The 127,394-nt window shown below is 42.9% G+C and overlaps 1 protein-coding gene and 1 pseudogene across 2 annotated transcripts; both read right to left on the reverse strand.

The window, feature by feature from the left end:
* Positions 1 to 5,239: 5,239 nt before the first annotated feature.
* Positions 5,240 to 90,707, reverse strand: UCK2 (uridine-cytidine kinase 2). Of its 2 annotated transcripts, XM_034939540.3 has the most exons (7): positions 88,844 to 90,691; positions 26,456 to 26,615; positions 25,497 to 25,593; positions 20,504 to 20,646; positions 13,583 to 13,680; positions 10,888 to 10,936; positions 5,240 to 9,174 (listed from the first exon to the last, which is right to left on the reverse strand). In XM_034939540.3, exons 1-7 carry the CDS (start codon positions 88,940 to 88,942, stop codon positions 9,035 to 9,037), a joined length of 786 nt encoding a protein of 261 aa, XP_034795431.1. In that variant the 5' UTR covers positions 88,943 to 90,691; the 3' UTR covers positions 5,240 to 9,034. The 2 variants fall into 2 exon arrangements, with proteins under 2 accessions (XP_034795431.1, XP_034795432.1); XM_034939541.3 differs by lacking the exon at positions 10,888 to 10,936 and having other exon boundaries at positions 88,844 to 90,707.
* Positions 90,708 to 96,773: 6,066 nt separating this feature from the next.
* On the reverse strand, positions 96,774 to 97,953 carry LOC106633918 (large ribosomal subunit protein uL24-like; annotated as a pseudogene).
* Between the last annotated feature and the right edge of the window lie 29,441 nt (positions 97,954 to 127,394).

The following is a 127,394-nucleotide window of genomic DNA, read 5'->3' on the forward strand; positions in this document are numbered from 1 at the left end:
TGCATCACTACCACACAATTTTGGTAGATATTAGACCTGCTGCTGGATCTTGTTATTTGATGTGTTACTAAAGCAACACATACCTTACCATATCCCAGATTTGTCTTTATGTTTTGGTAACTGTATTGCAATTTATTTCCTTTGATATTTGTGGGGTGTTATTTCATGTATGTAAAAACATTCTGAGAAGGGGTCCTTCTGTAGCCTGCTAGAGGGGTTCATGGCACTCCCCCACGAAATATATGTATATAAACCCCAACTGACAAAGATGGGGTATTTTCATCAGCCAGGGTACTGGAACACCCTGAGTAGAGGCGGACACTGGGCCTAAAGGGGTTCCAGGCACGATGTAGACTGTCTCACTAAAGATGCCAAGTGTCCCTCAGCTTGTGTGACCCCCTAGGCAGCCCCTTTAGCTGAAGAATCAGAGGACACAATATTAGACCCTTTCGTTTTGATGCCAGGACTTTTTGATTTTCACTATTTTGAAGAAATGGTGAAACACACACCATTAAATTGTAGGATCCCTTTAAAATTACTAAATAATATGTGCAACAGATATCCTTCCTTACGCCATCCCCGAACCAAACTTCCATATCACAACCTCACCCCAAAGTGGGCATCGGGATTGGCAAAGGGCCCAGAAATGGGTGTGTCTCAGCCTGTGAGGCACAGAGCTCCAGGGGTAGGCCAAGCTCTAAAACCCATTTGATGTCTGATCAAAATATCCTGCTTTGGTTTTACTAAACCCTTCTCTGCAACAGCTGAGTTTAGCCTAGGGGCAGGGCTCTAGCAGTGGCTGCTGAGAAGTCTAGTTTAGGTATTCTTTCCCAAGCCAGCCAGCCACTCCCAGATCTCTGGACAACACAGCCTCACCCACAACCCAAGCACCAGGGACAGACTAGAAGCACAAAATCAGCCACCACTCACTGGGCAGCTCTTGTGCCAACACTGTCCTGCCACTCTACCTGTAAAGTCTCATTCAATACTCTAGGCAAAACAAGGAGGTTAGCCCTGGGTTATGGATGTTGACACTGAAGCCAAACAGCTTCCCCAAGACCAGCTATTAAGTGAGGGAGCCAAGTTTTTAATCCAGGTCTGTTTAACTCCAGAGATATTTCCCCAAACAAGCCACCTCCCCACTTGGTTGAGGCCAGCCAACACTGAGGTCCTTGAGGAGAAGGTGGAGTCCCTTTTACAGAACTCAGCGGATATCAACTAACCAAACATAACTTGTAAACAGTGTTCAGTTCTCTGTAAAGCCCTAATCCAATCCACTGCAGACCTACAGCCGAACAATGGGCTCTTGACCCGGTCACTTTGCTTCTGGGTCTATTTCGTCATCTGTGAAGTGAGAAGCCTGGGTTTAAATGGTTTCCAAGCTCAAGGGAGAGGCTAAGGGGAGGCTCCAGACACCCCTTGCCAGTTTCAACCACACAGCTTTGCTTTCCTCTGATTTGCATGTTGAAACTTCAGGTAAGATTTCCTGAAGGGATCCATAGCCAAAACATGTTTGAAGGCCACTGGGCTCGCTAACTTCTAAAAGCACCCCAGTTCTAGCAGACATCCTAAGGAACATTCCCAGGAAAATTCCAGCCTAGAACCTCCTGGGGTCTGACAACCTTAGAGAACAGTGCTGGCTTTGAATGGGCTTGGGGGCAGCCTCGAAACCCTCTTTCCAGTCTCCATGCAGGCAGGGGAGCTCCTTAAGCAACACATAGGACATTTCTGGGAGAAATGGGATCCCCAACACAATGAACACTATAGATTTTAATGGTCTATATGGTTAAATACACAAGGCCCCTCATTTCCAACCCCGCCTGTTCATCTGATTCATCTGTACAGTTTGTTATAGAAGATTCCCTCCCCAACATGGCAAAACCCCATCTCTACAAAAATAAAAAAATAGTTGGGCATGGTGGTGCACACCTGTAGTCACAGCTACTCAGAAGGTTAAGGTGGGAGGATCGCTTGAGGCCAGGAATCTGGGGTTGCAATGAGCCATGACCATGCCACTGCACTCCAGCCTGGGCAACAGCAAGACCCTATCAAAAAAAAAAAAAAAAAAAAAAAATTCCCTCCCTGGAATTCTCAGGAATGGATCCCACTAAAGTTTTTAAACAAGCCCACCCACTGATTATGATGGCCATCTTGTGGAACCACTACAACAGATGGTAGCAATAGAGAAATTAAGAGGGTCAGCTTCCATCTCCCCTAGTGAAGACTTTAATAAAAGATTTTCCAAAAGCCAGGTGCTGTGGTGCATGCCTATAGTCCCAGCTACTCAGAAGGCTGAGGCAGGAGGATCCATCCCTTCAGCCCAGGAGTTCAAGACCCACCTGGGAAACAGCAAGACCTGCCCCATCGCTTAAAAAAATTTTTTTTCCAGAAAAAAAAGAGACTTCTAGGGACATTCCAACAACTCTCATAAACCATGGTAGCCAAGCATATGCCAAGTTCAGCAACCGGAACAACCTTCCTGTTGCAATCTGAATCCCACCATTAGATGGCAGGCACACATCAGACAACCTGACTATACAGCCTGTCCTACTTCCCAGCAGTTGCTTTGGGTTTCAATCAAGTTTCCTTCTCAGTAAAACTGGAGCATGACCACATTCCTTATATATTTCGCAGGACTGTTTTAAGGATAAAATGAAAAGTGTAACGAGAGCTGGAAAAGGTGAATATGAACATTACAATGCAAACTGGAAATTTCAGAAACAGAAGAGAAAGTACATGCCATTATAAAGAGAAATCTTGAGAACATCCACAACTACAATTATCTTGGGTGAAAAACTCCTGGGCTTTTCAGCATAGAATTCCACCATCACATGTGAGCTATTTAGGCAGAGGCCATGGTGGCTTTCCCTGGACCAGAACAGTCAGAATTCAGTGAACACTGCATTAAACCCTGCACTGTTTTCATTCTGGGCACCATGTCATAGGCACCATTGGATCTAGTCCAAACACACCCTAATATGAAAAGGCAATGCTAAGCGTGGATTTGACTGTATGAAAAGGGAGTGTGTATAAGGCACAACTTCATATTCTCCTGCCCCTCACCTCCATTCATTTAATTGAGAACATATATCTTGGTTTAGTCCTAACTCACATTTTTTTACTTGGTATTTTGTTATTTTAGTTCATGAAAAAATTATAAGCATATGTGTGTGTGTGTGTGTGTGTGTGTGTATATATACACACGCGTGCACACACACACACACACAATCCAAAATCTAGCAAGTAGCTTTACTTCATTCTGGGTTTAGGAAGTGATCTGATTACAGTCTGCTTTAAAATAGAAATCTAAAGGCTGGGTGCAGTGGCTCACGCCTGTAATCCCAGCACTTTGGGAGGCCGAGGCAGGTGGATCACGAGGTCAGGAGATTGAGACCATCCTGGCTAACATGGTGAAACCCCGTCTCTACTAAAAATACAAAAAAAAAAAAAAAAATTAGCCAGGAGTCGTGGTGGGCGCTTGTATTCCCAGCTACTTGGGAGGCTGAGGCAGGAGAATGGCGTGAGCCTGGGAGACAGAGTTTGCAGTAAGCCGAGATCGCGCCACTGCACTCCAGCCTGGGCAACAAAGCAAGACTCTGTCTCAAAAAAAAAAAAAAAAAAAAAAGAAATCTAAACATCCCCCCAGCACCAAATAACAGAAATCCATCTCTGGTTCCATCCTCTCAAAGCACTTTCCCACATCCCAAGTCTCCTTCTCCACCCCTTATTTAAAACCTTTCAGCAGGTCCTAACAAGTTTCTTTTAATCTGCCCCAATTAGGGTTTGATTAAAGCAGCACTAGTCAAACAGGCGTCTCCTCCTAGCTGTGGAGCTGGAGGATGGCTCAGAGGATGTTGTGACACAAGGGTGGGGAGACAAAAATAAAAAATCAACTCTGGGGCATTACTGGCCTGCACCACGGTCCCCTCTAACTACAACAAAGGTGCAGAAACACACTGTGAGAACCAACTGGCATCCCAAGCAAAGCATCAAAGTCCAGAGGTGGTCGGCTTGGGACAGGTGAGACTGCGAGCAGTGCAGAGGGAAACTGAACCACAGCTAAGCACCAGCTTGCACAACCACTGCCTGCATGACACCAGGCAAGCCACTCACTGTGACACACGATGTCTTCACCTGCCAGAAGTTGACAATGCTTACATTAGCTCTTGCAGGGGCACCTGCGTGTTGTTTAAAATAGCCACCTTTTGAGGGCAGATCCTGTTAAAAACCTGCTAAATTCACAGATGGGGTTGCACCTGTCAGAGTGGAGTGAGTGGCTAGAAAGAAAATGGCTCTGCTCATCAATGACAGTCATTGGGTGCCTGGTAGGCAGTGGTAGAAGAGTTGAATGAGAAGCTAAGAAAGGTGGCAAGCTGATAGGGGATAGGGCACCACAAACAACAGAGAAGCCGTATTTTTTTCCTTTTTTTTTTGAGACAGTCTTGCTCTGTTGCAGTGGTGTGCAGCGGTGTGATCTCAGCTCACTGCAATTTCTGCCTCCTGCGTTCAAGTGATTCTCGTGCTTCAGCATCCCGAGTAGCTAGGATTACAGGCATGTGCCACCACACCTAGCTAATTTTTGTTTAGTAGAGATGGGGTTTCACCCTCTTGCCCAGGCTGGTCTCAAACTCCTGGCCTCAAGCAGTCCTCCTGCCCTGGCCTCTCAAAGTGCTGGGATTATAGGCATGAGCCACCATACCCTGACAAAAGCCAATCATCTATCTTTGGTGGGTAGCCTAGGTCTTTGAAAAACAGGGATAGACACACACATACATACATTCACTGCGTGTGGACAACATGCAACTGTTTGTGTTGTTATAATGTAAACTTTCCTCATCTTCCACCCACCTCCCTCAAAAAAGTTTACTTTAAAAGGGTTTGAGCAAGGAAGGGGCTGGGTCACCAGCCTAAGGAAGGCAATGGGGCAGAGGCCAGGTAAACTGGATGGAATCAGGGGAACATAGCGCCAGGTTGTCCTAAGAACCAAAGGCTCCCAGAAACCCTGGCCCGGGCTTCCCACTTGACAAGAACTGCAAGTCCACTAACCTGAACCAGTATCTGAGCCCAGGTGAGGCCTGGGGTCTGCCCCACATACACCCCAGGATCATGAGGCTTCATGACAGCAGGCCCAGTGACATCTACACCACACATGCACAGCATGGCCCTTCCTGAGCCACTTGGGCCTCACAGCCAGGATTCGGTCGCTGCTCTGGGCCAAGCATCACACAGAAGGCGAGAGCCTTTTTGTCTGTCTTTATTTACAGCAAAGTACATAATATGTGGTCACTTTGTAACCACTAACAATAAAGGTAGGGTGGTAAAAAGAAAAGGGAGAGGAGCAAGCATCTTAAAAGGGGGGGAAAAAAAGCCTAAGTCTGTATTTAGCTACTCACCCTGCTCCTGAGGCAGGACTGGGTAGGCACTCCCTGCCTCTAAGACCACAGCCAAGCTGACCTGGAATGCCAGTCCCCGGTATGAGGAGGGCAGCAGAACGCCCAGAGACAAAAGATTAAAGGGGACTGAGCTCTGGATGCATCCACTTATGCTTTGCCAGACAGTTCCCTTCCTTGTTTTGTTTGAATGCTTCCCCCACCCCGCCCTGAGCAAAGTGTAAAGGGCAGCGGTGGTACAGAAGTACAGGCAGTCCCTTCCAGAAGCAGTCCTGAACCGCATAACCCACCTACCTAGCTGCTCCTCAGCCTGCCCAGTTCTTGGCCCTGGAATCTTTAACAGGCACATAGGAGATTCCAGGGCAGAGGAAAATATTTCCCTGCAAGAGGCTACTTCCCTCCAACAGCTGTGAGGGCCAGTGCAGGTCAAGGTTGCTAAATCAAGGAAAGTGCACAAGGGCAAGAGAGGTCATATACAAACCAACCAGGCTTCCGGCCCTCCTGCTGCCCGACTGCTCCGAGGTGTACACAAGCCTCCAGCCGGACCCAGCGGCCTAATGAAACTCTGGCAACCTATCCTGGGCGTGGCCACGAGTATCCAGCTCCAAGCCCAAGTGAGGCGGGGAGTCAACTTCCCCATGATTGCCAAGTGGCCAAGACCAGAAGCAGGGACGATTGGGCTAGTTCTGCGGCAAGGTGAACTGGAGACCCTGTCTCTGCCCTCCTTCCCTGGCCTGTCCCACAGACATCCCGTTGTTTAACCCACTGCCTTTGCAAGGACCTGCTCTGTCCACTCCAAATCAAAGGATACTTGCATCCTTCTTACACAGACTCCCATCTCTCTCCTCATAGTGGTCCCAGGCTGCCCGAGAAAAAGAAACTTGGGTCAGTAGAAGGCTCATTAGTGTGAAGGAGTGAGAAGCCAGGCCTTCCTGTGACATAATGCTTCTATGCTTGTTTCCTAAACACTTGGTCCACACACAATACCTGGGCAGGAAGAGAGAACCAAGCACCACTGGATGGCTCTGGAGCCAGGGGACTTCTATGCACATACAACCAACATCACCCCACTCTGCTCATCTGTGCCTCCACCCTGAACAGCAGAGTACCTAGATGGCAAATGTCATGGTTTCTGGTCCACTAATTCTACTCCGGACTCTCCATGGAATCAGAGACCCAGAGGCTCTTAAAAAACTAAGACCATTGTTTGTTCCATAGAAAGCTCAAGTTCAGATACAGAGTTGGCCAAATGCTGGGCTGCCACGGAGGGGTAGAGCCTTCCATCCCTTCCTTGTTCCAGAAACAGTGTGTCACAGACCCCAGCAGACACTGTTCATTGTCCCCAGCCAAGCCACCAAGAATTGGTGATCATTTGACAAGGGGCAGGGCAGCCCTTATAGCTGTTTCCAAGCTAGGAGTGGGCTATTCAGAGATATTGGAGGCTTGGTCCCAACACCACAGGTAGATGAGGAAGCAGCTAGGTAAAGGCTCAGAGATGAGACGAGTCCATCTTCCAAGGCAGTGGGATAAACAGCCAAGGCACTAAATGGTTTGGCACCTGGGAGCTTCAAGTAAAGTTGAGCATGCTGCCCACTGAAAAGCCAAGGCTCTCCCAGACACGGGTGGGCTTCACCTGAGCACGGCCCAGTGCCATCAAGGCCAGGGGCCCTGTGTCCTCAGGATGCTAACCCAGGCCTGCATTCCCTGCTTCATCTCAGAACTGATCAAGGCATGACTACAAGGATAATGATTGATCCTGAACTGATCTTGGTGAGCACCGGCTTTCAAAGGAGGCATCTTAGGAGCCTTCCGTTGCTCCAAGTAGGCAGCTGCTGTGACTGGGAGCTCCCTTCAGAGCCTGCATGGTCTCCTGAAAGTCTCCGGGTGGCAAGCTCTGTTGGGGACCAGGTTTGACTTTTTAAAATAGCAAAACAGATTTAGAGTCAAACTGAGCCCAGAAACGGGGAATCAGACTGGATGGTGCTGAGTCTGGGGGAAAATCTGGTGTGACCAGGTAATAATGGAGACCAATTTACCTGAATGGCTCGAACAGGCTCTGAGAGCAATGGGAAGAAAAGGTTCTCCAAAATGTTTCTGGCAATGGCAGCCACAGTGGGATAGCTAAGGGCACAGTCCACCAAGCACTAGGGTGGTCAACAATGAAATGAACATCTCTGGCTCTTCTGCGGTCAGAAACTGAGGCTCGGGACTCTATAACCAGAACTCCTTCAGGCTCACTTGGGCTCCTCTCCACCCAGAATGTCAGGAATCTGTACTTCCAGAGAAAACACTACCACCAAGCAGCGGCTCTCAGGAAAGCTAGAAATCTCCACCCCAAATATTTCAACCTCAGACTCCAACTTAGGTACCTATGATTTAAATACTCTCCTTTTAAATACTTTTTAAAAACTGCTTTTCCGAGCCCCTTTTATGCTCTGCAGTTGCCATATCCACTAGGTGGTATTGCAAATAAGTAAATCATCCTGGCCATGATGCTGCTAGTGAGAATCCCTGACCAAAGTTACTCTCCTCACCTCACTGCAAACCTCCAGGAAACGGAAACTACTACCCCTCCACAGACAGAGCTCCCCTGCCACTCCATGAGGCGCTGCTGCCGGCATCAGTTACCGAAGCCCTCACCCACACCCAGCCTGCAATGGTCCACTCTATATTCCACAATACAGGAAAAAGCCCAAGGAGTCAGATCAGTTACGCCCCTGGGATGCAGAAAGAACCAGTGATTCTTCAGATATGACAGCAGGCAAAGTTCTGCCCTCTCCTTCCCATCTTCTATCAGGAAGCGATCCCATAAAATCTCTTCCAGGGAAGGAAAGAGGCAGCTCTGGCTTCTTGGAGAGACAGAGAAGCAGGAGGGTGAGGAAGGAGTCACCAAGCTATCCAAGCAGCCAGAGGCGAGAAGGTGGGAGCAGGGCAGGAAGAAAATGCAGAAGACTTGTTCTCCTCAGTGGGCCTCTTCCCTGAGTTTGATTTTTGAGTTGAGATTTTACCTAATTTCAACTCAAAAAAAAAGAAAAGAAAAAAAAAAAAAAAAGACAAGAGTATCTCTCATTGACATATCACTAAGCTCCAGCTCCAAGAGTGGCATGTGACAGAGGAGGCAATCAAGGTTTTCCAACCCCATTCCCATCAAGTTCCACGGGGCACTCAAAAGCAACTGGACCTTAGCCACCCTCCCTGTCTCTCACAGATGCCCGAGCCTCCCCACCCTGGGACACAACAGGCAATTTCCCCTTGGTGAAATTCCAGCTCCAGTCCTAAAACACTCAAGTACAGACCCTTCTGCAAAATACTTATGGCAAACAGCTTTACAGTATTTGTACATTTACACAAAAATAGATCCTTTTTTATATATATATGTATTTATAACTGGTTACACGTTGGATTCATAATTAGGCATCACCAGTAGTAGTTGGCACAGTTTTGTTATTTAAGCTCAGGGTCAAGTTCTGTTTCATTTTGTCGTTCCAAAGTACAAAAAGAAAAAAAAAATCAAAGGCATTTCATCTCCATGGTGTTTTCTTAAATACAGTAATGTCATAGGAAACAGTATGTACAGATGAGCAGTGCCTCCTGACCCCTCCTCTGTCTCTTGGAGATAGGGGCTGGGGTCCGATGGAGACGGGTCAATGCGGCCTGCTGCTGGACTCCGATGCCTGCCTCTTGCGTGACGGGGTGTAGCCGTTGAGACAGCCATTGGTCTGCCGTTTGGAGGGCCCTCCATTCAGGATGTCCTGGATGTGCTGCACGATGAGGTTGATGGCCACTGTGGGGCAGAGACCAGCAGAGCGTTACGGGTGCAGGCATGGGTGCAGGGGTGAGTGTGGGAGTCTGTCTGGGGGAAGGGCATGCAGGAACCACAGTAGAAAGACTTCCAGGGAAGTGGCTCTGCCACTTGCAGGCAAGTCATCCAACTTCCCAGTGGCTCTGCCTGAGCGAATACGATCCTCCTCCTTCACAGGAGGGCTCTAAGGAGTAAGATAGACAATGCCTACCACAGAGTAAGCCCTTAAGAATGGGCTTCTTATCAGGAGATGATCAGTCAACACTGGATGAAGCACTCGGGCCAAAGTCTGCAGACGTGGTAACCAGCCATGGTTCTGACACATCAATTAGCTATGAGACCTTTCCACCAGGGAACCTTCCAGTTTTCCATCCTAAGACAGAGCATCCCTATGGAAGGCCCTCTTTCCCTCCAAAAAACATAATGCAGAGAGCTATCTTTTATTAGCATTAGAAATAAATTATATACCTCAACCAAGAGGTCAATTTAACATCACCAAAAATGGAATACACATCAAATGCTTTCTGATGTGATACACAAAGAGGACCACGCCACATCTCTCCTGGGATAATTCCTTCAGACTGTATAAGCTCATGAAACCAATCATAAGAAAACAAAAGACAAACCCAAATTGAGGACCATTCTACCAAACAATGGGCCTGTACGCCTCAAAAATGTCTTAAAAAACAAAAGATAGGGAACATCTCCAGGTTAAAAGAGGTCATATCAATGGTAAATGTCTTGAATTTAATGACTGCATTGTGCTGATGAATAAGAATGCCTTTGTTCTTAAAAAATACAGGGTTAAATATTTATTGCTATAACTTACTCCCAAACAGCTCAAGAAATAATCTTTTTAAATGGAGGGAAAATTAAATAAATTCTAAAGAGAATGAAGAAACCAGGTCCTATTTTACAGATCAACTTTGCCTCACTACGCCTAGTCCAGAGACATTCATACTTCCTAGACAGGCCAAAAAAATAAATAAAACAACGGGGCCAGGTGCTATGGCTCACGCCTGTAATCCTAACACTTTGGGAGGCTGAGATGGAAGGGTCGCTTGAGGTAGGAGTTTTAGACCAGCTTAGGCAACATAATGAAACCATCTCTACAAAAACACTTTTTTAAAATTAGTGGACTGTGGTGGTGCAAGCCTGTAGTCCCAGCTACCGGGAGGCTGGGCCCAGGAATTGGAGGCTGCAAATGAGCTGTGACTGTGCTACTGCACTTCCATCTTGGTGACAGAGCAAGACCTCGTCTCTAAAGTAAAATAAAATAAAATGAAAAATAAGTACAATAACGGTAGCAACGAGCTCCCTTTAGAAAGGGCTACCGTGATGGCAGGTCATTCTAAATTAGATCAAGGAGGGAATCTGCTTTTGCTAAAAGGTGGCCTCAGAAGCAAAGTACCCAAGTGTCATCATTGGGAAGTGATAGTAAAAGGTAATCTACAGCCCTCTATTCTGCCAGAGAAGCACAAGTGCACGTCTGTCCCCGTAACACATGGGTGCCTACACCCAGGGACCTGTTCCTGAGGCCAGACGTGTAGGTGGAAAGGTTCTGCTGGCTCACAATCACAGACAAGCAGGGCAGCTATGTCTGCAGAGCCCTGTAGGGTCACCACATCCTGCCCCAAATTATGACTGACAAAGGGCAGACATTATACTCCAGGATGACACTCTGCAGGGACTCACCCAGATTATCTGCACCTCTAGGGATGATCACATCAGCATACTTCTTTGTCTGTGGAGAAAGACAGTTAATATGCATTAACACAGTTAAGAGACAACTGGCCCGAGACCCTCTCCAAGGGAATATGGGGAAAGGGCAGCATTCATACTAGCGAGCCCAGAAGAGCACCTTTTAAGGCTTCAAATATAATATTGTTTACAACTTCACAGTGAATGCATCTATTAATAGAAATTTGGGGAAACCTAAGGAAGTGCCTTGTTTAGCTGAAATGTGAATGAAAGAAGATAAGCAGGGAATGAGGAAAATGAGAAAGAAGGATTGAAGACTTTCATGTATCAGTGAGGGAAAATGGTCCAGACTGAGTGGTTAATCCAAAACCAGTTCATAATTCGATTGATAACTATCTACCATGGATTTTTATCCACTTTATCTACATTACAAGAATTTAGCTTTTATTCAAGTTCTCTCTCACTCTCTCTTTTTTCATTTTTTTAAGACAGCGTCTCACTCTGTCACCCAGGCTGGAGTGCAGCAGCATCATCACAGCTCACTGCAGCCTTGACTTCCTGAGTTGGGGAGATCATCCCACCTCAGCCTCCTGAGTAGCTGGGACTACAGGCACCCGCCACCACACCCAGCTAATTTTTGTTATTTTTTATAGAGAGGGGGTATCGCCATGTTGCCCAGGCTGGTCTCAAACTCCTGGGCTCAAGCGATCCACCCACCTGGGCCTCCCAAAGTCCCAGGATTACAGGCGTGAGCCACCGCACCCAACCAAGTTCTCATTTCTAACGCTGAACACTGTTTCAGCTTATGACCTATGCAGAGAACATGGTCTTTGAAGCCAAACACTTAATTGCCTCTATTCCACTAGGACAAATATGAACTAGAAAAACCCAAACTTTCCAGGGGACTGGTTCACCTTGGACTTTTACACATAGTCTGAAACATGACACTGTTCACTCCTAGCACAGGGTAAAACCAGAAAAAGTATTCTTCACTGATGACCAGTTCATAGGTTCTATTATTACCCAATTTTTAAAGAAAGAAAGTCAGGCCACAAAGAGGCATATTTCTTTTTTCTTTTTCTTTTTTGTTGGTCCAAATTTACTGAGATTTTGTAGACCATTCTACAAGTAACTGCATCCTGGCATACAAACTAAGTCTAGCATAAGAACACATAAACCACACCTCAAGCGTGTGGGCATCTTACTCTGTGCAGCCTCTGCCCTAGGATTGCTGAAAGGCAACGGTGTCAGCCCCAAACCCAACTTGAACTGAGCAGACATTTATCAGGTCCAAGTTCCTGGCTTACAGGGGAATGAGCTGATCTTCCCTGAGCAAAGAGTGGCTGGACAGTGGAAGCAAGCAGAAATAACCCAGAAAACGTCTGCAGAATTTTTAGCTTTGTTACAACTAAGTTAAACGTAGAAAACTGACAGTTAACTATGACTGATATCCAATAATAAATTCATTTTGTGTTCTTATTAAGTCAAAAATAACAGGAGAGGTCCTCAGATAGATAACTGGGTGGAAAGAAGTTCACAGCTCCTCAGCCCCCTCTGGTCTCTTTCCAGTAACCTACTCTTGTAACCCAATAGTCTCCAGGGCAATGGATAGGGCATCAATGTTACTCCGTTGGCTCAAAAAGTCCACCTGTCCCGCATTTAAACCAAAGTCAAGTATGGGTTGCTGTAAAAGCTACTAACATCCTTAAAGAAACAAAGACAGTTTGAGATATTTTCCCAGAAGAAAAAGAATGAAGTTTATTGTTAGAATAAATAGGGAAATTCCAATACCCATCCTTACTCTAAATCTTCAATGTCTTCAGAGATTCCAGCCTTCCCAGTGTATCTCAACCAAGACCAGGTTAAGTCCCAACCTCTTCCTTCCCTTCCTCCCGGTCTCAGAGCTTAACTATAAATAATTCAGGAGCCAGACCATGGTTTGGCCCAGCTGGAGAAGACTCATTGACTCAGTAGGATTCTCCTGAGTTAAATACTTCTCCTTCGGCAGCCCCAGCACACCACACCTCTTGTCTCTGGTAGCCTTCCCTCAACATGCCCCTTCCTGTCTTTCCTGGGCTGAGGGCCAACTCTCTGTGTTCTTCCTTCTCTGAAAGCCACCTCACTAGAGAATTCCTAGCTGCCACAGGAAGGACTGGTGAGTCTGCAAGGGTGAAGGGAAGGAAGCTTATTCCAGTAAGGCATGACAGTCTCCAAATGGGAGCTAAAGACAAGCTCAAAGCAGGGCTCACTGGTGATGGCAGGAGAGGCTCAGAGGGGAACATCTCAGGGCACAGCACCCAGTGCATCCATACGTCACCCACTGCAGACCCTTCAGAGATCCAAATGGCTGAGGACTCTCCTTGGATATGATACACCCTCAGTAAAGGGTCTCACACCATGACCCCACCAAGCAAGAAACCTAGAACTAGCTGGGAATTAAATGACCTGCCTAAGGACTGGCAGGACCCTACAGGGCTACCCAAAGAAAGAACAGCAGGACAGGGCTCCTGGAGAACACAGAGGACACAAGGACCAAGGGCTGCCCTCTCTTAGGACTTCAGGACAGAGGATCACTCAGAGAGAGGAGTGAGATTCAGGCAGGGGAGCTCCACAAACTTGCACACCTTCGTTTATATCATCAAATTTTAAATTCTACATTCAACAAAAACAAACCAAGAACACAACTCACTGGCAAGCAGAATTCCTCAAAGGCAGGCTTGACGAACGTAATGTACTGAGATAAAATCTGCTCAAGATCCCTGCCTCTCTCGCTGATGTCCCTTAATACTGTAAGAGAAGGGAAAACAAGAATCAAAAAACGGTGTAGGAGCCAGCACACACCCGCCCTTCATGGGGTGGACCTAGCTCCCACAGGCTCCACAATTACTCTAGATGATTCTCAAGCTGGAATCCTGAGAGGCTTGACCAAGAGCAGATCAGCAGTGGCTTCGGAAAAGACAAGTTACATTCTGACATCTTACAATGGTCAAACTTGGCAATGACACATGCTCTTTGAAACAAAAGGCTGTCCATGGAGGCCAACAGCCTTCTTGTTTCAAGCAACATTTGCTCCAAACAAAATTTCAGTGTGAATTTTTTAAAAAAGCAGGGCACTCCTGGAGAGCTCACTGTTAACAAGAAGCAATCTGGGCCCCGAGAGGGCTGGGCTGCACGCTGCCTCCTTGCATGCACTTACCTGCGTTCAGAAGTCCAGCGACCCACTGATCAGGCATCAGCTCACTGCTCCCAGCTCCCACCCATGCCCCCTCTGCAGCATGGAGCCCAGGCCAGGCTGAGGGCCCAGCCATGGTTAACCATTTCCACCTACCTCATGCACAGAGGTTTGCCAAAAAAAAAAAAAAAAAAAAAAAAAAAATCACTCAGTGAAAGATAAGAAAACCATGGTCTAGAGAATGGTGGGCTGGGGCTGAGATGAAGCCCAAATTGACAACAAACTCACCATCTTCTGTCTTCTACCTTCTTCCCCCGTCAGTTTTATCCAGGGGCTTTTACCATTCTTTTTTTTTTTTTTTTCTTTTAATACAAGGTGTCTTGCTCTGTCACACAGGTTGTAGTGCAGTAGCACAGTCACAGCTCACTACAGCCTCAACCTCCTGGGCTTGAGCAAGTGATCCTCCCACCTCAACTTCCCAAGTAGCTGGGACTACAGGCACACACCACCTCAATGGACTAATTTTTTGTTTGTTTGTTTTTGAGACAGAGTCTCATCACTCTGTCACCCAGGCTGGAGTGCAGTGGCGCGATCTCAGCTCACTACAACCTCTGCCTCTGGGGTTCAAGCGATTCTCCTGCCTCAGCCTCCCGAGTAGCTGAGACTACAGGCACCTGCCACCACGCCTGGCTAATTTTTTGTATTTTTAGTAGAGACGGGGGTTTCACCGTGTTAGCCAGGATGGTCTCGATCTCCTGACCTCCTGATCCACCCGCCTCAGCCTCCCAAAGTGCTGGGAATTACAGGTGTGAGCCTTTTTTTTTTTTTTTTTTTGGGGGTAGACACAGGGTCTTGCTTTGTTGCCCAGGCTAGTCTTGAATTCTTGGGCTCAAGTGATCCTTCTGCCTCGGCCTCCCAAAGTGCTGGAATTATAGGCAGCCCATACACTCTTTATTAAATAGAGTCTTCTGTCAATAAATAGAAAGAAGACTGATCACCCTCGTTCTGCCGCTGTACATGAGACTTAGTTTCCCCATGAGTAGGGAGTTTGGAAGTAGATTCTCTTAATTAAAACTGCCTCTCTTTGCAGATGTCATTTTAAATGCTATCTTAATCTAACCTTATCATCTGAGCTGCTAAATCTTTCACCCCAAAAAGTTACCACATCCATCTACAATCATTTGCAGTGGCTCTTCAGCTCCTTCCCAACCATTTCTCAGTGAATAGACTCAAATGTTGGGTGAAACTCACTGTAAACGAACACGGGGTATATCTGTGACGGAACTTCTGAAAGCCATTTGTCTAAATAATTCTGTCTTTATACACACATGCACAGGTGCATGCACAGAGAGGACAGGGAACGGGGAGGCTGTCACGGCTATGATCCAGGCTGACAGGACATCTATAAGATGAGAAGGTGAGAAAATTGTCAGGAAATCCACATTTCCAGAAAGCCGGGCACTAATGATGCTGCCATTCGACTTTTGTAACAGCTCCTCGATTTACGAAGTGTTTTCTCCATGGGAGACCTGGTAATAAAACAGTTGGTTGGTCGCTAATGTGTCAGGACTTGCCCAGCAGCAGCCTTCTCCAGCCAGGAAATGGTTTTCCCCACCCCTGCAATGCTGGACCTGGGCTCCTGCTGCCGACCTGCTGCTCTGGCAGATCTGCTGGGAGACTCGCCAAGAAGGAGCCCTAAGGAGCTGCCACGTGGCTCACCCCCCAAAAGTACCCAGAGCTCCGGCACACGTGGCTAACCAGAGTAGCACCGCCAAAACACACAGCCAGCGCGGCCTCCAATTCTTCACACGTCTCCAGATAAAGCCCAAAGAAAAAAGGAAACCAGATCAAAAGGGTATCAGAGCTAGGGAAAAAACAAACACACCCGTGCTTGGGCAGCTTTTACTTAAAGCCCTGCAAACGCCTGATGCTGGATTGTTTTGCAACACATGCTTTTCATACAATTGCTGAAGGCTTTAGCACTGGAGGAAGCTTTGTCCTTCTCCCAGCACACACACACACACACACACACGTGCACACACACAAACACACATGCACACAAACGCACGCACGCACACACAGTGCACGTCCACACCCTGTCACGTAGTCCTCCTACTGCCCTCAGCCTGGGCCTTCAGCCCCCTTCCTTCTGTAGACCTGGTGGCTTCAGCTGTTTTGTCACTGGAGAGAGGAAACTGGTCGTGCAGAAAGTAGGAGGAGGAGGTAAATCACAGTGAAGCTGCTCTGTAGCCCAAAAGCTGCTTCTTGTTCTACCTCTATGGGCTCTGGGGGGAAAACTGCCCTGGACCTGAATCCTGACCCCAATAACTCCTACCTCTGTGAACTTCGACAAGTGACTTTAACCTCTTTGAATCTTAAGTTCCTTAACTATAAAACAGGGACAATAATGGTACCTTTCTCATAAAGTTACTATTCAGGAATACAGAGATGTGCATAAAACTCTTCAGCACCATAGCTGGCACCTTAGCACATGTTCAATAAGCATGTGTTCTATGATGATTACGACCACAACAGAACCTGAGGACGCGTTGGGAGGGCAGTGCCTCCCTGACAGAGCAGCTCAACGCCGTGGGAGCGCGGGAACCTCGAATTCAGGTAAGCAGGTCAGACCCAGCTGAGCGGGGGCAGCAAAGGGAAAAAGGAGTCCTGCAGGGCAGCTGGAAAGGCAGGTTGCCCCGCGGGAAGGGAGAGCAGGACACAAGCACATAGGACAACATATGTGAGGAAGGAAAAAAAGCAAGGAAGACAGGGAATAGTCTCACTACAGCTTCCACGCTGGAAAAGCAAATGGGGAATGGGTCAGAATGTTGCCCAGACACTGGGAACACGCAACATCATAAGGCCTTGCCCACCTCTGCTCCCCAAGAACCTCCGATAGAACTATCACCTCAGGCAGACTGTGCCTCCCTGAGCCAAGGACAACAGAGGGCCAGCCAGTTCCCTGCACTGAAAGGCCCTGCTCCTCAGGCAGAGTCAGGAAACAGGGCCGCGCCAAGGACTGAGTCCAAACAAGGTCTTGGCACAACCTGGAAACCCCAGGGGCTCAAAACCAGCCCCTCCATCACTGCTCTGACCCCAGCACATTTGCTGGGCCAGGACAGGCCTTTTCGGAGGACCGGGTACAGGGCAGGAAGCTACAAGTCTGCCCACATTCCCTGCTGGGCTTCCACGTCAGCCCTTCCAAACCCAGACTTGCTCTTTCTGGTTAGCCAAAAGCCAAGAAAGAAACTTAGAGGGACCCAAAATAAAGATAATTCCTCAATGGTGAAGTCAATCACTTTAAAAATCTGATGAGGAAATGTGCTACTCTATAGTAAAAGAACGGGCTGAATCCCCCAAGGCCCAGTGCAGCCCTAATTCTATGAGAACCAGAGAATGATGGATGAGGAAGATGAGGGGTCAGCCATCCTGAATCTCCCTGCCCCACTTCCTCCCTGTCCCCGTATTCAGGGCTGGGTGGTGGTAAAGAGCACAGAGGGAATATGAAGGCAAATGAGGCTAGAAACCAATCCCGAGAAGATCAAGGGTTTCCATCAGGAAGGAGGTAGTTTCCAGGGCTGCTTCACTCAAACACAGATCTCTCTCCCACATGAGGGTCAACTCAGAATCTGGAGGTCACATGCCCAGGAGGGTGTGACAGATGGGTAAAACCATGGAGCTAACTCAAGTCTCCAGGAATGTTCAAGCTCACTCAACAGCTGCTTCTGACTAACCAGCCTCCCTACCCCAGCACCCCCGCACTCCACAAAGCACATGCCAAGCATGTTTTTTGTCCTACGTGGAGAGAGAATGAATTTGTAGAAATAGCATGCAGAAAAGTCCCATGAGTCCATCAGGAAAGTGACTCGGCAGTAGGTGACATGTGAAGTTAGCAGATCTGAAATGAGAAAGCAGAGCCCTGCCCAGGCAGCCTGTTCAGAGAAGGCGGAGAGGCAGAGCTGGCCCTAAGAAACCCCCAGAGGGCCAGCACCATTGTAGGAATTGCTCCTATTTCACATAAGAATCCCATGCAAGAAAGGAAGGGAAAATGTTCTGTTGAACCCACACCGTGATGATCTGTTTGAATTAGACACTAGGATGCACTTTATTTCCAGCGTCTTGCTGCTGCTCAAAACTTGGTTCTAATCTCCTGTGCTGGTTCTTGCACTCCCTGCTGCAAGGCCTCCCTCGGCAGCACTGCATCCCTGAGACTGAGTACCACTGCTGGACTAGTGATGGCATCAGTCCGGGCATCACTAGCTCCTGAGGACGTGACCGGAGCAGATCCCCTTGGAGGACCTAACCAGTCTTGTCAGAAAATTCAGAAAACGAACAGCACCGACCCCTTCAGCAGAAGCAGATTTCTGATCTGCCACATAGATATTTATTGACTAATGCACCACCAGGCATTTTACCTGCATTACCTCTCATCTTCACAACTATCCCAGAAGTACCAATCATAAGACCACTTTCTAATAGGAAAATGAGATACAAAAAAGTTAAAACACAATTTGCCCAAGGTCACACATCTAGTAAGTGGTAAAACCAGGATCTCAGCCCAATTCACTGGACTCTAAAATTTATCTGTCCCTGTGTATCACGCTGCCTCTCTAATTTGACAAGCTGACAGGGACACTGAGCAGATCAACCAAAGCAGGGCCGGAGTTTGTGGATTAAGGTGACAAGCCAGGCCCTGGGGCAGAAGCATGAGGGGTTGTCAGGCTCAGGGTTCAATTATCTATCCAAAATGACCATGCAACTCTTACCCAGCCAGAGTCGTGACACTAAAAGCAGGCCTGTCTCCCCTGTATTATCCATAAAGAAACCCAAGCTGGGGTGTCGCAAGAGCCTAGTCACAAAGCTAGCTGGGAAGGGCTCTGCTAGAACTAAAAGTCTCCTCCCATTCCATTCTTTTTTCCATCACACAAAACTAACTGTCCCTCACCCCACCTGGGAGCAAGATGTAGCTCCCACTGACTTAATAGCCTGTGTATCTATTACTACTTAGAAGGGCAAAGCTCAGGACTTGTTTCTGTAGGTTCTACTGATCTCATGAATAGTTCTTACAATTACAGTGCTAAATGGGATAAACTACAGATCTGTTTCATGAACCGAAAAGAGAAAATTACCCAGACTTTGAAGTCAGAGGGCCCTGGGATAGAGCTTATAAAATCTGAAACTGTCAATAATGTGTCCTGTGACTAGGAGCTAACCTCGTCATTTCCTGTGTCTCCCTGCCTCTGTCACACAACGGAGACTCAAACCTTCTCACCTTTCATTCCTCTATTCAGTCGCCTCCACCCACTGCCCTTGCTGGGTCCTGGTCGATTCTAACTCTGCTAATACTCTTCTCATCTCAACTCTGCTCCCTCTCCCACCCATCTAAGGACCACAGCCCTGCCTCTCGTCTAGATCAGCAGAGCAGTCTCCAAAGAGCTGCTCCAGCTACAGGCTTCACTTACATTTCCTTTGTCAGAACCAGTGTCCAACACAGAACAGTGGCCACTTCACTTGCCTTGCTCAGAACCTCACAGTAGCTCTCCCTTGCCCACCGAGAACCAGACTAGAGATCTCAGTCTCTAAAACCAGACCCCAACCTACTTTGTAGTGTCTCTTCATACAACCCTCTGTACACTCCAGGTTCCTGCCACTCTCGGAACAAGCCACTGTCTGTACATCTCTGCCGTGCACCTTCATGGGTTGCCTATAGTGTCACCCTACCCCACCACATCCAAGTCCCAACCCTTCTTCCTCCATGAAGCCTCCCAATCTCTCCTGGTGGAAGCAAACTCTATGCTCAATACCCTATAGAGCTCAGTTCACAGGCTGGGCTCCTCTACCAAGGGGCACTGCTGTGCCTTCAGCACACAAGCACAGGGACTTAGCACAGGCAGGCCCACACTCAGTAGGGCCTGCGGAGGGCACAGCTGACTTCCCTCCTGAGCTGACTGGAAAGAGTGATAATGCCTCCATAAAGCCTGCTGGAAAATAAAAGGCTAGAGAAGCAGGCTAACAGGATGAGCTGCCCAGTACTTCAGGCACAGGGGATCCTATCCTCGGGGGTCCTACAGTTAGTTCCCCAAATCAGAGCATCTTCATTTTGATGTCTTATAAACAAATTGCAAGGAACTAAGCATTTAATCAAACTTTTCCCAGCAAAACCAGATGTCAATGTCTTATTTAGTCTCTGTGACCTCACAAGCCTTTCGTTATCCCAAATAGTAAGTGACTAATCCCTTCTCAAATGTTACCAAGTGTCTGGGCAGCAGGATATCCTGGGGCTGGACTGACGCAGCCGGGCTGGACCATGCGACACACAGCTGCCTCAGGGAAGGCATGGGCTTCAGACTCAGGCGGGTGGGGTCCTGTCACAGGCTCCCAGCTCCCCCGCCCTCAAGGTGGCCACCAACAGGGCCACCTGAGGCTTTTAGAACGCACCTCTGCGTGAGAGCCGGGTGTCCGCATCTGTATCCACAAAAAGCTTCATCTGGAACAGGTCTCGTACCTCCTGGGAGTAGAAGGCCAGGATCCCTTCAAAGAGCACCACGTCTGCGGGATAGACAGTAACTGTCTCCTCCTTCCTGCAAAGCACAGAGCAGATAATGGGCCAAGCCAGGCAGGGGCTAGCAAGGGACAGAGAACAAGGGCCAGAACATCTGGCTGGGCTGGGTTCTGGGTTCCTTGCCCCCACAGACTTCAAGCGGGGTCTAAAGACTTGGCTAATATGGTCTTACAGAGCCCTCGGACCACCACCAAAGAGCCAAGGGTGATCACGGCCGGGACAAAGGTCTCCTTTGACCACTTCTGAGCTTTCACCATGAAACAGAAATACACGGCAGACATCCTTCTCCTTGGAATTAAAAAAACCTGCTGTTGAATGAAGAATAAAGGCAGACAAAAACAGATGTGATTTCTTTTTTTCTCTGAAGGCGTCTCCAGGAATGCTCTCATGGCCTGGCATTTATGGAACCTAACACTCTGAACTTTAAAAACAGAAACTCACAGTTTTCTCTCAACAACTCCACCCCCTCCCCGCCAGTCCTGAGGCAATTGAAAGGAGGGAGGAAAGGACAGAAGGGGAAGGGAAGGAGGGAAAATAAAGAAAAGTTTTGGGAAAGAGGATACAGACGAGAAAGCATTTGTGAGGAAGTACAGAATCCCGACGTCTGTCTGGTCTGGCTCTACCCCAAACCAACAAAGTGGCCACAGGTCAATCCTGAGCTCCCTAGAGCTGCTCTTCCTTATCAATAAAGCAGAAATATGCATGACCTCATCCACCCAACCCACATGGTTGGGTAGCCTAGGGCAGGCACTAATTGTAAACATGACTTTTCTTTCTTTTTCTTGTTTTTGGAGACAGGGTCTCACTTTGTCACCCAGGAGGCTGGAGTGCAGTGGCGCAATCTTGGACTCACTGCAGCCTCAACTTCCCAGGCTCAGGCAATCCTCCCGCCTCAGCCCCCTAAGTGTCTAGGACTACAGATGCACACCACCACCCCAGGCTAATTTTTGTATTTTTGGTAGAAACGGGGTTTTACCATATTGTCCAGGCTAGTCTATAACTCCTGGACTCATGCAACCCACCCACCTCAGCCTCCCAAAGTGCTAGGATTACAGGCATGAGCTACCAAGCCCAACCAACATGACTTTTCAAAAAGCAAGAAGGGTGAAACATTGCTAAACGGTTAGGCGACGGGCTTTCACAGATGGCCTTGCTTGTGCTCAGCTTTGCCTTGCTGCAGCTTTCACTGTGTTTTGTCTTTTGATTCTGTCCTATGCCCACCTTATATGTCACCAACTGCCTCTTGCTCAAAATTCACTGAAAATAGAGAAATAATCATCATTGCAAGGTTTTCACTCACCCTGACTAGCACACTGGCAAACCAAATAAAACAAAGTCTCTTAAAACAGTAGTTCCATCTGTGCAAACATAAGGAGGTCAGTATCAATGGCCAGCTCAAGAGGGTGCCGTTGGAACTCCTTCCCATAAACACTCCCTGATGCTTTCTCAGCTTGGACCAACAGGCTTGTGTCTGAGTTTTAAGGCAGGCACTGCTAGGGTAGCTAGCAAGTGGCAGAACGGGGCAGGGAAGACGGGAGAAAAGGACTAGGATTAGGAAATGCCCTAGAATTGTGGTGTATCTGAGATGCATATCAGAACCATCCGGGAAGCTTATAAAAATATCCCTACCTGGATCCTACCCCCAAGGAGCTCTGATTTAATGAGTCTGAAGTGGAGCTAGAACTTCAACACTATTTAGAAGCTCCCAAGATATTTCTAACATGCAGCCAGGGTAGAGAAGCACCAGTCTAGAGGAATGTCAGCTGCCAGAAAATGGTGTGCCCATTGTGCATAAGAAGGCAACCTAGAGAAGTTCAGAAAACAGAACCAATGGGTAAGTGAAATAGTGAGCCACTCTCTAGGCAACTCCCCTACACCAAGGAGAGTGTGGGAAGGCTTTGTCCAAAAATAAAGTGAATGTATGTGTGAGAGTCCACTTGAACACACTAACAGAGAACACAATGGCTGCACTAAGTTTACATATCCAGGTTAAGTATCCCTTATATGAAATGCTTAGGTGTTTAGGATTTTTGAATTTTGGATTTTTTTCAGATTTTGGAATATCTGCATTATATTTAGGGCATCCCTAATATGGCAGGGGGAGAGAGGATCTACAATGAGCCTCCCTAACATGAAAATCCAAAATCTGAAATGCTCCAATGAGCATTTCCTTTGAACGTCACATTGGCACTCAAAAAGTTTCAGATTTTGGAGCATTTCACATTTTGGGTTTTTAGATTAGGGATGTTCAATCTGTACTGACACTAGATATTAAGAGCATTTTAGGATGCCTAACTGATAAATACTAAAAAGGAAAAGTGGTTTTCCTTCGGAAGGAGAAAATTAACTGCCTAATTTGTTGTTGGTGCCTTAAGAAGTTAGAATTAATCATTTCCCAAGTCCAAATGCAGGTCTAAAAACTGTCATAACAGCTCAGAGTTTTTAAAAAACAACAACAAATTTATTGAGCAACTACTAGCCCAGAATGTGCAAGGAGTCATACCTGGCATAATATACCACTTAGGAATTTAGAGTCTGGCTGGGAAGCCCCAGAAAGAAACTAGCCAATTAGATCATCTGAGATAACCCAGTCTAACCATCTCATTTGGCTTATGGGGAAAAGGATGCTCAGAGAAATGTAATTGCAACAAGTAAATGTCTTCTTCATTTTAGCCCAACAAATTTTTGTTTGTACCAAACGCCCATGGGTGGGATGGAATCAGTTAACCCTGAATGGCTCGATGTCCAATTAAGTGGCCCTTAAGATTTGCAAGGAGGTAGGAAAAGGGTGGATATGGGTCTAGGGTGATCAGTGAAAGTTTCTAAGACATGAGCTTTGAGCCACTAAAGGATAAGGTTTTAAAATATAAGGTATGAGATAAATCAGGAGGAAACGTGAAACATGTCTGCACTGGGAATTCTACCAGGATTTTCTTTTGCTGGCTTATCAACTTGATGGAACTCATGATGCACGAGGTCTTCAACTTCCCTCCTCCACTCCTAGACTGCACTGGTCAGGCCCTGGCTCCTGTCAACCACACTCAGTTCCACTGCTTTCTTTCAGGCCCTTATCAGACTCTCACTGGGGCTGTTCCAAAGGCTTCTTCACAAATGGCATTGCAGATCCTCTCTCCTCCTGCCACCACAATGACCTTTCCACTACAACAGTAGAGCCGTCTGTAGCTCCCTATTGCCAAAATGTCTGTGCTCCTGGCCCTGCCGCCTATGGCCCTTCATGACCTGAGGTCTGCCTGCCTTCCCACACACCCACTCCCATTCCTCCACACCTCTCCACTGCCATGCCCCAACCAAGCTGATCCATGCCTAGCTCTGAAATGCTTCCCTACCCAGCACCTTGGAAATCCCTTTCCCAAACAACTTCTTATCCTTTCCTATCTAAAGCTTAAATATCACCTCCTCCATACAACCTGCTCTGAATCCCCTGCTCTTCCTCCCTCCTTTACATTCTTCTGCAGGCCCTTGCCTTAGCCATCATGCTGCATTTTAATTCTTTACTTGGGAAGTGGTGGGCTGGAATGTCTCTTGTCAACGTGACACCACCACCACTTCCCCCTAAGGGAGAACTACAATTCTCAGAATCCCTTGCCCCACATGCTTCCAGGTTACTGCGCCAACAAGAGACTTAGAAGTTGAGAGTGAAGCAAAATCCACAATATTCAGGAGATTATAATACTGAGACAGGGAAACTTTGCAAACAGTCCACAAGCTCCCAGATTGAGGCTGCAAACCCAGACATGGTGGTTTCTTGGACTTTTCCATGAACCCCAGCTTCTGCTCCAGTGCCTCAGGCTAGAGTCAGTGGGGACTATTTTGTCTGATTCTCTGGCTATAAACTTCCAGGCCTTCACTCTCCCAGCCTTGATGTTCGTGTAAGCTCCAAATCCTATACTAAATGCCTTCATTCATTCCTCCATGATCTGCAGTGGTTGGGTTAGGAACACAGAGTGACACGGGAGGCGTGAGGATGGTATCCTGATCTTTCACTCTCCTCTCTCCTACACAGAAGAACCTGGCCCATAGAAGGAAGTGTTTCAGAAGATTCTGGTGAGGCATGGAGGTAAGCACCAAAACAGCCCCCTCTACACCTCAACGCACACACATGCATGCTCACTCTCTCTCTCTCTCTCTCATCTTCCTCCTGCAACCAAATCGTCACCATGCTCTCTAGTTCAGACTCATGGGAAGATGTGTGTGTTCTACATTCAGGTCTGAGACGCTCTGAAGGAGCTTGGGGTCTGGCCAGCAGGAGTGCAATCTTCTAGGAGCCCATTCCAAGGGAAGGAGGATGAGGTGGAAGTGTGGCCACTCCTCTATTCCTAATCAGGAGCACTAAAATTGAGGCTTCACTGGAAAGGACTGCTTTGATTCCACTGAGAAGCTTTCTGGAGGGCTTGGTTAATTCTGAGATCACGATCTGGTGACCTCATGCCTCTCCACATTGTCCAATCCCAAGTAAACCTGGACAGCAGAAAAAACAGTTTTCTTTGCTCTTCTTCCTGCCCTTCCTCTACCCCTCCCCTTACATCTTGTTCCAGGAACAACAGCACTGGAATGTGGATCAGAACGTACATGCAGTCGCTCAAGCTGAAATCACGATCCCATCCTTCAGAGTTAAGGAATCGTGACAACAGGACTGTTCCAGGAAGTGCTCAGATGAACTCCCCAACCTCTGCAATCCCACAGCACACACTGCTGCCACCACCCACTCCACTGACCGGCTGGAATGGCATTAGGCAGGGGTAGGACAGAGGTCTGAAGTGCGAGAGGTAAGGAAGGAGGTCTCAGTGCAGACCAGGGATGCTCTGCGGAGCAGTGGGTGCCATCCCTGGCCCAGAACAGCTCACTTACCGGGAATGGGAGACAAAGTCATACACAGGGATCTGGACTGTTTTCCCTTCAGTGATTTCTTTGAGTGTTTTGAGAATGAGTTCATTGTCAAAGGCATCTGAAAAATACCAAATTGTTAAAATGTTTCTTAATTTTAAAATAGGATCTCCTATAATCATACACAAGGCATCCTCATAAACATGTATATGGGCACATCACACTTTAAAGGTAATCATACTGCTCCCTAAAAAGCTGGATTTTTACCCAAAGCAGAATGGAAGCTCCCTGTATCTCAAAATAGGGTGTATAAATGAGTTCTGACAAATAGATTTCTTTTTTTTCTCCTTTGACATTCCATCCCTGACTTGAGACAGGTCTTTCCCCTCTCCAAGTTTAGCTGTTATCATCCTAGGATTGGCACATGCTAAACTAACCTGGAAAGCAAACCCATGACTGGGGGAGTACACACAATAGGCACCATGCCCAGGTTTGCTTCTAACAATTATAAGAAACCCAAGCCAGCTAAAGGAGCAGTGTGCTGATCTAGGGCTGTAGGGCGAAAACCACTCTGGCAGCCACCCTGCCCCTCCATCTCCCTCTCTGCCAGACAGTGGGTTGAACACACATGTACACCTGAGGAGGAGGGTCTGACGAGGGCTGCCTCAGATCAGAGGCAGCAGGACTAGCTCTGTATGTTCGACCTCATGTCTGGCCCATCTTGAGTCCCAGGCTCATACAAAATCACCTTTGTTCAGATACAGATTCAATCAGTATTTAATGAGCCAAGCACTACTTGAAGCATTTGAAAATTCCTTCTTTCACATAAGCCCCACAATAACACTGCAAGGTAGTTATCAAGTCCCTACGTTCTAGATAGAAACAAGATTCCGAGAGGTTAAGCAACTTCCTCATGAGCAAAATAAAAATATTCCCCCCCTCACACCAATACACATACATACCCCCTTCAATGCCCGACTCACCCGGGTGGTCAAAGTTGAACTGGCCCTTCAGGGCTTTGGCCTTCTGCTCCGAGGTGAGGACACGGTAGAAGCTATCCTGGCTCAGGATGACCACCTGCTTCTGGCGATAGTCCACCTCATTCTGCCCCAGGAGCTGCACGATCTTAGCACACACGGAAGACTGTGAGGAGAGAAGAGAGCACCCAGAAATAAGAGAAAGGGCACGTGTGGTACAGAGGAAGTCCCGGGAGTAACCAAGCTGATGCACACCTTCCAAGAAGGGGCTCTGGAAGGAAGAATCCAAAGGCAGCTATAGTGCATGATGAGTTAAAGGGCTAAGGGATGCAGCCATAAAAAGAATAATATCACGTCTCATGTGGGAACATGGATGGAGCTAGAGGACACTATCCTTAGCAAACTAACACAGGAACAGAAAACCAAATATTGCATGTTCCCATTTGTAAGTGGGAGCTAAATGATGAGAATGCATGGACACAGGGAGGGGAACAACACACACTGGGGCCTGCTGGAGGTGGCGGGTGGGAGGAAGCAGAGGATAAGGAAAAATAACTAATGGGTACTAGGCTTAATACCTGGGTGATGAAATAATCTGTATAACAAACCCCTGTGACACAAGTTTACCTATGTAACAAACCCCTGAACTTAAAAGTTAAATTTAAAAAAAAAAAAAAAAGGCTAACGGAGAAGAGTCCGCCTTACACGACTGTGACAGAGAAGTCTTAGGATCCCCAAAGTTCCTTCCTCCCTTCCCTTAACACAGCTTACTACTGTCAGGTACTTGCAGTGATGGTGGGGGAAGGAGGGCAGCACACACCACCTCCTCCTCCAGAAGAGCCTTTCCCAGAGCCACTGATAAAGGTAGGGCTACCTGATCCTGTCTGCTTGTGCCCTGGTATAGACAGACAAAAAAGGCAGCAAAAAGTAGAATGAGGGCATGGTGATGATGTGCTGAGGGGCTACAGGGCCTTGGAATCACAAGGTGACTGCAGATCCATGGAATGCCACTCAGCCCCTGCACATCTCTTTATATCAACGGAACCAAAAACCATGGCCAGAAAGCTCAGCTAGTTAGCAAGAAGGCTATGCTCACAGCGTTAATCCTACTTCTGTTGGTTACTTTTGCTCCAGTCCACAGCCATGACTTCACATCTACAGTAAACCAGGTGGCCTTTTCACAAATGTGTGTCACCACAGACAGGGTGACAAGGAACACAAACACCACCAACATCTAAAACAACTTAGGGGTATCCCAAACAAGAGTGGAGAAGCCAACTCCAAATGAACTCAAACCTACATGCTTTGTGTGTTGTTGTTAGTAATACATGTATCCTAAAATTTAAAAAAAAGAAAAACAGTAATACATGTGTCTGCCCCTTTTTCCCTTCAATATACTCTTCGTAAAAGGAACATTATGAAACAAGTGCATTCAATAGAATGAGATAGTGAAGGATTGTATTTATCAAATAACTGATTTCTTTTTTCATTTCATACAAAGACTAATGTAAAAATAAAAATGTCTGTATTACATAAGCTGTAGGAGACATAACCCAAGTCTTCTAATGAAACTGAGTGACCTGCCGGGCACGGTGGCCCATGCCTGTAATCCCATAACTTTGGGAGGCTGAGGGGGGTGGATTGCTTGAGGTCAGGAATTTGAGACCAGCCTGGGCAACACAGTGAGACCCCATCTCAAAAAAAAAAAAAAAAAAAGAGGAAAGAAACTGGTCAACCGAATAAATAGAAAGGAAAAACAGCATATTTAGGCCAGGCAGGGTAGCTCACACCTATAATCCCACAGTTTAAGAGGCCAAGGTGGGTGGATCACCTGAAGTCAGTTTGAGACTAGCCTGGCCAACATGGTGAAACCCTGCCTCTACTAAAAATACAAAAATTAGCCAGGCATGGTGGCACATGCCTGTAGTCCCAGCTACTCGGGAGGCTGAGCCAGGAAAATCGCCTGAACCCAAGACACAGAGGTTGCAGTCAGCTGAGATCGTGCCACGTACTCCAACCTGGGCAACAGAGTGAGACTGCATCAAAAAAAAAGAAAAAAGAGAAAAGAACAGAACAGAAAAACAGCATATTTACAGGTTTGATGACTCAAATCTTAGAAGTTTTACTATTGAATTTATTTCATCAACTGATTTTAACAACAACAACAACAAAAACATGAAATCTTTTAAAGTTACAATTCTTATAAAGTTGTGTTTGATTGCCCTGAGCGTAAGGAAAACTGGCCATTCCTGTTGCACAAGTCAGTGCAAACTAAACAGCTCTGCAAAATACGTCCTGTTATACAAGCTGTGACACACGACTAAGTAAGGATCTTTGGAGGAACAATAATATTTTGACTCAATTATTTGCAAACAATTTATTTCGCCTTCATGATACTTTTGCATATTAACACAGAAAAACATTTAAAACTACTCTGGACTTTAGGACCACAGATCCTCCCATGCCCCAAAATATCACAGAACAGTAAAACTTTCATATGATAAACTAGATTCAAAAGTGAAAATGTTACAACAAAACCAAGGCTCTCTGGGTGCTACAGATGGATGGGTGGGGGGGGAAATCAAAGGCTCTAAGCAATTATAAACTATAGGTTTTTAAACACCTGTAGGCCCTCAATTTCCTTTTCCTCCCAGGCATCTGTCTTAGGACGTTTCTTACGTCCTAAGGTTGTAGGAAGATAAAGTCTGCAGCCTTTATTAGTAGATAGAATTCCTCCTAGAATTCCAAAGAACAAAAACAAAAAAGTGATTCACGAAGCCAAATGTATATTATCTAGTTATCCAAATTGTGATATTTTTATTTATATTTAAAACCCATAAAATGTTTTTAATGTAAATAGCAATCCCATCACCATCAAAAAAGCATATTAAAAAGTTACACTACCTAATTTTGCAGATAAACTGTTTCCCTTAACCCAGCACAATCTAGGACAGAACTTGTACAATGGCCAGTAAAATGGGATAATGAACATACAGTAGGTGCAATTCTAGAAAATCAGCGCTCATCCCAACCCTTGATCAATGATACAGTATGACTAATTGTGTTGATCCCCCGCTGCATGTTTCAGTCCTGTGTTTTCAAGGACCTGGCTGGTGACCCTTCCCTTCCACAAACACACTACCACTGCTAACAGTGTAAATGATTACTTATTAGGCAGCAGTCCCTGTGCCAAACACTCCTTTATGACCACCTTTAGAAGCCACATGTGCTCTCCTACATGGATGAGGAAACCAAGTTAAGTAATGTGGTTTCATAGAGTCCTGGCTCTTTACCTCAACCTTAGATAGTAAGAAGTCCCAAGGCAGAAGAAGCCCTTTATCAGGAAGGAGATAAATAAAATTGCACAAATAAGCAAAGAAACACCTGCCTCTAGGTTAATCTAGATTGTTCAGGCATTTTCTTCCTCCTGGGCCATGTTACAAATGGGCCCTAAAAAATCCGGATAACTGTTGAATCTGGCTGACATGTACATAGGGTTTGGTTATATCATCCTCTCTATTGTTGTGTAGGTTTGAATTTTTACCTGGTAGGGAAGAAGGCAGGGAGGGAAGGAGGAGTCCCACAAAGAGACTCTACTCTGCCCTGAATAAATGCTCTTTCGCTTACTTAACGCTCACCTCTGTATCTCTTTCACTATCATCTCTGTGTTCTCCTTTTGCCTAATCCTGCCCCTCTCTTCAAAAGGATGAAATGGAGCTCTGAGGTGTCATCTTGTTCCTTAAGAATAATTCAGCTGGGCACAGTGGCATGCACCTATAATCCCAGTGACTTGAGAAGCTAGGGCAGGAGGATCACTTGAGCCCAGGAGTTCAAGCCCAGGGTGGGCAACACTGTGAGACCCCACCTCTACACAAATTCAGAAATTATCTAGGCATGGTGTTTGTGCCTGTAGTCCCAGCTACGTGTGGCAGGCTAAGGCAGGAGGACTGCTTGAGCCCAGGAGATCAAGGCTGCAGTGAGCCATGATCATGCCACTGCACTCCAGCCTGGGCAACAGAGCAAGACTCTATCTCTAAAAAATAAGAGAGAAAAAAAGAAAAGAAAGAGAAATAATCCACCAATAACCAGGGTTTGAGAAGGCAGGCAATCCTGAGCCTATAGAAATCTAAAATGGGAAAGGGTACAACTGTTACAGTGGGCTAAGACTTAACAATTATATTAATAGTCACAAAAAGACAAATACCATAGGATTTCACTATGCAAAGTAGTCAAATTCATAGAAACGGAAAGTTAAATGGTGGTTGCCAGGGGCTGAGGGGAGGGGAAAATGAAGAGTTGTTGAATGGATTTTATATAATGAAAGGGTTCTGGAATTTGGTCATCCAATAATGTGAATATACTCAACACCACTGAGATGTACACTTAAAGACGGTTACGATGGTAAATTTTATGTTATGTGTATTTTACCACAATTAAAAATTATTATCACTATAATAAAAGCCCCATTTCTTTCTATATGCTAGGTACTGGGCTCAGCACTTTAAAATGATCTCATTTGCATACCACAAGCTTATGTGATGGGAATTATTATCATATCCACACCACTGATGGCAAACATAGAGGCAAAGAGAGGTTGAATGGAGCCAGGATTCCCACTCCAGCAGTCCATCTCCAGTGCCTAGACACTTAGTGGCTGCAGGTGCATAGCGCTGTCTCACAGGCAAACTGACACTGCCCACTGGAGCGTGAGTTCAGCTTCATTTTGTATAATATCTCTATATTTAGTGAATGAATCCAGAATATATTCTGTCCCTGCCACTTCTAACACATTACTGAAATTGGAGTCGGGAGGGTTAAAGGTCTGCTAGGACTGTTGGGTGTTGTCCAAATACAAAGTTAGGTGAAGGTCAATACAAGGTATTTTAAGAAAGGAAAAAACAAAATCTATGGAACAAATCAGTGAAGGTGATTCGCAATTTCTTTACTTACATGGCATTCTGAAGACATTATCTCATTTAATTCCATTACAACAAGTATTACTTTGTCTTCTTTTTTCCTAATGAGGAAACTGAAGCTTAGAAAATTGATCACGTGAAATGATTTGCTCAGTCCCAAAGCTGAGTCTCAAACCATAGGTCTAACTCCAACTGCACAATTCTTTTCACTATTTTAGAACATAAGCCGCTTTGGCATTCACCCCGATGTTCTCCATAAATGTACTTTACCTCTGGAAAACAATGACAGGGGAAGGGAGACAGGGAGGGAACTGATGAGAAATATAATACTGTTTTGTCCCACTGCATCACTAAAGTCAACATTTATGTTGAACTTCATAGAACTAAAGGCAGGCAAGTGATGTGCCTATTAAAAGGAAGCTAAAAGCTCACCAAGAAAACGTGTTCTAGAAATGTTTATTATGTTCAAAAGAATCCAGCTGTTAGGAGCCAGGGTCCACTAGACATGCTGAACAATGAACTCCTTTAGCAGAGACTTCCCATTTGGGAAGCCCCAGTGGCAGTAAACAGCTCATCAACAGGCCCCTTCGGCTGGCAGTTTCCAAAAGGGCAGCTGTTGAGCCAGCATAGGTTCCTGTATTGCTACACAAAGGATATTTCTCTAAAATCGTTCTCACCCTGGAGGTGGCTCTGACAGCCTAAACACAATCTTACTATGTTAGTTCTAGTGTGTGTCTTCCAGGATCTAATCCATAAAATCCTCTTGCCCAGTTCCAAGACCACTGAATAAATAAAAGAAAACAAGCAGGGCAATCAGCTCTGTCGCCTCTTTGTCATATACCCTCCACTACACTTCCGTGCTCAGAACCTGACATAGCCCAAGCCTGGACAGCTCAGAATAATTCAGCCCTTGGGAGGGCGTCGGGTTAGGTGTGTCCCTATGGGAATGGGCTGGCACATCTCACAGTCATCCTTACAGAAGAAGACCAGATAACCATGCTGCCCAACATTTTTGAATCCCATCAAGATGTCTGTTGTAACACTCCAGATGAGCTGCTTCAGAATCACAGGGAGGGCTGCTCAGAGGGAAGAAAACTTAGCAACCACAGCCAATCGGCTCCAGGTTGAGGCACACTGATTGATCATTTCCTCCCTGCTTTTCAGGACGGGAAACAACATCACAGCAGAGAAGAATGCTTGAAGGCCAGACGCTTGGCCTCCTCAGGCAGGAATATCCCATCTAGCTCCTTGGCTCTGGGACTATGTGTGGGTCACATCAATTACTCTTGGCAGTAGCTTTCCCTGTCACTATCATAAAGTAAGTATCACCACTAGCTTATATGGTATCCATCTCAAAGGAAAAAACCATTGCAGCCCCCAGACATTACATCACTCCTTTGCGGGTAGGGGTTGCTCCCCACATGGCTCAGAAGCTCTAATTTACAGGCATTAGAAAACCAAAGCACCAGTAATTTGCCCTGGTTTAAAACTAAGAACAAGGTTCAAACCTGCTGGCTCAACTTCCAATCCAACTGATTAAGTGGCACAATAGAGATGTGTCACTCAAATGCTTCCCTGGAATATCTGCAAAGCCATCTATTCTTTTTTTTTTTTTCAGCAGCAAGATTTATTGTGAAGAACGAAAGAACAAAGCTTCCACAGCATGGAAGGGGACCCAAGTGGGTTGCCCTAGGCCATCTATTCTTGAAGTCATGGATGGCCCCAGAGTCCATGCATTGCTGACTAGGAGCTCCTAGCTACAATACAATCACCACCACCCACCCATGCCACCACATACAGGATCTAAATTAGAAACTCACTAAATTACTAATAAGGCTCTCCAGTACCAAAAAGCAGCCATGGGTCAATCAAATAACTGAAGAGCTTTTGGAGCACAAGGACCAATAGTGTGACTAAGTTTTTATTCTCAGGCACCTGGACTGGGGGGTGGGGGTGTGTCTCCCAAATGTCTGTTAAATAGAAATGTCAAAATTTATCAGAAGTCTTTTTTGAAGTCGTAACATCTTAGCTCACTGCAGCCTCGAACTCCTGGACTCAAGCCATCAGTCCTTGAATTTTAGCTGGGCACACAGACTGCATTTTTCAGCCACCTTTGCAGTTCCTCATGACTATGCAACTGTTCCCTCTTTTGACATTCCTTCCTGTTGACTCAAATGAAGACCTGATAGCTGAAGCTCAAGCAGCCACCTTGCAGCACTGCTGTCATTCTAAGGATGGGAGAGCAGCTAAATAAAAGCCCAAGATTCAAATAATTAGAGCTGAGAGCCATTAAGAGTGAGTGCTTCACACCCGTAATCCCAGCACTTTGAGAGGCCGAGTCAGGCAGATCATGAGGTCAAGAGATCAAGACCATCCTGGCCAACATGGTGAAACCCTGTCTCTACTAAAAATACAAAAAATTAGCTGGGCGTGGTGGCACGCGCCTGTAGTCCCAGCTACTTGGGAGGCCGAGGCAGGAGGATCGCTTGAACCCGGGAGGCAGAGGTTACAGTGAGCTGAGATCATGCCACTGCACTCCAGCCTCGTGACAGAGCGAGACTGTGTCTCAAAAAAAAAACAAAAGAGTGAGTGTTAAGGTCTGAATGTGTCCCCCCAAAATTCACACGCTGAAATGCTGAAACTTAACTGCTGATGTGATTGTACTAGAAGGTAGGCCTATAGGAGGTGATGAGGGCCCTTATGAAAGGGCTTGAGGGAGTGGATTCATTCTCTTCTGCTCTTCTGCCATGTGAGGACACTGCATTAGTCCCCTCTAGAGGATTCAGCAACCAGGTGCATCCTTGGAAGCAGACAGCGGCCCTCACCAGACACCAACCCTGCCAGTACCTTGATGTTGAACTTCCCAGCCTCTGGAATTGTGAGAAATAAATTTCTGTTCTTCATGAATCTACACAGTGTCACGTATTTTGTTACAGCAGCACAAACATTCTGAAATAATGAGGTACACTATCTTTAAACCCTGTTTTAGAGGTTTTCTGTCACTTTCAACAGAAGTGATACTAATACTGAGGTCAACACTCACATAACCAGCACACCTTAGTATATGGCTCTTGGTAGAAACGTTCTCTTGAAAGCTGAGGAAATCCTTTGTCCTGGTCCAACAGGCTGCCTTAATTATCACAGGAACCACAAGTAACTTATCAGCCGAGTCATTTCCATGTGAGTTTTAAAGGGTAGGGTGATGAACATACACCTGAACCAGTGTCCCCAGACCACTGCTCTGTCACCTGCCGACCTCCAGATATTTACCCAGACGTGTTTCTTCCCCCTTTCGGCACCTGTTTGTGCCACAGACCAAGCTCTCCGTAGAGAAAGTAGTACCCAGGAGAGGTAAACCCAAAAGGCTATTAACAGTAGAAGATGAAAGATTCCCCACAACAGAAGCTCCCAGTTTTAATTCCTGATCCATCTGTTGGTGCCACAAAGGTAGTCCAGCCTAGAAAGATGCAGATGTTAGACTGCGTCTGAGAGATCTTCTGGCTGATCAACAGTCACCAACATAAACAAGTTCCTAGGACTTTTCCCTGAAGTGCCAATCTCATTAAGCTCTATTACTAGAAAAGACATTTGAAAAATTCACTTCTGGGTTTATGTAATTACATGTTTGGCTCTGCTCTTTAGACTCACCAGCACTTGGAAATTAAGTGGTTCAAAATTAACTGAGTGATGATAATAATAGCTAACACATAGAACATGCTATATGTCAGGAACTATTCTAAAGGCTTTACATATACTTGGTTATATTTAATCCTCAAATCAACTTTATGAAGTGGGTATTCTTATTACCCCTATTTTACTTTACATAAGAAGAAACTGAGTCAGAGAAGCAGATTAAGTGACTCGGACCAAAGTCAAACATCTGAAAAACAGTTGAGCCTGTCTTCAAAGTCAGATGGGCTGGCTTCAAGATGCATGCTCTTCGCCACCACACAACTGCTTTGACTTGTCTTGCCACCATCAGAAGGGGATGGAAATCTTCTGGTGAGAAAAGAGCCACAATAACCCTACAAGCAGGGGTGTAGTGCCAACATGTGTATACTGAATATACTGGAACCACCAGGAGCAAAACATTCTCAGCAAGGCTCCGTAATTTACTCCCTGGGGGGCTCTGCAAAGCACGTTTGTTGGGCTTCCTTAGAAGTTAATTTTTCTGATAAATATTTTATCAGGAAAAGAGAAAGGTAAGTCACTTCTGATTCCCTACAACTCATTCTTTGGTTGAAAATGGTATCTAAGTCCATGCTTAAGGGGGCTGGGATTAATCCTCTGGGAAACAGATGAGCCTACGTAGGTGCTTTTGGGAGCAGAAATGAGCAAACCAACTGTTTAAAACCTCACCATATCAAAACTGGTACACTCATGCCGGCTGTTGTGCTGTGAACTGGTAAACCCATTTTAAAGCAGTAGGGTAAGAATCAACATTTCTACCTTCATGCCAAGTAACAAACTTACAGTGAAATTGATCAAGATAGAAAACAAACAAACAAACAAACAAAACCCTGAGTAAGTACATATGAGGACAGGGGAGAATATAGTACAAATACTCTGACTATAACCATGTAAAAGATATAGGTAAACATGACAGAGAAAATCTGGAAGGCAAACTGGCCAAAAATGAGAACTATGGTTCTTCTACATCATCTTTTTTTTTTTTTTTTTTTTTTAAGTTTTATTGAGACAGAGTCTTACTCTGTCGCCCAGGCTGGAGTACAGTGGCGTGATCTCAGCTCACTGCAACCTCTGCCTCCCAGGTTCAAACAATTCGTCTGCCTCAGCTTAAGGAGTAGCTGGGACTATAGGTGTGCACCACCACACCCAGCGAATTTTTTGTATTTTTAGTAGAGACGGGGTTTCAACATGTTGGCCAGGCTGATCTCGAACTCCTGACCCAAAGTGATCCACACGCCTCGGCCTCCCATAGTGCTGGGATTACAGGCATGAGCCACCACGCCCAGCCTGCTACATCATCTTAAACAAAAAGGCAGAGAGGTATCTACACTGCTCATGTGAGACCAAGTTCTAGGCTCACCCAGAGCCTGGTTAACAGCTACCACCAAGCAAAGACAAAACAGGGATTCAAGGGGCAATGTATCCCTCGCAACTGAATTAAGATTATTCCATATAGAATAGTGATTAATTTCAGTCTTTATTCTAAGCCTGAATATGGAGTCTATGGATCCTACTTTGTATTTGTCCCCACAGGACAAACACAAAAGACATCACTCACACACACACACACACACACACACACACACACACACACCCAAAAAAACTGAATGGATCTAGGCTTGTTGCTAACTTTGGTGAACTGCTGCTTATGATGCCCTCTCCAAGAAGCAGAAACAAAGAGGAGACCTGCTGGAAGATTAATTATTACTGACTTGTGGGTGCAAGTGAGGCTGGGTCTATTTCTTTCCCCTTTTACTTGAGCGTTAAGAGGCAAGTTGGGATAGTGAAAAACAACAAACTGGGCCCCTTGTCCTGGGTGACACACCAAAACCCACCCACTTGCTAGGGACCTGTTTACTGAGCAAAGATAATATGCTTATTACAGAAATTATGGACTGAAAGAAAGAACTGAAGTCCTTCTGGGTATGAGACACAAAACGAAAGCTGACTTTCCTCCGTTCTTAAAAAACTGAATAGATCAAGAGAGTACAATGTGCCAGTTGGATCCTCTGCCGAATCTTTCCAAATTGCAGGCCGCACATGAGTAAACATTTAATGTGGATGCAACAGCACAACAGTGCTTTGTTGTACAAAGTATATTTTAGTTAACTCCTCCATCCAGTAATCCTTATCTAAACTGGAAAATCAGAAATCAGACTGTCTAGTTATCAAGATTTTTAAAATTTTCTTCTTAATTTCTCCTCCAGCACCCACATCTAATGCCCAAATACAGAGCAACAGGGGAAGGAAAGAGAAAGCAATGCCAAGCAGCCACTTCCGTTCCTTTTTCAGAGTCTCTTTCACATCTTTGAAAACTAATCTTATTATTTATTCTTCATAGCATTTGAAGAAAGGGGTTCAAGTCCTCTATTGGCTGTCTCAATTCCCTCGACTGTTCCCTTCTAAGTTTTGCTGAATTCGTCATTCATCACTACCATCTCCAGGGCCCCAAAACTCCAAGAATCAAAAAAGAGAAAAGAGAAAAGAACTCCCAAAGCCACATAGACCATGTTACTGTATAAGGAGGAGTAAGTTCATCACACTGGAAGTCATCATAAATTTTCAGGGCTAATCTACTACTGACAAAATAATAATAATAATAATAATAATAATAACAAAAGCAAACATCCTTTGAATATAATGATTTTCTTTTATTAATTTGTGAAACTGGCACAACTATCAGTAGATATGGGCCAAACTCTTATTTCAGACCCACACAAATATGAATAACTGATATGACAAAGATGCAAATGCAATTCAGTGGAGGAAGGACAGCCTTTTCAAGAAGTGGTGCTGAAGCAACTGAATGGATATCCGTCGACCAGAAAAATGAACCTCAAGCCAAGCATGGTGGTCTGCTCTGCAAAAGATCCTGACAAGAGAATGACAACAAGATACAGGCTGGGAGAATACATTTGCAAAAGGCATGCCTGATAAGAGGTTGTTATCCAAAATATAACAAAAAATAAAAACACAAAACTCTTAAAATTCGACAATAAGAAACAAACCTAACAAAAAATGGTCTAAAGACCTTAACAGACACTTCACCAAAGAAGACATATAGATGACATATAAGCATATGGAAAGATGTTCCACATCTATTGTCATCAGGGAAATGCTGATTAAAACAAGGTACCACTACATACCTATTAAAATGGCCAAAATGTAGAACACTGACAACACCAAGTGCTAAGAAGGATGTGGAGCAACGGGAACTCTCACTCATTGCTGGTAGGGCTGCAAAATGGTATACCCACTTTGGAAGACAATTTGGCAGTTTCCTGTGAAACTAAACAGTCTTACCATACAATCCAGCACCCATGTTCCTTGGTATTTACCCAAAGGAGTTTAAAATGTATGTTCACACAAAAACTTGCGCATGGTATTTATAGAAGCTTTATTCATAATTGCCAAAACTTGGAAGCAAGCAACCAAGATGTACTAAAGTAGGTGAATGAATAAACTGTGGTACAGCTAGACAATGGAATGTGATTCAGTGCTAAAAAGAAATGAGCTGGCAGCCGGGCACGGTGGCTTACGCCTGTAATCCCAGCACTTTGGGAGGCCAAGGTGGGCAGATCACGAGTTTAGGAGATCAAGACCACTCTGGCCAACATGGCCAGAGGGGGTTTCACCAAAACCCGTCTCCACTAAAAATACAAAAATTAGCTGGGCATGGTGGCACGCAGCTGTAGTCCCAGTTACTCAGGAGGCTGAGGCAGGAGAATCGCTTGAACCCAGAAGGTGGAGACTACACTGAGCCGAGATTGCGCCATTGCACTCCAGCCCAGGTGACAGAGCAAGACTCTGTCTCAAAAAAAAAAAAGAAAGAAAGAAATGAGCTGGCAAGCCATGAAAAGACACTGAGAAACCTTAAATGCATATTGCTAAGTGAAAGAAGCTAATCTGAAAAGGTCACATAATGTATGATTTCAACTACAGTATATGACATTCTTAAAAAGGCAAAACTATGAGGACAACAAAAAGATCAGTGGTTGCCAGGGGTTAGGGGAAAGGCAGGGATGAATGGGCAGAGCACAGGGGATTTTTTAGGGAAGTGAAACTATTCTGTATGATGCTATAATGGTGGATAACATGTTATCATACATTTGTCCAAACCCACTCAATGTACAACAGCAAAAGTGAACCCTAATGTCAACTATTAACTTGTTGATAAGGATGTGACAATGTAGGTTCATGACTGTGACCAACGTACCTCTCTGATGGGGGGTGTTGATAATAGGGGAGGTTGTGCATGTGTTGGGCCAAGGGGAATCAGAGAAATCTCTATCTTTTCCTCAATTTTGCTAGGAACCTAAAACTGCTCTTTAAAAAAAGCATATTAAAGAAGATAATAAACACGCAACTAAACTACCATATGATCAGGCAATTGTACTGATCCCACAGAAATGAAAACATAGTCACACAAAAATACATACACAAATGTTCATAGAAGCTTTGTTAGAGCCAAAAATTAGAAGCCACCCAGATGGCCTTCATTACGCCGATGGTTAAACTACGGTATATCCATACAATGGACTATTACTCAGCAATAAAAACGAATGACTGCTGATACAACAACCTGCACGAATCTCCAGAGAATTGTGCTGAGTAAAAAAGGGCAATTCCAAAAGGTTACATACAGTATGGTTATATTTGTATAAAATTGTGGAACGATTAGTGGTGGACCACGGTTAGGGACAGGGAGCAGTGGAGGGGCGGGAAATCCAGGGCAGGTAATAAACAGCAAAACAGCAGTAGTGATGGAAGTGTTCTGTATCTTCACTGTATCAACGTCAACATCCCGTTGTCTTTTGTAATATGGGATCTCTCTGTATTATTTCTTATGTGTTTGTGAACCTACAACTATCTCAAAACAAAATGTTTATCTAAAAAAAAGATTAGCGACTATCCATCTTCTGCCATTTGTCTTTTTATTTATCCCAGAAGTATAGCTTCTCACTTTTCAAAATTCTTAATTTTTCCTCACAAAGCAGTGTTAATAATTAATTGGGATGAGATGAATGCATTCTGCACACAGGACAAATTTTGGGGGGGTCAGTGGACCATTTATAAGTGAGTTACATTGTTGCCCCCCAAAATCTATGATCATATTCTAACTCCCCCAACCTCAAAATATGACCTTATTTGGAAAAAAGGTCTTTGCACATGTAATTAAGTTAAATATCTTGAGATGAGATCATCCTGAATTAGGGTGGGCCCTAAACCCCATGACATGTGTCCTTCTAAGAAACAGAAAAGGTGAAGATACGGAGACATGAGGGAAAGCCATATAAAGGTGAAAGTAGAGACTGGGGTGATACAAGAAATGGCAGCAGAAGCTGGGAGACAGGATGGAGGCATGGGTCTCCTTCAGATCTTCCAGAAGAGGCCAACACTGCCCACACCTAAATTTCAGTCTTACAGCCTCCAGCACTAGAAGAGAATGAATCTGTCATTTTAAGTCATCAAGATTGTAGTAATTTGTTACTATAGCCATAGAAAACTAATACACCTGTCACTTTTTTAATGGGTATATTCAATTTCTTTTTTTAAATCACAGAGGATGTACTTTCTTCAACTTTTATTTATGTACACTCCTGTACATACATCGTTTTTATCTCCTTACAGAGGATATATGTCATAAAGATGTATCATTGCATTTTACAAACTTGTCCTGCAGAATTTTTCCTGGTGTTTTCTGTTTGCTCTAATGGTAAACTGTTGCTATCTGGAATATAGGCATGTCTACCTAATCAAATATCCTGGTTAATAATTTATCATACTTACTAAATACTCAGAAGTAAAACTATACTGAGCACAGGACTTAATCTACTGTTTCCTTGGTGACTAAGACGTCACTTCCAGATCCAGTGGTGTGCTTCAGGGTCTTCAAAATGAGTAGCAATTACTAGGCTGCAGATGTGTGAAACTGCCATTTAAGAGAGGTGTTGTGTTTCCATAGAAATGCCCAATAAACTTCTGGGCAAGATAGATTTTAAAAAGCAAGAGGATGAAAACTACCCACCTACTACAATGTCCTAAAAAGCAAAATATAGGTCCTTGTGGTGTTATGATTTATAATGGTTTTCAACCAGGTTCCTGGTCCATAACTCCCACAGCCCTTGTTACAGTCTTTTGTGATAATGTTGGGTCAGGAAACAGAATCTCTTTCCTGCCTTCCTTTCACCTGGCCCGAGGCAGGAATCTAATCTTTCCCCACCTTTCAGATTGTGGGTCTCAAACCCTCCCCTGAGAGGGCTAAGCACTGTAGGAAGGAACGCTTCCAAAAAACCCAAGAAAGCTGGGTACAGGGAGTTTCCGGATAGCTGAACACCTGGAGGTTCCTGGAGGGTGGCACACAAGGGAGGGGTTGGAAACTCCGCACCTCTTTCCCCATGCCTTGCCCTGTGCGTCTCTTCATCTGTGTCCTTTGCAAAATATCCTTTATAATAAACCAGTAAACATAAGTGTTTCCCTGAGTTCTGTGAGCCACTCCAGCAAATTAATCAAACCCAAAGAGGGGGTTATGGGAACCTCGACTTGAAGTCAATCAATCAGAAGTTCCAGAGGCTCAGGTTTGCATGTCTGCAGGGGGCAGCGGCAGTTTTAGAGACTTGAGTTTCCAACCTGTGGGATTTGACACTATCTCCAGGTAAATAGTGTAGCAAGTAAATTGGAGGACACTCAACTGGTGTCTGTGCCTTGCTGTGTGAGGAAATCCCCCCTCTCTCACCACAATCGGTCACAGAAGTCTTCCGTGTTAACTGTTGTGGTGTGAGAGTAAAGGAAAAATGTGGTTTCAGAGAGTTTCCCTACATAGTCCTTTAAAGTCAGGCTGGGCAGGGCACACAGGACCTGGCTTGATTCCTGACTCTAACATACCAGTGATATCTCGGGCAACTCAACCTCTTAGAACACTGGCATCCTTGTTTTAAACTGCAGGTAACCATATCTGTTCCACAAATGGGCCATAAGTGTCAATAAGCTACATGTCTAAGATAGTGGCTAGCACAAACTATATGTTCAATAAAAATTATTCTCTTCTTTAAGATCCACCAAATTTTCATTTAGACAAATCTTTCCAAGAAAGTCCATTAGGAAGCTTTTTTTTTTTTTTTGGTAACTCAGTTGAAAACTTCATCAATTCATGCCCATTAGTTTTATTTTCTTCACGTCTATAAAACGGCACAAAACTACATTATCATACTATTAAACCACACCACACAATTAAAACACACCAGTGTTCATACATTATGTACCAAGAAAGAAAAAGCATCCATTTCCTTAGAGTTAGTGTTCCTGCCACAGCCACCTAAGAAAACACCAGGGCAAAGGACAGCACCCTCTTCTAGAATGCCCAAGCAACTGCAATGCCTTTCATGTCCTCGGTAAAACAAATCTTCCATTTTAACAACCTATAGATGGAAGAAAAGGAATTCTTACGTAAAAAAAAAATCTTCCTGTTTTATGGCAGAGGCACCTGATAGCCATAACTGAAGCATATCCTAAGAATGAGAAGAGTGTTGGTTTGGAGTTCCAGGCTAAGAAATCTGAGAGTGGCCAACCTGGAGATTCAGTCTTTATCTATTAAAGACATCCAAATCCCTGCCCTATCCCTTTTAACGCAGGGGATGGAGACCTTTGTTTTGGGAGGCTGCCAGGGTGAGGATGCTAAATGAAAATGCTATATGAGCTACATGTCTTTTACAAAAGGTAGCAGCATGCTTCCTGCCAAGCCCGCTGCCACTGGACGGCTCTGTACGTGAGTCCCCCAAATAAACCCTATGTCTCATTTGATATCTCCGGGTCTTTTCTTCAGTCTCTCAAACATGGTGTCATCCCTATTGGAGTCAACAGGGGTCTAGCATAACATCTATAAACAATCAAATCACAAAGCATTCCCTCAAGAAGCAGGCTGGGTGGCCCAGGAAATGGCCCAGGTGATTGTGGAGCCCAGAGAATCAGTGCTTATGAGGGCAGAATCAAGTTCCCACCTACCCGTCTCTTTTGTTTTTAAAATAAAAGTAGTAAAGAAGTAAATTCATAAAATAGAAGGTTGTCCTCAGAGGATGGGATGCATGAAATTAAGGTTATGGAGGACTGCAATTACTGGTAATGATAAGGTCTAAGGTAGAGGGAGACAATGGCTAAAGTCATTACCTATGTTTACACTGAAATTGCCAAGAACTAAAGGAAGCAGTGATACTGGAAAGAAAGAGATAATAAGGTAGGAGATAAAATCACAGAGAAATAGCTCAGGAGTAGTGGGTGGCTCTGGTGATATGAGATCCAAAGCTGGTGTTTTAGGCAGGAGGGAGGGAGGGAGAATGGTTTGAAAGAAATAGGAAGTAAGAAGGAAGCACCACCCCCCACGTCTCGGCACTAAGGCCCAAAGATAAGCAGCATGTGGGAAAAGCTTCTCCTGAGGCCTGGCAGGAAAAACAGGGAAATCAGGAAAGAGCAAGTTTTTGACAGAAAAGGTAAAGGACACTCAAAAGAAAGGGTTGAGAATATGGAGGTTTTACTGATGATGAACTACGACAGCCCAACGGGAGAAAGGGTTTTCACACTGCAAGAAGTGAAAAAAGAGAAGGTCAGGAAGATATAAAGAATCACACAGAAATGGGAAGCTTCACTTTTTCTCATTATTAAAAAATGAACGTAATAATCTTTTTCTAAAAAGTACAAGTAGGTAAAACAAAGACAGAAATGATTGGCTAAGTCCTACTGCTAGAAATAAATGTAGCTACCATTTTGGCAAGCATTTTTCCATGTTTATATGCATGCATGGTAGCTTGTGTCCAAGACGGTGGCCATCAGTTTCTTCCCTCCCTATGTGGGCAAGATATTCCTCCAGTGAGGGGTGAAGTCTATTCAATCAATTGCATACTGACTTCTTTTAAGATAACTACATTTTATTGTATCTCGCTATTCTCTATCTCAGAATTCTATAATCTGTCCCTTCTTCATTATTAAATTGTGGCAACCTAAAACCAGACATGAAATTCTGGGGGTTTTTTTGGTTTTCTTTTCTATTCGTTGGTTTGTTTTTTGGTAGTTCCTACCCTGGTCTTTCTACTTACTTTACTTTTTATAATTAACATTGCGCTCAATAAACATCTTACTCTACTTGATCTCGACTGCCCTTTTCAAGGTAGTTGCTTTTTGCATCTCCAACGTGATGCAAAATTCACAGGGTACAAAATAGTATAAGGCACAAAGCCTGTCTCCTTCCTACTCTATCTCCCAGCCGGATTGCTGATCACTTCTCTGGCAGCTACTGTTTTCAGTTTCGTGTACATCCCTTCAGAGGCAGTCCCTACATATAAAACCATGTGTGAATGATTTTTTTCAAACACAGACACTAATACACGCTGTCTGCACCTTCGTTCATTTATATATCTCAAAGATTATACTGTCAATACTTTTAAGACTGCCTCCTTTTTAAGGGCTTCAAGGTATTCCACTATATGAAGGAACTGCAGCTAGTCCTCCATTGACAGACATAAATTATGTCTCAACTTTTTCTAAAATGAACTTAATGTATGGATATACATATATATTTGTAGAATAGATTTCCAGTAGTGGATTTGCTAGGGCAAAGAATCTGCATTTTTAAAAATTTCCATATATATGCCCAGCTAGCCCCCACCATCAACAATTTATATATAATGTACTATTTCCCCCTCACTCTTAATGATATCTAACCTTTGGTCTGTTTAATTTGCTGTCCTATTTTAAGTGAGGGTAAACATCTTTTATATGCCTAAAAGACGGCCAGGCATGGTGGCTCACACCTGTAATCCCAGCACTTTGAGAGGCCAAGGCGGGCAGATCACTTGACATCAGGAGTTCAAGACCAGCCTGGCCAACATGGCAAAACCCCGTCTCTACTAAAAATACAAAAATTAGCTGGGCATAGTGGCACACACCTATGATCCCAGCTACTTCGGAGGCTGAGGCAGGCGAATCGCTTGAACCTGGAAGGTGGTGTTTGCAGTGAGCTGAGATTGCACCACTGTACTCCAGCCTGTGTGACAAGAGCAAGACCCTGTCTCAAAGAAATAAAAATAAAAAATAAGTAAACTGGCTAGAGCAGCTGGCAAAAAGAGAAAAAAAAAAAAAGACTATGTATATGCCTAAAAGGCTTCTGTTCTTCTGGAACTGGTTTGTTGATATCCTGTCCTCACTTCTCTGTTGATTTATTGGTCTTTTATTTCTTATTGATTTATAAAAGCTCTTTATATATTAAGGAATCTGGCCATTTCTCATTTGCATCACAAATTCTTTCTAGTTAACTGTCTTTTTAAGTAGTGTTTTGCAAAGAAATTCTTTATTGATGCAGTTAAACTGATTAACCGAAACTGATTTTATCATGTTATATTCAGAAACAATTTCCTCAACCAAAGATTTTTTTTTTTAACTTCCCTATGTTATCTTCTCAACTTCATGTCTTCCTTACTCCTCGGTAGCTCACTTGTCCTTTCTTTGCCTTCAGCTCCCAAGATCCCAACCACATCAAAGGCAGACCACAAGAGGGCACCAATCCAGCAGCTCCTTGAACCCTGAAAAGGCAGGCCAGGCTGACACCCAGAGACCACAGAGGGCAAATAACCGAAGAGGAAATGAGTTCTAACAGAGTGGGTTGTAAGGAACTTCCTGTGCATATACAGAGCGTTACAAAAGACCTGCAGCTGTGTCCCTGTGGAGTTCACCAGGAAAGAGACACAGGACCTGCTTTCAACCCTCTAGCCCACAGCTGCACACATGCTAAGGGATCAGGCCTGTGGCACAATTGGAAAAGCATAAAGCAGCAGCAAGTCTGGAGTACAACCCAGATGAAAGCCATTTGTTAAACTATTTTTCTTTAAAACACGAGGTATATTTTCCCACCTTGTGCAGGGTATCCTGTTAAGAGTATGAAATCCTGTTTTTTTCCATACCATGAGAAATGGGTACAATAAGCAAACGCACACGCACACACAAAAAATTCACTCCCCCTACACAAAAAGAAACCATACTAAACACTAACAGGGGCCAGGCGAGGTGGCTCACCCCTGTAATCCCAGCACTTTCGGAGGGGCAACGCTGGCAGATCACTTGAGGTCAGGAGGTCAAGACCAGCCTGGCCAACATGGTGAAACTCCTCTACTAAAAATACAAAAATTAGCCAAGCATGGTGGCACATGCCTGTAATCCCAGCTACTTGGGAGGCTGAGGCAGGAGAATGGCTTGAACTTGAACCTGGACGGCGGAGGTTGCAGTGAGCCAAGATCGTGCCACTGCACCCCAGCCGGGGCAACAGAGCAAAACTCCTTCTCGAAAAAAAAGACTAACAAGGAATTTTTGTCCAATGAAGCCTTCTGTAAAATAATAACACATATATAACTGAAGACTGGATAGTAAGCAGCATAATAAATACATGTTTCTAATCCTACCTTGATAACCTCCTTCCATGTCACTTGAAATGGTTCCTACAGATTTCTAGGAAACAGTACACAGAAAGTTCCCTCAGGGAAGCTCCCTGTAGTATGCTGTCTACCCATAATGGAGCAAGAGGCTTGAATCTCTTCCTCCTACATATTAAAGCAGAACCCTGTAGCCAGACACTGAGGCTCAAAAACTCCTGTGAGCAGAAGTATCTTCATTCACATATTAAAATTGTCATCCAGCAAATGGTACTGGGAAAACTGGACATTCAAATGAGAACCCTGTAGCCAGACACTGAGGCTCAAAAACTCCTGTGAGCAAAAGTATCTTCGTTCACATATTAAAATTATCGTCCAGCTAATGGTATTGGGAAAACTGGACATTCATATGCAAAAAAAAAAAAAAAATGAAGTTAGACCTTTCCTTACTTTACACCATACAAAAAAAGAAACAAACAACAACAACAAAAGAAACCACCACCTCAAAACAGATCAAATACCTAAACTTAAGGGCTAAAACTGTAAGTCTTAGGAGAAAATATAAAAATAAAGCACTTTGACATTGGATTTGGCAATGATTTCTTACATGTAATACTGAAAGCACAGGCAACAAAAGAAAAAAATAGGTAAGATGGACTTCATCAAAATTTAAAACTTTTGCCAGGCAAGGTGGCTCAACCTATTAATATAATTAACATAATTCCTGTGCTTTGGGAAGATTGCTTGAGGCTGAGAGCTCAAGAATAGCCTGGGCAACACTGCAAGACGTCCACAAAAAAGTTTTTAAAAATTAGCTGGTGGTGGCTCACGCCTATAATCCCAGCACTTTGGAAGGCTGAAGCAGAGGATCGCTTGAGCCTGCAGTGAGCTATGATCATGACACACTGCACTCCAGCGTGAGTGACAGAGCAAGACCCCATCTCTTTAAAAAAAAAAAAAAAAAAGGCCCATGATGAGATTCTCTTTCATACCCATTAGGATGGCAATTTTTTTTTTTAAGAAAGAAACTAGAAAGAACAAATGTTAGCAAGCATGCGAGGAAAAGGAATTCTTGTGCACTGCTGGCAGGAATGTGAACTTGTATAGCCACTGTAGAAAACAGTATAGGAACTCCTCAAAAAACTAAATATAGAATTACCGTATGACCCAGCAATACCATTTGTGGGGATGTACCCAAAAGAACTTAAAGTTGAAACTCAAGTAGATACAGGCATACTTCATTTTATTGTGCTTCACAGATACTACGTTTTTTTTTACAAATTGAAGGTTTGTGGCAACACTGTGTGAAGCAAGTCTTGTTAATACCATTTTTCCAATAGCATGTGTTCACTTTGTATCTCTGTGTCACATGTTGGTAATTCTCACAATATCTCAAACATTTTCATTATTTTATTATATGTTATGGTGATCTGTGATCAGTGATCTTTGACATTACTATTGTAATTATTTCGGGGTGCCACCAACCACGCCCATATAAAATGGCAAATTGAATCCATTAATGTACATGTTCTGACTGTTCCACTGACTGGGGCATTCCACTGTCTCTCTCCCTCTTCTTGGGCCTCCCTATGATTTCCTGCGACAGAACAATATTGAAGTTAGGCCAATTAATACCCTACAATGGCCTCTAAGTGTTCAAGTAAAAGAGTCACATATCTCTAACTGTAAATCAATGGATAGAAATAATTAAGCTTAGTGAGGAAGGCATGTCGAAAGCCAAGATAGGTCAAAAGCTAGGCCTCTTAGGCCAAGGAGTCAGCCAAGATGTGAATGCAAAGAAAAAGTTCATGACGGCAATTAAAAGTACCACTCCAGTGAACACATGAATGATAAGAAAGCAAAACAGCCTTATTACTGATACGAACAAAGTTTGGTCTGGATAGAATATCAAACCAGCCATAACATTCCCTTGAACCAAAGCCTAATCCAGAGCAAGGCCCTAACTCTCTTCAATCCTATGAAGGCTGAGAGAGATGAGGAAGCCACACAAGAAAAGTTTGAAGCTAACAGAGGCTGGATCATGGGGCTTAAGTTAAGAAACCATATCCCTAACATATTGTGCTAGATGAAGCGGCAAGTGCTGATGTAGAAGCTGTAGCAAGTTATCCAGAAGATCTAGCTAAAATAACTGATGAAGGTAGCTACACTAAAGATTTTTTCAATGTAGAAAAAACAGCCTTCTATTAAAATAGTATGCCATCTAAGACTTTCGCAGCTAGAGAAGTCAATGCCTGACTTCAAAGCTTCAAAGGACAGGATGACTCTCTTGTTAGAGGCTAATGCAACTGGTGACTTTAAATTGAAGTCAATGCTCATTTACCATTCCCAAAATCCTAAGGCCCTTGTATGCTCCATCTACTCTGCCTGTGCTCTGTAAATGGAACAACAAAGCCAGTATGGCAGCATATCTCATTACAGCATGATTTACTGAATATTTGAATCCCACTGTTGAGACCTATTGCTCATAAAAAAAGATTCCTTTCAAAATATTACTGCTCATCAGCAATGCACCTAGTCACCCAAGAGCTCTGATGGAGATGTACAAGGAGATTAATGTTATTCTCATGCCTGCCTACACAACATCCCTTCTGCAGCCCATGGATCAGAGTGATTTTGACTTTCAAGTTATTATTTAAGAAATACATTTCGTAAGGCTACAGCTGCCATAGTGATGCTTCTGGTGGATCCGGGCAAAGTAAACTGAAAACCTTCTAGAAACGATTCACCATTCTAGATGCCATTAACAACATTTGTGATTCATTGGAGGAGGTGAAAATATCAACATTAACAAGAGTTTGGAAGAAGTAGATTCCAAGCCTCATGCATGATGTTGAGGGGTTCAAGACTTCAGTGGAGTAAGTCACTGCAGATGTAGTGGAAACAGCAAGAGAACTAGAATTAGAAGTGGAACCTGAAGATGTGACTGAATTGTTGCAATCTCATAATAAAATGTGAACAAATAAGGAGTTTCTTATGATGAACAAGTTTCTTCTTACGAAAGTAGTTTCTTGAGATGGAATCTAATGCTGAAAATGCTGTGGGCATTGTTGAAATGCTAACAAAGGATTTAGAATATTCCATAAGCTTAGTTGATAAAGCAGTGGCAAGGTTTAAGAGGACTGACTTTAATTTTTTTTTAATTTTTTATTTTTTGATTGCTGGGTCGAAAGGTAAAATTGACTCCCACTTTGAAAGAAGTTTGACTATGGGCAAAATGCCATCAAACAGCATCACATAAAACAGAGAAATCTTTCATGAAGGAAAGAGTCAATCAACATGGCAAACTTCATTGTTGACTTTAAGAAATTGCAATAGCCACCCTAGCCTTCAGGCATCACTATCGAGGCAAGACACGCCACCAGCAAAAAGATTACAACTTGCTGAAGGCTCAGATGACCATTAGCAATAAAGCATTTTAAACTTAAGGTATCTATGATTTTTAGTAATAAAGCATTTTAAAATTAAAGTCTCTGCAATTTTTTTTAGACATAATGCTACTGCATATTCAATTGACTATAGTATAGTGTAAACATAACTTTTACGTGCACTGGAAAAGAAACAAAAAAATTGTGTGACACTTTACTATGATATTCACTTTATTGCCGTGGTCTGCAACTGAAACCACAATATCTCCGAGGTATGTGTATATTTGTACACTCATGTTCATAACAGCATTATTCACAACAGTCAAAAGGTGAAAGTAACCCAGTGCCTATTGATGAATAAATTGATATATACATACAATGATACGTAGCCTTAAAAAGACAATTCTGACATACAATACAGTACGATGAGTCTTGAGGAATTATATTAAGTAAAATCAGCCAATCACAAAAAGGCAAATGCTGTGTGATTCCACTTAACTAAAGTACCTAGAATAGTCCAATTCTGAGTCAGAAAGTAGAATGGTGGTTGCCAGGGCCTGGGGATGAGGAAGAATTATTATTTAACAGATACAGAGTTTAAGTTAGAGAAGATGAAACAGCTTTGGAAATAAATGGTGGTGACGGTTGTATAACAACATGAGCATGTCACAGAACTGCAAACTTGAAAATAAATTTTACGTTATGTATATTTTGCCAGAATAACAAAATTATCTATTTATATTATTATTCCTCTCACTGCCACTAAACTGAATATATCAAGGGCAGGGATCTTATGTTATCAATCTGTGAACACTTATTCCAGTGCCAAGCCCTCAATAAAAGTACAATGAACCTAAGTTACATTTTTCAGGTAGAGTCTCTAAAACCAAGATGTCCTCCAGGTTCAAAGTGGTGAAAAGTAGCATCTGAAACCACAATTGGGCAGGGGAAACCTTGTCCTACAGCCATTTTCACAGTTATAGAAACTAATTCACTCTTAACAAATACTTTCAAAAAAAAATCAATAGCTTGCATTACTAACTGTCAACTTCAAGCCAGCCTCCTAAGAGGTGTTTACTTCCCGGTATATATGCTAAGAGCACAGCCTATACTCCAATCTCCCAGTTAACTTCCTCTTCCAGGAAGACTTAAAATACTGCTCCCTGAAAGTACCTTTGCTCCCTGCTCCTCCCTTTCTTCCTCTCCCTATTCCCCGTACTACCTAGCCCACCACTCAGTTTTAGGCAGCCCTTCTTCTGTTTCCAGCCACACACCAAATAACTGGTTTGGGAAAGCGGATCAGATCTTTCTGCTTAGCAGGTGGTAAGCATTGGGTTTGATCTCCTATCTTTTTAGAATCAAAAGAACTGGCCTGAGTTCTGTCACTGTTGATGAAAGCAAAGTCTCATTGTGCGAGTGTTCTTCTGTAATTAGTCGTTACGACTGTGGTTATCCTAGTTAGCTTACCCCAGACCCTGGCTTCCAAGCTCTGTCATCAGAGTGCTTGGCTGGTGATCGGGGCATGTTCATTTCAGACCTCCTTTACTGTCTCCTCATGGTACCAGCTGTGTTTGAAGAGCGTCCTAGTGCAACGGAATGGACAGTCTGTCGGTAGCTCTCTTTTTTGTGTGGGAAAGACGTTTAAAAAGGCAATATAATATAGGAAGTCTATCTTCGTACATTAAAAAAAGAAAGAAATATGATTGAATTGACAAAGAACATCAATTGTCCCCCCTAAAAAATGGGGAAAAAAGCAATGTCAAAAGATGATGGGAATGACTGTCTTCCTGGTTTTTGCCACCGCAGATCTTGCTGCTGTACTTGCCATGCTTTGCAGGGGGTGGAGGGCCTTTCAGTACTGTCACCCCTGCAACACACTACATCTGGGAAACTACTCACAGTGCTACCAACAGCAAGCACCAAGAATTCTGCACACCAGTTTGGCAGGAGTATAACAAATGTCTAGCCTTTTAACCAATGAATTCCACTTCTAGGAATTTATCCTAAGGAAATAATTAAAGAACAACAAAAAATTAACTTAGGAAGATGCCCGTCATTGCACAAAAGTGGATTAACAAACTACATGGTCACCAATAATGGGGGTTGTTAAGTTTTAGTACACTACACATATGATGTGATGTGTACAGCTACCAAAGGACATTTGAAAAGAATATTTGGTAATATAGGAGATGTTCAGTATACATTAAGTTACCAAAAGTGTGTGTGTGTATGTGTGTGTGTGTAAAATCTCAATTTTGGCCAGACACAGTGGCTAACACCTGTAATCCCAATACTTTGGGAGCTGGGATGGGAGGCTCGATTGAGGCCAGGAGTTCAAGACCAACCTGGGCAACACAGTGAGACCCTCATCTCTACAAAAAGTAGAAAAAATAAAAATTAGCCAGGCATGGTGGCTCACCCCTGTAGTCCTGGACACTCAGGAGGCTAAGGTGGGAGGATCACTTAAGTCCAGGAGGTCGGGGCTGCAGTGAGCTATGATCATGCCAATGAACTCCAGCCTGAGTGAAAGAGTAAGACTGTGTCTCTAAAAAATAAAAATTAAAATAAATAAAACTAAAATCTCAATTTTATCCAAAACCTTTTTGTCTAAAACCTTACTTATATATGTAAGTTCCATACATATATTTTAAGAAGTTTAGAAAGAAATGTAACAGTGTTAACTATTAGTTAATGGTTAGGTTTGGGTCATGAAAGTTTTTTCTTCTTTATACTATTCTATTCTAATTACTTTTTGTATACCCAATAATCAGGCTGAAGCATAATGAGGTGAAATCCTAAACCCCATACATAATATACTGATACCTATAAAAATAATTAATAAAACATTTGTTTCTGAAATATCATTTTTAAAAAAACTGTTCTCACTTGGCACCCTGGGTGTGACCATCACAAAAGCCAAAGAAGGCACAAAGAGGTGGCAGACCTAGGACCTGGTGGAGTCATGTACCTGGATATTGAAAAATAAGGCAGGACCCGGCTGGGTGCGGTGGCTAATGCCTGTAATCCCAGCAATTTGGGAGGCCAAGGCGGGTGGATCACCTGAGGTCAAGAGTTCGAGACCAGCCTGACCAACATGGTGAAAGCCTATCTCTAGTAAAAATACAAAAATTAGCCGGGCATGGTGGCAGGTGCCTGTAATCCCAGCTACTTGGAAAGCTGAGGCAGAAGAATCACTTGAACATGGGAGGTGGAGGTTACAGTGAGCCAAGATTGCAGAGCAAAACTCCGTCTTAAAAGAAAAGAAGGAAAAAAAATAAGGCAGGAACTACTAAAAAACTACATGACTTTTTATAAAACACATAAGGTGACTGCCATATTTAACAAATATGTTATATAAGTGATATATAATACATGCTTTCTATATAAATTTCAGAGAATGTAATTTTCATCACAAACCAAATCAGTCTGTAAACTCTCAATCAGAAACCACTAGATGACCTCCATGAGTCTACTACTAATATTCTGTATTGCTAGAGCACCCTGCTAGAGGTTATTTCAGCTCAACTGTACTAAGGTAAAATCAAAACTAATTTCAAGCATGCTTTTTTAGCATGTGGTTCCAATGACAACTCCCTTTATCTCTCAGAAGCCCTTGGTTTGAAAAGAATGTTCTCTTCTTTACAAAATGCCCTACAGGCAGTCCCCAACTTACAAACACACTGCCATCAAAAAGTTCACTCACTGTGCAACACGGAAACACATTTTCCCAGACAAACGGGTGAGGATTAGGTTCCCAGCATAGCTTCTAATGCCAACTTAACCCATACTGCTGATGAAATACTGAAGATCTGCTTAACAAAATCAGGAAACAATAATACTGCTGCAAATCTAAAACTGAAGTAAAAAAGAACACCAAAAATGCTGGTGCTTGCAGATCCAGAAAAGTCTATGTTTCTGAAGCATTTTTCCTCACGCCATTCACAACAAATGGCCAACATGGCTTGTTCTCCAACACACAAGCTGCCCACTCTGTGCAGACATCTTTACTCCAAACTTCTGCCTTGCTAATTTTCCATGTGTCTCCAGAGATGAGCCCTCAAGTGCATAAATCCTTATGGGGTCAATCTGCAAAGTAGATCTTTAGCACACCTGGCACCTGGCATCGGAGAAGACAGTGTCCTCTGATAGACATCACAATAGCTGTCTATCTCTTTTCTCTGGACCCATTGGCTCGCACATAATATGTTTCCTATGTTCCCCATCTGGCTGGGGACAGTTGAGAACGAGACCATCAGAACGATCTCTAAGTAGGCAAATGCCTAACAAAATCCCTAAAAAATAAAGTTTTTCTTTTCTACACAGGGAAGTCCTATTATTTATTATTTCTACACACAGATCTGACAAGCTTCTTTTCCAAATTTCAAAAACCATAAAAAGGGAAGTGAAAGGGAAGGTATCCAACATTTATTGATGGCCTCTCTCTCTGTGTCAGGAACTTTTTAAAATTCTCATTTACAAGAGGAAACTAAGGGTTTAAGTGTCTTGTAAAGGTCCCTCGGCAACAACATAAGACCTGTGGGCTGAAACTAGAACTCACTTGGCTGGCTCTAAAGTCAGTGGAGGCTGGGTTGCAGCCAGCTGCCACCTGATGTACTACTATACGGAAGTCAAAAACTGACATCAGACTCAGCCTGCAGCGGGCCATTCACTCACTGTTCCTTAAGGACACAAAGCAGTGCTTGAAATACTTCCCAAACATCTCTCTTGTAAGTTTTCCCAAGTGCTGGCACTTCAGACGGGCTGTGAAACACTGCTAATCCTGAAGCTCCAGGCAGATGGGGTTTTTACACCAAAGGACCTCCCATGATCTCCATTCGCCTCTGCCTTGTGCCTACATCAAGCGTGGGCCAGACTACACCCTAGGGATGTTTTCTGATCTGGAAGCAGCACTGTCCTGAACCTGGCTGCCTTACCAAGAGCAACTTTGCTCTTCACTTGTTTAGAATGCAGCATGAAGAGACACTCCAGGGCAGCAGTGAAGAAATTAGCTTCAGAGAAGTTTATCATCTGAGACTACGGTACTCTAAAGAAAGGGAAAACAGAGATTAAGAGCCTGTGCATATGAACAAAGAGACTGATGAGAGCCAAACCAGATGACTAATGGTTTCCGTCAAGTATTTAGCAAGGATGATTTAGCACCCTTCTACCAAGGGTGACGAGAGGACTTATGGCTTCCATTTCAGTAAGCAAGGACCTTCAAGTGGAAGTCATGAAAGAATAAAAAACGATGAGGGCTTCCATCAGAACTCCTTCTACCTTCCAAGGACTGCCAGCTAATTATCAGTTCATTGAAAATGATAACATAATTTGCTGAAATTAAAAGTGGTATCATGAAATCTGCGTGTATTTTGCTAGAGGCAGGACTGGCATGGTGAAGAGAAAAATAAGCTTAAGCCACACAAGCTGATGTCTGAATCCAGATGTGCTGTCTGACCTTGGACAAGGTTGTTAACCTCCTTTAACCTGAGTTCCTTCATCTGTAAAATGGCCAGGTAGGGAATGCCTATCTTAGCAGGCATGTAATAAACAGTCAATAAACCAGAGCTATTGAGTTTTACTGTTTTTAGGATACAAATTATATGACAAGTTGCTGCTAAGGTTGGCATGCCTGTGTCCCCCTAAAATGCCTGTGTTGAAACTTAATCCACATATCAATAGCGTTAAGAGGTGGGACCTCTGGGAGGTGATTAGGTCATGAAGGCTCAGCCCTCATGAATGGAATTAGCACCCTTTTAAGAGAGACTTGGGGGAGCCCTTTTGCCCTTTCCATCAAGTGAAGACCATAAAAGGCACTAACTATGAAGCAGAGAATGGGCCCCCCACCAGACACTGAATCTACTGGTGCCTTGAACTTGGGCCTCATAGACTCCAGAATTGTGAGCTATAAATTCCTGTTGTTTATAAATTACCCAGTCTAAGCTATTTTATTATAGTAGACTGGACAGATGCTTTCTTTTCTTTTTCTCAACAAAGCAGTTTCAAGTATTATACTTACTCCCAGTAAAGTATCAAGTATTTTAGGCAAATCATGCAGACTTGGTTCCTACTCTCTTGGAGTTGACCACCACGGCTCTAAGGATTATAATAGAAACAAGGGAGTCAAGAATAGCGAATAGATATGAGATAAGGTTAAGAATTCACTCTGGGGCGGGGCACTGTGGCTCACACCTGTAATCCCAGAATTTTGGGAGGCTGAGGCGTATGAATTACTTGAGCTCAGGAGTTCCAGACCAGCCTGACCAACATGTTGAAACCCTGTCTCTACTAAAAATACAAAAAATTAGCCAGGTGTGGTGGTGTGCACCTGTAGTCCCAGCTACTTGGGAGGCTGAGGTGGGAGAATCACCTGAGCCTGGGAGGTCGAAGCTGCAGTGAGCTGCAATTGCACCACTGCACTCCCGCCTGGGCAACTGGAGTGAGGCCCGTCTCAAAAAGTGAGACCCTGTCTCAAAAAAAAAAGAATTCACTCTGCACAAACATCATGCACAACTGCAGGGAGATGAATTATAACCCTAGGTCACAGTCCCCTCTACTTTTGTCAACAGTAGAAAAGCAATTGGAAAAGCAAGGAAGGCTTCAACAGGAAGAGGGCAGCTTCAAAGGTGTGGTATGTGGCCTTCAAGACAAGGCTGTGGAGGGTGGGGACAAAGGTGGATACAAAGAACTAAGAAGGTGATCCTGAAAGGCAGCAGGCAGGTGTGATCAACACAGCCTGAAAACAAGCAGTGGGACACAGGGTGAGCATCTTGAATCTGCCCCGCAGTGCAACTGCGTGCACAGGGTTAAGGTGGGGATAGAGGACTGATCAATGTCCAGCGGTCTGGACTATAGCAAAATATGATGGTGGCTTGAACCTCCTTCAAAGCTGTGAGCCCTGACGCAAACAGCAACCCAAAGAAGAGTAAAGACTGGTCCCGCACAAGGAGACTAGTGGGGAGGGTTATTGCAGTGGAACGGGAGGCCTGCTGTGATGGGCAAAGCAGGGTGGACAAGGTGGGCAGGGGAGGGCCAGAGAAGGCAAGAGCTTCTTCCCCAGAGTTGAGTTTGGGAAGGGACTTTCACTTCCAACCCATTGATCTTATTGAGACAGGGTCTCACTCATGACTTAGTTCAGCCTTGAACTCCTGGGCTCAAGTGATTCTCTCCTACCTCAGCTTCCCCCTACTCCTCCCCACCCAGTAGCTAGGACCACAGGCATGCACCACCACACCCTGCTAATTTTTTGTGGGTTTTTTTGTAGAGACAAGAATTTTACCATGTTGCCTAGGATGTTCTCAAACCCCTGGGCTCAAAGTGATCCACCCACCTTGGCCTCCCAAAGTGCTAGGATTACAGACGTGAGCCACGGCTCCCAGCCCCACTGATCTTTCTGACAGGGTGCTATTTAGGTCTGAAATGCAGGGAAGGGTTCAGGGATCTGGGCCCAGAGGGCAGAATGTCACTTCACTGAGAGCTGGAATACATATAACAAGAAAAGTTCAGTTAAGGGGTTCAGTTAAGGTTAACCAACTCAGACACCAGCGGAGGACCAGCAATGAGTCTCCAACACAGGAAGGAGACCACAGCTCTGGACTGGTGCATGGAGGGGCAGGGTGCGGGAAGGGGGTCCTCCTCTAGACATCCAGAAACTTCAGGGGTAACAAATGGTGTTAACCTCCATTCCCAAGTTGCCAGCAGCCTCCTCCGCAGGGGGAAATGAGATGATGCACCCACTCAGAACACCTGCCCCAAGTTCAAAGTACACTTGGAAAACATGGCCTTTTTATGTAGATTTAATTACAGTCCTCCATTCCCTGTGTCATAGACGTTGCAACTCAGTGAACTGTCTTATCTTTTTCATTCTTCAAAGCACAAGGTTATTCAACATGTTGTAGCAATCCCAGCAGAAGATTTATCCAGCAGATGCCAATCTACAGAATTTGATTTCTGGTTTACGCAGCCCTTTCAACACTCATGTAGCTAACAAAATAGTCCCTGAAGGCCTCAGAATGATGAATATATAAAACAGGACCCGCTCCCACAGTCATTCTCACTGCTTTGAACACAGCTGGAATGCCTGGCTTCCCTGTCACCCTTGCCCCATCAGCATTCCATTTTCTTTCTTGCAATGACCCTGGCCAGGTCACTGTGAACATCTTCTCAGAGATTGGGAAGGGGAAGTTCCTATGGCTCAGGGTCCAGAAGTTGCTGCAACTCTCCCTCCTCCCATGGGGCCTCTCCTGGGCTAAGGGATGAGTACCATGCAGGGAGTCAACACAGGGGCCGTACAGAAAGGGCTATGAAGTGGGCACTGCTGGCTCAGCAGACTGTGTGACATGTCCAGACACTTCTGCTTCATGACCTGGCATAACCTTCCTGGACTTGGGCATTCTCTCTGGGGACAAGTTCCCAGGCCTATCAGAGCAGCTGGTTGCTTGTTTGTTCACCTGTCAGCAAATCGAGCTAATGTAGGCAAGGCTCCCAAGGGGGTGGACTGGGAACCACAGCCATTCTGCAGGACACCCAGGGCAGTAGTGACAGACCCACCTACACACATAGGAGGCACAGGGCATGAAGAGGTTGGCCAGCCCACATGTGAATCCTTGGTTCCATATCTTACTGGTGGAGCAACTTCAGGCAGGTTATTTAACCTCTCTGAGCCTCTACTCTCTCCCCTATGACAGAGGTCCAGTACCTCACACCTCGGGATAAAAGTGCACAGACTATCAATCTTTAAGATGCATCTTGCACAGTGGCTGTAAACTCAACACATGCTAGTGGGGTCTTCAAACATCCACCTTATTCACACATCTGATACATCCTGAACTCATGAGTTTTTGTAATGGTCTGAAAGGAAAAAAACCTTTTTCCAATCCTAATACCATGCTTACTCCCTCTTTCTCAGAGTGCTAATTCTAGATGTCATGATCCACAAAACTCCTTCTGTACCAATTCTCTCAATCCCTCCAGCAGATACAGACAGTCTCTCCTAGTAGTCAGATCAGGCCTGGTGGGAGGATCTAACCTTTTATGGGGTGCAGTAAACACTGACAGCCTAAAGCAAACGTTGAGAGGGGTAAAAGGGAGAAAGTAAGGCCAACAGGAGTAGGGTAGAATGACAGATGTCAGCCAAAGCTGCAGGGGAAGGACATGTGGTATACAGTGGTAATGGGACATCATTCAAATGCTTCGCTTCGCACACAGGGCTGTCAAGCCTCAAACTGCTGTTCCTGCCTCTCACTCCTGCTACGTACCAGGTGTGAGCACACACTGCTGTTCCAAGCCCTCCGATTTTGTCTGGAAATGCCACCCAGCACATGCCCGCACCCCCTTTCCAATCTGCCTAACTCCTGCTCATCCCTCCAGCTCCAGCTCAGTCATTACCTCCTGTCATCTGCCTCCTCCAACTCCCCACCCCAGGCAATTGTGGCTCCCTCATGGGTGTCCCCACAGTACTCTGCACTCCAGATCATGCCACTTACGCAACTGCACTGTCATGGGTTATGTCAGTTATCTGTCTACTGCCTTACTCATCTTTGCAATGCCAGGTACTAGAGATACAACAGACACTCAATGTTTGCTGAATAAATTAATGTATCAGATGTTACTTAGTACCATAAGTCACCTACTGACTGCTACAGTGGACCGTGATCAGCTTAGTACAAAGCATGATTCAGAGAGAAAAGGGTTCAAGTACTGGATGTGCCACTGGCTAGCTGCATGTGCTTGGGGAAGGCACTTCCTCTCTGAGTCTCAGTTTTGTCATGTTAATATGTAACAAAAGAGGGGTGAATAATACCATCTACCCCACAAGACTGTGGTTGACTCAAGGTCACTCGAGAAAGCAGATGTGAAGATTCTAGTAACTATAAGTCCTTTCTTCGAGTTGAAATACTTTCCCAAGCCCCTAAAAACATTCTCTCTGCAGAGAATGAAGACAAGGCACATGTATACCTGCCTTCTGAGCCTCATCTCTGTCAACATGTTCGCAAAAGAAAAAAAAAAAAAAAAAAACCCTGGGGCCGCCTATGAGGGCCATATTTAACACATATCCTTAATTCTCAGGCTCTGAATACTTGTCCCAGTTGACATCTGCAGCTGCCAAGAGTGACATTTGACTCTGGAAGTGTGTTCCAATAAACTTACCTATTAAAGCTTTCCAGCTCCCACTGGATAAGCCTAAGACTGAAGACTTAGGAAGGTGAACAATTAAATCACCTCCTGGAAAACTAACCATAAGCAATTTAATATAATCATGTATCACAACTCCTAGTTCACTTACTGAAATCATTCAAAATCTCTTTTCCTAATAAATAACCCTCCGGCCAATTGCAAGATAAAAACACACAGGAATGTCAACTAAATTTTTAAACTAAGAACCAAGGGTAGTGTGGTTAAAAAGAGGGAGGAAGATTTTTTTTTTTAAAGCTAAATGCCTCTGAAGCTCATTACAAGTTACTTGTGGGGTGGGGGTGGGGGGAGGAAATTTTAATGACAAAAAAAAAATCACCTAATACCCAAAATACCAGGAGCTGGGGATACAACAGGCACTTAATGTTTGCTGAATAAATTAATGTATCAGACGGTACTTAGTACCATAATTTGGCTACTGCTTCAATGGGCCCCAATCAGCTTACTAGATATCAGAATTCAAAGAGAAGATTCAAGCACTGGCTAGGCCATTGATTAGCTGTGTGAGCTTGGGAAGATACTTTCATTTCCGGGCCTTAGTTTTATCATCTGAATGCAGACATATGTATCTTATAATATGTAATAAATGTTTTTTATATATACAGATATAGAAAAGATAAAACCTTCTACACTGGAAGACACACATCATTTTATCATAGGGAAATTCTTTATGGTTTATATATATTTTCATACCTATTTTCACATTTTATTCTCACAACACTCAGATGCTATAGACAGCACAGATTCCCAACCACTGGACAGAGATGATCAAAAACCACAGGTTAGTCAATTTGCACCAGGGCGTAAAAAGGCCAAGCAGAGAACAGATTGTGTATTTTGATTTCTCTACTCTGCAACTATTCCCAAGGTTTCACATTGGCCAGGACAAGGAAACAGGGTTCCAAGTCTCCAGAGGGCCAGGCTGGCTCTGTGACGATGCACACCCCACGTCCCCACCCCACATCCACCTGCACTCCTCGAATATTCATGTTCCCCATCACAGGTAGCCCCAGCTTCTACACACTAGTGAGACACAGTGACTTCCAGCAGCTCACGCACAGCAAGATTCAAGTAGCACATATTCTACTGCTCTGCACATATTCAGACACCAACAGAAACCCGGGAATGTCCAACTCAGCTGGCTGAGATGTTATGTGGGTCTCAGTCAGCCCAGACAGAAGGAGCTTGCAAGAAAAAAAAAGAAAAGAAAAGAAAAAACTGGGAAGTGACCGAATATATATGTAAAAACAGTTTTACTTCCTACCACGATGGATTCTGGGCCCATTGAAATGTGTTAAAAAAAACTGTGTGAGCTGTCCTGAAACAAAATGTAAGGAAGTAGAATCTGTTGCTATATATAAGCACCTTATTTGGGGACATCTTTGCTGCAAAATAAATGGAGATTCAGACAAGAACTAGGAATAGGTGTTTGTGGAATGAATTAAGAAAGCCTAATACATTATATAACTCCCCTTCACATACACAAGAGCTACATGGACCTGTCAATCACAATCTATGTCATTCTAAAGGTAAAGTCTTTTTCATTTATTTTATAAGCATCCATCTTTCCAGGGTAGGATAGTTTAAAACGAAGGTGGGTGGGAGAAACATAGGCTGGCTAACCATCTGCACTCCTTACAATTTAAGGCTGAAAATGTAGCAATGGTAATTTTCCCCCAGTGAGCTACTTTACAGAATATGTCCCTCTCTTTTCAGTGTCATGTGTACAAAGTATCTAGAAAATTATTATACCTTCGTATGGGAATTTATTTAATTATTCAAACCCAGTTAAATTCTTCTCAGTTATGTTCTCCTACAGTAGGGTTCTGTACGAGTTGGGGATTGGTAGGAAAAACAGAAGTATAAAGGAAAGATTTCGAGGACCAGAATAAAGTATGGAAGGTAGTATTTATGGACTAGAAAAGATATGGTGAAGTAAGATAGGAGTTAAGTGGGAAGAGTGGGGGAGCTGCTTCAGCGTAAAGGACTGAACAAAATCAGAACAAACATAGGAAAAGTCAAATACAGATTTTTTTCTAATCTGAAGAGATCCAAAAGACACACTCACTTATTTATTTATTTATTTATTTATTTATTTATTTTTAAAAAAGGAAGCCTAGTTAGCAATGTACAGTCTAACTCTAGAAGACAGGGCTGGGGGCTGCGGAAGTGGGACCCAGTTCCCTACTACACTGGTCAGGCTGGCAATGGCGCCTTATGCTACATGTTGGTTCTCTGCAGTATGTGACTAATCAGGTCCTACAGCAAAACCAGGGAAATCGGTTTACTTCCCCATGGGACACCCAAGAATCATCTGAATGAGGTTAACTAATATCCAAGGAGCAGACATAATTTGTTCTCCATCCCCCACCTAGTATGGCAACACCAAATACCACACATACGTCCAGCAGCAGGAAGTAACACACAGGCAGGAGTGGTTTCCAACTCCCAGACAGTCTTTTTGTGTGGGATCACACAGACGTTCTCAGCCTGCCACTGTGCTCTGAGGTGCCTGGTGAAGCCACTCCAGATCCCACTGCTCCAATGCTTCCTATGCGCTCAGAAAGTCTCAACAGGCATTCTGCCTCAAAATCTGAACCCCAAAATGAGAGGAGATAGGAATGGCACCTAAAGTTTCTCAGACTTCCCAAAGAGCATGGACTTCTGACTACACAGATCTAGTTGAAAGAACTGGTGAACATTCAGCATCCAAGAATCTAAAACTGTTAACTGTTAAGAAAGAAATTTTGAAAGATGAGGTCTTTATATTCTAGCAACAAAATACAGCTGCTCCCATGAGTGGACATTCCAAAAGCCCTTAAGTGTCTATCCAGAGCCTTACACTTAGGGTAAGTTAAGAGTTCTAGGGAAGATAACTCACTTGTCTCCAGTTGTGAAATACTCAAGAAGGGAGATAGAATTACAGCGCAGAGATAAGAATGAAAAAGATGCAGGATAGCAATAGTACCTAAACCTGGTAATACTAGGGGCCCGAAACAAATACTTTTCATTATTTTCATGGGTCATAAAGCATCAAAGGATGGAAGGAGGAACACTCTATGAAATACATTCTGGGTAAGGATGATGTTTAGTGAGGGAAGCACTGAGGTGAAGAAGAACTTAACTCTGAGGTTTAAAATTCCTTTCTGGATAAAGATCCTTTCCGGAAAAAAAAAAAAAAAAAAGATCCTTTCTGCAAACACCTGGTTGGAGCGGGGGTGGGTGAGAGAGAACCCACTAGATTTAGCAGAAAGACATTAATACTTGGCCTACTTTTTAAAAAATAAATATTTGACATATTTGACATGGTTTTTTTGGAATTTTTTTTAAATGAAAACAAAAGAAAAATATCAAATATGCCTGACAAGTGAAGGGTAGGAAATGCAATAGGGAAATATATTTCTCCCTTCACTTTGCAAATAAAGGTGGGCCTTAAAATCACTGAGATGATCTGCTCTTCCCAGCACCCAAATTTTCCCCCATCTCTGATTAGATTTGGGAGAGGCCTCATCAGTAGGTTCAGCTCTTTGTGGGGGCCTCTCAGCACTAGCGCTAAAGCCTAACAGCAGCCCAGCATTAAAACCTGTTCTCTATGACACAAAGCTCCACTGGAAGGCAGCCCCTTGGAACTCACACAGAGGAAGGATCAGGCCTTGATATTCACATGACAAGTAATCAAAGGGGCAACTTAGAAGAAAAGAAACCAGAGCCAGGGCACCAAGAGAGGGATAAACTTGGGAACAATAACCTTTAAGGGAAGATCACTCTTTGATATTTATTTGAGAGATGTTTGACTATCCATTAATCATAATATCCAAGTAGTTTCCATAGAGCTGTGGCAACACTTCCCATGCTATCTATTTCCCTGCACCGTTTGTCCACATACCCACCCATTCTTTCTCCTTTCTACCCAAATAACAAGACACCTCCTGTCCCAACTCCAGAAGAAAGAACTTATATAAGTAAAGGATAGATGAAATGCTAAGAGGCAGGTTAAGGGATGTGTTCTATGGGACTAAATATATGGGTCCCCTGCTCTGGAAGCCTTTTAAAAACCATAAGCACTAATTTACATTCCTACCAACAGTGTACAAGCATTCCCATTTCTCCACAGTCTCGTCAGCATCCACTGTCTCCTGACTTTTTAATAATCGCCATTCTGACTGGCGTGTGGTGGTATCTCATTGTGGTTTTGATTTGTGTTTCTCTGATGATCAGTGATGTTGAGCTTTTTCTCATGTTTGTTGGCCATATAAATGTCTTCTTTCGAGAAGTGTCTGTTCATATCCTTTCTCCACTTTTTGATGGGGTTGCTTTCTTCTTGTAAATTTGTTTAAGTTCCTTGTAAATTCTGGATATTAGACCTTTGTCAGATGGGTAGATTGCAAAAATTTTCTCCCATTCTATAGGTTGCCTGTTCATTCTGATGATAGTTTCTTTTGCTGTGCAGAAGCTCTTTAGTTTAATTAGATCAATTTTATCAATTTATCTATTTTGGCTTTTGTTGTAATTAGTTCAACCATTGTGGAAGACAGCATGGTGATTCCTCAAAGGATGCTGAACCAGAAATGCCATTTGACCCAGCAATCCCATTACTGTGTATGTACCCAAAGGAATATAAATCATTCTACTATAAAGACACATGTACACATATGTTTACTGCAGCACTATTTACAATAGCAAAGACTTAGAACCAACCCAGATGCCCATCAATGATAGAATGGATAAAGAAAATGTGGTACATATACACCATGCAACACTATGCAGCCATAAAGATCATGTCCTTTGCAGGGACATGGGTGAAGCTGGAAGCCACCATCCTCAGCAAACTAACACAGGAACAGAAAACCAAATGCTTCATATTCTCACTCGTAAGTGCAAGTTGAACAACGAGAACCCATGGACACAGAGAGGGGAACACACACCAGGGCCTGCTGGGGGTAGGGATGAGGGGAGGGAACTTAGAGGACGAGTCAATAGGTGCAGCAAACCACCATGGCACACGTATACCTATATAACAAACCCGCACATTCTGTACATGTATCCCATTTTTTTCCTTTGTGTTAGAAGAAAAAAAAAATCCATAAGCCGCTTCAAGCCTTGAGCCCTGAAAGGGTTACATTTTAATAAATATTGCAGGGGCCGGGGAGTGGCATGCACAGAGTAGCAACAGTAGCTTTACCAGCTTGACTTTGATTCTCATCAGGCTATAAGGAGGTCTTTCAGAATGTTAAATTAGCCAGACTATCTATACAAGGTACTCAGGTTGGGCTGAGGTTACTCCTATTAACCACATCCGGATCCAGGAAAAAAAAACATGAGCACAAAATGAGGGCTTCCAAATAAATGTTCAAAAGAAAGTAAGACAAAGGCAAGAGGCTGAGAATCTGTGCTTGTGGGCAAAGCCAGGAAATAAGGATAAACCACAGAAAGAAAAACCATCGTGACAATGTGCCTTTCACAACCGTCTTTCTCACTACTGCTGCCCCTGGGGGCACATGATCTCAGACACACCCAGGTGCACTGGACCAACTCTAAAGACAAGACAGAGATAACAGGGGCAGCAGAATCTCCAGTCTGCCTTCCCAAGATTCACCCTGTGTGACCTGGAGGGGACTTCACAGGCTGATTAAGCTGGGTGCACTGGCTCACACCTGTAATCCCAGCACTCTGGGAGGGCAAAGGGGGAGGACTGCTTGAGCCCAGGAGTCTAAGCAACATAGCCAGACCCATTCTCTATTAAAAAAAAAAAAAAAAATTTAAAGGCCAGGCTTGGTGGCTCACGCCTGTAATCCCAGCACTTTGGGAGGCCGAGGTGGGCGGATCACGAGGTCAGGAGATCAAGACCATCCTGGCTAACATGGTGAAACCCCATCCCTACTAAAAATACAAAAAAAAAATTAGCTGGGTGTGGTGGTAGGCACCTGTAGTCCCAGCTACTTGGGAGGCTGAGGCAGGAGAATGGCGTGAACACGGGAGGCGGAGCTTGCAGTGGGCCAAGATCTCGCCACTGCACTCTAGCCTGGGCAACAGAACCAGACTCCACCTCAAAAAAAAAAAAAAAAAAAATTTAAAAATTAGTCGCATGTGGTGGCATGTGCACCTGTAGTCCCAGCTACTTGGGAGGTTGAAGCAGGAAGATGGTTTCAGCCCAGGAGTTCAAGGCTGCAGACAACTGTGATCACGCCACTGCACTCCAGCCTGGGCAACAGAGCAAGACCTTGTCTCTAAGAAAAATTTAAAAATTAAAAAATAAGGCCAGGCACGGTGGCTCACGCCTAAAATCCCAGCACTTTGGGAGGCCGAGGCAGATGGAACACTTGAGGTCAAGAGTTCGAGACCAGCCTGACCAACATGGAGAAACCCCATCTCTACTAAAAATACAAAATTAGCCGGGCGTGGTTGGGCATGCCTGTAATCCCAGCTTCTTGGGAGGCTAAGGCAGGAGAATCGCTTGAACCCAGGAGGTGGAGGCTGTGGTGAGCCAAGATCACAACATGCACTCCAGCCTGGGTAACAAGAGCAAAACTCTGTCTCAAAATAAATAAATAAAAATAAAAACAGTTTTTTAAATGAACAAAGGCTGTTTAATTCAGTCTCCTCAACTTAGATCTAAGGAAGGTGTCTTCTCTGGGACACATAGCGATCTCAAGTTCTTCTCGCTATTTCATACCACTTCTGGGTCACTCCAGTCCAAACTCTTACCTGTTAATCCAGTCACTCTCTGAGTAACAGGTGTTATTAACTACACCTAATTTACAGAGAAGATGACTTGCCTGTAGCTACTCAGCAAAACCTGTTTAAGAGCTGGGTGAAAAATGTGGAGTCAGGCACCACACCAAGAACAGAAAAGAAAACTACCTTGAGCAAGAAAACCCTCTGCTACTCATTCCAAGAGACAGATTTTTCCTGTCTAAAATGAGCTTCTCCATTTTCGCAGGTTTTCCAGATTCCCTCACTACAATCACTCTCCAAAATTGGTTCCTAACTTCCAACACAAAAAGTTTAGAGCCAAAAATGGAAAAAGGAACTCTGTTTTAAGCAGAAATTTCATGTTTCTCTATGCAGGCTGGAAGCTGGCATTGTGTAAAACTATAATTAGTGCCCTAGCACTGGCTTCCTCAGGAGAAAAAGGCTTGGCCTTCCTCATCTCACTTCATTTCTGGCCCACTGCCCTGCCCACCATCCCTCTCAATCTTAGAGGCCAGAACGCCCTAGACCAGGCTTGCTTCAGGACAATTTCATTGACTGCAGCCCCATAGAGAAATCTGCTGTGGTCCCGAGTCCACTCTTTCCCAGATCGGAGCCCACGGTTGTGCCAAGCACTACATAGAGACAATGTTTTGCCTCTCGGTCAGGTTCTCAGAACAGAAGCTCTCCACCACCTGACCACCTCCATCTAGTTCATTGGTAAACACCTGAGATCCACAAAACCACAACTCCCCCTTTATCCTTATGCTCTGCCCCTTCCCCCACTCTGGGTAGACTGTACCAAGGAAAACTAAATCAATACTGACATTCCAATTATTAGATCAGCCTAGTCCTTTTGTTGAGTGCACTCTTAAGAAACCTCTGCTCTTCCCTAGTATATTTTTTAAGAAATGGTGTTTCACTTTGTTGGCCAAGCTGATCTCAAACTCCAGGCCTCAAGCAACCCTCCCATCTCAGCCTCCCAAACTGGGATTACAGGCCTGAGCCACCGCACCCAGCTCCATCATTCTTACTTTTCATAATCATATTAATTTGCCTTTTCCCACATCTGGCTCATTTTGTACCAAATCCAACTAGGTTGTCCCATCTGAGTGCTTTCCTATGACCCACCATGTTTTCTGAAATATGGTGGGCTTATTTCTATGGGTAGAAAGTTAAGGTTTTCCACCCACAGATGACAATCTAAGAATAAAGACATGAAGGGCAGATAGTATCAAAAGCTGACACAGATAACAGGTCATCTATTTGTATTCCAAACTCCTCATCTATGGATGTAAAGCTCAGGGGGTTTTTTGGGGTGTGTGTGTGTGTGTGTGTGTGTGTGTTCTGTTTGGAGACAAGAGTCTTGCTCTGTCATCCAGGCTGGAGTGCAGCAGCATGATCTCAGCTCACTACAACCTCCGCCTCGGCGGGTTCAAGCAATTCTCCTGCCTCAGCCTCCCGAGTAGCTGGGATTACAGACACACGCCAACATACCCGGCTAATTTTTGTATTTTTTGTAGAGATGGGTTTTCACCATGTTGGCCAGGCTGGTGTCGAACTCCTGGCCTCAAGCAGTCCTCCTGCACTGGCCTCCCAAAGTGCTGGGATTACAGGCGTGAGCCACCACACCTGACAAAAGCTCAATGTTTCTTCAAGAAGTTCAACCTCCACCAATATTTTCTAAGAGTCCAGACTGCTTGTACAAACCAGTAAGGTAAAACTGAGCATCTGAGGAGAAAAATGAGCAAGTCATAAAATAAACCTAAATAAACTACAACCACACAACAACCTTTAACTTCACTCATAACTAAAGTCAATAGAAAATATTTCACCCAACTTTTTCAACTCAGGTTAGCAGTTAAAACGTTCATATGATCATTATGTTAACACTAAATGCCAATTTAACCAAAACTTCATATAATTGCATCAGAAGATGAAGAAAAGTGTAGGGAAACAGGAGGTGTCACTTAAAACCTAATCTTCGGCTGGGTGCAGTGGCTCACGGCTGTAAATCCTAGCACTTTGGGAGGCCAAGGTGGGCGGATCACTTGAGGTTAGGAGTTCAAGACCAGCCTGGCCAACATGGTGAAACCCCAAACCCAGAAGGCAGAGGTAGTGAGCCAAGAGTACGCCACTGCACTCCAGCCTGGGTGACAGAGCAAGACTCGGTCTCAAAAAACAAACAAAGAAAAAACCTAATCTTCAAGCTGGGAATGGTGACATATGTCTGTAGCCCTAGCTACTCTGAAGGATGAGGCAGGAGGATCGCTTGAGGTCAGGAGTTCAAGGATGCAATGTGCTATGATGGTATCTGTGAACAGCCACTGCACTCCAGCCTGGGCAACATAGTGAGAGCCTATCTCTAGAAAAAAATAAAAACCTGATCTGATCTTCTAAAAGAGAAAGTCAATAAAGAAGCTTAACATAGTCGAGGCTGAGGGAGTGATGCAAATTAAGAAAATGTTATTTTTTGAAATATGGAGATAAAAGAAATACCTAGAGGATTTAAAAGTGGTTGTTTCTTAAAAATGGGATGGGGTAAAGAAAGAAGGACTACTGACTTTTGGTTACAGGCCTTTCTAGGTGTCATTATTGTTATCAATACCACCACCATCATAAGAGATAATTATTGTCAGTCTTCCATATACGAGAAAACATTTCAATTGCCTTTTCTGAATTATTTATTATTTTATGTAATCTTTACAATCCTCACAATACAGGCAGGCACTACTTTGGTACCCATTTTATTGATGAGGAAAATTGACACACAGCGAGTAACTTTGCCCAAGATCATTTCACTAGGAAGTGGTACCACTGAGACAGTGTGATTTGTCTTTTTATACCATATACTTTTTTTTTTTTTACTTTTACCAAAGTAATAACCTATATGTTAAATTTTTAACAATATACAAGCACACACACACTTCACAGCAGCAGCAGCCTCATTAACAGGCCAGTTAAATGAGGGTGTGAGCTATCTCTACTCTACATGATACAAGGCTCACAAGGGGACAAAGGCAGTCATGACATTGCTGTCACACCACAACATGAGATTTAATATGAACAGGTGCCCCCGCATACAGGCTAAGCCCATACATCCACCTGATGAGTGTGAACCCCTGTTCTTCACCGAGGAACAGTCCAAACTGCCCTCTCTCATTTTATTCCCACTGATATCATTTTCTGGGACTAGGAATAAAAAGGAAAAACATGTTCTAATCCCTAAATCAAGTCAGCTTCCAGGATCCTTGTTGCCAACTTGACAAAGAATACACCTATATCAAAAAGGGTTCGTGCTTATCCTCATCCTGGGATCTGACATGAAACACTCTCCCCAGTGAAATGTGAAATGCACACTTAACAAAATTCTACATGTGGTTTCAGAAGATAGATAGCCCTTCTGACGCCTATCCATGGATCCCAGGCTAATCTAAAAACTCTTGACCTACAGGTAAACTGTCTGCTACCACCAGAGGGAAACAGAAGGAAAGATAAGACTTGACCAACTTCCAGATGTTTTGTTTTGTTTTAAAAAAAAGGGCAGTCTCTTTTTTCTTATCAGCACAGTTATAGAAACTAGGAAAAGACCACAGTCAAAATCCCATACCCATAGGAATTCAATACCTGTAGGAATCCAGGGACATTAAATAAGTTTTAAAATGTTGTGGTTTTTTAGAGACAAAGTCTCACTCTACTGCCAATGTTGGAGCACAGTGGCACAATCATAGCTGACTGTAACCTCAAACTACTGGGCTCAAGTGATCCTCCCACCTCAGTCTCTAGAGTAGCTAGCTAGGCCACAGGTGCCACACTCAGCTAATTTTTTTTACTTTCTTTTTAAATTTTCTGTAGAGACAAGGTCTCACTGTGTTGCTCAGGCTGGTCTGGAACTCCTGGGCTCAAGTGATCATCCCACCTCGGCCTCCCAAAGCACTGGAAGTACAAGCATGAGCCACTGCACCTGGTCAACTTTCTTTGCAGGGCATGACATCCAGTGAGAACGCACAGAATGCTGGGCACAGTGGCTCATACCTGTAACCCCAACACTTTCGGAGGCCGAGGCGGGAGGATCACTGGAGTGCAGAGTTAGAGATCAGCCTGGGCAAAAAAGTGAGACTCCATCTCTAAAAAGAATTTTAAAATTAGCTGGGCATGGTGGCACACTCCTATAGTACCAGCTACTCAGGAGGCTGAGGCAGGAGGATTGTTTGGGTCCAGCAAGTTGAGGCTGCAGTGAGCAGTGATCATGCCACTGCACTACAGTCTGGGCAACAGAGCAAGACTGTGTCTCAATCAATCAATCAATGAACAAACAAATAGAAAACAGCAGCTGCTGTCTGCAGGAGCACCCCCTTCCCCAAAATACTGCTGATGAGACTTAAATATTTCCCAAATCTCAAGGAGACTGATATTTAGCTGATGTAAAACAACTCAGATCCAGTTAACTGTTACACAGCTAAAATAATGTCACACCTCAAGGGACATGTTCTCCAAAGAGTTGCGAAGAAAAAAAGTCTGTTTCCCAAGAGAGGTAACATTCATTTTATAAGTACTACATCTGTGCATAAATATATATTTGTAATTGAAAAGGAAAAGCTTTATGAGGAAAACAAATTACAGCAACTAACCTCTGAGGAAGAGTGGGCCAAGAAGACGTAGGAAAAAAACCAAAGTGCCTTTCCTACCCTCTACTGTGCACAGAATATTTCACCTCTGGTCACCAAAACGTATGGCGATTTCTCCCCACCAGCAACCAATCAATTCATCAGCAGACACCAGCTGGATGTCCTGTAATTCAATTCTGACACGATCTACCTGGAGAGAGCGCCAGATCCCACAGGCTGAGGGCTCAGTCCCCAAGACTGCCCCATACTTCAGATGCCAATGGCAGGTCCCAGGTTGTGACCTGTGCTTCTGACAGAGGCTTTTAAATCAGGGTTCTCATGACCCCTCCTCAGGTTCGATTAATTTGCTAGCTTGGCTCACTGAGCTCAAAGAAACACTTACTTATGTTTACCCATTTATTATAAAGGGAACAATTTATTATAAAGATTATAAAGGAAACAGAGGAACAGCCAGATTAAAAAGACGCAAAGGGTGAGGCATGTGGGAAGGGTGCAAAGCTTCCACACCCTCTCGAGGCAGTCACCCTCCAGGAACCCCCACCTGTTCTGCTATCTGGATGCTCATTCCAACACTGTCCTTTTGGGTTTTTATGAAAACTTCATTACATACGCATCATTGATCACAATGCTGTCATTAGTAATCAGCTCGACCTTCAGCCCCCCTCTCCCTCTCACCTCCCCAGAGGTCAGGGGCATGGGGCTGAAAGTTCTAACACCGTAATCACGTGGTTAGTTCCCCTGGCAACCAGCCACCATCCTGGCTATCCAGGAGCCCACCACAGTTATCTTGTTAGAACAAAAGATGCTCCTATCACCTGGGAAATTCTAAGGGATTTAGGAGCTCTGTTATCACCCAGGAAATTACAAAGGTTTGGGGGGGCTCTGTGTCAGGAACATATTAGAACAAGAGGTTCTCCTAGTGCCCCTATCCACAGGGTTTTAGGAGCTCTGTGCCAGGAATGAGGGGGCAGAGACCAAACACATATTTCTTATTATATCACAGTACCACAGGTGCTGAAGGATTTTATTTTTACTTCTTACTTGGAATACCTCGTGTTCATCCACACTGAATGTCAACTACGAGGAGGGAGCCGTTCTAGGTGCAGGCACTGCAGGAGAAGGCATACGTGCCCTTTCAGGCTTGCACTGAGACTCAATAGAGCAGAGTAGGTTTTTTGGACTCTGAAGCCAAGAGTTTAAATGCCAGCCCCACCTGGCACTCTATACACAGTGGGTACTTAACTCCTTGGTGCTACAGTCTTCCCATGTTGAAATTGGGGATAATTATAGTACCTTACCTGAAGGGGCTGTGAGAGGAAATAAAGGCATTAATACAAATAAAACACTTAGAATAGCACTCAGTATATAGTTAGTGCTCGGGAAGTATTAGCTATTACCAAAAGAAATACATTGAAAAGAGATAAACAATAAACACATGCAAAATTATTTCAAATGGTATTAGTGATATAAGAAAAAAATAAGGCAGTGGAATCAAGAGTTGCAGTAGGCACTCCATTAGTATTAAATCAACATTTTACAAGAACATGTGTTACTTCTGATTAAGAATAAAAAGTGGCAAAACATGATAAAGGTTGCTCTCCTCTTTTTTAGAGATAGGGTCTCTCCATCTGTCACCCTCAAACTCCTGGCCTCCACAGATCCTCCTACCTCAGCCCCTTGAGTAGCTCGTACTACAGGTGCATGCCACTGCACCTGGCTCATTACTTATTTTTTGTAGAGATGGGGGGTTCTACTATGTTGACAGGCTGGTATCAAACTCCTGGCCTCAAGTGATCCTCCTGCCTTGACCTCCCAAAGTGCTGGGATCACAGGCATTGAGTCATCAAACCCAGCCAAAGTTATCCTTTTTAGTAAGTTAAAAGCCTGTGCCATCCCTCAAAAAACCTGTGGCCTAACGACTTCTTGAAACTCAGTCATGTCCCTAATTTTTGCCATAAATGTAGGGTTCATTTAAAGATGACTTTTCCCAAAACTATACATGTGAAATTAAGTTTCCAAATCTTAAATTCTGACATGAGAATGAGAAACAAAAAAGACCCAGATGAACTCCCAGGTAATCCAATCTCACAATCATGGTTTTAAAAAAAAAGGACTTGAGTACATTCACTCAAGTACGTTTGAGCAGCTACAATATTCTAGGCACAATGGACAGAGATAAAGACAGTGACCTTAAACTCAGCCTACTGAGAAGACAACAGTATGGGGTGGTGTCAGAGAAAGAAAAACACAGGATGCAAACCTCAATTCAGATTGCAGTCAACTGACAGAACACTTCCTAGGGGAAGTGACAGCTGAAGAGGTCTTTGAAGGATGAGTAAAAGTGACCACACAAAAGAGGCACATCAGAAGCAGCAGCATCAACACGTGCACTAGTGTGGAGGTGAGCTATCAAGAGCTGGGAACTGGAAGTGCTGACAACTCAGGGTGGGGGAGGACCGATAAGGCAAAGAGGGAGTGACAGGAAGCAAGGCTGGAGGGACTAAGCCTCCTGTGGCTTAGCTGGGAGAACAGGATGACAGCAAGACTGAAGGCAAAGAAGAGCTATTGAAGAATGTACCCGACGGACAGGCAACATCGGAGTTGCATTTTTAAAAGATCACTCCAGCAGCAATGTGGAAAATGTTTTGGAGGTGGTCCAGATTGGCAGCTGGGAAATCAGTCAGTGGAGAGTTACCCAGGCAAGAAATATGGATATGGATTGGGAGCAGAAATTATTTCAAGAGAAATTCAGAAAGCAAGATTGACTGCACCAGGAGACAGGATGGATGTGGGAGAATGTGGAAGTGCAGGAGTGACAGAGATGACTGTAAGGTTTCTGTCTTGTACATCTGTGTGGAGAGAAAATACAGGTAGAGCAGCAGGTCTGTGGCTAGGAACAGGAGGCAGGGTATTGTTAGGGGTCTCATTCTGGATAATCATTGGTGAAGAACATGATGTGGAAATGCCCAGTGACAGCTGAATAAATGAGAAAGAAGCCCAGGAAAGGACTCAAGGCAGGAAATACCCAATCTGCAAATCACTGACAAATGGAGAATACAGAACATGGAGGGGGAAAAAACAGTGAATCAAGAAGGGGATTCTGAGGCATGACACAGCCATAGGCAGAAAAGGGCCCAGAGATGACTGAGAAGAATGGTGAGAGTGAAGAAAGCCAACCAGCCAAGAGCAGTGAAACCAAGAAAAGTTTCCCAGAGGACAAGGGCACTGTCAAGTGTTACAGAAAAGTCAAGGTAAAGAATCTACAGCTCCAACGGGATTTAGAGACTAGGTGATTACTGGTGACTTTAGCAAGAAAAGCTTTAGCATAGTCATTAACACTTTCTGACTCCTCTCCACCTGCGACAGCACTTTATGACTGTAGCATTTACTTGGTATTTAGCATACTTTCAACAATCACACTGAAGCCCTCCCTGTGCACAAGACTGGGGACACAAGAGGGATAACTGACACTCCAGGATTCTGGAATCTAGAGATGTAAACAGCTAACCATGACACAAGAGAATGACTGCTACAGGAAACCAGTAAAGAGAGTACTACTTAATTCAGTTTGGCAGATGCTTAAAACACCAACCATGACACTGGGCACTGGGTTAGCACAGATGAGTCAGACCTAAACATACAAGCTCCCTGAGGTCAGGGCCTTTCTCTAATGCACTGCTGTGTTCCCAGCACCTCACAAGTGTCTGACACACTATAAGTAATCAACACATATTTACTGAATGAATGGCTGAATGAACGAAGACATGGACCTTTTCTTTCAGGAGCAGGAAGGGGTGGAAGCTTCAAAAACTGCAATTTGTGACCTGGATTAAAGAAGTAGTAAGGGCCAGGCGCGGTGGCTCACGCCTGTAATCCCAGCACTTTGGGAGGCTGATTGGGGGTGGATCACCTGAGGTCAGGAGTTTGAGAACAGCCTAGCCAACATAGTGAAACCCCGTCTTTACTAAAAATACAAAAATTAGCTGGGTGTGGTGGCGGGCACCTGTAATCCCAGCTACTCAGGAGGCTTAGGCACGAGAACTGCTTGAACCTAGGAGGCGGAGGATACAGTGAGCCGAGATCGTGCCATTGCACTCCAGCCTGGGTGACAAGAGCAAAACTCCATCTCAAAAAAAAAAAGCAGCAGCAGCAGCAGTAGGATTTTGCTAGGCTCATGGAGATTTTTATATTCATTTTCTATATATATATACACACACACACGTGCACACACAAATATATATCTCCTGTACAAGGCTAAGTTACTAGAGTCACACAGATATTGGTCGAACACTACCTTGCCTCTAGCAGGTTATCAAGAAACAGTTGATAGGAGAGGTAGCAATGGGAGGGCTTTCTGTGGTGCTGGGAATAATCTATGTTCACCATATGATAATTCATTGAACCGTGCACTTAGAATTTATACATTTTGCTAGGTGTTCTATTAGTAATTAAAAGGTTTTTTTAAAAAGATGCTAATAAACTGTTTTTCTCCCCCTAACTACCTACTACAAAACAAGAGACCTTAACTCCTTTAGGAAAAAGGCACAACTTAACTACAGGAAAGGATCGCTAAGGCCTACAGAAAGCTGGTAACACAAGAATAAGAAACTTGAAAGGTCGACCCAGGAAGAGGGTGCCCAATATCTGACTAGCTATGGGTCTTATCAGCAAAGAAGTAATAACTCACATTAGTCAGTGGGACTCAAACTATAAAGGCTCCTTATCACTATCAATGCCTCCATTCCTGGACCCTGTCAGGCACAGATGTCAGGCACAGATGCCAGGGAGCAGTGCTGGCTAGAACTGGACAGCAAGACTGACCAAAGATACATTGGAGGGACAAGTTCAAGGGATCGATTGCACCACATGCTGACTATGGTCAATGGCAATGTATTGTATACTTGAAAATTGCCAAGAGAGTAGACTTCAATTGTTCTCACCACAAAAAAATGACTAATTGAGGTAACAGATACGCTAATTAGCCTGATTTAACCATTCCACAATGTATACATACATTAAAACATTAATGTGCACACCATAAATATATTTTCATTTGTCAATTAAAATCAATGAATAACTATTTAAAAACATTTTTAAAGGCTGACCAGGCTGGGCACGGTGGCTCACGCCTGTACTCCCAGCACTTTGGGAGGCCAACGCCGGGGGATAACTTGAGGTCGGGAATTCGAGACCAGCCTGGCCAACATGGTGAAACCCCGCCTCTACTAAAAATACAACAAGTAGCCAGGCATGGTGGCACACGCCTGTAGTCCCAGCTACTTGGGAGGCTGAGGCAGGAGAATTGCTTGAACCCGGCAGAGGCTGCAGTGGGCCGAGATCGCGCCACACTCCAGCCTGGGCAGCACAGCAGGACTCTGTCTGGGGCGGGGGCCAGGGTGGGGGAAGGCTGGCCAACCAGCCTGTTCTGACAGCACATCTGCACAGAACATGAATCACGGTACCGGCAAGTGACCGGCCCACTGCAGAAGCATTGCTATGTATATACCTCTGCATACATTTTATCGTTTAACCCTAACACCTCTCCAAACCAGACATCATCTCCTTTTCACAGATGTGGGAATAGGTTCAGAAGAAACAGATTAAAAGTGGCCAAATAGGGATGTTAACACAAGCCTGGCTGACTCCAACACCCACGCACGTTCTCCACTCCATCAAGCTTCCTGGGCTTACCTCAACAAGGAAGCATTTTCTGAACAAACCAGGGATTCTCAATCCTAACTTGAAGTGGACACATTATAAAGCTTCAATTCTATCACACCAAAAAAACACCTTAAACTCCACCAAGACCCAGCAAGCAGAGCCTCATGGCAGGCTAGGACTGAGTTCTTCCCAGAAGGCAGGTCCAAAACACAAGCTTTTCCACCTTAACAATGGATGTCTCCTGACCCCTTCCTCCAGAAATCAAATGGCCAATCTGATGCCCACTTCAGCTTGTGTCATCCCTCTGTAGTCAGACAAGGAGGGCTTGCTCAGCTTGCATTTCCTTCCTGAAGAGTATTCACTACCTCTCTTGTTCAAACACTATGTATCACTCAATATTCTATTCCTTCTGCTCTCAAATGTTTACTTTCTCTACAAAAGGAGGTAGAGAAAAATGTAGCCACTGACTAATAAAAAAAGCATATCTTACCTCAATTTTAAAAAAAAGCATTGAGTTAAACAAAATAGGTGACAGTTCTTTAAGAGCTTGACAATACGAATTTAAAGTTAAAAGTTTAAGTTAAAGTCACTCTCTGATTTTTTCTTTCTTTTTTTTTGAGACGAAGTCTTGCTCTGTCACCCAGGCTGGAGTGCACTGGCACGATCTTGGCTCACTGAAATCTCCGCCTCCCTGGTTCAAGTGATTCTCCTGCCTCAGCCTCCCGCGTAGCTGAGATTACAGGCACCCGCCACCATGCCCAGCTAATTTTTGTATTTTTAGTAGAGATGGGATTTCACCATATTGGTCAGGCTGGTCTCGACCTCCTGACCTCAGATGATCTGTCCATCCCGGCCTCCCAAAGTGCTGCGATGACATGCACGAGCCACTGCACCCAGGCTGATTTTTTTTTAATGCACCACTAAACAGGCACCTAAGCCATCTAGCATGCACACTTACAAGACCAAGCTCAGTGACTGACAATGTGCCAGCCATCTTATCCAGGTGATGGCACCCCAAGAGGAAATACAAATGTGAACAGCAAAGGGACAGCTATCCACATCCCCCAGGAACAGGTTTAATGTTAAAACTAGTATTAGAAGCAGTAACTGAGCAAAGTAACTCATTCTTCAACCATTCAACAGACATTTGAGTGTCTAATGTTTACAATTTTAAATAGAGTGATCATGAGAAGGAGACACGTGAGCAACACTTGAAGGAGGGAAGGTGGTTAACGATACTGATATCAAGAGATGCCCTGGCAGAATAAACAGCCAGTGCAAAGGACGCATTTCTAGGGCCCTCCCGATCTTGTTGTAGACTTAATTTACTAGGAGTAAAATGGGAAGCCACTGCAGGGTTGTATCAGAGCAGGGAATTATCCAACTTTCATTTTCACGGGATCACTCTGGCTGTTATGAGAACAGAATGTGTACACAAAGAAAGAAGAGGGAGATGGGTCAGGAGACAACTGCAATGATGCAACCGACAGATGATGACGACCTGGACCAGGGTAGAAGCAAAGGAGTGGAAAAGTGCTCAGGCTACAGATATGCTGTGAAGGCAGGGCCAACAGGATTTCCTAAGGGAATGGATCCAAGTGACTTAGCGATTATGAATGCAAACATGTTTGAAGACTACAGTCCAACGTCAACACTCTTACCAGCCCATTCTTCATAAGCTCTCTCTAGACAGCCTGAGAGGCTACAGAAGAAATAAAGAGTAGTCAAGGATAACCCCGAGGTTTTAGGCCTGAGCAACTAGAAAGATGAAGCTGTCATCAACTAAGATGGTGAGGTTAAAGACTGAGCATGTTCAAGGGGTGAGATGAGGAGTTCAATATTGGAAATGTTGAGATTCCTATGATACACGGAGTTTGAAAAAAAAATACTTAATATTTGGTTATTCTACAAACATTTGAGAACCTCCTCATCCTTCCCGTTTTTGGACACTTGTTAGCTTCAGGCAATAGTGAGGTAAAACAAAGTCCCTGATCCTGAGAGCTCAGTCTAGAGAAGATAGACTAAACAAGCAAGGACCACACAGGGCAAGGGGAAAAAATTCTGTAACTGAGGTCTTTTTAGGATGCTTTAGCAACATAGAAGAGGAGGCCCCAAAAAGAGCAAAAGAGCAACACCTGCAAAGGCTTGAAAGTGACAGTAAGCATACTGAAGGGTCCCAGGACCTTCAGGAAATCTAACTGGTATCCGGTTGAGATGAATGTTAGCAAACGGCAGGGGATGTCAGTCTTTCAGAACCCCACCAAAGAAAGCTTACAAATGACTACCACTTACACAGGTTCATATTCAAGAAGTACTTTGTGTGACCAGTGGTAACAATTACAGGATACTCAAGGCTAGTTACAGAACTGTGAAAATGTAAGGGCTTGTAAGGACCCTCTTCTGTAGATGAATATACAGATACTTAATAAGTAAGTGGCAACAGTGGGCTGGAACACAAGGGCTGTGGTTTGAAAGTGTCCTCCAAAGTTCACGTGTTGAAAACTTGATGCCCAATGTGGCAGTGTTGGGAAGTGGGGCCTGATGGGAGGTGTTTGGATCTTGGAGGCACCACCCTCATGAACTGGATTAATGCCATTATCGTGGGAGCAGATTCGTTATGACAGGGGTGGGTTCCTTATAAAAGGAACCTCTTGTTTGAAACTTTTGTGCACGAGGATACGCACTTCCCTCCCCCTCCTCTCCTCCTGCCCTTCTGCCTTCCAGGACGGGATGACCATGACACAGCAAAAAGGCCAGGTGTCAGACACTCAATCTTGGACTTCTTAGCCTCCAGAACTGTGAGAAATAAATTTCTGTTCATTATCAGGTATTCTGCTATAGCAGTACAAAACAGACTAAGACACCAAGCTACCTAAATCAGTTGTCTTCAAACTAGGGTACATGAAAACTTCCTGAGCCACATGAAAGCAAGCATACTTTTTCACAATCAGGCATCTCCCACTTTACAAAATAAAGGCCCATCACCCCTCCATTCTGAATCCATGCAAAAAGGTGATCTAAAATACTCGAGCTGATACTGGAAGATGAATGACTTAATGACTGAATAACAATTCCTTTTACAAGTCTGGAGGTTTCCAGTTTTCCTGCTTTCTACAAAATTAGAGGAGATGAATGGCAAGCTAGTTGATTCAAAAAATCCACTGTATTTTGACATATAATTTTAAAGGTAAAAACTGAGTCTAAGTGACCTTCATATAACAATATTCTGTCCATTTCCATCTACTTATTTATGTCAACAGGGTTCCTTAAAGCTTAGATCTATACAAATGAAAAATCTTATTCTAGTATTAAATAGTAATTATCCACAGAATCATCAAATAATTGGGGGTGGAAGGCTCTATCTCATCAAGATGTTTTCTTCAAAAAAAATGTATAACATATCCATTTGGTTGTTTTTGTTTTTTGTTTTTTGTTTTTTTTGAGACGGAGTCTTGCTCTTGTCACCCAGGCTGGAGTGTAGTGGTGCAATCTCAGCTCACTGCAACCTCTGCTTCCTGGGTTCAAGCGATTCTCCTGCCTCAGCCTCCGGAGTAGCTGGGATTACAGGCACCAGCCACCATGCCCAGCTAATTTTTGTATTTTAGTAGAGACGGGGTTTCCCCATGTTGGCCAGGCTGGTCTTGAACTCCTGACCTTAGGTAATCTGCCTGCCTAGGCCTCTCAAAGTGCTAGGATTACAGGCATGAGCCACTGCGCCCGGCAGTATCCATTTGTTTTGATGAATTTTATACTAATAAGTACAGTAGTAATGCAATCGAAAAGAAATAAATACTTAGATTCATGAGAACAGGAAATAAAATTTTAATGTATACTTCTGTCACGTGTGATAGAATGACCAATAAAATATTTTCAAGCATAAAAATAAATGAAATTAAATTAATATTTTGCAGGGGAAGTGGAACTGAAATATGATTGAGGAAAAAAGAAAAATAAACATTTCTGACTCAAATAAGAGCTTGTTCATCTACATGTTTTAAAATGTATGACAGTAGGTCAAATTATTATAGATTTAGAGCCCATCAGATACATTTAAAATAATAATGAAACAATTGTTGTTTTTAAGTGTATATTTACAATATATCAGAAATCACTTCCTTTTCAACTCTTTATTTATAATGAAAAAAACTGATGTCAAAAATATGTGATGGGACCCAGTACAGTGGCTCTTGCCTGTAGTCCCAGCACCTTGGGAGCCCAAGACAGGACGACCGCTTGAGGCCAGGAGTTCATGCCAGCCTGGGCAACATAGTGAGACACAGTCTCTGAAATAATAATAATAATAACAACTAATTTTAAAAATACATATTTTTACAACATATAAAAATATATATTTTATAACATATAAAATGTATAATATTTTATAACATATAAAAATGTATATATTATATGTGCAAAATGGGATGAAGAATTCTCCAAAATTCTCTTAGCGGTTATGAATACAAAAATATCTTTTAGACCATAGTCCAAAATCAGCACTGTTATCAGCCCATTCTATCACAAGCTTTCTCTAGACAGCCTAGGAGACTAGAAGCCTGCGAAGGGCAAAGACAGTGCTCATCTCCACTCCCAGGGAAAAGCAATCCCAGAAACATAGAACTTTGGACTTCTAGAGGACAGGCGAGGGAAAGCAGAGCATGCTAGCTGAGATGACAAAACAGCCCTTGCTCCCTGCTAGTCAGCCAAAAAAAAGGTAAAAATGTCAGACCAAATAGCATACTTATGGGCTGAATAAAGAAATAAAGAAGCACAACTCTACAACCCACCAAAATTTTTGTTTCTGCCATGTATGTACCAGGCAAAATTCTTACCAAACACTACATGGGACAGGAAGAAAAAGTACTGCCTGCTGGTCACCTGTCCCATAGGGTACTGAGGTTAAGTGTGGGCATTCACAGAAATACTGACACTTTTCCTGTAGTTTCACTGGGAGAAACCAAGTAAAAACAACCGCTTTAAAAAAAACAAAAAAAGAAAGAAAAAAACCCATGTTATGGAAAGAGTATTGCCAATAGCGAGTTGGCAAAGCAAACTGAATTTTTCAGAGTTGTCACCTTCTCTCATTGTTCATAATTCTCAGGCATACATTTAGAACCATTGCCCCCTCATCCAATCAAATTACCGCTTATGAGACCTGAAAACCTGATGCTGGAGGGCTTTATATGGTTCTTTATATTTTTCAGGTTATTCTATTAAATTGTCTACTAATTGTACTTTTTTTGTTTTTTTGAGATAGGGTCTTGCTCTGTTGCCCAGGTTGGATTGCAATGGTGGGACTAAGGCTCACTCCAGCCTCAACCTCCCAGGGCTCTGGCAATCCTCCCACTTGAGCCTCCCAAGTAGCTGGGACCACAGGATGAAAATTTTCTAGCTCGTTTTAAGGAAAAGCCATAGCATAACTGCAGGATGGGAATATCATGATTTAGTAAGTACTACAAAATGATGACTTTCCTCTACTTGGATCTTTTTAGAGGTAACTTTTTCAAATATGATAATCATTAAATAAAAATTCAGAAAACTAAACTTAGAACAAAACCTTCAGTCTTGAATGACCACCAAAACTAACACCACCAAGGTCATCCAAGACTCACCAAGTATTAAACAAGATTTTTAAAAATAAAACGTCTTTCAATCTTCAGTCACAAATAAAAAATATTTTAGTATCAAAAGATTTTATACCATTAAAGAAATTATGTTTCTAAATGTTTCCTTTTTCTCATTTTTTATTCCTACTTTGTATGTCATAATTATATATGGGTTATGCTTATATATTTTATATATATGATGAAAAGATCAAATGCTTTCATGACAAATCAGCTTAATGACTGAAATGGTTTAATGGACATGAAAGCATACAGACATATGCATACACACTCACATATAAAAGTACACTCTCAACCCTTTTTTATTGATTTTAAAATACTGAAATACAAGTCTAAGATTTAGAGACCGTAAGTAGTTCCAACAGCACCATCACAGAGCCCACTAGCAAAAAAGGTCAGGTCTTCAGCAGTGAAATTCCCAAAGACAATCTGTCTCCATCACAGAATGTCATAAAAGCAAGATTTGACAAAGAAATGACATGAAAGCAAATGCTATGTAGTGAACTGGTAGGTGACCACAGACAGAGTGAGCATCAGAAACCATACTTCAAAGACACTCAAGGAACAAAGAAGAAATACAGCCTGAGGAAAGGCAGCAGGATAGGAACTACTGGAGGCAGCCGGACCCAGGGTTTCTTCTTCATTCTACCAGACATCGTGCTAGGCATGGCTCAGTGAACAAGCAGGAGAGTTTCAGGCACAGCAGACAGCAAATGCGGACATCCTTGGCTGGGGCAAAGCCTGCCATGCCAAGAGTGGGTCTGGCTGGACTAGCTAGAGTAAGGGGGAAAGGGAAGAAGGTCCAAAGGGCCAGATCACACCAGGCCTTCCCAGCCATGGCAGCAGTTTGAGGTGACGGAAAACACACAATGCCATCTCTGAGAAAAACAGCAAAAGGACCAAACCAGCCCCACAGTCCTGGGAACACCTGACAGGAAGGTGTGGAATACGTGATCTGGCTGGATGGGGATGGCGACCAAGGTTCCAGAACAGGGCAGTGGGCGCCGACACGGGTCCAGAGCACATTGTGAAGCATTCCAAAAGCAGATGCTGACTCATGGCCAAGCTGCACTGAGGTGGCAGTCCACACCTCAGAGGGGACGGCATCTCCTCTCTTATCCTATAATGGTCACACACAGGCCAACCTCCCTAAAAATATTTACACGAAGAGGCCACTGCTTGTGGAGAAAGTTCAAAACAGGTACAGATTTTAAGAAAAAAAACCGGCCGGGCACAGAGGCTCATGCCTGTAATCTCAGCACTTTGGGAGGCTGAGGCGGATCATGAGGTCAGAAGATGAGACCAGCCTGGCCAACACGGTGAAACCCCATCTCCACTAAAAATACAAAAATTAGCCAGACATTGTGGTGGGCACCTGTAATCCCAGCTACTCGGGAGGCTGAGGCAGGAGAATCGCAGGGGTTGTAGTGAGCCGAGTTCGCACCCCTGCACTCCAGCCTGGGTGACAGAGCAAAGCTCTGTCCCAAAAATAAATAAAAAATAAAAAATAAAACCCTAGATCCTAATCCCAGTCCTACCACTAAGTCAAAAGTTCCCCTAACCTCATCTTCCATTGTCATCTACCAGTAGGGAAGACACATGCCTGACTTCAAAGGGAATAGATAATCAAATGCTTTAATGATAAAGTGACTTGGTGATAAAAACAGTGGAAGAAATTTATAAACAGTAAACTGCTAAGGACAGAGACCTTCTCTCACGGTTCCTTAAATCCTTATTTCCCCTCAATCCCAAGCACTTAAACAGGTTAAGTAAGAAAAAGTATTCTCTCACAGAACACATACTCTACAGGAGGAAGCAGTCAACAAATAAGCATAAGACAAGAAAGATATGGTAAGTCTATGAAAGCAGAAGAGAGAAAAAATAATTCTCATTAAGGAAATGGGTAACAAAGCTCCCTCAAGAAAGTATTAACAGAGCTGAGCCTTAAAAAGACTGAAGGCCATTATAAAAAGAAGACCACTGAGCAAAAATGTAAGAGAAGGCAGTTCAGTAAGATGGTCTGTGTGCATTTGGCTGTGTAGAAAAATAAGGCCGGGCACGGTGGCTCATGCATGTAATCCCAACGCTTCGGGAGGCCAAGGCAGGCAGATCACCTGAGGTCAGGAGTTCGAGACCAGCCCGGCCAACATGGTGAAACCCCCACCTCTATTAAAAATACAAAAAAACTAGCCAGGCCTGGTGGCACATGCCTATAATCCCAGCTACTCAGGAGGCTGAGGCAGGAGAATTGCTTGAACCCAGGAGGTGGAGGTTGCAGTAAACCAAGATGGCACCACTGCATTCCAGCCTGAGTGACAGAGTGAGATTCCATCTCAATAAAAAATAAAATAAAAAATAAAAATAATAGCCTGGGACCATATTCAGGGGCCAAGGGGATTTGTACTGTACTGAAGTGTTTGACCTGTACTGAGCAGTGGGGAGTTACCCAAGGTTTCCAAAAAGGAAAATGGCATATCCAGAGCTATTCCTAAGACCACTCTGATGGCAGTGTAATGGAGCAGATTTTTCTCGTTTCAGAGGCTATTTTAGTTGTCCAATGAAGAGGTCACAGAACAAGGAACAGGCAAAGATGAAAAGGAAACAGAATGACACCTAAAAGTCACAGATATGTATGCAGGCAAAGAAGTTTACCCTGGGTTTTTTTCCACCTTTTAGTGTTATTACACCTGTCCTTTAGGGGGAAATATGAAAATCTGGTTTGGTTTGCTTTTGAGATGGGGTCTCGCTACGTTGCCCAGTCTAGAGTACAGTGGCACCATCAAAGCTCACTGCAGCCTCCAAGTCCTAGGCTCAAGCCATCCTCCTGCCTCAGCCTCCTGAGAAGCTGGTGGCACAAACCACCATACATGACTAATTTTTAATTTTTCGTAGAGACGGGGTCTCTCTCTGTTGCCCAGGCTGGTTTTGAAGCCATCCTCCTTCCTTGGCCTCCCAAAGTGCTGGGACTAGACGTGTGAGTCACCGTACTCAGCCATAACCTTTTTTGGTTTTTGTTCGAGACAGGTCTTGCTCTGTCACCCAGGCTGGAGTGTAGTGGCACAATCACAGCTCACTGCAGCCTCGACCTCCCATACTCAAGCATTCCTCCCACCTCAGCCTCTAGACCTGCAGCACCACACCTGGATAATTTTATTATTTGTAGAGAACAAGTCTCACCATGTTGCCCAAGCTGAGAATCTGGTTTTAAACATAGGTCAAAATAACTTTCTCGACCCACCACAATTTTCATTTTATACAGACGGGGTCTCACTATGTTGCCCAGGCTGGCCTCAAACTCCCGGGCTCAAGCAATCCTCCTGTCTCTGCCTCCCAAAATGCTAGGATTACAGGCGTGAGCCACCAGGCCCAGTCTTGGACTTTTTTAATAACAAAAATATCAATAATCTTAAAGGATGACAAACTATCAATCATTCGTATGTCAAAAATGTACAAACAAGCTTAGGCAACATGGTGACCTAGTCTCTACAAAAAATAAAGATTGCCGGGCGCGGTGGCGCACACCTGTAATCCCAGCACTTTGGGAGGCCGAGGCGGGCGGATCACAAGGTCAGGAGATTGAGACCATCCTGGCTAACACAGTGAAACCCCGTGTTTACTGAAAATACAAAAACATTGGCCAGGTGTGGTGGCGGGCACCTGTAGTCCCAGCTACTTGGGAGGCTGAGGCAGAAGAATGGCATGAACCCGGGAGGCAGAGCTTGCCGTGAGCCGAGATCATGCCACTGCACTCCAGCCAGGGCAACACAGCAAGACTCTGTCTCAAAAAATAATAATAATAAAAATAAAGATTAAAAAGCCAGCCCAGGTAGTGGCTCACACCTGTAATCCCAGCACTTTGGGAGGCAGAGGCGGGCGGATCACTTAAGTCTAGGCATTTGAGATCAGCCTGGCAACATGGCAAAACCCCTTCTCTACAAAAAAAAAAAAAAAATTAGTCGGGCATGATGGTGTGGTACAAGCCTGTAGTCTCAGCTACTCTGGAGGCTGAAGTGGGAGGATCACTTGAGCCCAACAGGCGGAGGGTACAGTAAGCCAAGATCTCACCACGGCACTCCAGCCTGGGCAAAAGAGTGAGACCCTGTCTCAAAAACAAAACAAATCAAACAAACAAAAAAATTAGCCAGTCGTGATAGTGCCAGCCTGTAGTCCCAGTTACTCCAGGTTGAGGCTGAGGCTGCAGTGAGCTGTGACAGCGCCACTTACTCTGGGCTAGGTGGAAATGCGAGACCTTGTCTCAAAAATTAAATTAATAAATAAAAATGTACAACATGCTTTGAAAACTGCAGAAAAACGGACCCTTCCTTTCTTGGGAGTTTCTACACTCTTCCTCCTGGATGAAAAATAGCAGAGAATTAGCTACTCCCACATTGGCTCACCACTATCCCATCCCTCACTTTACCTAAGTAACACCAAAAGCTTGATTATCAAGCTAGAACAGGTGACGATTGAGAAACACACAAGAAGAATAAGAACAGTTATTCACCTTTTAGGGTCGCAGTTTTCACCCTCGTGGTAACTAAATTATTCAGATGATTACCAAGATCATTTTGTTTCTAAAAGCTCATATGCAAGTTTAAGCCTCCTCCCCACTTTAGGAGGACTGGACTTCAGCTTAAAATTTGGACCCCACTACATGCCAGGCAGGCATTGTGCTAGGAGGGCTGGGAAAACAGCCATGAACAACAACAACAAAAAATGCTCCCAATCCAACAGGAATATGCCAGAAGAGCAAGAATAATTCTAAAAGAACAGGTAAAGCTTCCTGAAGGGCTAGCATTCTGGTTTTGCTTTGAATTACTAGTATAAGTCATAGTAAAGAACATACTCAAAAATTACAAATTTTTTTTAAAAGCCTTCAACCAGGGAGCACACAGAACAAAAAACTTCAGGACCTAAAGCAGGCCGATTCCTAACCCCGGGAGCTAGGGACTAGATCAACTTCATCAATAAAGAAGTCCAACAGCGCCAGCCGCCGTGTCTGGCTGGGCTCTTTGCGCTAAAGTAGTCCAGACCAGGAGGGAAAAATGTAAAACCAACATGGAGGAGGGGCTACTAACGAGTCGGTTCGGGAGCTAAAACCTCGTGGCTCTTTCCTCATGGCGCCAACCAGCCTTCCTGCTCTGCTCTCCCCAGCCGGGAGAAGCATCATCCTGCCTCTCCAAACCAGCACCCAGCACCCAGCTCTCAGGATCCCTTGAGGAACCCGTGCTCCAAATGAAGTTGGAGGGTGTTAAACAGTGGGAAAAACAAGTAGCCACATCTTAAAGGCTGTTAGGGGAGCAAAGAAAGAACCATCTGGGAGGACTCCACCCTTCTCCACCTGCAGAAAAAACCCCGGGTAAAGCTAGGAAGTCATTTCCCTTGTCTCTCCTTGCCTTGCTGATAAAACAAAGGAAACAGGCTCCTAAGAGGGTCAGACACCCCATACGATGACCCCCTTCCGTGGATCCAAGACGCGTACGTCCTGGACACCGAAGAGCATGGAGCCAGTACAACTTTCTCATTGAAGCCGACCACGTTTCCTCTTATAACCTTAAAAAACAGAAGCCCCTACTATTATCGTTTCATTGATGTCACGGCACCTATTTGGCTCTCAAGACTTTTACCCGGAAACCCCTGTAATCCCCAGCCCTTGCGTGCAGCCCCACACTGGGCTCCCCTTCCCCGGGATGCCGCCTCGCGCGTTCCCGCCACCCTCGCCCTCTCGGCCGCGCTTCCCGGCTCGCTCCGCCCTCGGCACCAGGCTGCGCCGCGGGGCGAGCACGTCTGTGCCAGACCGGGGCTTGAGGGGGTCCATCGGGGGTTAGTGGGGGATCCTGCGGAAAGCCCTCTCCCCCGACACTGGAGTTGCAAAACAATAAGCATCCGCTTCCCTGCCCTTCCCCCATAGGACCCCGGCCACGAGTTATTAACGCGGGGGGAGAAAAGCCGGAGGAGCACTCCCGCCCTGCGATCTTGGCCGCGTACCCCCGGAACCCCCAAGGCCCGAGTCTTCGCCCGCCCCCGCCGCAGCGCCCCCAGGCCGCACGGGGCGCACTCGGCGCTGGAGCGCGGCCGGGAGCGGAGGCGCGCGGGCCACGCGGTGGCTGCAGCAACTGACACGGCCCGCGGCCGCCGACCACATGCGCCGCCCAGGGACAGAAGCCGGGAAGGGAGCGCGGCTCCGGGCCCCGCCGTACCTTGCCGCTAGCTGTTCCCCCGCTGACGCCTATAAGGAAGGGCTCGCCGCCGTTGGGCTGCTGGTGGTTCTGCAGGGTCTGCTCGCTGTCCCCGGCCATGGTTCGCGCCGCCCCTCCTCCCGCTGCCTGTGCGAACGGACGCACGCTCCCCGCCCGCGCCCGCGTCGGACTCCCTCCGCTTTCCGCAGCCGCCGCTGGGCGCTGCCGGGGCTGAGGCCGCTGTCGCTCGCCTGCGAGCCGCTCGGAGCCCGGTGATGGGGCTGGGTTTCCCGGAGGAGCCAAGAGCCTTCCTTTGCCCGCAGCGGCTGGTCCGGTTTACATCCCAGGCAGAGGTCAGCGTGATGCTGCTGCTCCAATCCGGGCGGGCAGCGCGCTGCTATTCGCCGAGGCGGAGGCGGCGAGGCGTCTGGCCCCAGCCTCCGCCCCTCCCGGGCCCCGCCGCCGCCCGAGGTCTCTGCGAAAGGTGTGAGCCCGACCTTCCCTCCCACCCGCCCGGTTAACCCTTTCTCCGACGCGCCCTAGTGGACCCTGGGGGAAAGAAACAGGCTGTTCTGTATTTTAATTTGGTATGCTACCACCTATTTTCAGAAGGGATAAAAAGCTTGAAGGAAATAATAGGCAGATTAGATAAGAAGGAATGGCCCAGGTTTGAGAAGCAAAATCTGAACAAGCTTGAAAGATTAGTGTGGAACAAAGAGTTAATGTCATTTACCCATTATCCAGGCTAAAAACTTGTGTTTCCAAAAAATGAGGGTTCTTTTTCCCTTCTCCCGTTCGCCAAGATAATATGTCAGCCGCTGGCTTTAGATATTTCCTGTCTTGGAAACCCCCCAGCGCCATCCTTTTTAGCAGGCCTGTCCTCGTGCGACTCTCTAGAGAAGGGCAATTTGAGGGGCTTATCTGAAGGGTGCCCTCCATTGGAAAAGCAATTCCCTTCTAAACCACAGTATCTCATCCCATACACTGAGCTTCCTATGGAGTTAGGGTATCTGAAAACATACTGACATTTTGATCCGTTAATATCTTCAATTGAACCGGTTTTCCAGAGATTGGCAATCAGTCACTTAGAAAGGCAGTTTCAGACTCCACCTCTGGAGCCAGATTTCTGCATTCACATCCAGGTCCCTGAGCAAGTTACTTAATCTCTCTGTGCTTCAGTGTTCTTATCTGTTAAATGGGAATAATAATGGCAATTACATCCCAGGATTTTTGCGAGAATTAAATGAATTAGTATATGTAAAGTTCTCAGAACAGTTCTGGTACAGTCTAGGCCCTGTATTGGTGTTTGAAGAGAAAAGGTTTCTAAAGCGCTGAAACTGGAAAGAAAAGTTTTGCTGGGACACACCTGACAGAGGCAGGACTAGCCTAGTAACTTCCAGTCTCTTCTCCTGTGAACTTGGGACTAGTATCAGTGAGCTGACGGGGCCTACAATCTAAAACAGAATTTACGTCAATAGCATTATCTTTTGAAACTTAGTAAATTACCTTAAATTGAAGATTATTTTGAAAAAAATAATTTTCTCTCAAGCCAGGGAAATCGAGGCTGCAGTGAGCCATGATCTCCCCACTGCACTCCAGCGTGGTCAGCAGAGCCAGAGCCTGTATCAAAAAACAAAAACAAAAACAAAAAACAAAACAAAAAAAAGGATACCAGAGAAAACAAAATTTTTCACTTTTAAATTAAAGTTGACACTTGAACAACACTGGTTCAAACTGTGAGGTTCACTTTTATGCAGCTTTTTTTTTAAACCAAGGGCAGATGGAAAATACAATATTTGTGCAGGTTCCTCAGGACTGACTGTGGGACTTCATGTGTGGATTTGGTTACATGTAGGCTGTGCTGGGACCAGTCCCTCCGCATATATCTAGGAATTACTGTATTTTATGTCACCATCTAACATCAAACTCGGTAGCAGCTCAGACAGGAAACAGAGATGGGGAGAGTGGCCACTACGTGGTACCCAGAAGCAGGCATTTGGGTGAAGTTTCCTAAAGGGGTGCCTTACCAAATAGCTATGGAGTGGGTGAGTTTTAGGTGGTCCTAGAGTTAGCCTCTTCTCCAAAAGGTCTTTTCTCTACTAGATAGATTTATTAGTCGTCATGGACTTTTGTAGAACTCTTTATAGCCCATTGGAATTTGGAAGTTGAACCTACAGCTAAGGGTTAGCATGGGGATATTAGGTAGTTAAGGAGAAGAGGAGGAGGATAAAGGAATGCCAAAGGCCAGTGGGGTGGCTCATGCCTGTAATCCCAACATTTTGGGAGGCAGAAGAGTGAGGATCACTTGAGGCTAGGAGTTTGAGACCAGCCTGGGCAACATAATGAGACCCCCATCTCCACAAAAAGTACAAAAATTAACTGGGCATGGTGGTGCACACCTGTAGTCCCAGCTACACCAGAGGCTAGGCAGGAGGATCACTTGAGCCCAGGAGTTCAAGGTTGCAGCTGTGATCATGCCATTGCACTCCTCTATCGACTTGTCTCTTAAAAAAAAAAAAAAAAGAATGCCATGTCTTTCATAAACTTTTCTCAAATCTGCATCTTCCTTGTCATTCCTATAGTGTTTATTCCATAATATTTTATCATAAAAATTTTCAAGCACAGTTGAAAGATTTTACAGCAAACACCAGTATACCCACCACCTAGACTCTATCACTAACATCGTACTATATATATACTTGCTTTAAAACATGACTGGTCATCTACCCATCCCTCTATCCATCAAGGCATTTTTATTATAGGACTTACTTCCTTTTGCTTTGTTAATTTTAATTGACTTACTGCACACTGGCTTATACATTTCTTGTTTGTTTTGTTTTGTTTTGTTTTTAATTACTATATCCCCAACGCCTGGAACGGTTCTGGCACCTTGTAGGGCCTCAACAAATGAAAAGAGATAATGTCTCATTTCTACATCCCCCAGGCCCACTGAGCAGAATGATGAGCAAGTAGGAAGCATTTAATACATGATAAATGAATGAACAAATGAATGAATATGGAAGTAAGGACACCAACAAGTAAACTTAATTTCCGTCACTTTGGAAGGAAAGGCTTGTTCCCTTGATTGTATTAATGTGATTACTATACTTATTTCTGAATGTTTTGTTTTCTGGCATTCCAGAGTGACTGTCCCCATCTAATCTTAATGCATCTATTACCTAGTTGAGCTAATTCATTAACTGAGCTAATTCTCAATACTTCTCTGCACTTTGTTTAATAATAATAATATTTGACCTCTGTGCATGAGTTAATATACCTGAAAGTGTCTGAAAAAATCAAAAGCATTCTATATAAAGGTAAGGCCTAATTAGCAGAGGGCAGCCATCTGCACTCTGTACTCCCTGTTTTTCTTCTCCTTCCTATCCCTAGGGCTGGCTTGCCTACATATAAGGAAATTACCCGTGTCCATTTAAATTATGAAGAGTACTCTCAGCTCCACTGACCTCAACAAGGACTTTCACATCTCTGCCCCCTACAAAGCAAGGCAAGCTGCCTGTGCTATTCCCTGTGCTGTGTCATCCTCTCTTGGGAGCTTGGTCACCAAATCCCATAGCTAGGGATGTTCAAATCACATTTGAGTCTACCATAACAATTACACTGCAGATTCTGAATTAAGTGATTTTGAGCTGTCCTCCTTTTCCTCCCACTAAAAAAAAAAAAATCTAATTTTTTAACAAAATTCAGAGTTAGAACAGATTCAAGGAAATACATTTTCTTGGTATCTGTGATGATTTTTTTTTTTCTTTTACAGATTTCAGTCTGATCAAGTTCTGGCCTAGTTAACATTTGGGCATGAAGTCAGCATGAGTATGCAAGTGCAGCTGTAGCCAAAGAACAATAAGAGACATTGCTGTTGACAGTCCTTTGTCTGCCTGCCTTCTCCCCTTGAGTAGCCATAGTTCTGAACTAGACAAGGAACGTTACATTTTGCACCCAACTGAAATGTTCTTACTCTAGGTGCTTCATGCACCATGATCAATTCTCTATTTGTTTATCTCATTCCCCAGCCAGAAAAATAGATGTTATCACACTTCATCATGTATCCGAAGTATTATCGTTCTCTGTATTACCTTGCTAATTACTTTCCACCTTTTATCAATCAGCAGTTGCTTTGTCAGATCATAAGTACTGTTCTGAAAAGATGGCTGGATGACGTTAAAGCTCTCTGACCTTAATCAGTCACATCCAGCTCTGTGACCTTAATCAATTACATTCTCAGGTACTGTTAGGCAGCACAACATAGTGCAGTCTCAGACTGGCAGCAGCAGCATCTGGGAATGCAAATGCTTAAGCACCACCCCAGAACTAGTAAATCAGAAACTCCGTGTGTGGAGCTCCATAGTCTGTGTTTTATAAGCCTTCCAGGTGATTCTCATGCCCACCAAAGTTCGAGAACCACTGTTCTGGTGCAAAGAAGATGAATAAGCTCTAGTCAGAAAACAAAGATTTATAATCTTACTTTGTTACTAACTTTATAACCTTTGACAGGTTACATAATTTTTCTTTTCTTTTTTTTTTCTTTTTTTTTTGAGACAGAGTCTTACTCTGTTGCCCAGGCTGTAGTGCAGTGGTGCTATTTTGGCTCACTGCAACCTCTGCCTCCTGGGCTCAAGCAGTCCTCCTGCCTCAGCTCCCAAAGTAGCTGGGACTACAGGCGCCAGCCAGCACGCCAGGCTAATTTTTGTACTTTTGGTAGAGGTGGGGTTTCACCATGTTGCCCGGGCTGGGCTCAAACTCCTGAGCTCAAGCTATCTGCCCACCTCAGCTTCCCAAAGTGCTGGGATTATAGGCATGAGCCACCACACCAAGCCAGGTTACATAATTTCTATAAACCTCAGTTTCTTCAACTGCTAAATGATAACTCACTCACAGGATGGTTATGAAAGTAATGATACACATTAGTACATAGTAGTTGTTAAATAAATACTGTTTCCCCTTCCCCCCCTGTTTCTGTCACAGCTCTCTGATTTATCACAGATGTCCACCATTTAGGGATCAGGAGTTCCAAAAGTAAGAATTCCTAATCCCCAAGGGCACTTTCTTTCTTTCTGCGTTTTTTTTTTTTTTCATTTTGAAATAGGGTCTCACTCTGTTACCCAGACTGGAATGCAGTGGCATGATCATAGCTCACTTGCAACCTTGACCTCCCCAGGCCCAAGTGATCCTCCCACCTCAGCCTCCCAAGGAGCTGGGACTACAGGTGCACACCACCACGCCCGGCTAATTTTTGTATTTTTTGTAGAGACGGGGTTTTGCCATGTTGCCCAGGCTTGTCCCTAACTCCTGGGCTCAAGTGATCTTCCCGCCTTGGCCTCCCAGAGTGCTGGGATTACAGGGGCACTTTCAAATAAAAATTAAAAATTAATGTCCAGAATGGGCCCCGTCCTATGTAGATTTGTGGTTGCCTATGGCTAGGGAGGTTAGTGTGGGAAATGGAGAGAGACTGCTAATGGGTCCAGGATTTCTTTCGGGGTGAAGGAAATGTTTTAAAATTGTCGTGATGGTTGCACAACTTTGAATATACTAAAAGCCATTGAATTGTACAATTTAAATTGGTGAATTGCATGGTATATGAATTATATCTTAATAAAGCTGTTTTAAAAAAATTGGTGTCAACCAGAAGGCTAGAAGAAAGAGTTTTAGGAAATGGGAACAGAAATGGGCAAAAGCAAAGAGAAATGACTGAGATTTAAAAAGACAGCATCAGAGAACGTCATAACCTGTAAGACATTATACAAATGTAGGTTATTAATTTTGTTGAATTTAACATACACCCTCTCTCAGCAAAGATAATAGTCATTCAAGGGTCCTTAAATTTTAGTTGGCCCAACTTCAGAAATCTCGTAAGAAGAAGCCTTCACAGAATTGAAAAAGTTAATATACAGATTTCTGTATGTTATAGAGATTTTCTGATTTTTCTCTCCCTTCCCCATACCAGGACACTTTCTAATGTGATTCTTTGAAAATAGGCTGAGATAAAGTCAAGAGTTCTATTGTCTTGCCCAGCCAGCTACCAGCACCTGTTAAGAGCAGGCCCCAGAATCCGTGTTTTATTCACCATGTTCTAAGCTGTTTGGCTTCATCCTGTTCACCTAGACCCATATCTGATCCTTTACTTCTTTTCCTGTCACCAGTCTTAATCGTTGCTATCCCACTTTTATGCAATGACTTCTTTCATTTTCCCTAATTAGTTCTTAGGTTACTGTCTCTGCAGATAATCTACTACTACCCCTTCCCTCCTCCTGTGGCTGATGCTCTTTCCATCAGGTCATAATGGATGCATTATAGTTGGTGATATAGAGCTGGGATTAGGGTGAGACAAGGGATGTGCCTTGAGTGCAAAAAGTGAGGAGGCACTGACTCTTGGGTTGAGCAAACGCAAGTGCAGGGTGGGAAAGGAGCAGCTCCTTCATACCCTAGGCACCCACTTTGCCTCACCCTCGTCTCAGAGCTCTGGTGATTGTCAAGAGGAGAAGCAGAGGATGGTACTGCTGATGGCATCAATGTCAGAGAAGTAGTTACATTTAGTCTAGTGGCTTGTATTTGAACTGGTGGCCAAGGATGGCAGGTTTGACTTTCCTCAAGATGATGGGCTGAGGTGCCAAGTGATGTTGGAAGCCAAATGAGGTTAGATCGATTAGTTTTTGCTCAGTGTTCATGGTATGTTACTAAAAGCTACTTTGGTGTCTTGAAGTGAACTCTCCCCAGGTCATCAGGAGAGAAGATTAGTTTGGTTTTCCTTCAGAATGAAATTATAGCTGTTCTTGGTGGCAAGGAGGCCTAAGGCTTCAAGTGATGAATGCTAGTGTTTCAGAAATATTTTTAGTCAGAGACGCTGAGAAACAAACAAAAGCAACAGACTCCCCAGGAAAACACTGTGTATGCACACACACAAATAGAATGTTGAGGATAACTCAAAAGGGTTCAGACAGCTCAAGAAACCCATTCATGAAGAACTCCAAAGATCCTTGATTAAGAAACCCTGGTGTAGCTGGAAAGGCCTTGAACTGAAGAGAGAAAGTCAGTTAAGCAAGTTCTCCTTTCAGGGTGGTGCAGGAGACTGGTTTGATCCTTGGGTACCTCTCCTGAGAGAGTTTGCAAGATCTTCAGCTGGTTAGGTCATCAGAACTAGAAAAATAAGATTTAAAAATTATGTGTGTATCTGTATCTACATCTATGTACATATCTACATTATATATATATACACATTATATATAATATACATACTACATACAGTATATATAATATACATACTATATACAGTATATATATAATATACATACTATATATAGTATATATATAATATACATACTATATAGAGAGTATATATATATATAGTATATATAATATATACTTTTTTTGGCCGCTCTGTCACCCAGACTGAAGTGTAGTGGTGTGATCATAGCTCACAGTAACCTCAAACTCCTGGCCCCAAGCAATCCTCCTGCCTCAGACTATATATGTATACATACTATATATACTATAGTATATATAGTATATAGTATGTATAGTATGTATAGTATATATAGTATGTGTAGTATGTATAGTATATACTATAGTATAGTATATATAGTATACTATATACACTATACTATAGTATATATAGTATACTATATATACTATAGTATAGTGTATATAGTATACTATATATACTATATGTATACTATATAGTACTATATATACTATATATAGTACTATATATACTATATATAGTACTATATATAGTATATATAGTACTATATATAGTATATATAGTACTATATATACTATATATACTATGTATATTATATATAATGTAGATATGTATATAATGTAGAGATATATACACTATATATACTATATAATATATAGCATATATATTATATATGTATTATATATATTTTTTATATATATATACTTTTTTTTTTGAGACAGGGTCTTGCTATGTCACCCAGGCAGGGGTGCAGTAGTGCAGTAGTGCAATGTCAGCTCACTGCAACCTCTGCCTCCTGGGCTCAAGCGATCCTCCCGTCTCAGTGTCGCAAGTGGTTGGGACTACATTTGAGTGCCGTCACACGGGGCTGATTTTTGTATTTTTTATAGAGACAGGGTTTTGCCATGTTGCCCAGCTGACTTCGAACCCCTAGACTCTAGCAATCTGTCCACCTCAGCCTCCCAGAGTGCAGAGATTACAGATGTTAGCCACTGTACCCAGCCTGTATCTTTTCTTTTTTGTTGTTTGTTTCAAGTTTTAATCAAAGCTTGTACATAAGATTACTTTATTCCTGCATCTTCTCAATTGTTTCTTCCTAGTATTTGCCCTTTTCCTTTCCTACTTGGCGAGATTTGGCTTTCCGTTCAAGGATCTTTTTGCCATCTTTGTCCAGTTTTAGCCTAGTGATAGCCACCTTTCTGGGGTGAATGCCTGCGTGGACAGTTGTGCCATTAGTCTTTTCCCGCTGCACCCATTCAATGTAGATGACATATTTCTTCCTGTAAACCTGGACTACTTTACCAATTTGCTGACCTTTATAGTGTCCTCATACAACCTGAACTTCATCATCCTTTCAGATGGGCATGGATTGCACGTTGTACTTCTGTCTCAGCTCTTTGGAAACAGGGGAAGACATAATCTTCCTGTGAATGTGGGAAGGTGCATTGAAATGCCTTTTGCGATTTTTGATTTGGTTGGAAGTCACAAAGGGATTGAACTTCATTTTGGCCGCTGTGTCACCCAGACTGAAGTGTAGTGGTGTGATCATAGCTCACGGTAACCTCAAACTCCTGGCCCCAAGCAATCCTCCTGCCTCAGACTCCTGAGTAGCTAGGACTACAGGCATGCACCACCATGCTTGGTAATTTTTTTTTTTTTTGTACAGACAGGGTTTCACTATGTTGCCCAGGCTGGTTTTGAACTCCTGGCCTCAAGTGATCCTCCCAAAGCTCTGGGATCACAGGTGTGAGCCACCATGCCTGGCCTATGTACTGTGTGTGTATGTGTGTGTGTGTGTGTGTGTGTATCCTCCCAAATGTGCTATATATATACACACACACATGCATACATACATATTTTGTATACATGTAAATGTGTATATAGGTGTGTATCTATATCTGTAAATATACACATATATATTTTGTATCTTAAGATAGAAAAGAGGTTAAAGGGATAAAAAATTTTTAAAGGGATATAGCATTTTAAATGTTAAGCTATTAACCAATGTTAGCCAAGAGAACATAATCATCTTGATTAACTTCTAAATAAAAGCTCTAGGACATCATTCAGCAGCATTTTTCCTAGTCCCAGGCTGGAAGTTTATAAAGTCGAATACAAGAAAATATAAATTCAATATGACATTAAATTATAATAAGAATACAATAGGATAAAAGAACCCCTTATTTTAAAATAAATAATAAAAAAGTTAATCAGCTCTAGTCAAAAGTTAAACACCTCCTATAGAGATTATTCCTATTTTTCTCTCCAGATTTCATTTTTAATTCAACTTTTGGAATATGTAACAAATTACCTGACTTAATGAAATTATCATAATCAACAACAACAAAAAGCCTTATTTTGCCATTCCATTCCTTAAGACACATACTTCTACTACTTTGGGGCACCATCATTTCAATGGGTGTTAATAAACCCAACACTGTGACCTCTTCTCTTAGATTAGCCCTGGCCTGCAGAGGAGAGCCACCACCAAATTTCTTAGGATCAGTGGTACCTCTCTTTCAGCTCATTCCTGATGGCTTTAGCAGTGTGTCCTCTAGGCCTTCCAATGGAACATAATTATCTAGCTGGTCTTCTTGCCTTACATATCAGTTTCGGCATGCCCACCTTCCTCTGCGGTTTGTCAGGGCAAGGCAGGTATTTCCACTTCTCTGAGATTTGGCCATTATTTTTTCCAGGCTTCTTAAATCCTTGCAGCAACTTTGTCCCATCTCCTGGAGTTCCTAGTAGAATATTAAATCTTTTGTCCTGAGAAAGTACCCCCACATCAGTGAATTCTTGCTTATCCAGTCTGCCATTCTGACATCCTTGATTAAACATCCTCAAATGTTAATCCCAGGAATAATCCCCTGACTCCTACTAAGTCTTGCCTTTTTTTTTTTTTTTTTAGATGGAGTCACCCTCTGTCTCCCAGGCTGGAGTGCAGTGGTGCAATCTTGGCTCACTGCAACCTCCACCTCCTGGGTTCAAGCTATTCTCCTGCCTCAGCCTCCTGAGTAGCTGGGACTACAGGCACATGCCACCACGCCTGGCTAATTTTTTGTATTTTTAGTACAGACGGGGTTTCACTGTGTTAGCCAGGATCGTCTCGATCTCCTGACCTTGTTATCCGCCTGCCTCGATCTCCTAAAGTGCTGGGATTACAGACTTGAGCCACCACACCCAGCCCTTGCCATTTTTTTAAGTATATAGTCTCTTTTCTCCTTTGTCAGGCCCAGCACAGCCCCAGTTATCAGCCTAGTAGCCAGGAGAGGAGGTGGGGGTAAGGGCAGCATCAGAGGAGGGCACCTATTTCCAGCACAGCCAAAGTGCTAGCTCTTATTAAGAAAGATAAGGTACCTCTGTAAACCCAGAGGGTCCAGGGGCACAGTGGTTGCAGAGGCCAGACTCTTCAAAGCCTTCTCACCCACTTCTTAGGATCTCAGGTTTTTATCACCAAGCCCTGATCTTCACTACTGCTTTGACTGAGCAATGCAAAAACTATGGAGCTCTAAGACTCTACATATTAAGTCTTCAGCCTGCTGCTCAAATGTGCCTGTTCTTCTACTAGAAGAGATAAGGGCCTCTTTGTAAGCTACCACACGGGTTCTGAATCTCACACTTAACCATTAACTGATTGGTTGTTTGGTTGGTTGTTTGTTTGTTTGAGATGGAGTCTCCCTGTGTCTCCCAGGCTGGAGTGCAATAGCATGATCTCAGCTTACTGCATTCTCCACCTCCTGGGTTCAAGAGATTCTCCTGCCTCAGCCTTCTGAGTAGCTGGGATTATAGGCACGTGCCATGATGCCTGGCTAATTTTGTGTGTGTGTGTTTTCAGTAGAGACAGGGTTTCACCATGTTGGCCAGGCTGGTCTCAAACTCCTGATCTCAAGTGATCTGCCTGCTTCAGCCTCCCAAAGTGCTGGGATTACAGGGGTGAGCCACTATGTTGGCTGATTGTTAAGTGTCCTCAGTCTCTCATTATCCTTATGTAGTTGTATCACTATGACTTAGCAGCAACCAGCCAACTCCAGCTCTACTGTCCTTGAAAGCATTGTTTCTTCATATTTTTGAAAGGCTTGAGATATTGCACCTGCTACAGCATTCTCTTCCATCAGCATTCCCCTCTAGGGATGCATTTTCCCACATTACCACTAGTGACATCTTCAGCCTCCGAGCCTCCACCTTGTGCCATGCCCCACTTCACAACCACAACAGCATCCTTTTCATTTGCTGGGCAGTAGGTGAGCTAGTCCTAAGTGAGCCAAGTCCCCATCTTACTGCCTATTTTCTTAGATCACTCCTGGAACCATTTGTGTTAGTCTGGACCTTTTAAGAAGCAGACACCAAGACGGCATTAAGTATACAAAGATTTTATTAGGGGAGGTGACCATGAGAAAAATTGGAGAAGGAACTGGAGAAGTCATGAGACTACAATACAAGCCTAAATCTGAATGAAGGAGAGAGAGAAGCAAGGTTGGGTAGAAGCACCCTAGACTACTATGCAGAATAAGAAAGTTTCAGCAAAGCTGTTGTCCTCGAGTCAAAGTTCTTGATAATCCGAAGAGCCCCATATCTCCTGGGAATGAGGCTGCCTTAGCATTCCAGCTACATGCAGTCATTGGCTGATAGTGACCTAGGGGAAGCATGGCCAGAAGCAAATGAAGCAGTTGATCTCAGAGTACACAAGTTGGGGTCTTGGTCAGTTATGTTGTTCCTTGTAAGTGAAGGTCTTTGAGGCACGTCTCCTGGCCACCAGATACTGAGGGTGAAGTGGATTGTCTGTTTTTCTTTTGAATTATGTCAGGTTTTTTGCTTCATGTATTTTGGGGCTTGTTAGGTACATATATATTTATAATTGTTATTTTTATATGTTGATCCTTTTTCATTATGAAATGTCTCTATTTGTCTCTAACAATGAAATGTCCTTATTTGTCTCTAATATGTCCTAAAGCCTGTTTTGTCTGATATTAAAATAGCCACTGCAGGTCTCTTATGATTACTGTGTGCATAGTATATTATTTTCTGTCTTTTAATTTTAACCTATTTATGCCTACAACTCTAAAGTATGTCTTTTGGTGGACAGTATATAATTGAATCTTGCTTTTTTTTTTTAAGACAGAGTTTCACTCTTGTTGCCCAGGCTGGAGTGCAGTGGCGTGATCTCAGCTCACTGTAACCTCCGCCTCCCAAATTCAATTGATTCTCCCGCCTTAGCCTCCCAAGTAGCTGGGATATAGGAATGTGCCACCACACCCGGCTAATTTTGTATTTTTAGTAAAGACAGGGTTTCATCATGTTGGCCAGGCTGGTCTCGAACTCCTGACCTCAGGTGATCCACCCGCCTTGGCCTCCCAAAGTGCTGGGATTACAGGCGCGAGCCACCTTTCCCAGCCTGAAAAGAAGGTTCTTAAAATCTTACTGATGCTATGGTTTAGAACAGTGCCCAGCCATCTTGCTTTTTGATATAGTTTCACAATCTGTGATTGATCGGTTAGCAGTATATTGGTCTGCTAGCAACATATTCTCTCAGTTTTTGCTTATCTGGTAATGTCTTTATTTTAACTTCCTTTTTTTAAAATAATGGTTTTGTTGGATATATAATTCTTGGTTGAAAGATTGTTTTGTTTTGTTTTGTTTTTCCAGCACTTTGACTATGTCTTTCGGGCCTCCATTGCTTCTAATGAGAAGTTGGCTGTTAACTGTATCATTTCCCTAAATGTGATGAGTCATTTTTCTCTTGCTGCTTTTAAGAGATTTTTCTCTTTGGCTGGGTGCGGTGGCTCACACCTGTAATCCCAGCACTTTGGGAGGCTGAGGCAGGTGGATCACCTGAGGCCAGGAGTTTAAGACCAGTCTGGCCAACATGCCAAAACCCTGTTTCTACTAAAAATACAAAAATTAGCCCAGCATGGTGGCATGCACCTGTAGTCCCAGCTACTCAGGAGGCTGAGGCAGGAAAATCACTTGAACCTGGGAGGTGGAGGTTGCAGTGAGCCAAGACTACACCACTGCATTCCAGCCTGGGCAACAGAGCAAGACTCTGTCTTGAGGGAAAAAAAAAGAGAGAGAGAGAGATTTTTCTCTTTGTCTCTGGCTTTCAGAAATTTGACTATGATATGTCTAGGTGTGGTTCTTTTTTGTTTATTCTACTCAAGTTTCATCAAGCTTTTTGTATATGTAAATTAAGGTTTTTCATTAAATTGAGAAGTTTTCAGCCATTGTTTCTTCAAATATTTTTTCTACTCCTTTCTGTCTCTTCTTCTGAGATTATTATTATACATAAGCTGAAATGCTTGACTCCATGGTCTTCCAGGCTGTATTTTTCCTTCAATTTTTTTTGGTCTCTCCTTGGATTGGATAATTTCTATTAGTCTATCTTCAAATTCAGTAATTATTTCTTCTGTCAACTCAAATTTGCTGTTAACCTCATTGTATGAATTTGTCATGTGAGTTATTGTACTTTTCAACTATAGAATTTCCATTTGGTTTGTGTGGGGTTTTTTTTTGTTTTTTTTGTTTTTTGAGACAGAGTCGCTCTGTCACCCAGGCTGGAGTGCAGTGGCATGATCTTGGCTCACTGCAACCTCCACCTCCCGGGCTCAAGTGATTCTCCTGCCTCAGTTTCCTGAGTAGCTGGGATTACAGTTGCTCACCAGCATGCCCAGCTAATTTTTGTATTTTTGGTAGAGATGGGGTTTCACCATGTTGGTCAGGCTGGTCTTGAACTCCTGACCTTGTGATCTGCCTGCCTCGGCCTCCCAAAGTGCTGGGATTACAGGCGTGAGCCACCACGCCTGGCCTCCGTTTTTTGGTGTTTTTTTTTTTAATACTATGTCACTATTTGGATTTCCTTTTTGTTGATTTATTGTTAGCATTTTTAAAATTATTTGAACAGCCAGGTACCGTGGCTCATGCCTATAATCCCAGCTCTTTGGGAGGCCGAGGCGGGTGAATCACTTGAGGTCAGGAGTTTGAGACCAGCCTGGCTAACATGGCGAAACCCCATCTCTGCTAAAAATAGAAAAATTAGCCAGGCATGGTGGCACGTGCCTGTAATCCAGCTACTTGGGAGGCTGAGGCAAGAGAATTGCCAGAACCCAGGAGGCAGATGTTGCAGTGAGCCGAGATCATGCCACTGAACTCCAGCCTGGGTGACAGAGCGAGACTCTGTCTCAAAAAAAAAATATTTTTGAACATATTTATAATAGCTGCTTTGAAGTGTTTGCCTGTAAAAACTAAAATCTGGGCCCACTCAGAGTCAGTTTTACTAAGTGCTTTTCCCCCCTGTATATGGATGATACTTTCCTGCTTTTTGCGTGTCTAGTAATTTCTGGTAAAAAAAACAACATTTTAGGTGATATATTGCAGCAACTCTGAATTCTGTTTTCTATTTTTAATGGTTGTTGGGTTTTTCCCTCGCTAATAACGTATCCAGATTTAAATGGCAGAATCTGTATCTCTGGTGTGCACCCGCTGGTGTCCCTACAGTGGTATGCTCCACCACTTGCTTTGAACAAAACCTCATTCTCAAGCTGGCAGAGCTATGCATTTTTCCTATTTGTACCCAACTAAGTTCACCATTTATTGCTGGCAAGACTATGGGGTTTTGCCCCTCATACTGAATGGAGTCTTACTCCCTTCACAGAAATGAACTCCAAAATGGAAAAGTTTCCAATGAAATAAAATACAACAAAATAAAATTCCAGGCCCTAATACTTTTGCCAGTGAATTCGACCAAACATTCAAAGGAGAGTTAATGCCAAGATTATACAGACTCTACCAGAGAGAAGATGAAACATTTCACAACTCAAGTTATGAGACCAGTATAACTTTAATGCCAAAACCTGACAACATATTACAAGAATAGAAAATTAAAGGCCAATCTCTCCTATGAGTATAAAATGTAAAAATTCTTGTTTTATTTATTTTTATTTTTATTTTTTTGAGACGGAGTCTTGCTCTGTCACCCAGGCTGGAGTGCAGTGACGCCATCTCGGCTCACTGCAACCTCCACCTCCTGGGTTCAAACAGTTCTTCTGCCTCAGCCTCCTGAGTAGCTGAGATTGCAGGCACCTGCCACCATGCCCAGCTAATTTTTGTATTTTCAGTAGAGACGGGGTTTCACCATGTTGGCCATGCTGGTCTCGAACTCCTGACTTCAGGTGATCCGCCTGCCTTGGCCTTCCAAAGTGGTGGGATTACAGGCATGAGCCACCATGGCCCGGTCCCTTTTTGTTTTATTTCATTTTAGTTTTCAGAGACAAGGGTCTCATTAGGTTGCCCAGGCTCATCTCAAACTCCTGGACTCAAGCATTCCTCCCACCTCAGCCTCCCAAAGTGCTAAGGTTACCGGTGTGAGCCACTGCACCCAGCCAAAATGTAAAAATTCTGAACACAATTTTAACAAACCAAATGTCACAATACATAAAAAGGATAAATCATCACTATCAAATTTTGTTTATTCAAAAAATGTAAGGTTTAATATTTGAAAAATCCATACTTTAATTAATTTAGATCTGGCTCAAAAACTATGTGCAATGACCAGATATGGATAAATCCTGTAATAAGTAAGAATACCCAGCCAGGCACGGTGGCTCACACCTGTAATCCCAGCACTTTGGGAGGCCGAGGCGGGTGGATCACCTGAGGTCAGAAGTTCCAGACCAGCCTGGCCAACATGGTGAAACCCCATGTCTACTAAAAATACAAAAATTAGCTGGGCTTGGTAACGTGTGCCTGTAATCCCAGCTACTCAGGAGGCTGAGGCAGGAGAATCACTTGAGCCCAGGAAGTGGAGGTTGCAGTGGCCCGAGATTTCGAGATTGCCCACTGTACTCCAGCCTGGGCGACAGAGTGAGACCCTGTCTCCGAAAAAAAAAAAAAAAAAAAAAAAGTCTTAAATAAAGAATACCCCTCAGTATGCAGTATCCTGTAATAAGTATCCTGTAATAAGTAAGCATACCCCTCAATATGCAAAGAATTCTCTCCTGAACTCCCTAAAGCAATGCTTCCCAAAATGTGCTCCTTGGAACAGTGGTCCTGGGAGGAAAAGGGATACTAGGATACTAGGAACAAATGAGTTTGGAAGAACCTACATACTGCACTCCATTCCCACTTTAACTTCTCAGAGTCACAATGTGTATTAGTGCATTAAATAGACTACAAATGTTAGTAATAATAAGCATATTTATCTTTGTTTAGACCATGTTTTACCAAATTTACCAAGCCACAAAATCTTTTTTTCTGGTATGTCCAGTACCAAGCAGCAAAATTAATGTTCTGTGGATCTCACCCTAAGAAATGCTTCCCTATAGTAACTTAGTGTTCGTCTAGCAAATTATCTCTTACAAGGAAACAAACGGTATTCTGCTGTCTTGGGAGAGATCCTAAGAGACCTGTTTACATTGAGAAGCATATTTATTGATGTTAGCTTTCTATTGATAAACATCTCATGTTTAATATTAAGTTAATAATTTTTTTTCGGTTTATTGCATGGAGTTACACTAGTCCAAGTTAAACGCAGACCCCTAATAATTTATCATAATTTTTTTAGCATAAAAAGTTATAGATGTTCTGTATTAAAAAAAAACTAAATAATGCATAACTTGTTTTGAGACAGGGTCTCACTTTATTATCCAGGCTGGAGTGCAGCGGCATAATCATACCTCACTGCAACTTCAAACTCCTGGGCTCAGGCAATTCTCCTGCCTCAGCCTCCCAAGTAGTTGGGACTACAGGTACCCACTGTCATGCCCAGCTAAACTTTTTTTGTGGGGGATGGGGGTCTCACTATGTTGAACAGCCTGGTCTCGAACTCCTGGCTTCAAGCTATCCTCCCACCTGGGCCTCCCAAAGTGCTGGGATTACAGCATGAGCCACTGCCTGGCCAGAACATTTTGTATTGAATGAGAAAGTTCCCTTTAATACCCTCCCTTAGAGATCATCATTATGAGCAGGTTAGTGTTAGCTTAGCTTTTAACATTTCATATTTGCAGAGTTGTTTTAGAATAACTGCTCACTACTAGAAGAGTTGAGTCAGTTTTCACTATCTAACAAAAAGTGTACATATTAATCATGTAAAAACATTTAAGCTTGCAGATAAATGTGAAAATAAATATTAGCATGTAAAAACATTTAAGCTTGCAGATAAATGTGAAAATAAATATTAGCATGTAAAAATTTTTGGAAAAAGAATATAAAAAGCTAAACACAAAAGAGAAGATTAAAGAAGAAATAAACCTAGGGAAAAGAAAGCTGAAGATTGAAATCTGATAACTTCAAATAAGAGCTAGGATGTAATAAAGATGTGAAACAAGGGCATAATTCATTTTTTTATTTTGGCATGCGCAAAACATCCTTTGAATACTCTAACACTATTATAAGAAAAAGTTTCCCTATTGCTATTATAAATCAAGATATACTTAAACAGGAAAATATTCATAGGCATAAAACTGCCATGTATGCCAAAAGGAGAAAATGAATAAACGGCATCATTAGTTGATAGTTGTGATTGAGGGGGAGATGTGTCTCATCTTACCAATCCAAGATTTGGAATGAAATGATCAACACGGAGTGTCTCCAGACGATTGTCATCCTGTTGACACCTGCAGCACCATTAATGGTCACCAGTGAAAACAACTTCATTTCCCCCTCTCTTTTAGTGGTACTTCTGGGGACACAGTAGTTTGTAATGTTGAGACAAAGATATTTGTAAATAAGGCCATGTGAGTTATAAGAGTCATGGGTTCATGGTAGGACATCTGACAATGGCATCCAGGGCTATTTTGTGGAAGGGTCTGATGTTCTTCTAGGTGACAACTTCAAAAGGTTTGGGTGCAGACCCAACAACTGCATTTTCTTTGAACATCTCTGACTGAAACAGCAGAATGCTTTCATTCTATTCTGGATCCTTCCAACTCTCAGATCAGTTTCTTTTCCTCCTGTAGCCCTCCTCTAGCTACAGTGTATCCTTTCTCAGGTAAGGACACAGAACTATATACAGTGTTCCAGATGTGGCTCTTATTTCCTTTTGTGTTAAAATGCCCTTCATAATCCTAAATTTTTGTTGGTCTTTGTGGCTGAGGAAGCAATCTGGACCAACATGTTCAGAGAATATGCTGATCCTCTTTGTATGGATGTAAGTAATAGCCAATCTTTTTTTTTTGAGTCTAGAGGAAAGAGAACTTGACCAGCAAGTTGGGAGACCTGGCTCAGGGTCTAGTTCTGCCAACAACTGTGTGATCTCATAAGTTATTTAAATTATATTGCCTTCAATTTATTCATCTACAAAATGAAGGATTTGACTTTTCAATGTTTTAAGATCCTTCCCAGCTCTGAATTTTTATGATTATAGCATTGTAGCTTATCTGCCACTTTTCTTGACATTCTTGCATCTGATAGGAACTTTTAGTAGTATATCCTTAGATTGGCATTTCATTTACTGGAACTGATTAGTGTCAAATGCAAACTTAAACATTTCACTCTAAACCTCCAGTCTTAAATGTAAGACTCCTACCCTTTATTTCCTAGCTTTAATGAGATCTCTATCCATTAATTCATTTATACACTTTTTTTTTTTTTTTTAAGAGATGTGCTCTCGCTCTATTGCCCAGACTGGAATGCAGTGGTGTGATCTTGGTTCACTGCAACCTCTGCCTCCTGGGCTCAAGTGATCCTCCCACCTCAGCTCTGGAAGTAGCTGGGACTACAGGCCTGTGCCACCATGGTTGGTTAATTTTTGTATTTTTTGTTGAGATGGTGTTTTGCCATGTTGCCCAGGCTGATCTCAAACTCCTGGACTCAAGTGATCCACCTGCCTTGGCCTCCCAAAGTGCTGGGATTACAGGCATGAGCCACCACGTCTAGCCTCCATCTATTTTTTTTTATTTGTTTGTAGAGACAGAGTCTCGCTATGCTCTATTTATACATTATGACATTAAATATTAATTTCCTATTATTTGCCAGTAAGAAGAATATCATCTGTACTCTTACTGAGCTTACAATCTGGAAAGAAGGACAACCATTGATGCAAGCAATGACATGGAAATATAATGCTCGGGAAAATACTAGGGAATACGAGATAATACAGACAAGTGTCAGAGCAATTTCAGTGTTTTAAAATAAGCTTTCAGCTTGGTTATTCAAAATTTGGAAATTTTAAATTATTATGGTTATGTCCACAGCTCTCCTTTATTTAAAATAAGGTAATAACAGTTAGAAATTCTTCTTTCCCTAAAAAAGTAGGTACATTCAAATACCTCTATATATAAATAACACCTTACAACCAAGAAAAAGATTTGCCAAATGGCTTAATACTTATTTCCTAGTAGTTGGGGGAACTGCTTCCTTCCTTTTGAAAATATTTGAGAAACAACTTGGCATTTTCTCTAAGTATTGTGCAAAAGTGGCCTGGCATAGGTGAAATGAGTCAAACCTAATATAATTTATCCATTGTTCATAGAAATGTTTTGGCTGTATTCTACATGGACTCAGTGTAATGCACTACAAAGGACCATAATTGGCCAGCAAGTCTTTTGTTTATTTAAGAGAGTAAGGCTTTCCTGTTATTATTGTTGAGTATTTTTTAATCTTAAATTTTATGATATTGACTTTCATTATTTCCTCATTATATAATATACAATTGAAGACAAATTAGAAAATCTGATTTAAAATATAATAAAGAGATACAATCATCTTAAGGCTCCAGTTAGAGATAACTACAGCTAACACTTCAGTGTATAACCACCTATATGTTTTTCCATTTCCTTCTTTTCTTTTCTTTTCTTTCTATGCTTCTTTTCTATTCTTTTCTTGACAGGGTCTTTCTATGTTGCCCAGGCTGGTCTTGAACTCCTGACCTCAAGTGATTCTCCCACCTCACCCTCCCAAAGTGCTGGAATTACAGGTGTGAGCCACTGTGCCCAGTCCTCTTTTTAAAAGTCTTTTAATGGACTTCAATCACACAGATTTTGAACTAAACGTAACCCTTATTTTGTAAATCATTGTCATCATTGACCCTCTTATTTATTTAATAAATAAACATCTGCCATCCTATGTAAGATCCAGAATATTGGCAATAAATTACAAGTTACTGTCAGTATTCTAGATGTCTTTCTATGTATAATGTATACACTGTTTTGTTTTTGTTTTTGTTTTGAGACAGAGTCTCGCTCTTGTCCCCTAGGCTGGAGTGCAATGGCGCTGTCTCCTCTCCGCTCACTGCAACCTCCACCTCCCGGCTTCAAGCAATTCTCCTGCGTCAGCCTCCCGAGTAGCTGGGACTACAGGCGCCCGCCACCATGCCCAGCTAATTTTTCTATTTTTTTAGTAGAGACGGGGTTTCACCATGTTGGCCTGGCTGGTCTCCAACTCCTGACTTCAGGTGATCCGCCTGCCTCAGCCTCCCAAAGTGCTGGGATTACAGGCGTGAGCCACCACTCCCGGCCATGTATACACTGTTTTTAACAAAGTCTTCTTTTTGAGAGATGAGAATTAGACCCTCACATATATGGTCAATTGATTTTTTTCTTTTTTATTGTGGTAAAATTTATATATTATATATATATATATTTGTATTTTTTTAGTAGAGATAGGGTTTCACCATGTTTATATATATTATTATATATTATATATTATATATATAAAACATTAAATCTACCAGTGTAACCATTTTTTAACTTTACAATTCAGTACTGTTCTGTTGTTTTTTTTACATTGTTGTAAAACAGAAAAACAGATCTGTAAAACTTTTTCATCTTGCAATTCTGAAACTCCGTACCCATTAAACAACAACTCACTTTTTCACCCTTTTCCCAGCCCCTGGTAGCCACCATTCTACTGTTTCTATAAATTTGACTACTTTAGATATATGAGTGGAATCATACAGTATTTGTGTTTTTGTTACTGGCTTATTTCACTTAGTATGATGTTCTCAAGATTCATCCATGTTGTAGCATGTGGTAAGATTGTCTTCCTTTTTAAAGCTGAATAATATTTCTGTGTGTGTGTGTGTGTACCACATTTTGTTCCTCTACTCAACATCAATGAACATTTGGGTTGCTTCCACTTCCTGGAATAGTGTAGAGTGCTGCTATAAACATGGGTGTGTAAATATCTCTTCAAGACCTCTCCCTCAATCTTTTTGAATATATACCCAGTAGTGCAATTGCTGGATCATTCTATTTTTAATTTTTTAAGGAACTTCCATCTGTTTCCCATAGCAGATGCACCATTTTACAAAACCACTAACAGTGAAGGAGGGTTCAAATTTCTCCACATCCTCACTAACACTTGTTATTTTTTGTTTTTTGATAGCCATACTAATGGATGTAAGGTGATATCTCATTGTGGGTTTTTGTTTTGTTTTGTTTTGTTTTGTTTTGTTTTGAGACAGAGTCTCACTCTGTCACCCAGGCTGGAGTGCAGTGGCATGATCTCCACTCACTGCAAGCTCTGCCTCCCGGGTTCACGCCATTCTCCTGCCTCAGCCTCCCGAGTAGCTGGGACTACAGGTGCCCGCCACCACGCCCGACTAATTTTTTGTATTTTTAGTAGAGATGGGGTTTCACCGTGTTAGCCAGGATGGTCTTGATCTCCTTACCTTGTGATCCGCCCACCTCAGCCCCCCAAAGTGCTGGGATTACAGGCGTGAGCCACTGTGCCCAGCCTTCATTGTGGTTTGTTTTGTTTTGTTTTGTTGTTGTTTTGCATTTCTCTGTTGATTTAGTGATGTTGTGCATTTTTTCATATACTTATTGGCCATTTGTATAGCATCGTCAGAGAAATGTCTATTCAAGTCTTCTGCCTATTCTTTTTTTTTCTGTTTCCCTATCACTGATTTTATTTATTTATTATTTTTTCTTTCCAACTTTTATTTTAGGTTCGGGCGTACATGTGCAGGTTTGTTACATGGATAAATTGCATGTTGCGGGGGTTTGGTGTATAGATTATTTCCTCACCCAGGTAATAAGCATAGTACTCAGTAGGTAGTTTTTTAGACCCTCACCCTCTTGCCACCTTTCACCCTCAAGTAGGCCCTTGTATTTATTGTTCCTTTCTTTGTGTCCATGTGTACTCAATGTTTAGCTCCCACTTATAAGTGAGAACATGTGGTATTTGGTTTTCTATGTTAGTTTGACTAGGATAATGGCCTTCAGCTCCATCCATGTTCTAGCAAAAGAAATGATCTCATTCTTTTTTTATTATTATTATTATACTTTAAGTTCTGGGATACACGTGCAGAATGTGCAGGTTTGTTACATAGATATACACATGCCATGGTGGTTTGCTGCACCCATCAACCCATCATCTACATTAGGTATTTCTCCTAATTCTATCCCCCTGCCCAGTCCCCCACCGCCAGACAGGCCCCAGTGTGTGATGTTCCCCTCCCTATATCCATGTGTTCTCATTGTTCAACTCCCACTTAAGAGTGAGAACATGCAGTGTTTGGTTTTCTGTTCCAGTGTTAGTCTGCTGAGAATGATGGTTTCGAGCTTCAACCATGTCCCTGCAAAGGACATGAACTCATTCTTTTTTATGGCTGCATAGTATTCCACGGTTTTATATGTGCCACATTTTCTTTATCCAGTCTATCACTGATGGGCATTTGGGTTGGTTCTAAGTCTTTGCTATTGTGAATAATGCTGCAGTAAACAAACATGTGCATGTGTCTTTGTAGTAGAATGATTTATAATCCTTTGGGTATATACCCAGTAATGGGATTGCTGGGTCAAATGGTATTTCTAGTTCTAGATCCTCAAGGAATCACCACACTGTCTTCCACAATTGTTGAACTAATTTACACTCCCACCAACAGTGTAAAAGCATTCCTATTTCTCCACATCCTTTCCAGCACCTGTTGTTTCCTGACTTTTTTTTTAATTTTTTTTTTTTTTGAGACAGAGTCTCGCTCTGTCGCCCAGACTGGAGTGCAGTGGCGCGATCTCGGCTCACTGCAACCTCCACCTCCCTGGTTCAAGCAATTCTCCTGCCTCAGCCTCCTGAGTAGCTGGAATTACAGGTGTGCATCACCACGCCTGGCTAATTTTTGTATTTTTAGTAGAGACGGGGTTTCACCATGTTGATCAGGCTGGTCTCAAACTCTTCACCACGTAATCCGCCCGCCTCAGCCTCCCAAAGTGCTGGGATTACAGGCATGAGCCACCGTGCCCGGCCTGTTTCCTGACTTTTTAATGATCACCATTCTAACTGCTGTGAGATGGTATTTCATTGTGGTTTTGATTTGCATTTCTCTAATGACCAATGACAATGAGCTTTTTTTCATATGTTTGTTGGCCACATAAATGTCTTCTTTTGAGAAGTGTCTGTATGCTTCACCCACTTTTTGATGGGGTTTTTTTGTTTGTTTGTTTTTTCTTGTAAATTTTTTTAAGTTCCTTGTAGATTTTGGATATTAGCCCTTTGTCAGATGGATAGATTACAAAAATTTTCTCCCATTCTGTAGGTTGTCTGTTCAGTCTGATGATAGTTTCTTTTGCTGTGCAGAAGCTCTTTAGTTTAATTAGATCCCACTTGTCAATTTTGGCTTTTGTTGTCATTGCTTTTGGTGTTTTAGTCATGAAGTCTTTGCCAATGCTTATGTCCTGAATGGTATTGCCTAGGTTTTCTTCTAGGGCTTTTATGGTTTTAGGTCTTTTGTTTAAGTCTTTAATCCATCTTGAATTAATTTTTGTATAAGGTGTAAGGAAGGGGTCCAATTTCAGTTTTCTGCATATGGCTAGCCAGTTTTCCCAACACCATTTATTAAACAGGGAATACTTTCCCCATTGCTTATTTTTGTCAGGTTTGTCCAAGATCAGATGGTTGTAGATGTGTGGTGTTATTTCTGAGGCTTCTGTTCTGTTCCATTGGTCTATCTCTCTGTTTTGGTACCAGTACCATGCTGTTTTGGTTACTGTAGCCTTGTAGTGTAGTTTGAAGTCAGGTAGTGGGATGCCTCCAGCTTTGTTCTTTTGGCTGAGGATTGTCTTGGCAATGTGGGCTCTTTTTTGGTTCCATATGAAGTTTAAAGTAGTTTTTTCTAATTCTGTGAAGAAAGTCAATGGTAGCTTGATGGGGATAGCATTGAATCTATAAATTACTTTGGGCAGTGTGGCCATGTTCACGATATTGATTCTTCCTATCCATGGGCATGGAATGTTTTTCCATTTGTTTGTGTCCTCTCTTATTTCCTTAAGCAGTGGTTTGTAGTTCTCCTTGAAGAGGTCCTTCATATCCCTTGTAAGTTGGATTCCTAGGTATCTTATTCTCTTTGTAGCAATTGTGAATGAGAGTTCACTCATGATTTGGCTCTCTGTTTGTCTATTATTGGTGTATAGGAATGCTTGCACATTGATTTTGTATCCCAAGACTTTGCTGAAGTTGCTTATCAGCTTAAGGAGATTTGGGGCTGAGACGGGGTTTTCTAAATATACAATCATGTCATCTGCAAACAGAGACAATTTGACTTCCTCTTTTCCTATTTGAATACCCTTTATTTCTTTCTCTTGCCTGATTACCCTGGCCAGAACTTCCAATACTATGTTGAATGGCAGTGTTGAGAGACAGCATCCTTATCTTGTGCCAATTTTCAAAGGAAATGCTTCCAGCTTTTGCCCATTCAGTATGATATTGGCTGTGGGTTTGTCATAAATAGCTCTTATTATTTTGAGATATGTTCCATCAATACCTTGTTTATTGAGAGTTTTTAGTATGAAGGGGTGTTGAATTTTATTGAAGGCCTTTTCTGCATCTATTGAGATAATTGTATGGTTTTTATCTTTGGTTTTGTTTATGTGATGGATTATGTTTATTGATTTGCATATGTTGAACCAGCCTTGCATCTCAGTGATGAAGCCAACTTGATCATGGTGGATAAGCTTTTTGATGTGCTGCTGGATTCGGTTTGCCTGTATTTTATTGAGGATTTTCGTGTCGATGTTCATCAGGGATATTGGCCTGAAATTTTCTTTATTTGTTGTGTCTCTCCCAGGTTTTGGTATGAGGATGATGCTGGCCTCATAAAATGAGTTAGGAAGGAGTCCCTCTTTTTCTATTGTTTGGAATACTTTCAGAAGGAATGGTACCAGCTCCTCTTTGTACCTCTGGTAGAATTTGGCTATGAATCCAGCTGGTCCTGGGCTTTTTTTGGTTGATAGGCTATTAATTACTGCCTCAATTTCAGAACTTGTTATTGGTCTCTTCAGGGATTCAACTTCTTCCTGGTTTAACCTTGGGAGGGTGTATGTGTCCAGGTATTTAGCCATTTCTTCTAGATTTTCTACTTTATTTGCATAGAGGTGTTTATAGTATTCTCTGATGGTAGTTTGTATTTCTGTGGGATCAGTGATGATGTCCTCTTTATCATTTTTCATTGTGTCTATTTGATTCTTCTCTCTTTTCTTCTTTATTAGTCTTTATTAGTTCTTTATTAGTTGGGCTAGCTGCGATGAACATTTCAAACTTCCCAGTGGCTTTGTTTACACTGTGAAGGGAAAACGGCCTACTCAAGCCTCAGTAATGGCGGACGCCCCTTCCCCTACCAAGCTTAAGCATCCCAGGTCAACTTCAGATTGCTATGCTGGCAGCCAGAATTTGAAGCCAGCAGATCTTAGCTTGCTAGGCTTCAGCCCCCTTTCCAGGGGAGCGAATGGTTCTGTCTCACTGGCTTTGCAGGCGCCACTGGGGTATGAAAAAAAAAAAAAAAACTCCTGTAGCTAGCTCGGTGTCTGCCCAAATGGCCGCCCAGTTTTTTGCTTGAGACCAGGGCTCTTGTGGTTTAGGCACCCGAGGGAATCTCCTGGTCTGCGGGGTGTGAAGACCATGGGGAAGTGTAGTATCTGGGCCAGAATGCACCATTCCTTAAGGCGCAGTCCCTCACAACTTCCCTTGGCTAAGGGAGGGAGTTCCCTGACCCCTTGCGCTTCCTGGGTAAGGTGATTCCCCACCCTGCTTTGGCTCGCCGTCCATGGGCTGTGCCCACGTCTAACCAATCCCTATGAGATGAGCCGGGTACCTCAGTTGGAAATGCAGAAATCACCCGCCTTCTGCGTTGATCTCACTGGGAGCTGCAGACCAGAGCTGTTCTTATTCGACCATCTTGCCAGCCACACCAATCTCATTCTTTTTTATGGCTCCATAGTATTCCACGGTATATGTGTACCACATTTCTTTATCCAGTCCACCACTGATGGACACTTAGGTTGATTCCATGTCTTTGCTATTGTGAATAGTGCTATGATGAACATACATGTGCATGTGTCTTTATGGTAGAATGATTTATATTCCTTTGGGTATATACCCAGTAATGAGATTGCTGAGTCAGATGGTAGTTCTCAGTTCTTTGGGAAATCTCCAAACTGCTTTGCCCATTCTCTAATGGGGTAATATTACTTTTTGTTGTTGAATTATAGGAGTACTTTATATATTTTGGAAATTAACACCTATTAAAATAAAAACTTCAGCCAAATTAAATTTAAAGGAGTTTAATTGAGCAATTAACAATTTGCAAATTGGGCAGTCCCCAGAATCACAGCAGATTCAGAGAGACTTCAGGGATACCTCGTGGTCAGAACAAATTTATAGACAAAGAAAGGGAAGTGACATACAGGAATCAGAAGTGAGGTACAGAAACAACTGGATTGGTTACAGCTCAGCATTTGCCTTATTTGAATACAGTTTGAACATTCAGCAGTGTATGAGTGGTTGAAGTATGGCTGCTGCGATTGGCCAAGACTCAGCTATTGTTACAGGTGCGTACTCCTAAGTTAGGTTTTCAATCTTGTCCACCTATTAAGTTAGGTTACCAGGACCCAAATATAGAAGTACGGAGTCCTTCTCAGGCCATATTTAGTTTGCTTTAACACACCTTATCAAATATATGTTTTGCAAATTTTTTTCTCCCATTCTGTAGGTTGCGTTTTTCACTCTGTTAATCGTGTCCTTTGATACACAAAAGTTTTTAAGTTTGATGTAGTCCCATTTGTCTATTTTTGCTTTTGTTGTCTGTGCTTTTGGTGTTATATCCTAGAAATCATTGCCAAGTCCAATGTTATGAAGCTTTCCCCCCACATTTTCTTCTAGGAGTTTATTGATTTTAGGTCTTATATTTAGATCCTTAAATGTAAGGTCCTTAAATGTAAGGACCTAAATATAAGGTCCTTTTTCTCCTCTCTTCTCTTCTCTTCTCTTCTCTTCTCTTCTCTTCTCTTCTCTCTGTCTGTCTTTTTTTTCAGGGTCTCACTCTATCCAATAGGCTGGAATGCAGTAGCATAATCACCACTTACTGACACTTTGACCTCCCAGTCTCAAGCAGTCCTCCCACTTCAGCCTTTCGAGTAGCTGAGACTACAGGTGTGTGCCACCATGCCCAGCTAATTTTTTTTTATTTTGGGAGAGATGGGGTTTCCCTGTGTTGCTCAAGCTGGTCTTGAATTCCTGGCTTCAAGCAATCCTCCTACCTTGGCCATACGAAGAGCTAGGATTACAGGCATGAAACACAGCACCTGACCCCAACATAATTCCTTGACATGTGAAGATTCAGTTTTCCCAACACTATTTGAAGAGAGTCTTTGCCCCATTGAGTGTTCTTAGCACCCTTGTTTAAGATTATTTGGCCACCTATGGGAGGGTTTATTTCTTGGTTGTCTTATTCCATTGGTCTACTTGACATCCTTATGTCAGTACCACACTGTTTTAATTACTGTAGCTTTGAAACATGCCTTGAAATCTTTTGAAGATTTTGAAGTTTGAATCTTTTGAACTTGCTCTTCTTTTTTTTTTAAATTGTTTTGGCTATTTGAGATTCCTTGAGATTTTGTATGAATTATTTTATTTCTGCAAAATAAATGCCATTGGAATTTTGATAGGGATTGTTTCATATGTAGATCATTTTGAGTTAAAAGGTCTTTTCAAGCCAAAGTTTCATTAATTTAGTCCCCACAATTACAAGATTGCACTAAGAAGCAAAAGCTGTCCTAACAGATATTTACCAATGAACAAAGATTATACAATGTATGGTGAACTTTCAATGCAATTAATATGCATTTATATCATTACTAATACTGAAAAGTATTCCCTTGTGTAAATTTACTATATTTAGCCAGTGCTTTTTTTTTTTGAGACGGAGTCTTACTCTGTCACCCAGGCTGAAGTGCAGCAGCGTGATCTCGGCTCACTGCAACCTCCACCTCCCAGGTTCAAGCAAGTCTCCTGCCTCAGCCTCCTGAGTAACTGGGATTACAGGCGTGTGCAACCATGCCCAGCTAATTTTTGTATTTTTAGTAGAGATGAGAGTTCACCATGTTGGTCAGGCTGGTCTTGAATTCCTGACCTCATGATCCGCCCGCCTTGGCCTCCCAAAGTGCTGGGATTACAGGCATGAGCCACCGCGCCCGGCTGGCCAGTGCTTTTTAAAAAACAATTTAGATATTCTTCCTTTTTAATTAGGTAAGAATGTGAAAACACCCTTAAACATGCTTCTTGGACCATCTGCGTGATTGTTTTCTTTTATTGAATCAAAGGGTATGCATGTTTATTTCAGACAGGGTCTCTGTTGCTCAAGCTGAGTGCTGTGGAATGATCACAGCACACTGAAACCTCAACTTCCTGGGCTCAAGCAGTTCTCCTGCCTCAGCCTCCCAAGTAGCTGGGACTACAGGTGTGCACCAACACGCCTGGCTAATTTTTGATTATTTGTGGAGACAGGGTCTCCCTATGTTACTCAAGCTGGTCTCTAAGTTCTGCACTGAAGTGTTCCTCCCACGTCAGCCACCCAAAGTGCTGAGATTACAGGTGTGAGCCACTGCACCCATCCCAAAGGGTATACATGTTTTTAAAGCCTCTGCTGCATCCTGCTAAATTGCTTTTAAATGTTTAATCCAATTTCAGCTCTCACCAGAAGTGTGTAAGTGTTTAAGGTCCTTTTTCTTTCCTTGTAGTGTTACTGTTTTTTAAATCTTATTTATTTATTTATTTTTAAAATGTATTACTATTTATTTTTAGAGACAGGGTCTTGTTATGTTGCCCAGGCAGGACTCGAGTTCCTGGGCTTAAGTGATCCTCCTGCGGCAGCTTCCTGAGTAGCTAGGACTATAGGCATACACACTGTGCCCAGTTTATTTCTTAAATCATTGCCTTGATTATTGTTCAGTGCTCTACTTTAAGCAAACTTCGTTACAGATCCCAAAATCCATATTGACACTGAAGAATATATCAGAAGATATCTATTCAAATTAAGGAGGGTTGACTGAGTTCTTTCAATTAGGAAAGAATAGAGAATTTCAAGCCTTCCATTGATACCCACTTTTTCTTCTATTATTTTTGAAACTTCTAACTGGTTTCTACAAGTTTCTTTTCTCTTCTATTCTGCCAGGCCCTGTAATGCTTCTCTTCTCCTTCTCCTTCTTCTTCTTCTTTTTTTTTTTTTTTTTTTTTTTTTTTGAAACAGAGTCTTGCTCTGTCACCAGGCTGGAATGCAGTGGCGCAATCTTGGCTCACTACAACCTCCACCTCCCGGTTTCAAGCGATTCTTGTGCCTCAGCCTCCTGAGTAGCTGGGATTACAGGTATGCACCACCACACCTGGCTAATTTTTGTATTTTTAGTAGAGATGGGTTTTCACCATGTTGGCCAGGCTGGTCTCAAGCTTCTGGCCTCAACTGATCCACCGGCTTTGGCCTCCCAAAGTGCTGAGATTATAGGTGTGAGCTGCCACGCCTGGCCTCTAATGCCTGTTTTAAAAGTAAACTCTGATGGTCTTCAAAACCTAGCAAATTAAGACCAAATTCCTTAGTCTGGTATTCAAGCCTTTCCAGTTTTATTTTTCGCTTTTTCCTTATACATACCAACACTCCAGTAATGAGGCTACGCTTACCATTTCCTAAATACACCCAATGTCTTCCCTCATCAAAAGGGCCTTCTTCTCATCACACCTATTGAAATTAAAATGTATATGCCACCTTCTTCGTGATTCTCTCTAGCTGCATAGAATTTTTTTCTTCCTTAAAACACCTATAGCATTTTGCATGCTCTGAATATTCTGCCTTGCAGAATTTTTTCCCTAGTACTAGCCTATGAATGCCTTTAGGATAAGAGGTCATTTTTTTGGGTGAGGGGGATGGGGGGAACAGGGTCTGGTTCTGTTGCCCAGGCTAAAGTGTAGTGGCATGATCTTGGCTCACTACAACATCTGACTCTGGGGCTCAAATCATCCTCCTGCCTCAGCCTCCCAAGTAGCTGGGACCACAAGCACACGCCATGATGCCCAACTACTTTTTGTATATTTCATAGAGACAGGGTTTTGCCATGTTGCCTAGGCTGGTCTTGAACTCCTGGGCTCAAGCGATCTGCCCATCTTGGCCTCCCAGTGTTGGAATTACAAGCGTGAGCCACCGTGCCTGGCAAGGTCACTTTCTTAATCTTTGTATCTATTCTAGAGCCTAACAGGACACCCTACGTATAGTAGTCCCATACCCATACATATTTGTTGAATTAATAGGCAAAACGTTAGTTCTCCTACTACAATGCAAATGCACTAAAAATAAGCATCTGTTTATAGAAAATCACTTTACAAACCTCCATTTAATTTATTTTAATTAATTAATTAATTAATTTTTGTAAAGAGAGGGCTCCCTATGTTGCCCAGGCTGGTCTCAAAATTCTTAGCCTCAAGGGATCCTCAAGCTTCAGCTTCCCAAAGTGTTGGGATTACTGGCATGAGCCTCCATGCCAGGCCTACAGACATCCCATATTGAGCAATGTGGTTTGATTAGAATAGACAATCTCTTCCTTAGCTTCTCAGGGTTGAAAGTAATGAAATCATTTACAAACAAAAAGAAAAAAAGAATAAATAATCCTTGAGGCCTCCTTCACTTCTGGTATTTGATAGCTCTAAAAGCATCTAGGATAGTATATCTCACCTGATTTCAGCCCTTATGTGTTAATTCAGATTCCCCACAAACAGACCTTGAGATAAGGATTTGAATGTAAATAGTTTATTTTGGAGGAGATTCCAGAAAATACCAGTGGAAGAATGTGGGAAACTGAAAAGGGAAGGGAAGGCCACCAAGTTATGAAGCCAGTTGTCACTGTGGTTAAATGGAACTCTGGGAGTCAGTGAAGATAAGTATTTCTGAGTTATCCCACCTGGGAAGGGTGCTGGGGTGTTTATAAACCAACTCTGCCAGTCATTGGTTCAGGGCTGTTCCCAAGAGACCTTAATTCTCTTCATTTGCTGATTGGCCTCCCTAAAGGGGCAGAGGCTTCTGTTGTCAGAAGATCTTCAGCACCTGGAAGTTGCTAGCATAAATACAATAGACCCAAAGGCGGGCAGGGGACTGACAAGGTCTACCATGTTTCAGGAAGAAATCTTAAATTATATATAGTTTTTAAAATTTGGGATATTTCAGCATGTTTATAGGTTATATATGCAAGAGTAACAGCAACACCTTGGTTGGAATGAAAAGTCACAGAAACAAAACCTGGTGAGGCCAGAGGTGCAAAGTTCATAGAAAAGGCAGATTATGTGATGAAAAGTATGAAATCATTTAGAAACACCAAAAGCGTAACTGTTAGGTCCAATCTAATTTTTAGTTCTCTGTAATCGTTAGGCCAATTTTAAATATGCAACATGTAAGCCTTTAGGTAAATGAAGACTAGAACAAACATTTTTAAACTCTTATATGTTTCTATATATGCAAGTAACCCATATTTAAATACTTCTCTAACCTAAATTTATCATCTTCCAACATCTTCCCACTCCTCCCATTTACCAGTTATTTTAGGTCTCAGAAATGGCAAAGAAAAATTGTAAAGTAAAATTAAAAAATACATATAGACAGAATAGGTAATATGTGCACAAGGTAAAAAAAAAAAAAGTACTAAAGAGTATACAGGAAAAAAGTAAATCTTTCCCATGTGGCTTCCATTGTTCCTCCCCAAAGGCAGTCACTCTTACTGGTTTCTCATGTTTTCTTAAGATAGTCTATGCATATCACATACACACACACAATAGTAGCATATGCCACAGACTATTCTGCATTTAAAAACAATTACTGCTAGGCGCAGTGGCTCATGCCTGTAATCACAGCACTTTGGGAGGCCAAGGCGGGTGGGTCACTTGAGTCAGGAGTTCAAGACCAGCCTGGCCAACATGGCGAAACCCTGTCTCTACTAAAAATACCAAAATTATCTGGGCATGGTGGCGGGTGCCTGTAATCCCAGTTTCTCGGGCAGCTGAGGCATGAGAATCACTTGACCCAGGGAGGCAGAGGTTGCAGTGAATGCAGATCCTGCCACTGCACTCCAGCCTGGGTGATAGAGCGACACTCAGTCTCAAAAAATAAATAAATAAATAAATAAATAAATAAATAAATAATAAAAACAATTACTATATCTTGGAGGATATTTCATATTAGTATACAGATATTTGCCTCATTAAAAAAAAAAAAAGCTGGGCATGGCGGCTCCTGCCTATACTCCCTCAGCATTTTGGGAGGTTGAGGCGAGAGGACCATTTGAGTCCAGGAGTTCGAGATCAGCCTGAGCAACACAGGGAGATTGCGTCTCTACAAATAATAAATAAAAATTAGCTAGGAGTGATGGCACACGCCTGTGGTCCCAGCTACTCAGGAGGCTGAGATGAGAGGATCACTTGAGCCTGGAAGGTTAAGACTGTAGTAAGCCATGCTTGGGCCACTGCACTCCAGCCTGGGTGACAGAGTGAGACCTTGTCTCAAAAAAATCAAATCTGCCTCAAATCAAACAAGCAAACAAACAAAAACCTTTTAAATTAAAAGCAAAAAATAAAATTGTTTCAGGGCCTAGAAGAAATAGCTTTTGAGTGGGGGAGGGTAAGTAGATGAGGGAAATATCTATTCATTCCTTCCTTCATTTACTGACTCAATATGTTTTGAATGTCTACCATATATGAAGTGCACTTTATTGGGTATTAGGAGTACAAAGATTGATTAGAAATCATTTTTACCTTTTAGGAATTACAGATTCTTAGGAAATATAGGTGTATAAATAATTAAGCAATTATAATACTGTGTGATGTGGTATTACAGTACACAGCAGCAACGCAAAGCATTAAGTAACCAACTCTACTTGTGCCAGGAACAAATGCTAAGCGATTCATGGACATTAGCTCATATAAGACTCACCATCGCCCTATTAAATGCCTGTAGGGGGTACTTTATAGTCAAGGTCTCATTAGAAAAGTCCCCACAGTTAAGAGATTGCACTAAGAAGCAAAAGTTAACTAATATATATTTGCCAACGACCCAATCATTTGTAAAATTAGTTCTTAAGCATCCCTCCTTATATAATATATCTTTCTGTCCCCATTCATCTATTTGCAAATTTATTCCAAACTCTTTGAAAAGTCAAATTGAAAATCTCTTGCAAAAGATGTAGGATTTTTCGGAAAGTCAGAGAAAACAGTAATTGAGAGCTGCTCAAATCATAAGCAAAGCTGCTGACAAAAATAAGGATGTTGTGGAACTAGACAATAATTGTAGAAGAGAAAATCAACAACAGTGGTGGCATAAACTGACACTTCACAAGAAAATGATTTGAAAGGAAAAGGATTCAAAAGTAAAATATCAGGCCAAGTGCAGTGGCTGTACAGTTTGTTATGATTCCCAGGCTGGGCACTCTGGCTCATGCCTGTAATCCCAGCACTTTGGGAGGCAAAGGCAGAAGGATTGCTCGAGCCCAGGAGTTTGAGACCAGCCAGGGCAACATAGCGAGACCTCGTGTCTACAAAAAAATTTAAAAATTAGCCAGGGGTGGTGGTGTGTGCCTGTATTCCCAGCTACTGAGGAGGCTGAGGTGGGAGGATAGCTTGAGCTCAGGAATTCAAGGCTGCAGTGAGCCATGATTGCACCACTACACTTCAGCCTGGGCAACAGAGTGAGGCTCTGTCTCTGAGAGGAAAAAAAAAAAGTAAAATATCTTTCAAAAATGACCCTTTGGGAACAAGACGGAAAATTACCATGTCTTCCTCCTTCAACCCAACTGTGAGGATGCTTACTGTAAGAAACCTTTGGGAGTAAAAAGAGTCTGTCAGTTTCTGAATGGAAGGAAATGGCAGTCTGAACAACTAAGAGCACCAGTGTCATGAAAATAGATATTCCAGATGAGAATTTACTTAGGTTTGTCTTTTTCTTTCTCCCCTACATTGAACTGGGCACATCATTGCTTACTCTTTCTCTACTGTGTGGAAGAAAAATATCACTAATACCACCATCAGGCTAGTGTCAAGGCAATATTGGAGCAGTGTTAGAACCTGGAGGAGGAGGGCTGGGCACGGTGGCTCACGCCTGTAATCCCAGCACTTTGGGAGGCCGAAATGGGCAGATCACCTGAGGTCAGGCGTTCAAGACCAGGCTGACCAACATGGAGAAACATCGTCTCTACTAAAAATACAAAATTAGCCAGGCATGATGATGCATGCCTGTAATCCCAGCTACTCAGGAGGCTGAGGCAGGAGAATCACTTGAACCCGGGAGGCAAAGGTTGCAGTCAGCCGAGATTGTGCCATTGCACTCCACCCTGGGCAACAAGAGCAAAACTCCATCTCAAAAAAAAAAAAGAAGAAGAAGAAACCGGAGGAGGTAATTATAGGTGCAGGCAGACTAGTTGGCTCCATTTTTTTCCTCTGGATCCTTCCCCACCTCCCCTCACCTCAAGTGAATGCAAGAAGGCAGCTCTTAGGAGAGAGCAGAGCAGAGAAGCAAGCTCCATGAGGGGCAGAGTTCCCCGACAGAAGTTAAGTGGGGGTGATGGGCAGATGATAGGAGATTGTCCAGTCCAAATATCTGAGGAGAACAGGCATTGTACAGGAAAAACAAAATGAAACATTCTAACAGAGAATTAATAGACCAAACAGAACAAGAATTTAAAACAAACATATTAAATATCCTTAAAGAGTTAAGAGAGGATATTGGGAAAAGGAAAAAAGAACAAGAAAATTATGCTGGGACTCAAACATATAATGACTGAAAGAAAAGCACTCAATGAAAGGAGTAATGTGAAAAATGAGTAAATCCAAAGAACAAACTTGTGAGCTAGGAAATAAGGTCGGAAACGCTAAGAAGAATCCTTTAAAAAAATTTTTTTAAGGTAAAATATGAAAGAAAAACCATATGGAGTCAGGAAATGGTAATGTTGAAACCAATATATGCAACATGAATCCAAGACAGAAAAAAATGGAGGGGAGGGAATATCTGGAGAAATGACAAGAATATCCTAGAACTAAAGAAAGGTGAAAGTCCTCAGATTGAAAGGCTTCACAAAGTGCCTGCAATATAGAGAAGAAAAAACCTCCACTTAGACTAATTATAGTGAAAAATTTCAATATTTTAATAAAAACATTCAAACAGAAATGTTGAGAGAGCAATACAATGAACAAGTGTATATCATGTAGATCCAACAATTACTAGCATTTTTTGCAATATCTGCTTTTTCTTACTTTTTTGGAATCATTTTAAAATAAACAGCAGACATCAAACTTCACCCTAAATGCTATAATATGCCTGTTGTAAGGATAAGGACATACCCCTATATAACCACAATATGAATTCCCTAAAATAATCTTTCAATCTGTATTCCAGTTTCCCCAACTGTCCCCAAAATATCTCTTATACCTGCTTAATATGAACAAGAACTAATGAAGTTTCTCTCATAGCACTTTTTTGTCTTCTCAGACTTGTAAAATCTAGAGCATATCCTCACATTTTTTTCTCCATAACATTGGTTTTTTTTTTTTTTTTTGAAGGGAGTAGACCTATTTTCTTGTGGCATGCACCACATTCTGGATTTGTCTAATTATTTCTTCATGGTGTTACTATCTAATCCCTGTACCCTCTGTATTTCCTGAAAACTAGGAGTTAAGCCTAAAATCTTGATTAAATTCAGATGAAAATGAGCTTGACAAGAATTATTTATAGGTAATGCTATATATTTCATAATACATCTTACCAGAAGGCACATAATGTCAGGTTTAGTGATGCTAAATTCAAGCTCTGAGTTAAATAGTGAATACTAGAGCTTATTCAATAATCCCATACTGATGGACATTTAGGTTGTTTCTAATCCATTGCTATTACAAATTATGTTACAATGAAACATCTTTGAAATATATTTTTATATATGGAAATGTCTCTTCAAGGTAGTTTCCTGAAAGTTGATTGGCATATATAATTAGATAATGCTAATTCTCTTTTATGGGGTTGTATAATTTTGCATTGCCATTGGTAATGTATGAGAGTGTCTGATAATTCACAGCCATGCTAACAGAATGTGCTGTCACATTTCTGGATTTCTGACAATTTGATAGTCGAGATAAAATGATAGCTAAGGAATAATGTATTAGTGTTGCTTTCAATGAACTTTCTCTTACTATGAGTGAGCTCAATTATCTTTTCATATATTTAAGGAGCATTTGCTATCTTTTTTTGTGAACTATTTGTGAATTTTATCCATTGTCCTATCATACTTTTAGAGTAATCTTCTCAGTTTTTAAGGCAAATCAGCCTTTTGTCTGTGGTACAAGCTGCAATTATCTTCTGTTTTTCATTTGTCTTTTGCTATGCTTATGGTCTTTCTATACCCATGCAAATGTTTTTTACTTTAATCCTTATGTTTTTAAAATTGTCAGCCTTTATTATGATTTCTTCTGATTTTGAGTAATAATTAAGAAAAGATTTTCCCTTCTCCCAGTTCTAAAGGAATTCATCCTGTTTTTTCCTAGGGCTTATATGGTTTCATTTTTTTACATTTAGATCTAAAATCTATTTTGCTAATAACATTTTTCAAGTCTTTTATATCCTTACTGATTTTCTGTCTACTTGTAATCTAGGTATAAATATGGATTTATCTATTTTTTCCTTCAGATCTGTCAGTTTTTCCTTAATATATTTTGAAGCTCTGAATCAAATGCATATACATGTTTTTGTTTATTTATAATTTTAATTTTTTTAGAGTCTGTATCTTGCTGTCACCTAGGCTGGAGTGCAGTGGTGTGATCATAGCTCACTGCGGCCTCAAAATCTTGGGCTCAAGCAAGCCTCCTGCCACAGCCTCCTGAATAGCCGAGACTACCACACCTGGCTAATTATTAAAATTTTAAATTTTTTGTAGAGACAGGGTCTCACTATGTTGCCAGCCTGGTTTTGAACTCCTGGGGTCAAGCCATTCTCCTGCCTCAGCCTCCCAAAGTGCTGGGATTACAGTATGAGCCACCATGATTGGCTAATCTTTACTTCTAACTGTTGTTCAGTTTTCTCTTCATTAGTAGTGGTCAGCAATCTGATTATAATGTGCCTTTACATGGCTTTCTTATTATATATATCCTACTTGGAGTTAGTTGAGATTTTTGGATAAAGGAAGGTAGTTAAAAACAGTATAAAACAGTATTATAACTGCATTCCATATTGTGAAAAAGCTAGAGGAAAGACTAAATATGGTTAAGTAAAGACAGGAAAGATATTAAAAAGGCCCAAACTGAACTCCTAGAAATGAAAACTACAATTTCTTAGGTGAAAAATACACTGGATAAAAGTAACAATATATTAGTGAAAACACCAGAAAATGTCCAAAATGAAACATAGGCGCAAGAGAGAATTTACCACAAATTACATTTCTGAGAAGAAAGAAGTGTGGTTATTGAATAAAAATGAGATGACCTCCAATGTGGTAAATGATGTGAGAGAGGTAGGAAAGATTCCAAAAAGGGAATTGGACAGGGATTTAACGAAGGGGACAAATAAAAAGATTGACAAAGAGCATACAAGACCAAGCTGAGCTTATATTTTTGTTGTTGTTGTTACAGATCCATTCTTCCATCTGCTACTCTAGAAATACCGAATAATTTTCATCATTTCTCTTCTTTTCCTATCCTCCAAACCATGTCAAATTAGTCTTGTGAATTACTTTTCTAGTTCCTTGTATTCGTCTTTTTTTTTTTCAATAACACCCCAGTTCTGGCTCTTGTTTTCTGTATGCCTATACTTCAATAATAGTCTGCTAACCTGCCATCCATCCTGAATTGTACTGCCAAATTAATTTTCCTAAGGCACCACTTTGATCGTGTCACTTCTTTTGGCTCTAAAATCTTCAAAGGCCCTATTCCTACTGTCTTCTGAATCAAGTTTGGATTTGTGTTTATCTGCAATTCAAAGTTTGACCTATTTTTCCAGCTTTTCAAAAGTCCTCTATGTGTACTAAAGTATCTGTTATCTCCAACCAACTTTCATTTAATTGTCTCTTCTTTCAGTCATTAACTTAACCAACAGTTACTGAGCACCTACTATGTGGTAAGCATTAGTCTAAATGTCATTGATAAAGTCACTTTCTT

This window comes from Pan paniscus, chromosome 1 (assembly GCF_029289425.2).
Source record: "Pan paniscus chromosome 1, NHGRI_mPanPan1-v2.0_pri, whole genome shotgun sequence".
Lineage (NCBI taxonomy): Eukaryota > Metazoa > Chordata > Mammalia > Primates > Hominidae > Pan > Pan paniscus.

Coding starts and splice junctions, on each gene's coding strand:
- UCK2 (XM_034939540.3), bottom strand. CDS start 88,942: ATGGCCGGGGACAGCGAGCAGACCCTGCAGAACCACCAGCAGCCCAAC. Junction 26,616..88,843: donor GGGGAACAGCTAGCGGCAAG/GTACGGCGGGGC, acceptor CTCTCCTCACAG/TCTTCCGTGTGTGCTAAGAT. Junction 13,681..20,503: donor CACCCGGCTCTCACGCAGAG/GTGCGTTCTAAA, acceptor CTTCTCTTACAG/TATTAAGGGACATCAGCGAG.